A 144,179-nucleotide genomic window follows, 5' to 3' on the forward strand; every position below is an offset into this window, starting at 1 on the left:
TTCCATTGATCTATATGTCTATCTTTATGCCAGTATCAGACTGTTATGATTACTATATCTTTGTAATAAGGTTTTAAATCAAGAAGTATCAGTCCTCCAACTTTGTTCTTCCTTTTCAAAATCGTTTTGGCAATTTTTGGTCCTTTGCACGTCTATGTGAATTAGGATTAGATTATCAATTTTGGGAAAGAAAAAAAAAAGCCAGCTTGGATTTTGATAGAGAGTGCATTAAATCTGTAGATTAACGTAGGGAGTATTGCCATCTTCACAGTATTAAGTTTTTTGACTCATGAACATGGAATATCTATTTATTTAGGTCTTCTTTCTTTCAACAATATTTTGTGAGGTTCCAAATATAAGTTTTGCACTTCTTTAGTTAAATTGATTCCTGTTCTTTGTGATACTATTCTAAGTGAAATTTTCTCTTTTTTTAAATGTTTGTTTATTTATTTTTGAGGTGGGAAGGGACAGAGAAAGAGGGAGTCAGAGAATCCCAAGCAGGCTCCACATGGTCAGTGCAGAGCCTGATGTGGGGCTCAAACTCATAAACCAAACTGTGAGATCGTGACCTGAGCTGAAATCAAGGATCAGAAGCTTAACTGACTGAACCACCCATGTGCCCTTTAAATGAAATTTTCTAATTTCATTTTTAGACTGTTGCTAACCTGTAGAATATAATTGGCTTTGTATTGGTTTTGTATATTGATCTTGCTGAACTTTTGTATGTTGGTCTTGCTGATTAGGTCTAATTGTTTTTTAGTGGATTCCTTAGGATTTTCTACATAGGAGAGCATGCCATAGAACTAGTTTTACTTCTTCCTTTCCAGCATGGATGTCTTTTATTGCTTTTTCTTGCTTAATCACCCTAGCTAGAACTTCCAATACAATGTTAAATAGAAGTAGTAAGAGCAAGACATCCTTGTCTTATTCTTGACCATATAGGAAAAGCTTTGTCTTCCACCATTAAGTATGATGTTAGCTGTGGGTTTTCATAGATACCTTTTATCAAGTTCAGGAAGTTTCCTTCTATTTTTTTTCTATTACAATTTTTTTGAGTTTTTAAAATCAAGAAACAGTGTTGGACTTTGTTAAATGTTTTTCCTGACTCTATTGAGATGATCGTGTGGTTTATGTGTTTTATTGATAAGGTATGTAATATTAATTGATTTTCAGATGTTAAACCAATCTTACATTCCTGGCCTAATTTCACTTGGTCAGAATGAATAATCCATTTTATATGTTGCTGGATTCAGTTTGGTAGTATTTTGTTGAAGATTTTTGCATCTGTATTCATCAGTAATATTTGTGGTTTTCTTTTCATGTCTTTGGTTTCTGGTATCAGAGTAACAATGACCTCATAGAATGAGTTGAGAAGTGTTTTCTCCTCTTCTAATTTTTGGAAGAGTTCGTGAAGAATTGGTATTAAATCTTCTTTAAATGTTTGGTAGAGTTCGTTCCTTTTTATTGCTGAATTGTATTCTACTACATGAATATTAACTTGTTTATCCATCACCTGTGGATGTTTGGGTTGTTGCCAGTTTTGAAATAAAGCCACTATGGACATTATAAATCTTTCTATGGACATATGTTTTCATTTTCTTGGGAAAATATTTACAAGTGGAATTGCTGGGTCATTTGGTAGGTGCATGTTAACTTTATGGAAAGTTCCAGACTAATTTCAAAGTGGTTGCATCACTACACTTTATACTCCCACCAGCAATGTATTTTGCTTACTGCACTATCCTTACCACATTAGACATGGCATGTCTTTGATTTTAGCCATTCTAGTGTACATGTTGTGATATCTCAATATTTTTATTTACATTTTGCTGATGAATAATGATATTAAACACATACTCATGTGTATATTGGTCATTTGTATATCTTCCTTTGTACAGAGTCTGTTCATGTCTTTTGCTCATTTTTTAATTGGATTTTAATTGGGTCTTCTTACTGATTTGTAGGAGTTGCTTACATATTCTAGATAGAAATCCTTTGTCAAACGTACAGGCATAGAGAAAATTTACTCTATCTATGGCTCTCCTACTTATTTTCCTAATGGTGTCTTTTGAGAAGCTTTAAACTTTACGTTTTGATGAATTCCATTTTATTGATTTTTCTTTTATGATTACTGCTTTCTGGATCCTAAGAAATATTTGCCTATCCAAAGATCATGAAAATAATCTTCTAGAAAAAATTTTCATAGCCAATTTTCTTAGCACTGCATGTTGAACAGACTTTTCTTTCCACATTGAATTGGTTTTGCTTTTTAGATAAAAACAATTAACTACTATTTCTAGACTCTAACTATTCTGTCCCATTGGTCTGTCTTTTATATCTTCATGCCAGTACCACAGTGTCTTGATTACTGTAGCATTCTTGTAAGCCTAGAAATCAGGTAATGTAAATTCTTCACCTCTGTTTTATTTCAAGACTGCTTATTCTAGATCTTTTATATTTCCATATAAATTTTAGAACTTGTTGGTTTCTAAAAAAAAAAAAAAAAGAACTGCTAGAAATTTGGTATTGCTTTGAACCTGTTAATCAATTTGGGGAAAATTGACAAGTTAACAATATTGTGTTTTTCCAATCCATGAACATGGTATATTTCTCTGTTAATTTTCAGTTTCTTTTATTCCTGTCTTCAGTATTTTGTAGTTTTTAGTGTTGAGGTCATGCACATATTTTGTGCAAATATTTTATGTTTTCAATGCTATCATAAATAGCATTAAGTTTTTTTTATTTTCCAATTGCTTATTGCTAGTATATGTAAATACAATTGATTCTTATATGTTGACCTGATATCCTGTCACTTTACTAAATTCACTTATTAGCTTAAGTAGTTTTTTCCTTTATTTTTGGTAGATTTCTTAACTTTTTCTATGTCATGCTCTTTGAAAATAAGGACAATTTTACTTCTTTTTTTGATTTGTATGTCTTTTAAGTTACTTTTCTTGTTTTATTGCATTGTCTAGAACCTCCAATAATATAATATTGAATGAATTGATGATGGTAGATATCATTGCCTTGATCCTAAACTTAGTGGGAAAGTGTTCAATATTTCACTATAAATTTTTTTTTTTAACGTTTATTCATTTCTGAGACAGAGAGAGACAGAGCATGAACAGGGGAGGGGCAGAGAGAGAGGGAGACACAGAATCTGAAACGGGCTCCAGGCTCTGAGCTGTCAGCACAGAGCCTGACGCGGGGCTCGAACTCACGGACCGCAAGATCGTGACCTGGCTGAAGTCGGACGCTTAACTGACTGCGCCACCCAGGCGCCCCTCAATATTTCACTATAAAGTATCATATTTAGCCATAGAATTTTTATAGATCCTGCTTTACAGATTGAGGGTGTTTTGTTCTATTTCAATGTTTTGGAAAAATTTTTTTTTCCTTTTTATCAAGAATAGGTGTTAAGGGGTGCCTTGCTGGTTCAGTTGGAAGAGCATGTGGCTTTTGATCTTGGGTTGTGTGTTCAAGCCCCATGCTGGGTGTAGGTATTACTTAAATATACTTTAAAAAAGAATAAGGGTTAAAATACAAATGGTTATCTTCCATGCATACTTAAAAAGAACAAGCATTATGCAATTATCAAGGGTTCTGTTCTGCAAATGTCAATCAGGTCAAATTTGTTAAGGTTTCTAAAGTCTCATATATTATCGTTTTGAGTGCTTCCCCCCGCCCCCCATATGTGGGTCATACTTTCCATTTCTTTGCATATCTCCTTTTTAAATCTTGTTAGGTAATATATTCTAGCAATTCTGAAGTCTGATATTTTCTCCCTAGGGGCTATTGTTGCTTTTGCTTGTTTGGTAACTTGCCTGGACTAAATCTGTGGAGTCTGCAGTGTGCAGTCACTGATGTCTTTCTTGTTTGTTTCTTTAATTCTTGTGTTTATGTTTAAGTCTTGATTGCCTCTCATTCTGCATGGCTAATTAGCTGGCCAATGACTGGTGAGAGGTTCTGCTCAAATACACTGAGCCCATAAGACTTACACCTTCTTCAGTGGCTGTGTGATGAATCTAATGTGTGGGTTAGAGAATACATTCAAAATTCAGGCAGTTTATAAGTCTGCCACAGTTTTTACTTTCTGGTGGGTACTATCATGTTCCTCTACCTGTCTGTATGCCCTCAAGTTCTACCAGGAATTATGTGGATAGCCAGGGCACTCTGGTCAGTCCTGCTCATGTGCTTTGCCATAGATATGTGGGAACTTATCAAGACCCACTATGGCTATCTCATTCCCTGTGTATCCCTATTAAATTTCTGGTCCCTGGCTTGCCTCAACCAGGACCTTAACCTCAAGCTAGCTGAGTTGTTGGCCTTCCCTGTTTGTTTTGTCACTGAGATTGCTATTGTTTCTTTCAGTGCCCCTGGGCATGGGGTTTTTCAAATCAAGTAAGCTCCTTCCCAAAATAAAGACATAGTTTTCCATGGCTTACATGTCTATGTAGAACAATTACTGTGATAACCTTGAGCTGGGGTGGTAGTGTGGGGGAAAAAGGTTAGTTAGGAGCAGCCACCGGCTAAGACATCACAGACTGCCACTGTTATTCCCAAAGGTTCAGTAGTTTTTCACGAATGAATGCTTCTAAATTTATTGTAAGCCTTTGATCACTTTTGTTTTTGACAATTTCATATAGTTTTAATGTTTTGGGTTTTTGATTTTTGTTTTTTTAAAGAGGATTTTTTGAGCTCCTTACTCTGCCATTCCAGAAGTCCTGCCCCATCATTCTATATCCATCTAAATTGTGGATTTATCCACTACTTTTTTCAGTTCTGTTAGTTTTTAATTCATGCATGAATACAGCTGCCCTAAACATCCAGGTGTATGTTTTTGTGTGGACATATTTGTGTGGACATGTTTTCATTTCATTTGGGTAAACATCAAAGAGCACAATTACTGGATTATCTGGTAAGACTGTTCAGTTTTGTAAGAAACTTTCTTCAAAAATGGCTGTACTGTTGGGGAGCCTGGGTGGCTCAGATGGTTGAGTGTCCAACTCTTACTTTCTGCTCAAGTCATGATCTCACGGTTTGTGAGTTCAAGCCCCACATCAGGCTCTGTGCTGACAGCATGGAGCCTGTTTGGGATTCTCTCTTACCCTCTCTTTCTGCCCCTCCCCACCCCTCAAATAAATAACTTAAAAAAAATAAGACAAACAAAAAGCAGTGGCTGTACCATTTTGTATTCCCACCAGCAGTGAATGACAGTTCCTAATGCTCCACATGTTCACCAGCATTTGGTGTTGTCAGTATTTTGGATTTTGGCCACTCTAATAGACATATAGTGGTATCTCATTGTTATTTTAATCTATAAGTTCCTAATGATATATGACGTGGAACATCTTTTCATATGTTTGTCTTGTGTATTATCTTCTTTGGTGAGGCATCTAAGTCTTTTGCCCATTTTTTTAAATTGGATTTTCTTCTTGGTGAGTTTTAAAAGTTCTTCATATATTTTGAGTAAGTCTTATATCAGATTTATCTGTTGCAAATATTTTCTCTCAGTCTGTGACCTTTTTTCTCATTCTCCTAACAATATCTTTCACGAAACAGAAGTTTTTCATTTTAATGAAGTCCATCTTATCAAGTCTTTCTTTCACTGATTGTGCTTTTGATGTTTTGATGTTAAAAAGTAATTGCCATACCCAAGGTCATCTAGGTTTTCTATAGTATCTTCTAGGAGTTTTACAGTGCTGTATTTTATTTATGTCTATGATCCATCTTTCCATCTTGAGTTTATTTTTGTGAAGGGTATAAGGTGTGTGTCTAGATTCTTTTGTTTGGCATGTGAATGTCCACTTGTTCCAGCACCATTTGTTGAAAAGACTGTGCTCCATTGTACTGCATTTGCTCCTCTGTCAATAATCAACTTATTTACATTTAAAATTAAATTTACATTTATGTGGGTCTACTTTGGGGCTCTGTGTGCTGTTCCACTATTTGTCTATTTCTTCACCAACATCACACTGTATTGATTACTATAGCTTTATGGTTAAGTCTTGGAATCAGGTAGTGACTCTGAACTTTGTTCTTCTTCAACATTGTGTTAGCTATTCTGGACCTTCTACTTCTCTTTATAAACTTCAGAACTGGTTTGTCCATGTCTACAAAATAAATAACTTGCTTGGATTGGGACTGGTATTGCATCAAATTTATAGATCAAGCAGTGAATTAAAAAATTGTTATATTCTTCAGTTCTATAATTTCTTTTTTATAATTTCTGGTTCCCTGTTGAGATTTTTCCTCATTATACTTTTCTCTAATGCCTCGAACATGTTTATAACTAATTTAGGCTCATTATCTGCTAACTCCAAACATTAATGTCACTTATGGGTCTGTTTCTACTAAATTATTTTTCTTCTGATTATGAGTCACATTTTTCTGTTTCTTTGCAGGTCTATTAATACTTTATTCTGTGCTGGACACTATGGATGCTACACTGTTGAGTGTGGATTTTGTTGTCTTCCTTAATAGGGTGTTGAGTTTTGTTCTGGCAGGCAGATAACCTACTTGAGGATGAATTTGATCCTTTTGAGGCTAGTTTTAAAGCTTGTACATCTAGAGTAGCATTTACTCTAGGGTTAGATTTTCCCTATGCTTAAGGCTTGGAATTTCTGAGAGCTCTACTGGATGCTTGGAGTGCTCAATGAGATCTCTATATTCTGGCTAGTTATAATTTAAACATACCTCAGTTCTCTGTATGCAGTGGTAGTTTAGCTTACAGTTTTCCAGCAGTTGTTCTCTGCCTGGCCTTATGGATTATCTACCTATCTATGTGTGTAGGACACCTATGTATATTTCTGGAGCTCCTTTTCTATACAGCTCCATTCTTTCTGAAACCCTGCCCTGCAAATTTCAGCTGCCTTGGTAGTCCTGAACTATTTCCTCATCTTAGCAAATGTTCTGTTTGGCTTGCACTTCCCTGCATCAGGATCTAGAAAATGCCTCCAAATTGGGTCATAATGAAGCACACCACATTTGTTTTCTTTCTATTCAGGATCAAACTCCTACTCTGCCTGTTGTCCAATGTCTGAAAACAATTATTTCATGTGTGGTATCCAAATTTACAGTTGTTTGTGGTGGGAGGGCTGATTTAGTATCAGTTACTCTGCATGACCCTCTTTTTTCCTGTCAAAATCAGGCTAATAATAGCTACTTTAAAATATTATTGTTAAGATAAAAAGAAATAATATATATGAATTCCTGATAGTGCCTGGAGCATTTGCAGAAGCTCCACAAATGACTGCCATCTATTACTGTGGTTTTGGTATAATGTGTTAAAATCTGTATTGGGCAGATGTAATTGAAAAGGCTAACAGGCAAGCAACACAGATGGGTCAAAAATCATACTTGAAGCCTCAGGTCTCACCATCACACGCAGCAAAAATTCAGCAGCAATGGCATAGCCTGTAGGCTTTGGAGTGTCCTAACCAGCTACTGACACGCTCAGCTAAAGGACAGTGTCCTTGGAGCCAAGGACCAGGCGAAGGCCATTGTTCACAATAAGAAATGAAAATGAGAACATCAAGCACAATGAGGGCAGTGTGATCTAGTGGAACGAATACACAGGCTTTGGAGTCAAATGGGCCCGAATTTCAGTCCCAGATGTGTTATTTGACTTTAGGTAGGCAACATAATCTCATCTATAAAATAGGGAATAATGTATACCTTGCAGGGTTGTTCTGAAAATAAGAGATACTATATGTAAAGTCTCCAGCATTTGGCTGACATGTAATCACTACTATTATCTCTATCACCTGGCTATAACACTTTCTTGCTTAATAACTTTCCTTGTTTTCTTATTTCCCTTAAGAAAAAATCCAAACTCCCGGGGTGCCTAGGTGGCTCAGTCAGTTAAGCATCCAACTCTTGATCTTGGCTCAGGTCATGATCTCACCATTTGTGATTTTGAGCCCCACATTGAGCTCTGTGCTAATAGCATGGAGCCTGCTTGGGATTCTGTCTCTCTCTTTCTTTCTCTGCCCCTCCTCTGTTCTGTCAAAATATATAAATAGACATTAAAAAAAAAAAAAAAAAAAGAGGGGCGCCTGGGTGGCGCAGTTGGTTGAGCGTCCGACTTCAGCCAGGTCACCATCTTGCGGTCCGTGAGTTCGAGCCCCGCGTCAGGCTCTGGGCTGATGGCTCAGAGCCTGGAGCCTGTTTCCGATTCTGTGTCTCCCTCTCTCTCTGCCCCTCCCCCGTTCATGCTCTGTCTCTCTCTGTCCCAAAAATAAATAAACGTTGAAAAAAAAAAATTAAAAAAAAAAAAAAAAGAAAAGAAAAAATCGTGGTGCCTGGGTTGCTCAGTTAAGCATCCAACTTCGGCTCAGGTCATGATCTCACAGTTCGTGAGTTTGAGCTCCGTGTGGGGCTCTGTGCTGACAGCTCAGAGCCTGGAGCCTGCTTTCGATTCTGTCTACCTCTCTCTCTGCCCCTTCTCCACTCAGGTTCTGTCTCTCTCTGTCTCTCAAAACTAAATAAACATTAAAAAAAGAAAAGAAAAGAAAAAATCCAAACTCCCTAATATGCCTTAGAAGACTCTCCATGGCCTGACTTCCTTTGACCTCTTCAGCCTTCAATCTTAATGCTCCGAATTCTTTGACTCTGCTTCAGCCACACTGAACTACTTTCTTAACCTATCCAGTCCTTTACATTGCTTTTATCTCTGTATGAAACATTATTCCCATCCTCCACTTGGCTTACCAATTTAGACATCACTTTATTCATTCATTCTTTTGTTGATTCATTCATCAAATGTTTATGGGAGACCCATCATGTAGCAGGTACTGGGATACAGCAGTGAACAAGGTGTATACATCTCTGTCCTCATTGAATTTACCCTGTAGCTTTACCATATCCACCAAAGCTAGCCATGGGGGGTTGGGAGGGCTGCTATATACTTTCATGATGCCCTGTATTTCTCTTCTTATAGCCCTTCTCTTAGTATTTTGTAATTGCTTATAACTTATAGTTAACTGTCACTAGATTGTAAGATCTGTGGAGACATGAACCATGTTGTCCTAATCTTCATTTCCACTGCCTAGCACATTAAATATGTGTTGGTTGAACCAACAGTAAAATACTGTTAGCTAAAAACTGAAAACTCAGCTTGGCTCTGAAACATTCCCAGAGCATCTACTCCATGCAAGGCACTGTAGAAGATGAAGATATGGGCCCATCACACCAGCCCAAGTGCGGGTAACAACCACCAAGATCTCTCTTAGGCCTGTGTCCCCACTTGCTAAGCTAACAAGCACATGCTGATATTCCTTTGATTCTGCTGGCAGTGAGAACTCACCGTTGCTCTCTCCCCCCCCCCCCCCCCCCAGTTTAGCTTCTGCTGGAGAAGAGTTTTCTTTTCTGTGTTAAGGGTTCTTTCAGTTTCAGAGAGCCTACTTAAGTCGGCAGGAACCACACTAAGCTCTGAACAGCAGCAGTTGCACACACGAGAGTGCATCCTGTCAGTGAATGAACAGACCCCACATGAGGTACTTTCTGGCTTCCTCCTAGGCCTTTGGGAGTTTCCTGCTTCCCTTGGGTACTACCATCTCTATAGCTTCATCTTCTTTCCCTGATTAATATTGCCAAAGCCTAGTTGTATTTCCTGTCTCCAAATGAATAAGTATGATTGGGAACTCAGCTTTCCTCAGTTTTGCTTAATAAATTAGATTGCTTTGAGGCAGTGAAAAAGTCATTCTCATGTATGGATAATGAGTATCAAAGCTGGTACAATCTCAGGGCAATTGGGCAATATGTGTCAAGAGTACCTTAAGACTTTATATCCTTTGACACAGTAATGCTCTTCCTAGGAATCCATCCTAAGGATAAAAAATGCATCACACATTTGGTTGTAGTTACCCAAAATGCAAGCATAATGCTCAGGAGAAATTTGTCTCTATCAGATTTGCTTAAAGGTTGCTTATGAGACATTCAATTTTCAGATGAGAGTTGTTATTACAAAATATTTAGGTCTAAAATTTAGCCATTTGGAGGATTTGAGAGGAAAAAGAAGCTCTCAATTCTGTAAATGTGGCAGAGTATTGAGAGGAGTGAATAGAATTCCAAAGGGTAAGCTCCACCTCTGACTTGCAAGAGCACCGAACCTCCCTTTCTTCATCTACAAAATGGGGTAATAACTGCCCTATCTCCACTGGACAGGCATGTAAGGAGGGAATCCAACTTTCCCTTTTGTATATAATAGTGAGCTCTCCATAATGATAGGAATTGTCTTTACTGGCCTCTCTTTGCCTTTAGAATGACAAAATCCTTACCACAGCCACAAAGTTCCCAATACTCTGGGCCAGCCAACCTCCCTATTGGTCACTGTTCCAGCCACACTTTTCACCAGGGCCTTCACATAAGCTCTTCCCTCTGCCTGAAATCCTGTACCTCTTTTCCTGGCCAACTCCTGCTTATCTGTAAAATCTGAGCTTAAATGTCATTTTCATCAGGGTATCTTCCCAGACTACCCCCAACATGGGTAGTTTCTCCCTATTAATCCTCTCACAGTGCTCTCTGCAGATCCTTTGTAAGGCTCATCACAATGATCCTTAAATACATGTTTACACCATTATTTATTTGGTTGCCTCTCCCTTTCAAAACTCCATGAGGGCAGGTTCTGTTTCTGACTTGTTCATGACTGTATTTTCAGGGCTTGGCAGAATGCCTAGCACAGAGACCCAAGGTAATTTGTTAAATGAATGAATCCTTATAATCTTAGAGTGCCAGGAACAGAGATCTAATGCCTTCATTTTACAGCCGACAAAACTTAGGCCCAGAGAAGATAAATGACTTTTCCAGGATCACATGGCCAGTAAGTGGACAAGGTAGTTTTAGAGTTCCTTCATTCATTCAATAAATATTTTCTAAGAGCCTACTATGTTCTAGGCACTGTCCTAGGTGCTGGAGTTAGAATGATGGCCAAGACAGCCCCTGACTTCCTGGAATTTACATCATGGTGGAGGAGATGGCCAATAAGCACATAAACAAATAGCACTTATCACTATCTCATACATTATAAATCTACGAAGAAAGAGGTGCTCTGAAGACAAAATCACATAACCAGTAAGGACTCAAACCCATGTTTTCTGCTTCAAAGTACAGGGCTCTTTCCACTACACCACGCCGCTTGCCCTAAGTAAACAAACAAAACCATAATTTATGAGGCTCCCTCAGCTGCCTGTGTGTGTGCTTGGTGGGGTGAAGCCCTCATGCTGTCCATGAAAAAGGGCCAACATCATCAGAAGCAGCAGCTGACTGGCTTGCCTGCTAAAGCAGGTGTCACAGTGTTAGCCAGCCTGGCCTCTGCTGCCTTGAAACTTCACATCTGGCACCTAAAGAGAGAGGGAGTGTGTTTAAATAAGACAGCTATTGACCAAGTGGCTTGAGGAGGGTTGGAGTTGGCTGGTCTCTGGGAATGATGCAAACCACAAGGGGACAGTACTCAGGAGGTGAACAGAGAAAACAGATGGGCTCAAACTGCAGGCATGACTATTGCCTGAGCACCCCATACATCATTGTGGGAGGTTGGGGGAGGTCTCTTCTCTGCTGGAGGTCTGTTTATCTTTTCATTTATAAAGGCGCCCCCTGATGTCTATACTTGGGGAAACAATGCACACTCAGACCGCTGGTTTTTCTCTAAATTGCTTCAAGTAGAAACATGGCTGAAACAAGTGTATAGGTTGCACAGAGTGACATGGCAGCTCACCTGAAAGACAGGCATGCTGGGAGATCAAAGGGGAGCTTGGACAGGTGGGCAGAATCACAAGGAAGCCCACCAAAACACTGGGTCCATTAGCACTCCCTCCTTGCTTTATCATAACATCATTTTTGATAGTTTAAGATGTTGTCTATAACATAAAGTAGACATTCTAATAAAGGACAGTTGAAAATAAATGATGATGGGGCGTCTGGGTGGCTCGTTGGTTGAGCATCCAAGTTCAGCTCAGGTCATGATCTCATGGCTCGTAAGTTTGAGCCCTGCGTTGGGCTCTGTGCTGATGGCCTCAGAGCCTAGAGCCTGCTTTGGATTCTGTCTGTCTGTCTGTCTCTCTCTCTCTCTGCCCCTCCCCCACTCATGCTCTGTCTCAAAAATAAATAAATATTTAAAAAAAGGAAAGAAAATAAATGATGACAACTCATTTTTTTCCACATAGGTTAAAGCCCAAAGCACTGCTCTGAAAATACTAAGTTATCATTTACTGACCAATCACAATAAACCAGGCACTTTTTTATAATCTCTAGTCCTGACAACAATCTTGAAGTAGATATTACCTTCATTTTACAGGTGAGCAAACTGAGGTTCAGAGAAGTTAAATGCCTTTCTAGAAGTCACACGGGTAGTCAACAGGCACCCAGCACCAGTCTATCCAACTTAGAAAAAAATTTTTTTTAATGTTTATTATTTTTGGGAGAGAGAGAGAGAGAGAGACAGAGTGTGAGGGGGGTAAGGGATAGAGGGAGAGGGAGACACAGAATCTGAAGCAGGCTCCAGGCTCTGAGCTGTCAGCAGAGCCCGACGCAGAGCTCAAACCCACGAACTGTGAGATCGACCTGAGCCGAAGTCAGACACTTAACAAACTGAGCCACCCAGGTGCCCCCAGTCTGTCCAACTTTAAAATCCCAAGAAGTGTCCCAAGAAGTGACAACCACTTACCTACCTGATAGCAAAAAACCAACTGCCTGTAACTGCTCTGCTGCTTCTATAGGCTGAGAAGTCATGTAACTCATATCATGAGCTATGCACAATTCTAAGGGGAAGGGGCTTCATGCAGCTTTATTCAGGTTGGCTGTTACACTTTAGGGGTGAGCTCTGGGGTTTGCAGCAAAAAACTTACTGCTGGAATAAAAGTATTATCACTGAACGGTCCTGGGTATCATGGCTGTTCAGTGAGTGGCTGATATGCACCCTAATGATATGCGGTACTGCTTACTGTGCTCCATACCCCTGGAAAACAACCCCTGTCAAGAATGGACAATGATAGGACACTCACAGTCAAATCCCAGCTCTATCATGAACGGGGCAGTCTCTCTGATACTCAATTTCCTAATTCACAAAATTGGGCTGATATCTACACCTCACAAAATTATTAGGATTAAATAACAAAGTATATGGAAGCACTTGGTGGGGAATAGGTGTACAATAAATATGACTTTGGATGAATTTAATTGACCATTCTGGGACTATGGGTCATTTTGGCCCAAAGAATTCCAGGGAGATGCAGTAAGTTCCAGATCTAAATCAGAGTTTGTGTTTGTGCGTCAGAGAATGGCCTACATGTATCCTTAGTGGAACTGTGGAACCAATCCCATCTCCATGGTTTAACTAGGACCATGGCTCAGGCAAGAGCCAGAGGATTTCCAAGCTTGAGATGACCCAGCAAAAGGCTAATCATTCTAGATTTGAAGCCACTCCCAATTCTCTCCTGTCATGAGTTTCCAAGGAAATCAAGAAGTCATTTGCCTAAAACTGAACTAAACCTAATTTCATATTATTTTCCTCTGCTTGCTCTATTGCAAGATGCAGGTGCAGCTTGGCTCTGACTTATGACCTCCAGGTAATTCTCTCTTCAGTCTACAAAGGGTGATTTTTCTAACATACAATCCAGACAAGTTAAAATTCTTCAGTGGTTTCCTATTGTCCATAGAGTCAAGTCTAACTTCACTGTGATCTGGCCCCTGATCACTTATTTGCCCTCATAGCCCACTGTTCCACCTCTCCTCAATCCGCTTATAATCTCTAAGTACTCCAAGCTTTCTCTTGTGCCTGTGCACCCCTTATGCTGCATGCCCTGTCCTTTCTGCCTGGGATGGCTTCACGTTCTCATTTGGCAAACTCCTATTCTCAAAACCTTAATCTCTAAGGCAGTAGCAGACAGCCCTTCCCGGGGCCCACAGCAACTCGTGGCCACATACCTCCCTTACACAGAGAAGGAAGGACATGGTACAGTGGAAAGAACAAAGGCTTCAAGTCAGAAGGCCTAGAGTTCAAATTCTGGCCCTCCAGGCCAACCAGAGGAGAGCAAGCCTCAGTCTCTAGCCTAATGCCCACTGGCATGGTTTTCCTTAGGTAAAGATAGATGCAGGGCATCATAGCAAAGAGTCAGTGACTTGAACCACTGGCAAGATCATCCCTATCTGGGATCAACAATTTAAAGGTGTAATTCATTTTATTTCTTTTGTTCCAACTTCCACGTTCACTCACACACCTGACAGGAAGTCAGCTTCCTATACAGGTTTGCTAATCACAACCATTCAAGTATTCCAGTTCCTCCAATTTTCCACTATAAATTTATTATTAAAGACACATCTCAGGGGTCCTGGCCGGCTCAGTCAGTGGAGCATGTGACTCTTGATCGTGGAGTCATACATTCAAGCCTCACTTTGGGTGCAGTGATCACTTAAAAAGAAAATCTTAAAAAAAAAAAAAAAAAAAGACACATCTTATTGGGCACTTATTGGGCAAGGCATTTAAACTCTCTGAGCCTCCCCACCTTCATTTGTAAATGAAAGTGTTGTGAGGATTAGAGAAAGTAAATTTAGATATCTTGCATGAATTTTGGCCCTTGGTAAGCACTCAAGTATTATATTAGCATTATAGCACATTATAAGTATTGGTCTACATCTCTCCCTGCACTAGATAGCTAAATTCCTCAAGGGCAAGAAATTCATCTTTATATCCCCAGCATCTAGCACAACAGTGCTGGGCACATAGTAACCTTTTAACAAAAGTCTGTGAAATGCACCAACATGCACATGTTTGCCTTTCCAATGATGGTCTGTCCCAGGCAAGCAGAGAACTTGTCATGTGCTTTTCTATTTTTCACAGCAGCCATCATGGTTGTTGGGCAAATCAGGAAGCATTTTCAAAGCATACTTATGGGCAGACCAACAGCTTCCTCTTATTAAAGGTTGCTATATAGTGGAAGAGTCACACAATGTGGAATCTGAACCTAGGTTCTAGAACATCTGGTTCACTCCCCCTTACTGTGAGATGTTGGGCACACTAGCTAAACAACCTAGGCTTGTTTTCTACAAAACAGAGAGAAGAAAAACTTTGTAGGTTATCACAAGGATGAAATAAGATAAAGTAAAGCACCATATAAAGGTAGACTATAATTGAGAGTTTCATATCAGGCTTTATGGCAGGAAAATGGTTCTGCTTCCTATACGCCCTATTCCAGGATAGAATAAAACAGAACACCATGATTATGCTATGTTTATATAACCTTCACACATCTCTTAGAAAAACCTGGTTTTGATATTCAAAATGGAAGACACTGCCTTGGCCTAAGCCAGAGCAATCAGTGGGCAACAAATGTTCAGGGGCTACTTCTCTACCTGTGAACCTGCAGTATGGCTTAAATAGGATAAAGAAATACCAAATTTCCTCTTGATTTTCTTACATGGGTAAGTCAAAGGCAAGGCCAAGAACTGGACAATCTGTTTCAAAGAAAAACAGTGTTCTTGATTTAAACTGAAACCAATTAAATGCACTGCTTAGGGAACGAGGCTCTATTTAGACGGGCTTCCTGGTGATCTAAAATTAATCAGAAAACTTTATTTTATTCCAGCCTCTCTTTAAATTCTTCTTAACATTTATTAGTCCACTTATCTAACTTGGTAATTTAGTAAGCACAGTATACTGAGCATAATGGAATCTTTGTTTATAGATTCAAGACCACTTGGCAGGGATGCTGTAGAAAGGACTCAAGCAGCAGATGAGTGGTTGAGTTAGATAAACATTAAGATTGCCTTCACATCTCACAATCTGGGAACCGAACAACTAGTTGTACTTTCACTTATAAAAACGAACATCAATCATCACTGGGCAGTATCGAAGTGTGAACTAATATAGAGCCAAGAGCAAGATAGCATAGTGGCTAAGACTACAGGCACTGAAGCCAAATTGTCAAGATTTATACCTTGGCTCTGTGTCACTTGCTAACTCTGTGATTTTGAACAAGTTACTCAACTTTTCTGCCTCCATTTCCTCATGTGTAAAATGGGAATAAACGTGCCTATCTCATAGAGTTACTATGAGGATTAAGAGTTAATACTTCTTAACATACTTGAACAGTGCCTGACACACAGTGGGTGTTCAAAAAATGTGAGTTACTCTGTTTTGTGTGAGTTTATTGTATGTCCAAATACTAGGAGCTGCCCATGCAGTATTTCATAAAAGGCTTAAACAACATTTGGGGCACTTGGGTGGCTCAGCTGGTTGAACATCTGACTCTTGATTTTGGCTCAGGTCATGATCGCAGGGTTGTGGGATCGTCAAATCCCTGCCTGGGATTCTCTCTCCCTCCCCCTCTCCCCAGTTTGTACTCTTTTTGCAATCAATCAATCAAACAACAAAAACAACCCTTTAAGGTAGGTGGTAGCTCATCGTAAAGACGAGGAAACAAGTTCTCAGAGGAGGAGTTCCTCACCTAAGGTTAGTGCCTTTAGACAAAGTTTGAATCCAGAGCCCTCTGCCTCCCAACTTGTGCTGTTTCAAAGCATCCTGCTTTCCCATTGTGCCAAAATTGAGCACACATAAAATGGAGCTGAATTCATGCTAATCCAACATATATCCCATAAAGTACCTTTTGGAATAGTCCTTGGTACCTGCTTCTTTCTTGTCAGTATTCTCATTCTTAAGATAGGACAGAAATAACTCCACTAAAGGTTCACTTAATAGATTACCTATACCATGACTGTATAAATGATGAGTGACATTCAAACAGTTGAATAAAATCCACTAAAATGGTGAACCGTCCCTCAGCCTGTTTTCTTGCATTAAATCCTCTGTTGTTTTTCACAAAGGACTATAAAATGTTGCCCGTTATGATTATCCTGGTACTTTTCTGATTATTAAGTTCCTGTCTACCCCTCATCTAAGCATCATCTCCACTGCTACATAATGCTATTTATTTAGGGTGCATGTCCTGCCACTCCAAAACGGTCACCTCTGAGCTCTTGCAGTCTCTCAAGTATCTTATCCAGGAATGAACAGAACTAGCATTCAACAACTGCTTGACACTTTGGATTTGCATGATCCAAAGCAGATATTAAACAACATGGTTTTTCCATTCTTCAAGAGCAGTCCAGTAAAAGATGTGAAAGAAGAACCTTAAGAAAGCCTGAAAGACCAAAAGAAAGAAGTTAAAGTAGGACTAGCAATGAGGAACTTTTAAGTATTTAAAAAAAAAAAAAAGAGAGAGAGGGGTAGAAGCCAAAGTGAAGCCTCAAGAAACAAGGAGTCTGGCAAGAGCAAATGAGAAAAAAGAGAGGGAATGGTGTGGGGGAGCCAGACAATATTTAGAGCTTGAAATGAAAGGGCAATTCTAGAATTAAGGTGGGTTTGGATCAGAAGCCTTACCAAGTTTCTCTGGCTAAAGAGCCTGGGTGGCAATCTGTGGGTGGCCCACACTTAAGAACACACAGAAAAAAACTGGACACAGATACAAGTGGTGAGAAGTGTCATGAAGCAGGGAGTGGCAAGAGTCGATCCTAAATGCAGTCATTTGGGTACAATGTGCCCTTCAGAGAGGGCATGGTGACAGCATGGGCTAATTTACAGAGCCGCCAGGGCAATAACTCAGAAAGCAATACTGCCTTCTCACAACAAAACGAGGCAGCCCCAGAATGTTTCATGGTGGTAAAAAGCTGCATTACAGCATACTAGATCCCGGAACCAATGAAAGGAGACAAGTTTACCAAAACGAGTCTTGACACAGAGTACGTTTCTGGCAAATACATTATTATGCACTCATTCTACTCATGTCCTGGCGAAACTATTTAGTTTCCTTATATGGCCCTTCTCTTCAGCTCTCTCCTGTAAAATAACTAATGTCTTCTTAGAGAAACAAAGATAGAAAAGAAATAGAACTGTTCCACCCGTCCTCCCTCCCCTCCTCAGTTCTTTTCAGGGAGGTGAGTGGAGGCACGTATCTTTGAGAGTGTCTGAGAACTACCCCATTTTTGAAATCAATTTCAGAAAACTGAAAAGCCTTCTGCAAGAGAAATCTGTGTCGATAGGGGAAGACGAGGGAAATACTGCAACTGTCTATGCTGGCTGCCAGAATGAAGCAGCCTTGTTTTAGCTGTGACATTTTTTAATCCCGTTAAAACTTTAATAGCACTAGAGGTAGGATACAATGTACACGCGTGGGTAGAAATACTATATGGCACATAAAATTAAAGAATATGCCAGCTGCCCTCTTAAATGAGAATCAACTTCTAATGTTATTATTCTTCTTAAAATTTTTCAGTTGGTCTTCACAGTCTTTACATTAAGATCCAAACTCCTTAGCCGGACCCAACTTCATTTCTCAATACATTTCATCCCTTTTCCCAAAGTCTACTGTCCATTTCCCCCCAAAGCCATGTTCCTCTGCCTGGAAAATCTTTTCCATTTCTCTTTGCTTGGTAAAATCCTACTCACCCTTCAAATATCCACTTAGCTTTCTCTCTTCCAGGAAGAATGCCCACACTCCTATGAGCTCTCAGAGAACCCGGCGCTTACTTGTCACTGCACTCACCGTATCATGTTATAATTTCATTTTAGTGGCTTGTCTCTTCCATTAGAGCCTGTAGACAAGTGCTAAATTCTAGGATGCTACCTATATCCTCTTGTGTCCAGGTCAGAGGCCTGACGTATGAGTAGACACACGTATTTTCATGTATAGTAAATACAGCCATCAATGAACCTCACTTTGTTTCAATAGAAAAGTATTTACTCTAAAATTTTTCATAATATAGAACAAGTATCTTCCACCTTTGATCACATTTCCTGCCAGAATGACGACTTTCAAAGTAGAACATCTGGCTCATATCCTTGAAGACGTTTCAGGAAGTTGGTGGCTGACTGCATTTCTCACAGCAGGAAGGAAGCCACCATTTGTAGAGCACCTATGTGCTACAACTGTGCACCAAATTTAGGCTGCATGTATACGCTTCTTCGGTCTTGACAATCTATGGTAACTCGTTTTAGCTCTATTTTGACAAAGAACCTGAGGCTTAGAAATGTGCCCAAGGTCACATGGCTAGCAAGTGATGAAGCCAAACTAACACAATGTGCAAGATCAGGACTACGTTTTCTCCTAAATGAACTAAAAAATGATGTTGGCTGAAACTAAGGTTTCCCACTGGGTTGAAAAAATGATGAAGGCAGCAAATGACTTGTTCATCTCAGACTATGGGTGTGCAGTTTTAACAATATGAACTGAAAACCAGCCTTGTTCCTGTTCAGGGTTTGAATAATGGCACACGCTGCTGCCGTCCTGTCAAATAACAGACTCATCAGACATTCAGTTTGAAGCACTGTTTTAAAACAACTTCTCAAATTTATTTAACTCATGTGGATAACATGGTAGAGTTTTGTATAAAAAGAAAAAAAAGGCCACCACTCCCTCCCTCCTAAGCCTTGCAGACAGCTGAGTTCAGGCAGCATACTGGGTGTGGTGATCACAGGATTTGCATTATCCTTTCAAAGATGGAACTCCAACTACCACTGGAGTTTTCCAATTCAAAATTCAGTTTCACTAGAGAGAGCCCAGCAGACTTAAAAAAAAAACACACACACACACAAAAAAACTAGATTGTTGCTTTTTAAATTTTTCCAATTCTTATTTAGAAAAATTACTAGAGGCAATGACAAAAATAACCATTTAAAAGATCACTCTCCAGGGGCGCCTGGGTGGCTCAGTTGGATAAGCGTCCGACTTTAGCTCAGGTCATGATCTCACGGTTCGTGGGTTTGAGCCCCGCGTTGGGCTCCATGTTGACAGCTCAGAGCCTGGATCCTGCTTCTGATTCTGTGTATCCCTCCCTCTCTCTCTCAAAAATAAATAAACATTAAAAAAATTTTTTAAAGATCATTCTCTAGAGGTTTTTTGTAAAGGTAAGTCCAGGCTTTCCATCCTTTTACATTTTAAAGAGAAAGAGGGCTGTGGAATACGTCAACCTTTACTCTGCTTATGACACAAAGCGTCTGCCTTCTCAAGTCCTAGACATAATGCCAGGACTCATCTCCCAAACTTCTGGTCTCAATCAAGTCCATGGGGTGCCTGGCTGGAGAGCCCCGGGAGACGGCTGCTAAATATGTTCGTATGAATCCAAGGTCAGTTAGAATCCTAACCTTAAACAGTAGATTTACTGGATGCTGACTGCATCATGACATACGCAGGCTAAGTCAGACGTCCCTCGTCTGTCAGTTGTGAGTCATGCCAGCAGATGATCCTGTGTTCTTTCCCTAGAGCTCACTGTACCAGATTACTACCTCACCACTTCGATCCACCAAGGTCACTGTCCAGCTATCATGAAAATCACTTAAAAGTTATCAATAGAATAGATGATTTTCCATAAGTAACAAATGAGAATGTGTTACTTGCTGTTTAGTCCTACTAACAACTCAGTCTCTCCACCTTTCTTGGGCAGCCTATACTTTTAGGCAAATGGGAGGGTTAAAATACAGAGGAGCAACATCTATATAAAAATGTGTGCTTTATTTCTTCCTTGTTACCTTCCTGGAAAATTGCTGTTTCTGAACATTCAGGTTCCTTGAGAAGAACTTTTTCTTAACTGTTGTACCCTGCATACAGAAAAGGCTTTCTCTTTTTAGCCTCCATTTCATTGCCTGGGTTTCACTCTCTAGGTACTAACAGTGGGAAAGGGAGAGAGGAGGAGACAAAAATCACAAAGAGCAGCGTAAAACATGCCCTGTGTCAGCAACATGGCAAGGCCTCTACTATCGTCAATGCTGACACTAAGTAATTTCTGGTGGAGTTGAATACATCATTACATTTCTATTTGTGCTCTGCCTGAGGCTTTTCCCTACCTACTAATTGCGAGTGAAGGTCGAGAGAGCTTTTGTGAAAGGGGCAGAACATAAGCAATGTGCTGGTCTGTAGCCAGGTGTCAGTGTACTTTATAACGGAGGAAGAGAGGATTAGAGGATTATAGGGAGATTTTTGTTTCAGCCTTTAGTCCAACAAAGATTTAAAAGACTTACACAAAATGGCTTCACATAGAAGTATGGTAGTGGGGAAGGGATTATGGGGAGAGTGGTAAACACAGCCAGTAAAATTCAGGGATAAATGAAGACCCACACAAGTCCACAGAATACAAAGGAACAAAGAAGAATACTTCTTGAGCCATAAGTGCTCAGGACACAGGATTGGGTAGGGACCAGTGAATTAGCAACTAAATGGCTTCAGTGATAATTCTGAAACCTGTTCCAATTTATGTTTGGAGTGAATTCTTCTCCAGAACAGGTCAAGATTGTGCTTAAAAAAATGTCCTTAAAACACAACAGCTTCTTAAATATTCTTTTGCCTCTTGCTTCCAGGTGATTTCCCTTTGGTTAAAAACCAGAAACAGTATAAACCTCACAGGATGGAATAAGTCTTTTCATACAGGCAAGGTGAGGCACAGGATGAACTTACACAGTAAGTGAAAGTCTGTCTGTCTTGGTCTTCTCCCTTGACCACTCCACGTCTCTGAACTAACAGAGATGGCAGTTCACTTCCTCTGGAAGAAGCCAGTAATGGATACTTGTCTGTTGGCTTTGCCCAGAGCAGCAGTCCCTTTCTTTGGGCCCTTTCGTTCTTCTTTGGGTTCTTTTTTCACCGTCATGGCGGAGGGTCTATGTACCGAGGAGGTCTTCATCTTAAGCTCCTCTTCACTATCTGTGCAGGATTCACTCACATAGACTTTTTCAGTCACTGGCAGAATAAAAAAAAAAAAAAAAAAAAAAAAAATGGGAAAGGAGTGGGTCGAGTCATTTAGAACACTGTTATTAAGATATTAAGATGTCTTGTTCACTCCAATTCCTTCAGACCCTCTGATCAAGGGAGACCCTCTGATCAGCTCACCTAATACTGGAGCCTTCTCCCACTGGGAGATCAGATCAGGCCACCAATAGGAACTATTTATCTTAAACTCATACAGTCTCTAGTTGGGGCTCAGAGCCAACATTTACCCTTACTGTCTCGCTGCTATGTCCCATGCCTTTTGCCCAAATTCTGCATTTGGGTCCTGGTCAATGCTAGCTAACTTCCTGAACTCTACATTGAACTGTCTGTATCTCAAATACCCACTTCTACCTCCACGCTTTGACTGACTTCTTCAATCTCACTTCCCTGACCCACAGTGCCTGCCTATTTCCTTCCACTACTGCTTTTCTGGATCTTAATCTCTGCTCTATTCGCCAGTCTTCATCTTGTCTAACCAGGTTCACAGTCAGGGGCCCTCCTGGCTGGCTATATCCTGACATCACCCACTCACTCTCTGCACATCCTAAATACAAGAATTGCAGATTACTCAATTTTTCAGTTTTTAGTTCTGAATGACCCAACACTTACTAGTGGTCTGCATTGTGAAGATAACTGCCCCAAGCAAACTCAATCATATAACAAACTTGTTTTAAGACAATGATAAAATGAGAAACAAAGTTACCAATTCTCTTAATGCCCTATCAGCCAAAGGCATACTTTTGCCTTTTCTTATACCAATAAAATTCACTGACCCCCTCCCCCTTTGAAAATAATTTTACCAGTGAGCAGTCAGTATAAGGAAGCTGAAAAGGGCATAGGCACAGACAATAACTTCCAACAATGATGTCACAGAACTGATGAGGGTCTCTTCAGTATTACTGCAGCACACAAACCAATCATGAGAAACAGTACAATGCCACCTTCCTGTGACTTTAGAGAGCTGCAGCAGCTGTATAACCAACATCTTCTACATTCTTTCTCAGCTTTCCTGGTTGCAGCAGGAAGATGAAGAGTAAAGGAAAACATCTCCTCTTGGCTGAACACAGTAGCCTAATATGCATCATAAATGCTCAAACGATTAAAGAACATTTTTGTCCTATTAAAGAACAATAATAGTTTTAAGCACTTAATTAGCGATTAAGAACAAACTACTCCAGAGGCAGTGGCTTTGGAATCAACTATATCTGCATACTAATATGTAGTCTGCCATTTATAAATTCTCAAACTTTTGATGTGCATCAGGATCACCTGCAGGGCTTATTAAAACAGATTGCCGAACTCTAATTCCAGAGCTTCAAATTCAGTAGGTGAGGGATGGACCTGAGAATTTGCTTTTCTAACATGTTCCCAGGGAATGCTGATGCTGCTCGTCTGGGGACTATCCCTTGAGAATCATTGTTCTCTCCTCCCCTGTAAAATGGGAGTAACACTGCCTCACAGAAGGTATGGATGCACCTAGTGATCTTATTAGCAAGTACCCATCAATGCTGGTATTTCCCTTCACAATGGCAAAGCCATGCTGGAGGTCTGTTGCCGGTAGAGCATTCCTTCACCATACCCATCTAATCCCATTAAGGGTACATAATTAACGGTTCCCTCACTAAGAGTTCCTAGGATTTGTCATTACTTTTAAGAGCCTAGAATTCACTTTGCTGATTCCTATCAACTTAGAGGCTACAAATCACTGAGAAGCTTTAAATACATATATGTAGATATATATATTTACATATATAAAGTGTTCTCAAAGGCCTTACTACTCACCTGTGCTCCACAGACCAGAGGCATTAGACTCTCCCATGATTTTATTAGAAATGCAGAATTTCAGGTCCTACCTGAGGGCCTACTGAATCAGAATTTGAATTTTAGCAAGATCTTCAAGTAATGTGAAGTTTGAGAAATGCTGCTCTAAGGTACTTAGGGAATTCCCATGGCATACCTATTAGTTCAGCAATTATGATCCCTGAACACTAGCCCAATCTCATCGGCAACTTGAAACGCATTATGCAACTGGATTATTGGAACAAACTTATGAGCTGCTATTTACTCAATATCTCAAATTAGGGAAGTCTGAAGAGCCATATGTAGACATAGAAAAGAAACAACTTACTACTAGTTGGTGGTATAAAACTTGCTCCTTCATAAGCTATACTTTGTATTCAAATGGCAGCAGGTCTATAATGTAAAACTCCAACATCAATTAGCTCATTATTTCATTACTTATTACTGAAACCACTGGTTGTCTCATTGCCAATTCTGTGCAATGCATTGCTTGGGGGAGTTAAAACCAGTCAGGGCAACACCAACAAAATTTCTTAAGCAGCACACTTAGTATACCTCAAGAGCTAAAAGAAGGATTTCTATATTCAAAGCTTTAGTTACTTCAAACTGTAAGACAAAGATTTCAACTTAAAGATACAGAACCTTTATTTTAACTGAGTAACATGCAACTTTTCTGGGCTGCCATTAAAAAAAAAAAAAAAAAAAAAAAAAAGAGCCCAGTTTACATGGATAACATCAGAATTATTCTCCACTCAATGTTTTGCTGTTAGAATTCTAACTTGTCCAAAAGTCTACCCCACACTAATCTCAGGGGCCCAACTCCCCAGTCCCTGAAGCAAAGTCACAGAAAAGGAAAGATTAGTTTTGAAAACCCCGAGACCAGCTCTCACCCAGCATAGGATAGGACAAGCCCCCTGTGCTGGTACACTTGGAACAGTCCAAACAGAAAGGAAAGCACAACTCCTTTGTTGGTAACAGGAGCCAAGATTCATTAGGTTGAGCTTGGACTACAAACCTTAAAAAAAAAAAAAAGTGCTATGTGAGCACGGTTTTCATTGTTGCATCCAAGGCTCTTAACAGTCCTGTCTGGAGACAGGAGTGTAAAAAGTCCACATCCCATACCTGGCCAAAACTTGAGTACTGTGTTTTGAACAAAGCAACAGGTAATTAGCCACAAACTCCCAGTAAATGCTCACAATGATATATCTGACATTTTTCTTTCGGGGTAGAAGGAAGGAAAAACTGGCACTGATGACTTTGTCCTCTTAAATTTAAAACAAAGAAAAAGTAAGAACTTCAATAGTAAATGCACATATTATCACCACTAGTCAAACCAAAAGGCTTGAAAACACACTATTAGAAGACTGAAAGCAAACAAAACAAAATACAAAAAAACAACCCTAACTTGAAGTCCAGAATTCATAGGCTCACAAAAAATTTGGCACTGAAAAGACCAATTTCCAGTGTAAGGAATTTTATTCCCCGATAATATGCTACAATTAAAATGGCACCGGCCTGAGGTGCCTGGGTGGCTCAGCTGGCTGAGCATTGAACTTTAGCTCAGGTCATGATCTCCTGGTTTCTGGGTTCGGGCCCCACATAGGGCTTTGTGCTGGCAGGGCGGAGCCTGCTTTGGATTCTGTGTTTTCCTCTCTCTCTGCCCCTCCCCCACCTGCATGCTCTCTCCTAAAAATAAACATTGAAAAAAAAATCTTTAAAAAAAATGGCAGAGGCCTTTTCAGAGGAGTGGAAGGTAGGGAACAATGGGACAGGGTTTGCACTTATTCTAACAACCACACAACCTAGGAAAAGTAGATTCTTCAGAATTGATCAATCTTTTTAAGATGAAAGTTTGAACCAGAAAAGGAGAGTCAAGAAAGGGAAAAGATACTTCTTTAGGAGAGCAGGTGCCACAGGAAGGGAGAAACTACAATTATAGGCTATCCAACTAACAAGAGGTTTCCAAGACTAAGCCCACAAGTCTCTGTAAACACAAAAAGCACCAGGATCAGAGCATCCTATTGGCCTGCAAGTGTGAAAGCCCCACAGAAGTTTGAGTCAACTGTGGAAGGGTAGAACAAGCTTAAACATGGCTGAAAAATTCAACCTATAACTAACTGAAAAGCTAAATTCTAATTCCCCTCTAGGTCACCATAAAAAGCACACGTTTTTATCTAACATGACTTACAAACGGGAAACATGAAGTGATTTGGAAGAGTCAAACCCCTCTGGAGAGATGGGACAAAATACCAAGAAGACTCTTGACACTCTCTTCAGAGTCTAATCATCAGTGGGGGCTTCCTTTCCACTGTTCAAATGTATAAAACAACCATTCTAGAAAAAAAAAGTTTCTCAATGTCTGCAACAACATTTTATGTTGGTATTATGGTTTCCATATCGAAAGTGCCTTTAAACGTTACCTCACCTGAATTTTCACAACAATCCCACATATAGGCAAAATGGGTATTTTACCTCCATTCCATACGTCAAGAAACTCCCTACCAGAGGTGACAGGACTTTTATCCAAAACCTCAAAGCTTATTTCTACAGGATGTGGTCCAAACAAGAACCCATGTTCTGCCTTTCGTTGTAGTGTTCTCTACTCTGCTACTCAGGGTGCGTGCCATGTTTGGCGTGAGTCATGTGCACATTCAAGTTTGAAGCACACTGCTCTGTAAGAGATCACGGAGCCAGAAACTCTTCTTACCTATGCAGCCTTCCTCATCCACAAAGGTCTTAGACTTCAGCACCCGTTTTCGTTTTCTTTTTTCTCCATTTGAGCTCTAAAAGACCACAGGAAGATCAGAGGTTACAACATTCAGTTGATCAATGACTCTATAGAGAAAAATAACAAGAGCTTTTTAATCTACAATAATCACCCTCCAATATTCCATGATGATAAAAAGTTGAATGTGAAACTCTATCCATTTCCTTTTACGGACCAGTCCTACTATACAGACAAGTTTACATTCCTATATATGGAAGCTTGATGTTTAATGCTTATAAGATAACTGTGATCATTCAGTCAACAAACTTTTGGTAAGCAGTGCACCATGGTTAAAAAGACCAATAGGACAAGGACCTTAGCGGATGAGAGAAGCGAGGAAGACAGACCACTGCAATCCACCGTGGTAAGGGCTTTAATGGAGGGCTGTGGCAGACGTTATGGAAGCACACAGGAAAGCTAAATCAGATGAGAGGTCCGTGGCATGTACCCTTGCTGTAGCCTTGATGCTGCAACATTACCCTTGTCTAATTTAGTCTCACACAGATACTACTAATACCAATTTCCTTTTATGTTCAGTGGTCTTTCATCCCATTTTCCTGTCAGCTAATGAGGAAATTAGTGCAAAATTTAAATGACAGTCTTAATACAATGAATTAAAGGAAAACTAATAGCTGTAAAGGAAAAAAAACCTTGTTAGCACCTTTCTTCTCAACTCTTCATTATCTACACTAATAGACAAGATGCAGCTGAAGACCATTCAAAACTATATTCCCCCATTTATTGCCAGCTTTTCTCACCCTTCCCTTTTCCAGAAGAGTTTCTGAAGAACAACAAATGTGCATAAGTTGTTTGTTCACTCTATTTCCCAAACTTTGCTCTGATGCAGGCAAGACCTTACTTTGCAAAATTCCAACAGGAGTTGGGTAACACAGCAGCCCTGATGCTGGAGGTCATGAAAAGCAAAACCACTCCCAGGCCTGACCTCTGCAACCTTCCTGAGATGTGCCCTATAGCTGAGCTCTCACCGCAGGTGAGGAGAGGGAATGTCCATCCTGCAGTACCTACAGAGAGTGGAATGAGAAAAGAGCCATCTACTGGTGTCCCTGGACTATACAGCAGTGGCCGGTTCAGCATAGTTTCAGGTCCTTGGGAGGTCAGACACATGGAAAGGCAACCATCCCAGTAAAGTTTTACCTTGACAGAAGGAGGCTCTGGTTCAGTCTTAGGCACTGGTTCAGGAGGTGGAGAAGCAGGAGGAGGTGGGGATGGTGACTCAGCTTCATAATCCCCAGGAGAGTCTGGTATGACTGAAATAATGAAACAAGCTTAGCTAAGAGAACTGTGGCACTATCTGGTACAACGCCTTCTCTGGTGACTTTTTAAACGTCTGTATCCAGCAAAGGACATTTTGCAAGCAGTAATTCATGACAACCAAGGACTTTGCAGTTATAGATCTTTAAAATACACATTTTACTAATTTTACACAAAGAAAACCAGAGAATTAAGAGTTATTAAAGCTGGAATAAACCTTAGAGATTGTCTTAGCTAAACCTTTTGTAGGAAAGTCTAAAGTTGTTTTATAAATATCCACTGATCATCTAACATGTGTCATGTATTCCACTTACAATTGTTTCATTTATCCTCATAACAACCCTAAGAGACAAATATTATTCACACATTACAGTTGGGTACAAAGAGGCTCAAAGAGGTTAATTAACTTGCCAAGGTCACAGGGCTTACAAATGAGGCAGGAGGTTTTAAACCCAAGTCAGTCTGATGCCACAGCCTTACCATTCCAACTATTCTGTGCTGCCTTACCATTCAGGGCCAGACATTTTCTTTTAAGGTTAAACAAACAGATATAATTCTCAGATTATATCAAATGTTCCATGCCAGAGTCTTCATGACTATGATCCAAGGATTATCTGCAATCACCTGAGATGTTTATTAGACTGAAATATTCCAGCTGATGTTAAGAGCATAAACTTTGGAGGAAAAATCACCTTTGAAACAGTCACAATTATAGCTCTTACAACTAAGACTGGCTTACTATTTTGTATGGGAATTATTTCTGGTGATTGCTCACTGATGAGGCTTGTTTTGTTGTAGTAAGAGTAACCGGAAAGAACACTTTTGGGAAAGCAATATTGCTCTGGAAGTGGTATCACCCGAGAAGAGAGCATCTCCAGAGAGATCCCATCATTCCTGAACAGTTCCAGAAATAGTGGTCTTGGTATAAGGCCCATGAGAGGGGGAAGTGAAAATCCTCAGCTGACCTACGGCTTAATCACCACAGAGAAACTGCTGGTAAAAAGACTGGGTAGTTGCTTAGCCTCACCTGCTCCCTGAATCTCTTGGCTGTATTCAAATTCTTAGCACAAGTCTTGGATCTGAAATTCTCCCAACTGATTAGGTCAGTGTTAAAAATTATGACAGTGGAGGGTTCAAGGCCAAATGACCTAAAGAGGTGAAGCAAAACAAGGGCCAGAACGAAACAATAAATTATACACTTCAAGTATGAAATGGGCCCCAAAACTTTATAAGCTCTGGGAAACAAGAGTCAGAAACATATGAGGAAAGTGGTCCAGCTAGTAACCCAGCTCTAGGAGAATAGAACATGATGGGAGCTCAAGTAAGCAAGAGAAAAGTTAAACCACAGAGCCAAGCTCCCATTTCTTTGAAGGTATAGCAATCAGGAAAGCTGTGTCACATGCGTTACAGGGGCAGGAGGAAAGTTTACACAGTGAGGAAGCCAAAGAAAAGGAATTTTGAGTCCTCACAATAAATTTAGGAGTTTTCATTCTATTTCCACTTCTGTAACCATGAAGACACTTAATCCTAGTGGCACCCTCTAAGACCCCTGTCACTGCACTGTATACAAGTGTTTATCTAGATCCTCCTCTGACTCTAACCTCCATGGAGGCAGAGACACCACAATTTCCCTGGCACTGAACAAACAGTAACGATATTTTTAATAAAGGAAAACAATCATTTTTGGAATTTGGGATGAGGGGCTTCTAGGTCAAGGAAGAGTCAGCATATACCTCCCCCTCCCTTCCACATCCACCCAAAGAGACACATTACAGTGATGACTAAGGAATGAAATGCTGTAAACCTGCCTGCCACCCCTATCCCTGCCATAACAGGGAAGAGAGTAGAAGAGGGAGCCAAGAACTTGTAATGACTAAGAATTTTCAACAAATCCCCAGAAGATGGAAGGCAGATGGGAGAAAGGTAACATGAGAAGCATCAATTAGATTGAGTCCAATAGGAGAGCTTACAATCTATTACAAAACTTCTATTTTATCTGATTTTTCAAGTTGTGTATCACTTTAAATTTTTTTAAATAAAACATTTTGGGGCACCTGGGTGGCTCAGTCAGGTAAGCATCTGACTCTTGACTTCGGCTCAGGTCATGATCTCACAGTTGTGAGATCGAGCCCCACGTCAAGCTCTGAGCTGGGCATGGAGCCTGCTTAAGATTCTCTCTCTCTCCCTCTGCCCCTCCCGTGCATGCACACTCTCTCTCAAAGAAATTAAAAAAAATTTTTTTTTTTAACGTTTATTTATTTTTGAGAGAGAGAGAGCATGAAGAGGAGGCGGAGACACAGAATCCGAAGCAGGCTCCAGGCTCTGAGCTGCCAGCATAGAGCCTGACGTGGGGCTTGAACTCACAAACTGCGAGATCATGACCTGAGCCAAAGTCAGTCACTTAACCAACTGAGCCACCCAGACGCCCCACAAAGAAATTTTTTTTAAGAAAGGAAGGATGGGGGTGTGTGTCAGGGTGGCCCGGTCAGTTAAGCATCCAGTCCTTGTTTTCAGCTCAGCTTCAATCCACAAACTGTGGGACTGGACCCCACATGGGGCTCTGTGCTGACAGCACAGAGCCTGCTTGGGATTCTCTCTTTCCCTTTCTCTCTGCCCTTCCCTTGCTTGTTCTGTCTCAAAATAAATAAACTTTTAAAAGAAAAAAAAGGGAAGGAAGGAAGGATACAGAAAACAACTAGAATTTTCTGGGCTTTACAAACATTAATCATTCATTCACATAATATTCCCCACAAAATCACTGTTACTATTATTTCTGTTTTATATAACTGAGGTTCAAAGAGACTAAAAAAAATTTGGCCACATTCATATGCTAGAATCCGTATGTGTCTGATTTTCCATCAAGGTAAATATATCCTTGACATACTTTTAGTGACATAAGCATAAGGAGGGTTTCATACATTGGTGTATTTTAAATATATTTATAATGAATTTACAGCTTTTCAGATGAAAGGTACTCAAGAAGTGTAATTTAACACTTACCCCAGGACAGCAGAATAAGAACTGTAGTAAAACTAGTTACTAGCAGAGTAACCACTGTTTACCAGAGTGCTATGACAGAGATGGGTCATTTTGGAAATCACTCATAGCTTCCTAGGAAAATTTATAAACTACCTATCTTAACCTAAAAAGGGTGGGGTGGGGGTGGGGGTCATTTGCTTAACATTCTCCATAAGTAATTTGCAAAAACTGAAAATGTTAGCAAAAACTTAATCAGCTAAAACTATTTCTTCCTAGCAATATATTTTTTTAAATTCTATCTTAGAGACAGAGCACGAGTGGGGAAGAGGGAGAGAATCTTAAGTAGGCTCCACACTCAGCACAGGGCCCAATGTGGGGCTTGATCCCACTACCCTGGGATCATGACCTGAGCCAAAATCAAGAGCTGGACATTCAACTGACTGAGCCACCCAGGCGCCCCTCTTCCTAGCAATGAAAACATTACTCTTAATGTGATTTCTATCTGGGTCTGGCTTTTTCTTGCTTTACAAAGACAGTATGTAGAACTGCTAATGGTGCTTATGACTCTGCCAAGAAGAGAAATAAAGGAAAAGTCTCTTGGGTAGAGAGTTAAAGATATGAAGTTGAAGGGAATTTTCTGAGAGAAGAGACTGCTGTTAAATACTTATGGAACACGTCAATAGAAAAAGTGGGGTGAATAAGAAGAAAACCTGCTATGTCAAGCAGTGTCCTGGCATTGCTGACGTATCTTATTTGATGTTCATAAAAAGTCTACACAGTGTGATAACATCCCCATTAGAGATGAGGAAACAAGGAATTGAAGAAGTTAAATTATCTGTCCCCAGTTGCACAATAAGTGGCAGAAGTAAGGTTTTTTATTTTTAAAAATAATTTTTTAATTTACATCCAAGTTAGCATATAGTGTAATAATGATTTCAGAAGTAGATTCCTTAATGCCCCTCACCCATTTAGCCCATCCCCCTACCCACAACCCCTCCAGCAACTCTCTGTTGGTTCTCTATATTTAAGAGTCTCTTGTTTTGTCCCCCTCCCTATTTTTATATTCTTTTTGCTTCCCTTCCCTTATGTTCATCTGTTTTGTATCTTAAAGTCCTCATATGAGTGAAGTCATATATTTGTCTTTCTCTAATTTCACTTAGCATAATACCTTCTAGCTCCATCTACGTAGTTACAAATGGCAAGATTTCATTCTTTTTGATTGCTGAGTAATACTCCTTTGTACAGATATACCACATCTTCTTTTTCCATTCATCCATCGATGGACACTTGGGCTCTTTCCATACTTTGGCTATTGTTGATAGTGCTGCTATAAACATGGGGGTGCCATGTACTCAGTTAAGTGGCAGAAGTAAGATTTAAACCCAGGTCTGTTTTACTCCAAAGTCCCTGTCATTTCTTCCACTTCTGCTGCTCATTTGCTAATTTCCATCTGAAGACAGCATATTGAATAGTATATATTCAGTGTGACAGGAATAAAATGGTAATAGATTAGAGATTGTGTAAAGGTTTAAAATAAAGGCCCTCTAGCTTTGAGATGAAGAAGAAATTTAGGAATAAAATGGCAAAGGTTTGCAAATTTAGTCAGATGCTAAAAATTATTCTGCCAGATAAAAAATCTGAGAGCCTCTCATTTATATTATCTATTATTATAGGTTATTCACCTCTATCACATTTCTTCTCACTTCTTTCTAAACTAATAACCCCACTCATATTTCTAATCACCCACAGGTATTATTTTTGTGCACTAATGATCAGAACTCCAGAGAATATTTCAGAAATATGTAATGAGTGTTTAATCAACCACAGTAATTCCCTGACTTAGAGCTGACTCCTTCACTGGAGTATCTAGTTTACCTTTTCAAAGTACATTAGGTTGATGGCTTGAAAGCCTTTTCCAGATTCTTCCCCAAATCCTTTTCCTGGTTGGAAATAGGGAAGACAATTTCAATAGCACAGTAATATTCCTGTTACTTCCTAATTATTTTCCCATGTATCTTCATGGAGTCGCTTCTATTTCCTTAATTCTTAACTTGATGGCTCTTGTTTCAGCCACACACTTGGGTATCTTCCTTTCAGGTGTCTTAGTCAAAGCATTTTGATAAATGACATGGAATGAGTATATAGTGACAGCTCCTCTAGGATGCTCACAATGCCCTATCCCTACCTATTCCAAAGAGTCATTAAAAAAAACCCCACAGCTCTGGTGGGCACAATACCTCCATAGGATATCAGAGCTTATAAACTCCTACATGCAAGCATGACTGGTAGGATCTAAACCTATGGAAGAGTCAAAGATATACCTACATCATAGATTTAACTTCCTTGTACAATTTCTTAGGTCTGTTCATTTCTTTTGCATTACTGTCATCTGTATATATAAATGGCTTTCTCACTCATTTGTACATGTACAGTCGCTGAGTTGCTTTCGGGGTGCCTCTGTTGCCATTTTCAATTCTTACAGAAATTTCTGGTAAGAGTACAGCCTAACAAGTTTATTTTGTCCTTTACCAGCAGAACAGGTTCCTTTTCCTGCATTCGTTATTCTGCTTTAATTTCTTTTAGCATCTGTTTGTTTGTTTTGTCATTCTACCTTCATCTGATGCTGAATTCCTTTGGAGTAGATTTGCCTGACCCCTCAAAATGTTTTATACACATTATGGCATAAATTCATAGAGAACGGATTATAGAAACTCAAGCTTCTCACCACCGTTCTCAAAGCAGGGTAGAAGTCATCTGGCATAGCAGTTTGACCAAGGCATCTTTCTCGTTAGCCTCATCCTCTTTTTTTTTTTTTTTTTTAATTTTTTTTAAATGTTTTATATTTATTTTTGAGACAGAGAGACAGAGCATGAGCGGGGGAGGGGCAGAGAGAGAGGGAGACACAGAATCGTAAACAGGCTCCAGGCTCTGAGCTGTCAGCCCAGAGCCCGATGCAGGGCTCAAACTCACGGACCTTGAGATCATGACCTAAGCTGAAGTCGGACGCTTAACCAACTGAGCCACCCAGGTGTCCCAGCCTCATCCTCTTTCTATATACCTTCATTTACACAATTTGGGAAGAGATCTTGGCTCTTCGAACACCTGATATTCTTTGAAAAGGCATATGAATTTTCCAGGTAAGAATCTTGCCCTTATTCTGTTTGTTTATCTTACAATAGAGCCCACAGCATAAAACTAGAAGGGTCCATAGTATCATTCCCTTTCAACAATGATACTATAGACTCTCAAACTTAGCATGTTTTTATTTATGTGGCGTGGAACATCATATCACCAACACCCTTGATACCTACAACATTACCTGTTTTAAAAGATTCACATGAAGGTAGCCAAAGGAATATCTCCATTTCATTTTTTATAAAATTTTTTTTTTTCAACGTTTATTTATTTTTGGGACAGAGAGAGACAGAGCATGAATGGGGGAGGGGCAGAGAGAGAGGGAGACACAGAATCGGAAACAGGCTCCAGGCTCTGAGCCATCAGCCCAGAGCCTGACGCGGGGCTCGAACTCACGGACCGCGAGATCGTGACCTGGCTGAAGTCGGACGCTTAACCGACTGCACCACCCAGGCGCCCCTCCATTTCATTTTTTAAAAAGAAAAGCTCTTCAGGGCACCTAGGCAGCTCAGTCAGTTAAGCTTCCGACTTTGGCTCAGTTGTGATCTCATGGTTCATGGGTTTGAACCCCGTGTCAGGCTCTCTGCTGTCAGTGTGGAGCCTGCTTCAGATCCTCTGTCCTCTCTCTTTCTGCCTCTCCCCCACTCACACTCTCTCTCTCTCAAAAATAACATTAAAAAATTAAAAAAATAAAGTAAAAAATAAATTAGAAAAAGAAAAGCTCTTTGATAATATACATAATAATAATCCTTATTCTCTTTCCTTTTATGTTATTTTGCTAAATTACCAAAAAACAATGGTTCTGATCAAAAAGCGAAAGCAGACTCTAATGGTGCTATTGTTTATCTCTCAATACTACAATTACTATTGTCACTGTGACCTGTAATAAATTACTTTTTAACTCCTTGAGCGTCAAAGTAAGAATTGACCCCTGCTATCAACTAAATGTTTGTGTTCCCCCAAAATTCATATTTGAAGCTCTAACCCCTAACGTGATGGTATCTGGAGGTGGGGTCTTTGGGAGGTAATCAATGGAATCAGATTACCACCCTTATAAAAGATGCAAGAGAAACACTTTCTCTCTCTGCCATGTGAAGATATGGCAAGGAGATATCCTACAAACCAGGAAGAGAGCTCTCACCAGGAACTACAATCAGGCAGTGCCTTGATTTTGGAATTCTCACCCTTTAGAACTGTGAACAGGACAAATTTGTCCTGCTTAAGCCATCCAGTCTATGGTACTTTTGCTATAACCCAAGTAACGGAGACAATGACACTAGCCAAAAATTAATAGCAACCTTTCATAGCCCACCTTCATCTTCACTGCTATCAGACTCAGGAAGTTTGATTCTTCTCCTCTTTTTCTTCATACTTTCAGTTTCTTTTGTCTCATCATCAGATAACTCCATTCGCTTCCCCCTGTTGCCATCCAGGAATAATTTAATCATGTTACACAAAATAAAAATATAAGTATTCATATGCTACTATGGGTCTTGCTTCATAACTCCTGGTCTTAATTCCAGAGGATAGAAGAGTCAAAGTAGACCAATAAGGATTCTTTTTAAGGATACTCTGCTGACCACAACTAAGTCATTCCATGGGGTGACCAGAATGAAACATTTTTCTAGCTCTCTATATAGCTCACTGGAAACTACTTACCAGCTCATCAATTATCATTACAAATTCCTTCTTACTTTTCCTACTGACCTTTCAATCATTCAACAAGCTTTAAATAAGCAGCTACTACATACACAGGCTTTTTCCTAAACACCAAGGATGCAAAGATGAAGAAAATACTGTTATCAAGAAGCTCTGGTGGGAGAAATAGATATAAACACCACCAAATGTAAGACAATGTGATAAAGACTACTGGACAAATAAAATGTTATGGGACAAGACTCTTGTACGAAAACTAAAAACTAAGTGGAAATTCATCAGGTAAAAAAAAGGGAGACAAATATTTTAAAGAGAAGAAAAAAAATGTGCAAAGGCATAGACATAAGACCTTAAGATGATTCTAATGACATAATAAAAAAAACCTAGACTCCATCTTAACGTTAGTTAGCTCCTCTGGATACTCTATCACACTATTCAGATATGTATAAAATGTGGTTTTTATCTTCAAGTAACTTATTCCTTATGTAACTTTATCAACTTATTTTTCTACCTCAAGCTAGTAAAAGACAAACCCCAAATAGGTAACAAACAAACAAACAAACAAAAAACAACAAAAAAAAGATAAAGAGCAGAAATTAATGAAATAAAACAGAAAAAAACTAACAAGGTTAAAAATTGTTATTTTGGGGCAAAAGATTAATGAAATTAATAAACCCTTCTATAAGACTGATTAAAAAAAGACAAAACAGGGGTGCCTGGGTGGCTCAATCAGTTAAGTGTCCAACTCCGACTCAGGTCACAATCTCGCGGTTCATGGGTTCGCGGTTCCATGCTGACCACTCGGAGGCTGGAGCCTGCTTTGGATTCTGTGTCTCCCTCTCTCTCTCAAAAATAAACATTAAAAAGAAAATTTTAGGGGCGCCTGGGTGGCGCAGTTGGTTAAGCGTCCGACTTCAGCCAGGTCATGATCTCGCGGTCTGTGAGTTCGAGCCCCGTGTCAGGCTCTGGGCTGATGGCTCAGAGCCTGGAGCCTGTTTCCGATTCTGTGTCTCCCTCTCTCTCTGCCCCTCCCCCGTTCATGCTTTATCTCTCTCTGTCCCAAAAATAAATAAAAACGTTGAAAAAAAAAAAATTAAAAAAAAAAAAAAAAGAAAATTTTAAAAAATAAGACAAAACAACGTATTACCAACACGAGGAATAAAAGAATAAAGGAATCTGTAATGGTAAGTACAGATTTTATAGATCCTCAAAGAATAAGGCTATAGTAGGAGCTTTATGCCAATGAACTCAACAACTTAGATGAAATAAATTCCTTTAAAAACACAACCAAAACTGACCCAACAAGAACAAGAAAATTTGGATGGCTCTATTTAAAGAAATCAAATTAATAAAATAAACTTCCCCACAAAGAAAACTCTGGGCTCAGGTTCACTGAATTTTATCAAACTTTAAAAAAAAAAAAAATACATATCTTACAAACTCAGAAAACACAGTTTTCTACTAATTCTATGAAGTTACATAACTTTGGTACTGAAATATAAAGACATTATCAGAAAAGTAAATAACTGATCTATCAGCCTCACAGATGCAGTGGCAAAATATCCTTACAATATTAGCAAATAAAATCCAACAACTTATAGAAAGGATAATGTATCATGACAAAAAATTAGGTTTATCCCAAGAATGCAAGGTTGGTTTAACACTTAAAAGCCGATCAAGGTAATTCACCACACTAACAGAAACCCCAAAAGATCATCTCAGTAAATGCAGAAAAAGCATCAGTCAAGATTCAGCACCCATCCATAAAAAAACAGAAAAGGACAGCCTCCATCTGGTAAAGGGCATCTACTTAAAACATACAGTTAACATCACACTCGGTAATGAAATACTGAACGCATTCCTGACTACAATGACAAACTGTCAACAATGAGTGTTATACCCATGGGCTGGGGACATTTTAACCTACCAATCTCACATACTCCTAGGAGGTAAGGCCCACTGGACAGAGCCTTGACCCTCTGAAACTTGAGCATTTTGTTGATGTTTTCTACTAGAGTAGCCCCAGCCTTGCTACAAAAGTCAAGTATTTCTGGGCCTATCAGTGCTGACAGTGTCTTTAGAATTTCTTTCAACAGACTAATTCCTACCAACTATGAGGTAGTGTCTCAAATTCCTGGATCCATTTTTAACAGCTTGTGTGCTTTTTATTTTCTTTTCTAATTACATTTTACCACTTGAAAAATAAACTCATTGATATAAAAAGAAAACAAAGAACTTTTTCTCTTAAATTTGACTGGAAATAGTAACCCCTCACTTGGCAATCTAAAGTGAAAAACAGACACAGACACAATCAGGCACACTTATGCCATGTCCACAAATTTAAAATGAAGTAAAGAAAAAAAAGGATAATCAATTTAGTTCAATGGGGCCCAAAAAACTGGATTTGGGCTCTAAACCATCTACACTGGCTGTTCCACAGTTCTACTTCCCTAGATAAGCTACTGAGCTTCTCTCTTCATTTTGGTTATACAGCTGTATCCCTAAGGCATTAAGTAGGATTTAGTACTCAACTGAAAACTGCCCACTGTCAATAAGCCCAAACAGACCTTCTCACCCCCAGCAGAGACACTCTTCCCTCACAGGCAACAAAATTTTCCTACCTTTTTTTTTCCTTCTGCTGCATCTTAACAGGCTCTGCTTTTTTGCTGGGTTTCTTCAGGCCTGTAGGGGCTGCCAGCTTTGGTTCAGTGACAGACACTGGAGGTTGCTCCACTATTTTTTCTTCTTTCACTGCTTGTTCTGAATCCAAATTGACTTTAAGTTTATCTACAAGTATAGTATAACAGATGATATATAACCTCATCGTGCAATATCAATCTATTATTCCTCTGATAGTCGACTAAGTGCCAAGTAATTGGTTAGGAGCAGGGGGCTAAAGGGATAAAAAAACAGTCCCTGTCCTAACAGAACTCATGGTCTAGTCAGAGAACATTTCTCCTTTCCAACTACCACTCTAGCAGTAACTGTTTTCATTTCTGCCTCTTGCTAATCCTTCATTATATCACAACTCCCAGGCCAAATAATAGTAAAAGCAGGGCTTAGAAAAAGCAAATACAACTATATGAAGTATCATCATTCTCATTTATATATATCACTTATTAGATGAGAAAATTAAGAGTCTGAGAGATAAGAGACGTTTCCCGAGTATACAGTTTACAAATAGTGACAACAGACATTCGTACCAAAATCTTATTTCCTATTCCATTCTATCTTCTTAAACCTGGATACTCTTATCATCTCAGTATTATCTTAATTATATAATTAAAAGACTACTTTGGAATGAGAAAAGTTTGATGCAAACTTTTTCACTCAGGATAAGTTACCTAAAAGTCAATCTTCTCTGTAAAAACTGAATATTTATGAGATTACTGTAAGGATTAAAAGGGATTAATATGTGAGGTTGTATGGCTTACCCAAGGTAACACTGACAGAAGAGGCTGAGAGACAGGATTTGAACCTAGGTCAGTTTAACTCCTCAAAATCCTTACCTCTTTCCCTACACCAAGCTGCAACTACTATGCCATGCAGAGGATTAAAAAATGCAAGCAGGATGGGCCTAGCCATCTGAGAAATCATAGAATAGCCTTCGTGCTATATTCAGTGACAGTTTTTTTCAAGAAAAGTCATAAAATACTCTTAGCTGTGAACAGCATGAGGCTCTATGGCTAAAACCAGCTACAGTGTAGGAAAAAGACCAATTGATAGCTTAGCCTTGGCCATTACACACAGCTTAGTATAATAATTTATAAACAAAGTATATTCTTTGAAAGAATAGATGATAGATAAAAGTATAACATGCAGCTTGTTTATACTTTATTTTTTGAAGACTTGACTGAGAAATCTGGTGGAATCCACCAGAGAATGGAGGCATTTTCTCTTGCCTTTTCAAAACTGTTGTTCTCAAGTATCAGTATGTCTCAAGTTTTCCACCAAATAGTACAGGAGAGTAAACATGTATCTCTAGGGGGTCCAGAGTCAGTAACTGATTCCCAAAAAACCAGTTCTCTGAAGCTGCATGTATATCCTTAAAGTTTATGCAAAATTTGCATTGTTACAGAATTTATATCATATTGACAGCAACTGTTTTAAAATTACATAATAGGGGCGCCTGGGTAGTTCACTTGGTTAAGCGTCCAACTCTTGATTTTGACTCAGGTCATGATCTCACAGTCATGAGATCTATCCATCGATCGAGCCCCACGTCAGGCTATGCACTGGGTGGGAAGTCTGCTTGAGATGCTCTTTCTCTCTCCCTTTCCCTCTGCCCCTCCCCCACTCTCTCAAAAAAGTAGAATAAAATAAAATAAAATAAGTAAAATAAAATAATTAGGAGGAAAAACCTCCAAGTATTTCCTACCTCACTCCTGGGGTAAGGAAAGCAAGGCTATTACATACAGTCTACCAATTTCAGGAAACTGATCTTAATTAAAATACCAGTGACCAAAGAGATTCAGCATCCAGAGTTTTCACTCTGTCGTGGTTTCACAGTATTTGGGGAACTCCAAATTATTTACATATGCAGCTACAAATGGCCAATTAGCTGGTAAAGAGGCAGCTCATTGCAACACTTTCAGACTACTGTTAAGGAAAATTTAACCACATTTTCTTTTTTTCTGAATGATCAAATCATTTGTATCATTGACTAATTAAAAGCATCTCCTTTTTATACTCAAAATATGAAACACCTTTAGAAGCAAGATACAGATGATGACTTTTTAATTTTGTCACCAATGCTGTAATTTTTTTCACATATGGAGCATTACGGTTCTTGTTAATGAGATAATTCATATGCCAGAAAATTTATCCTTTTAAAGTATAAAATTCAGTGTTTTGTAATTGTGCAAATATCAACACTATCCAATTTTAGAACATTTCCATCACCTCAAAATAAACCCTGTATCCATGAGCAGTCACTCCCCAATCCCAACCTAGCCTGTAACACTAGTCTACTAATCTACATTGTCTCTAGATTTGCCTATTCTAGACATTTTGTATAAATAAATTTATATAACAGGTGGCCTTTTCTGTCCAGCTTTTTTCATTTCACATATTTCAAGATTCATCCATGTTATAGTTCAAGGACTCATTCCTTTTTTGGCTCAATAATATCCTATTGTGTGGTTATATCACATTGTGTTTATCCATTCATCAGACGATGGACCCTTGGGTTGTTTCACCTTTTTGGCTATTATGAATAATGTTGCTATGAACATTTGTGTACAGTTTTTTATGTGGACATACAGTTTTAATTCACTTGAGTAGATATGTAGGAGTGGAAGCACTGGATAATTACTTAACTTTTTGAAATACTACTATACTGTTTTTCAGAGCAAGCACATTATTTTATATTCCCCACAGCAGTATATGAGGGCTTGACTTCTCCACATCCTTGCCAACACTTGTTATTGCCCAGCATTAAATTTTAAATGTTTCAAGTCTCCTCAACTCTTTTCACCCAACTCTCTTCACTTTCATCACAATGATCTTGTCATATCTCAAATACAATAAAAATATTTATCATTTTACTTTTTTCTTTAATGTTTATTTTTGAGAGAGAGAAAGAGAGAGGGGGACAGGAGATCTGAAGCAGGCTCAGCACTGATAGCACAGAGCCCCTCGTGGAGCTTGAACCCATAAACCATGAGATCATGACCTGAGCCAAGTCAGACACTTAACCCACTAAACCATTCATCCAATAAAACATTCATCATTTTACTCTAAACATTCATCCTTGAAAAAAAGTTAGATAAATCAACTTTAGAAGCCATTCTTTTTAGTAGGTAAGTATTTAATTCTTTTATTTTATCCAGTTTCCCTACTCCTTCTATCACTGTCTGCCTAGCAATTAAAATAATTAACTGTTTTATTCTTTATTGATTTGTCTGTCTCTCACAGTAGAATATAAGGACCATGAAGGCTGAGACCTTGGTTGTCTACATTTCCTCCACTGTATCACCACGGATAATAGTTGCAAGTACACAGTACTTGCTCAATAAATATTTCTGAAATAAACACATGAATAAGTATATACTTCTGTATAGCTTGATTTTTTTTTACAACTAGCAAATATTCACAGCTTATATATTTTAGAAATAATAAAATTTTTTAAATTCACTGGTTACAAATGCATAAGAAAACAAAACAAAAATAAAAACGTGGACCTAAAAGTCACCAAGGAACCACACACACTCTGATTGGGTTCAGTACCAGTACCAGCCATGCAGGCCAGTGACATTAGCACTATCTATTTTCACAGAAGTAGGGAGCCCTCCTTGTGCATTCTGCCTGCAACAATACAACACGCTTCCCAATAACCTGAAGTATCAAATTTTCTACATACTTTCAAAAGACAAAAACCTCCTCTGATGGATTTTATGGCAAATAAACACTATCTACCCCAACGCCTCCTCCAACCACTAATCCGACCATCACAGGAAAGCAGAATTCTGACTAATTTTTCTTGCACAAGCATGTAACAGAACACCTTCCCACAAGATCTTTGTAAAACTGATGCTCCAAGAAAGTGTGCCATAATTGTCCTGTGGCTCCTGAATGCTTTCTGGTATTATGCCACATAGCCCTTAGGGGAGGTGTACTTGGTATGAGAAGTATGAAAATATGTGACTACTGGTTCTTTCCATATGAAAGAATTCTAATTAAAACAAAATTTTTAAGGGCATCTGGATGGCTCAGTCTGTTAAGCTTCTGACTTTGCTCAGGTCATGATCTTGTTCATGAGTTTGAGTCTCACATCAGGCTCTGTGCTGACGGCTTGGAGCCTGGAGCCTGCTGCTGGTTTTCTCTGTCTCGCAAAAATAAAAACACTAAAAAAATGTTTTTAAATAAAGGAAATTTTGCTTTCTCAAAAAGTATTATTTCTAAATGGCTACAATCACTTGTGCCCTTCTAATTCATACTGAGGTCTAGTTCATTAACATGAATAATCTGTAAAAAATAACTATAGAATGTCAAAAAGATTTGTTTTTGCAACCCCTTGGGAGACAGAGGTAATAATTAATAATGGTCACACCAGGCAAACTGACCCCAGCATCTAGGATATTAACCTCAACACTATACTGTTTAACCAAGCAGCCTCCCTTCTATTTTATCACCCATTTTCAAGAGCCCTATGAAACCAATAATCGTCTTTTCAAGGCAGGAAGTAAAAACAGGAATAGTAAACTACCTCCCAAGGTAAACTGAACTCAGCTCACCCGTTAAAATCCACTGTTCCAGTTGGGTTACTTCCATTCAATATATTGGTAAGTAGACTGCAAATTTATGTTAGGATGCAGCAAGTCTACATGGTACACCAGATGGGTAAAAACTGGGTAAGGTGGCTTTCACCTCAAATATGTTATTATATTACCATTCATGTATTAATCAAAGGAAGGTAAAAACATGCTTACTCATAGCAGCTTTTCCAAAAAAATTGTTCATCACATTCCCTTTCCCTGGTGCCTTGTTGCCTGCAGAAGATACCTAGAAGCAGAAAACACATATGATTTTTTTTAGTGTCTAGGCTGTTCTTCAAGTCAGAGTCTTAAACAATCTCTTCAATTGCAGGGCACATTGTCACGATGGCACAGTCCCTATATAATCATGCCAAAATGTGTCAGCGTGAGATGTAAGAACAAATCCACACCAGAGTATCTGATGTTAATCTCCAAAGCTTAGTTACTCATAGTTCTTACAGAATTATTACCCATGAATGTGTCTAAACTTTTGAGTATATTTAAAAACTGCTTAGTTTGATAGAATTAAAACAGACCAGAGGCAGTATGATACACAACAAGGGAACCTCCAAAATGTTACATTTGTTATTATCAGAAGTGGATTTGAATTCTGGTTGTGCCATGTAATAGCAATCTGATATCCAGGCAATTAGCCCTTAGTTTCACCACCTACAAAACGGAGATCTCTTCCTCACAGAATAGTTAGGAGGATTTAAGCAAAGATCAAACTACTGGCACACAGTAGTTCTATAAATGTTAGGGGTTTTCCCTCCACTCCCCTCTCCTTTTCCAAAGCAGAGGCCAAAAATCACAATGATGGTAATAACAATAATAACGATAATTATGGGGTGCCTGGGTGGCTCAGTTGGTTAAGCGTCTGACTTTAGCTCAGGTCACGATCTCCTGGTTCGTGACTTCGAGCCCCGCATCAGGGTCTCTGCTGAGCCCACTTCTGATCCTCTGTCTCCCTCTCTCTGCCCCTCCCTGACTCGTTTTCTCTCTCAAAAATAACTAAACCTTAAAAAATAACAATAATTATGCTTTTCTGGAGTATTTTTTAATAGTTTTTAATGAGACTTTTCTTAAGTCAGTGCACTTAAGTTAGTTCAGATGTGTGAACAATAAATAAGGGAAGCAGATGAAGAAAAAAACAAGAAAAATTCATTAAACAGAATGAGAATGTTAAATACACTAGGAAGAAAGGCATACATGGCAAAGCTCAGAATATAAGATGTTCCCAAAATGACATATTGCTAATATACAATTCCTGGCACTTTATGGTTTTCAAGTGTTCTCACGTGCATGATTTCAATTGGCTTGCAAAACAATCTTGTGATGTGCACAGGACCATTTTACAGAAGAATCCAAAGCTTGGTGAGAAGCATTTTCAAAAGAAAAAGGACAATTTCAGACGAGAATATCAAGAATTAAAGGATTCAGAACTCAATGGAAAAACTAGACTATATTATTATATATTGGAACCTTATGTGATTAAACTACAATGCTCTTCTAGTTACCCATTCTGAGCTATAAAGACATCTTTAAACTTATATTTGTTACCTCTTTAGCCTCTGTTTTGGTTTCCTTGTTGGCTTCTTGGGTTTTAGAAGCAGCTTTAGAGGCAAACATTCCCATTATTCCCTTGGGCTGCTGTAAAATCTGTTTGGAGGTAGGTGGACTATGACCATTGGTTGTCAACTCATTATTGGCTTGTGTCTCACTCGATACTTGAAGATCTGACTGCTCAAACTTTTCGGAAGATGAGGATTCAGCAGGAGCTCTGGGAACTGCAGCTGCACATTGTATGGCACTAAACCTGAAGTTGGAAATGTTACATTAATTTCAAAGTCTTGCTTCTTCCACACAATACTTTCTACCTCTAACACTATTAAATTAGAAAAGTTTAGAACTAAAATGGATTTTAGAAATTATTTTGTGCAGGGGTGGCTGGGTGGCTCGGTCGGTTAAGCGTCTGACTCTTGATTTCGGCTCAGGTCATGATCTCACTGTTCATGAGTTTGAGCCTGGCCACGGGCTCTGTGCTGGCAGTGTGGAGCCTGCCTGGGATTCTGTCTCCCGTCTCCCTCTCTCTCTGTCCTTCCCTTGCTTGCTCTCTCTCAAAAATAAATAAAAACTCTAATTTAGATAGAGAAAAAAGTATTGGAGAGATGTTGAGAGACTTGTCCTAGATTATACATCTAGTCAGTAACAGAACTAGGACTGGAATCTGAGGTCTTCTACCATACCATATTGAACATCTTACTTTTTTGAAGAAAGCACCCCAATTCAAAACAGTAAGAATATACCAAAAAATAACAGAAGATTAGTAATGTCAACATCCTTGGGAAATCAAATGGTTATCTCTTGTGTTTAAAGACCTTCACCTTACAGAGCTACGTATGCAATAAATATTGACTGAACCAAAATTACGAGCTTTAAATATTAATAAAATTCCTGGCAACTCTCCTGGCCAGAGTGGGTCATGCTTTAAAACAAGGAAGAAGCTGGGAACAGAGCCACTGGCTCCTATGACCTGTGGTCCTTTATTGTCATTTGTTAAAAATTTCTAATAACACCCACTAACAGCACCAGACAAGTATGCCCAAAGCCAAGTGAAGAAATGTGGAACGGTATGCATGGCATATTAAAGGGAGCATTCATCTCTTCTATAATCATCGTAGATGTGCCTTGTTCACACAAATCCCAGTTGTGCTTAAAGCAAAGTTCCTCAACTTTTCTGACAAAGAAAAACATTTTATTTCCCCCAGTCTTTAGCTTACTGGGAGTAGGTGAGAGCTCCTTGGAGGTAGGGAAGGGTAATATTCATCTTTTGTATTTTAGGTACCCAGTACAAGGCCTGGCACATAGAAACACGTGTGAAAGAATGAGAACTGAAGTCCCTGGAAGTGAGGCTTCTGGTTTCTCTCCCTTCTTTAATGTATCACCTCCACTTGAGGTGGGAAAAGTTCAGAAAGAAACTATGTGGTAATAGTAATCATTCGAGAGATCAACCAGGCACAACTTCTAGATTAACTGGCCTAAGAAAAAAGTCCCTGATACATCATTTAATTTCAGAAGTAACCTTAGACTGAGCAGCCCCAAAGCTGAGTCTATAGCTCCAAAATCTTCCCCTGATTTATTAGAGTCCACTTCAGAAAACCCCACACTAACACAAATATTTTGTGCATCAGAGTTAAGAACAGACGGAAATCATTTCCTTGTACCCACTAGTCTTCCTCTCTGGCCTTGCAGTGCTTCCATGTACACAGAAAAAAGCAATGGTTTATTTCATTGTCAACATCTGAAGTTGGCCCTGAAACAACTCTTTCTCCATTTGGTCTACATTCCACACCTTAGGGTCAGGACCAGAACTGGCAACAAGGAAGAGACCAAGTTAGGCTGGGAACATGTCCGAAGAGAGAAGAATCTGCTCAGTCCTAAAATTTCAACTTTCTTCCTGTCACAGCACTTCTTAAAACACACGAAACAATGAGTCAGATTTCAGTTGGCCCATAATTCTCAAGGGCAATTACAAACTTCTTTATTGGAGATAAATTCTTCACATTTCTACCCATTATACTTTAAGTATTTAAGTAAGGTTTCATTAAAGTGCTTCCTATTACCACATTTCTACTTTGCCATGTTTACTTTAGTGGTCCCTGAGTAAATACCATTTTGAACTTCTGAGTCCCCTTTATTCCTGTTTGTCTACTCAGATACAATAGAAGAACTGATTTCTAGAGCTTGACATGCCACAACTAGATTTTAATACAGATTATTTTTGAAATCTAATAGTACAATTTACATAAACCTATCAGGATATTCATCTTTTCTTGTAGTCCTTCCCTAAGAAACACCACTTATCAGGGTGCCTGGGTGGCTCAGTCGGTTAAGCATCCAACTTCGGATCACAACTCAGGTCATGATCTCACAATTTGTGGCTTCAGGCCCTGCATCAGGCTTTGTGCTGACAGCTCAGAGCCTGGAGCCTGCTTCGGATTCTGTGTCTCCCTCTCTCTCTGCCCCTCCCCCACTCATGCTCTCTCTTTCAAAAATAAACACTAAAAAAATTTTAAAAACCCCACCACTTATTACTCTAGCTATAGAATTATATTTATTTATTTAATAAATATTTGTGTGCCTATTAAGGTTTGAGCGGTAGAGTAAAAGAACCAATGTCTATCATCAATTCACTCAACAGTTACTTACTAAATGCTTACCATTTGCCAGGCACCATTTTTTGGTCACAAAATAGACACAATCCCTGTTCTCATGGAACTTACAGAAACTGTGTTTGGCAAGTCTCTATTTCTCCTCAAGGACCTGGCTGTATCAGTTACCCCATCTCCCCCAGTAGCTTCAACCATTTCTTCTCTTATGGCTCTTTCTGAATAGTACAAGTTCAGGGCATTCTCAACAATGTATATATTCTCTCTCAGTCTCAAATCCTCTTTAGCTTCCTCTCTCTTTCTCCATATTACAGTCCAATTTCCTGAAGACTTGTCCACTTTTGCTGTCCCACTTTATCATGCTCCCATTTACTCAGTTCACCAGATTCTGGCCACGCCACGGAAAAGCCTCTTACCAAAGGCCATCACTAAATCCAATGGACACTTTTCAGTTCCTATTCTACTTTGCTTCTCAGTAAGATATGATATTGCCAATCAGTCCCTACCTCTTAAAACTCTTTCCTTGCTTTTAGAGCCCCCTATATTCTCGTGATTTTCCTCTCAGCTCTGGCTGCTCCCATTTAGGCTCCCCTTCTCTTGCCCATCCCTTGAAAAGTGGCTATCTTTAAATAGTGCTTACTACGTACCAAACACTATTCTAAGTGTTTTATATATATTCATTCATTTACTCCTCAATAACCTGTTGAGCTTTGTACCGTTGTTAGCTTCATTTTACTGATGAGGAGACAGAGGCACAGAGAGGTTCAATAATTTGCTTAAGGTTATAGAGCTAGTAACCATGGCCTCGAGTTTTACTTTCTGCCCTCCTTCATTCTATGCATTCTCTGTGAATGACTGTATCTACTGCTGTGTCCCAATTAATTACCTATTTTCTCTGATTCCGAAATCTCTATCTTCATGCCAGATTTCTCTCCTTAGCTCTAGACTCATCTATCTATTGCATGGACATCTTCACTTGGACTCCCCACAGGCTTCTCAAACTCAACATGTCCAAACCAAATTCACCATTTTTCCTTCTCCCCGCAAGCTTACTCCTCCCCACATATTCCCTTTCTTACTGATAACACCATCACCCAATTCAGCCACCAAGTCAGATATATGGTTATCATCCTTAACATCATGAACCACCCCCCCCACCCAGCCACATACACACACCTGGTCTCCAAGCGTGACAACAACATCCAGGTTTTGACAGCATGACTCTTTAACCTTCATACCTCTTCACCCTCAATACAACTACTATACTTCAGATAACTGTCATCTCCACCCTGAATCACTGCAACATCTCTCTTCACTGATGGCTTTGTCTCCCGATTATTCCCTTCTGATCAATGTTCACCATCTTATTGCAGCCAAGTGATCTTTTTTTTTTTTAATATTTACTTTTGAATGAGAGGAAGAAAACAAGCACAAGCAGGAGAGGAACAGAGAGAGAGGGAGAAAGAGAATCTCAAGCAGGCTCTGCGCTTTCAGCATAGAGCCTGATGTGGGGCTTGATCCTACAAACCATGAGATCATGATGTGAGCCAAAATCAAGAGTTGGACACTTAATTGACTGAGCCACCTGGGTGCCCCAAGTGATCTTTCTATAAATGCAGCTCTGATCATTTCACCCATCTGCTTCAAAATCCTCAGTGGCTCCCCAGTGCCCTCAGAATAAAGTCGAAACTCTCTAACCTACTAGTCAAAGTGTAGACTGTGAGTCCTACTTTAGTCTTATATTTCATTATTTCCTACCTCTCAGTCTAAGTCCAGCCATAGAAAATGACTTTGGTTCCACACAAACACCATGTTTCCTCACAGTTCTGTCCTCACTCTTCTACTTCTCCTTTTTTTTTTTAATTTTTTTTTTTTTCAACGTTTATTTTATTTTTGGGACAGAGAGAGACAGAGCATGAACGGGGGAGGGGCAGAGAGAGAGGGAGACACAGAATCGGAAGCAGGCTCCAGGCTCTGAGCCGTCAGCACAGAGCCTGACGCGGGGCTCGAACCCACGGACCGCGAGATCGTGACCTGGCTGAAGTCGGACGCTTAACCGACTGCGCCACCCGGGCGCCCCTTCTACTTCTCCTTTTACTGGCTACTTCTACTTGGGCCTTAAGGCCTTGACTTAAATGTCACACCCTCTAGGAAGCCTTCTCTCTTTTGCCTCATCACTCCACCCCACCCAAAAGTGAGGGATGAATGTCTGTGGGAAATCAAATAGCTATGTCCTGGGTTAGGCGATTATAAGGAAAGCATGCATTCTCCTAACCCAGGACATAGCTATTTGATTTCCCACCTATCCCCCTTTTTTGTTTGAAGAATCTTCTTGCTCATGGGAGTTGAGGAGGGTAATCAGTCATTGTTCATGACGTCTTGAGGAGGCCACTACGGTGGAGATCACTCAGAGGGCTATGAGAAGAGCAGGCCAGAAAGCAGTGTTCTGCTTTGCAATGCGTTCCCTATAATCTCCTAACACAGGCCCTAGCTATTTGATTTCCCACAAATGCCCCCCAAATAGCCTCCCTCAGTATTACTCCTATTATAGCACTGTCATGCTATAATGTAAGTGTTTACCATAGGACCATCAGTTCCATAAGCAGGTACTGGGCCATATTCACTTTACAGTGTGTGGCATGCCATAGGTACTCATCAGAACTTTGTGGAATGAATTCAAATGATCTCACTTAGTACCTATCAAAGTAGTAGGTGCTTAATATGTCTGGGGAACTGATGTGAACTCTTAATACAACCCCACAAAGTAGGTATTACTATTTAAAAGTTTTAAAATGAATTTAATTTAAAAACGAAAAAGCCCAAACTCAAAGAGTTTAAGTAATTGGCCCAAAACCACCAGGCTATTAAGCAGCAAAGCCACAACACAAGCCTGTGCATTATGGTCCATCACCTCACTGAAAACGATATAAAGTACAAAAACAAACAAGATGTGATCCTGGCTGTGGAAGATCAACTGCTTTTGGATGGAAGGTAGAGGGATAACAAATTAGAAATAGTTTTTGAAGGACGTTTACACTGGTTCCTGAAAAATGGGTAGGATTCAGACAAGCAGAGACTGGGGTAAGGGAGTAATGAGGGGGCACAACAAACATTTCTGGTGGCGGTGACAGGATAAATACATGAGAAATAGATTTATGGGGAGTCCACTGGGGTTTTCAATATGGGTTGTGGCTGCTATTTTTCACCTTATGATGTACTAATAAAACCAGGCATGTGTCTTACTGCAAGATAAATGGGGTTTTACTAGACTTGGCATTCACTCTTAAGAGGCAGCCACTGTGTAAACATCTTACAAAATCAATTCGTAAAGAAGCCCACAAGGAACATTAAGGAGCTCACTTGCTGCAGTTCTGCAAGTTGCTTTTAAGGATGTCATAGTCGGTATTGAACAGAGGCCCACTGTCCTTTAGCATGGCTTTCTGGATGCTGTACACATGGATGCTGGCAGTCACAGCTAGCTTGGACTTCACTGCTACAAGTCAACAGGAAAAGCAGTCTGTTAATACACAAACTTCATAGCATGTGGGGACTTTAACAAGAAACCCTTCTGCATTAAAACCATTTGCAATCTGTGGTGGTCCAAAAAGCCCTAAAAGGCCAAAGAGTCACATACACAGTATAACATCAACTCTTTTTTCTAGAACGGGGACATCATGACAAGGTAGGTAGTGGTGAGTCAGTCCTAAGTACCACACCTGTGAGGGTATCACTCATCCAGTGGACATTCGGTAAACATTAATGAATGATTGATGATGACTATGATGTTTTGGGTTTTTTTTTTTTTTTTTTTTTTTTTTTTTTTAGTCAGGGAAGAATCTTTAGCATATAACTGAAGAATAATTTCTACCTGAGAAGACTCAATTATGTAATTCAATTTTTGTGCAGACAAAGCAACTCTATAACAAAAAAATACTAACCAGATAAGTCTGCAGAGGAGAAACACAGAAGAACATGACAAGAACAAATGTTAGATTCCACGAAGAAAGGGAATGTGCTTGAGTCTCCAGCACGTAGCACAGAGCCTGACAGAGTATAAATACTCATGATGTATCTACTGAATGAATAAATCTCACTTTGCCTACCACGGTAGGAATTCACAAAGAAAAAAGTGGACATCTCCACCACCCTAAATACCTCAGAGTTCTTCTGTAAGAAAATGACACCACTGGTGGTGTTGTATAGGAAGTACAACAGTACAAGTTTTGTCTTGAGACAAAGGTCCAGATCATGTGGACCCTGTCATAAAATTCCTTTGAACTGGATTTTTAAATAGAACCATAGCATTAATAATTTTGAAATGGGAAGATAAATTTAATTTAGAAGTTCTATTAAATCTTTCTGACTTTGGAAAAGCAATCTTTAATTTTCTTCCTAAAAAACTGTCCTGGAACACAAAACAGTATTTAGAGACTACTGTCTTTTTACAGTTGATGAGGTGTTCCACATGTTATTCATGAGTTTTTTTGCAAGAATCACATGAGCTTTGAAATCCTGTGATTAAAGTGCTTTATAAATGTCAGCAGCTACTGGTCTTAAAAATGGGAAGTTAGGCAGATGTGGTATCCTATTTTAACATGTTTCAGAAACTACTAATAAAAGGAATATTCAGCTCTTCAGTTTAATAGCTAAATATATTGTATGCAGATGCTAGGGGCAGATTTTTTCTGTACCTACAGTGATCCCAAAAGAGGAAAATCTTGCTAAGTTGCTAAAACACTTACCTTCCAATTTATCTTCTCTCACTACTGCAACCTTGTGGCACTGTAAGGAAATAACATCTCATTAGTGTTTAAAGTAGTAGTACAACTTCCAATTTGAAAGTTTCTTTGCTGATAGTTCAATTGCACCCTGATGTGAAATTACGAACATTAGGTACCCATAAAAATCTGTATTACAGTTTCATAAAGTCAGGCTTATTTTTTAACTTAAGCTGTTTACTTTAAAACTTCATCAGGTTAAGGAAAGTGACAGAATATACATATCAACAATACAATGAAAAACCAAACAAATGGCAGCCCTCAGCTCACAGTGCTGCCAGCCCACAGGTCCCAAACCACAGAACAGGGTGAGTGTGCAACCAGGCCAAAGCCCCCTTTCTGTGCAGCCCGGGCCTCCTGAACGCAGTGATCATGGTGGCACCGAGCTCGGGCAAGGTGTGTCATCGCACATCACAAAATACTTTGAGCTGAAGCCCCTCTTCCACAGGGACCCACTCTGAGACAATGGGCTTGGGACACAGAAATCGGTTAGCCAAGACTTTCACTAAACAAGGGAAGCTCATTTCAGACAATGTCATGACTCAGCTTGGCCCTTCGTGAACTGAAAAATCTCACCCAACATAGCTGGGTATTAGATAGTTTTCCAAGGACACTTCCATAAGCAGAAGCCCTGGATCGTTTATCAGATAGACATGGTGATTAATCTGAACATGCCCTTTGAGGTCATTAAACAACACCTCACTCCTTGCTAAATTCATCCACCTAGCCACCCGGTCTACAACATCAAATTCATCCCTCCCAAAACCGTGATGATCTGACTGGAGCACCTATCATCCAGTGTGAGAATAACAGACCAGAAATGGTTCTCAAGAGATGGAAGGCTTACAAAACCCAAACAGAACTGGTCCTGGAATATTACCTACCAGACAAAAGGGGTGTAGGATACATTCTCCACAACAGAAACTGATAAGATCTGGCCCTATGTATATGCTTCCCTACAAACAAAAGTTCCACAAATGAACCAGAAAGCATCAGTTACTTCATGAGGAAAACTGCATTTACCTAGTAAGACGAGCAGAAGCTCCTCGTCCATGCATTTAGAAGCTCCTTATCCTAAGACTGGCATGTATGAATTCTTTGAGAATTCTATTAGTTTCATTTCTACTGATTTTATCTGGAAATTAAGGATGTGTCAAATGAGTGAAATATGAAGATTCATCTTTTGAAATTATCTAGTGTTTTATCCAGTAATCTGTGGGTGTGCAATTGAAAAACATCAGAAATGTCTAAACTTAAAAAAAAAAAAGTTTTTAATGTTTTTTTAAGTTTATTTATTTTTGAGAGAGAGAAACAAAGCACCCATGCATGAGGTGGGGAAGGGCAGAGAGAGAGGATACCAGGCAGGCTCCACATTGTCAACACGGAGCCAGAAGTGGGGTTTGAACCCACAAACCATGAGATCAAGACCTGAGCCAAAATCAAGAGTCGGATGCTTAACTGATTGAGCTACCGAGGCAGCCCTAAAAAAAAAATCTTTTAGAGCAAATTAAAAAAGCAATTGGTAGTAACCTAACATTTGTTCAGAAGAATAAGTGGTTGATAAAGTTTCCCTACTTTATGGAAAAGAAACAAAAAAATTCCATATTATTTGGGGAAAGTATCTTATAAGGGGCTTTTGCATAGACTGATGCAAAAAAAAAAAAAAAGCATCTTCAGCACTGTGGTATATGGCTTTGTGAGATATTATGTCTATAAAATTCCAAGAAAAAAAAAAACTGGATTTACAGATTAGTTGCAGGATGCAAATTCACTGCTACCTATACACTAAGACACTTATAAACTAGTCACATATGCTGTATTTATTTTGTCATTAAACATACCTTCAGTTTACTCGAATTTTCAATTTACTAAAAAAAGTATTAATTAGCACATAAGAAAGTTCATTTTCCTAAGACTGTTCTTTTGAAAATACATGTGCACTGAGGGATGATTTACATCAGAAACAGACAGAAGTTCTTGCAAAAACACCAAAGCTGAATTTTCAACAGAAAACGTAAGTAAAGTCTTATGTTTTCAAATGTTACTGAGTTTAAAAATTTGTGCTTTAGGATCTACTTGCTAGTTTGCTTTGTAATCAAAATGTAAGATCTGCCTTGTAATTAATAATTACAAGAAGAAGAATAAAAGAAAACCCATGGCACAAGGAAACAGAAATAGATCATGTATGCTTGAGGAAAATTCCCTTAATATATATAACAATCATAATTAGTAAACAGCTATAGCAATTAAAAGCATTTACATGACAGGCTGAAAAAGACCAACTGCTGACTGAGTTCTTTATTCCTAATCAAAGAAGTTGGCACCTGCTAGCATTCACTGCCATAGTTATGGCCACTGTTATTTGGCAGGAAGAAACTCTACCGGTGAGTATAATCTGAGTTGCCATATTAAAATGAAAATGATTTGATCCCTTAGTGGGGTAACAAGGATGCTTGCTTACGTCCTGTGGGGCATATGAGAGCTAGAGGAGAAACGTGACTCTTGAATGGTGTATTTACTCTTAATGTACTTGGTGCTAAATCAAAAGAAACAAGTCCTTGTACAAGCTGTTATTAACTGCCTTTGAAAATGTAGCCCATTTTATTCCAGGCACTCAAAATACAAATGCCAGCAAGTGGTTCTTATGTATTTTGTGGAGGAAAAAAACTTACTTTCCTTTCTTCTGATTTTTAAAACTTCAATGTTGATCTTTCAAAATGGACCAAGGCTTTTAAGGATTATAGTAAACATTTCATTCTTCACAAAATTTTCTATAACGCCTTATTTGAATGTTAACATTATGTGCTTTCTAAAAATGTTGTGAACTCTTAAACTTATGAATTATCAGTAGGTTATCAGGCATGCATTAGTATTAACGTATTAGAATAAAACTCCATTTTTTTTAAGTATATTTATTTTTGAGATAGAGACAGTACGAGCCAGGGAGGGACAGAGACAGTGGGGAGAGAGAATCCCAAGCAGGCTTCATGATGTCAGCACAGAGCCCGATGTGGGGCTCAATCTCATGAACTGTGAGATCATGACCTGAGTCAAAATCAAGAGTTGGACGCTTAACCAACCGAGCCACCCAGGTGCCCCTTTGAATAAAACTAAATTTTAAAACAGTGAAAAATAAACACAAGAAAATGAACACAGCATCTCAAATAGTGTGAGTAAAAGAACCTCTTAGTAAGTTTTGTAAAGAGAATTAATATATAATCATATGGAACCAAATAAAAATTGCATCTGTCTCTCACAGATTAGAATAAATTCTAAACCAAGCAGAGATTTAAGTGTAAAGAATAAAACCATACATATACTAGTAGAAAATATGGGTGAATTCTTCTATAAAGATAAATTCTACTATAAAGTGATATGAGAATGAGGAAAAGTTTCCTAACTATAAACAATAAGAAGAATTTAAATAATCTATAAAAACTAACAAATGTACAATTTTTAGATGACAAAAATAAACTTTAAGCCAAAGTACAAAGAGAAATGATAAAGTGGGAAAAATACCTGCAACTCATATCACAAAGGGTTAATATATAGCTTCTAAAATAGAGGAAATAAACTCCTTTAGAAAAAATAGGCAAGAGGTATGAAGACAATTCATAGGAAAAGAAACACAAATGACCCCGAAACATATGACAACATGCATTATATAGAAAAGGGACTCTCATACATTACTGGTAGGAATGAAAAATGGAGAAGTATTTGGCAATTACCCAACAAAAGTACATATGCATCCTAACAATCCTAGGAAACGCAACCTTAAAAGTGGCAAAAATATTAAAAAAAAAACAACAACACAGGTTAACTATAGCACAATTTGTAAAGGCCATGTATTGTGAATAACTCCAAAAACTATCAATAAGGGACTGTTGAAAAACCTAAAGTATTATCAATGTAGCATCAGGTGGCTGTAATAAGGAATGAGGAATATTTTGGGGCGCCTGACTGGCTCAGTTGAAAGAGCATGTGACTCTGGGTCTCCAGGTCATGAGTTCAAGCCTCATGTTGGGTGTATAGATTGCTTAAGTAAATAAATAAACTTAAAAAAAAAAAAGGAATATTTCTATAACTGCTATGGAATAATGTTCAGGGTCTACTGTAGGTAAAAAAGCAAAATGTAAAATAGGGAGTATACTATGAAAACTTTTATCTAAGAAAGGGAGTAATAAAGGGGCACCTAAGTGACTCAGTCAGTTGAGCATCCAACTCGATTTCAGCTCAGGCTGTGATTCCAAGGTTGTGGGATCAAGCTCCATGTCAGGCTCCGCACTGAACGTGGAGCCTGCTTAAGATTCTCTCTCCCTCTGCCCCTCTCCCCCACACTTGCACTCTCTCTCTTAAAAAAAAGGGAGGGGGGAGTAATAGAATATATATTTGCATATATTAAAAATATATACAACAACAACGGAATAGAAGCAGAATCTATTAAAATAATTACCTGTAAGGAAAAGTAGGGAACCTAAAAATTGAAAGTGGGAAAAAATTTGAATTTAACTAGATACTTAATTGGTGGCTTATCCATAAAGAGGAGTTATTGCAAGTGACTCTAAAACACAGGCTGATTGGGGTGCCTGGGTGGCTCAGTTGGTTAAGCATCTGACTCTTGAGTTTGGCTCAGGTCATAATCTCAGTTTGTGAGATCAAGCCCCACCTCGGGCTCTACACTAAAAGCACAGAGCCTGCTTTGGATTCTCTCTCTCCACCCCTCCCCTGTTCACACACTCTCTCTCTCAAAACAAATAAGCTTTTAATAAAAATAAAAAATAAAAAAATAAAATACTAGCTGATTGTGCATCCCTAGTAAGATATATCCTACAGACAAAAGGAACTGCAAAGAAATCTTAACCTGTTTTTGGTAATCATATTAAAGATAGTTTTGCTTTACTAAAGCAAATATTTTTCAGTATTTTAACATATTTATGAATGTTAGGAACTACCAAAACTCATATAACATAAGAGAAAAAAGCAGTATAAAATCAACTAAATTTTTTTTCAAAAGTGTAATTTTTATAAACTGGGTATATTAGCATGTTTTCATAATGCATTTTCTCCTTAAAAAAACAAAGGTCAGGGTGCCTGGGTGGCTCAGTTGGTTAAGTGTCCAACTTTGGCTCAGGTCATGATCTTGGGTTCAAGACGCATGTTGGGCTCTGTGCTGACAGCTCAGAGCCTGAAGCCTGCTTCGGATTCTGTGTCTCCCTCTCTCTGCCCTTCCCCAACTTGTTCTCTCGCTCACTCTTTCAAAAATAAACAAACATTAAAAAAAAAAAAAGTCATTCCGAAAAATGTTAGGTTCTGTAAAACTGTACCAAAAAAATTATAGAGCTAATTAGAAAAGCAGCATTAGGAATTAACCACTCAAACTTATGCAACTTTCTAAGTAAGGCCCTACAAACAAAAATGGGTACCTTCCGGAGAAAATGTGGACGGCCTAGAGAGTTCAGTGTGGCTGAATGCTGCCTGAGGGGATACTGGCAGTTGAAATACCAACTTGCTTATGCTAAACAATGCATACCAGGGTAGAGGTCTGATTCAGTGGGTTCCTCTTAGCAGTCCATCGCCTTAACCACTCGGCCACCTCGTCCCACTCAGTGGGTTCCTCTTAAGATGGACACAGGGATGGGGTGCCTGGGTGGCTCAGTAGGTTAAGCATCTGACTTCAGCTCAGGTCATGATCTCACTCAAAATTTTATGAATATGTCAACATACATATTTTTCTTTCAGATTCTCAAAGGAATCAGTGATCAAAAAAAAAAGAATAAAAACCACTGCTTTAAAGGAACACAAGGGGTGACTGAGTGGCTCAGTCGGTTAAACATCTGACTTCAGCTCAGGTCATGATCTCATGGTCTGTGAGTTTGAGCCCTGCATTGGTGTCTGTGCTGACAGCTCAGAGGCTGGAGCCTGTTTCCGATTCTATGTCTCCCTCTCTTTCTGCCCCTCCCCTGCTCACACTCTGTCTCTCTCTCTGTCTCTCTCTCACAAATAAATAAACATTAAAATAGTAATAATAAAAAAAAAGGAACACAATTATCCTAAGGTAAAGAACTGGTAAGACTAGGGGCACCTGGGTGGCTCAGTCAGTTGAGTATCTGACTCTTGACTTTGGCTCACGTCATGATCCCAGGGTCATGGGATCTAGCCCCATGTTGGGCTCCGTGCTGGGCATGGAACCTGCTTAAGATTCTCTCTCTCTCTCTGCCCTTCTCCCCCACTCATGCTCTCTAAAATAAAAAGATAAATAAAAAAAATTGACATGACTAGATTGAAGGCAACAACTAATTAAAGAAAGAGAGGGGGGCAGGGTGCCTGGGTGGCTCAGTCAGTTGAGTGTCTGACTTTGGCTCAGGTCATATTCTTGCAATTCGTGGGTTCGAGCCCCGCATCAGGCTCTGTGCTGACACCTCAGAGGCTGGAGCCTGCTTCAGATTCTGTGTGCCCCTCCCCTGCTTGCACTCTGTCTCTGTCTCTCTCAAAAAATAAACATTTAAAAAAATAATAAATAAATAAAAGGGCTTTGCCTCATAGAAAAAACAAAAGAAAAGAAAGAGGAGGGGTTAGTTAAACCTAGAAACAAAAGGAAAGAAGACATTCAGATGCAAACTTGGGCAGTATTCACTCTAAAGCTATGTGTGGAAAGGATTCTGGTGGCAGGTTTATTTCTGAAAGCAAATAAATCAGGTCTGCTTAATTTTGTGTTTCTGATATATAATGACATCTGATTCTGTCTACACTTATAAACACCTTGTTATCACCTGGCTTGCCAAATAGCTTACCAATGAGGAAAGAATATGCTGGTCACAGAATATAAGGATCTGATCCCATAGCAGTTGTTTCTCCTTATAAATTACTAAATTGCCAATCTAGTTTTAATGTTTGTTTATTTTTGACAGAGAGAGAGAGAGAGAGAGAGAGAGAGAGAGAGAGAGAGAGAGAGAGAGACAGAGCATGAATTGGGGAGAGGCGGAGAGAGGGAGACACAGAATTCGAAGCAGGCTCCAGGCTCCGACCTGTCAGCACAGAGCCCAACGCGGGGCTTGAACTCACAGACCGCGAGATCATGACCTGAGCCGAAGTCGGATGCTCAACCGACTGAGCCACCTAGGCGCCCCAAGTTTTAAATTTCACATGCTTGGAACTCTTGCTACAAGATGACCCCAGTCAATATATTGATAAATCAGGCTTTTCTGAGCCGAGGGCTCTAAGGGAAAGTCAAAAGAAAGAGAAAAACTTAAACATTAGTGGATATCTGAGCAGGAAATCTAATCCTTGGGCTAAGTTCTATGGAGCTCATGGTGGTGGTAGTGGAAGCAAAAGAACTTTCAGATTCGAGATTTGGGGAAGTGAGAACAGAAAAGGTGTCCCTTACTTTTGGGAGGAAGACAGAGAGGAGAAATTATCAAAGTTCCCAAGGATCAGTCTAGTGAAGAAGAAGGAACGAGTTATCTCAGCAGAGCTTCTGATGCCCTCATCCAGGCATGACAGTAACAGAATGATCCTTGAGCCCTCAAGAGGGACAGGGAAGTAGCTAAGAGAAGTCAGCAGACCTGAAAAAGCTTTGTGCTCTGGATGATAAAAACACAGCAGTGACCTGTGCTGATGAATGACCAGATACCAGATGGGACTATAAATAGATACAGGAGAATAAAGGTGTTCCTGGCCTATGCTTCTGCACTGCATTAGCTCGGTCCCCTATTAACACCTCTGTCCCTCAGCCACTCAGACATAAGCCTACCAAAATGAAATTTTTCAAAATTTTAAACTGAAATCAAACTCAGTTTAAAAATAAATAAAATTGGACTTTCTGAACACCCAAGTTGTGGCTGGACATCTGAACAAGATGAAAATTAACCATCACTGTCCCCAGTACACTTTGAAGAGGAAGAAAGGAACAGCAGAGCAGTCTCCTAATCTTGTTGCCTAGGAAAACTGAATAATCATGATACTCTCTCTGCATCACAGCCAAGATATTACCCAAACTTAGAGTTTTAGGTTCAGTCTAAAAATCCAAAATAATCAGCATCTTGAAGTTTCCCTTTAAAATTTCCGTAATACTGAATCCTACTGTTTTCCCTTGTGTTATGCTATGTATCATGGTTTATAACTCAAACATACTCCAGCTCATAAGATTCTGACAACTTACAGAATGTCCATTCTGAATGAGACTGCCAGACACTAAATAGGTGACATGCAGCTGGGCTCCTGAATTCTCCTTTCGCTTCCTTTCAACATAATCATACAGCATCCTGTTCCAAACAAAAGGCACAAGTCATTATTAGTAAGTTTTTACCCCATCAACTCTTAATTCATGACTTAAGAGTTAAATATATAAAATCTGATGGTCCATCAAATTTTTACAGAATATTTTGATCCATCCCATAGACAGAGAGTTCAAAAAAAAATGGACTTTAAACAGGACATACAGGTTTGGATCAACTTGTATGGAGTTGGCACAGTAACAACAACACACAGTGGATACAACAGTGAATCAAGAAAAAGTTCAGTCACTATCCTGGATAAGTTAATTTTTCTAGGCCTCTTAACCTTAAGATATAAAACGAGGGGGATCAGTGACTCTTAGCCTGGGATTCTTGTGGCCATCTCTAACCCTCCACTCCCTAAACTGAAAGCAAGATACACATGTGTTTTTGGAAGGAGACAGTTCAGGGTTAATAGATTCTCAAAGGGATTGCTCTAAAACAGTAAGAACCACTATGTAGATGATCATAAGTGTCTCATTCTGAAATTCAAATTTTATGTTCGCTCAGACACAATACTGTTTCAGAACTGCAGAATGTAACAGCTTACTCACACTGCCCAGTATTCAGAATATTCATTAACCTGAAATTGCCACTCAATGTAGAAATAAAATCGCTTTTAATGTTTTTTAAATTTATTTATTTTTTAGAGAGACACAGAGCATGAATGGGGGAGGGGAAGAGAGAAAGCGAGACACAGAATCCTAAGCAGGCTGCAGGCTCTGAGCTATCAGCACAGAGACTGGTGCGGGGGGCTCAAACTCATGAACCGTGAAATCATGACCTGAATTGAAGTCAGATGCTTAACAAACTGAGCCACCCAGACGCCCCAATGTTGCTTTTAGTAGTATCCCTAAACTAATTTTTATCTTTATGCCCCAGCAAGTATCCAAAGTTGACTCCCCTTAACTTAGTTTAACAAAAGAATTTAACAAAAACAACAACAGAGGCATAGCATTTGTGTCTTTTATTTCAAGAAACATTTACTGTGCCTCTGATATGTCACACTTCTGCCAAAGACAGCTAAATACTCAAAAATTCCAAGGGAAACTCAACCTATACTGTTGACCACTCTTCTTGAAGCATCTGCTCTCTCAGCTTCCATGATCCCATGCCCCATTGAGTCTCCTGCTACCCCTTCAACTGCCTCTGCCCCATTTCCTGCACAGACTTGACCATCTCCTCCTATTCCATGCTGCTAGAGTTCTGTTGTCAGCTATCTTTTCCCTCTAAAAATTAGAGCGACCAATGATCTGGGTGTGCCTGGATCTGAGGGGGTTTCCTGAGACATGAACTTTTAGTGTTAAAACAGACAGTCCTGGGGACACCAGGATGGTTGGTCACCTAACTACATATTCTCATTTTGGTCTATTTCATTCACCCCATGGTTTCATTTATTCCTAATAACAACATCATCCGCTCAAACCACCCAAACCAGAAATCTGGAGTCATTATCCTTCACTTCTCCCTGTCTAGTGAGTTACCAGATCTCATTAGGTCTTCCTCCTAAGTAATTCTTGACTCCAGGCCCTAAATCTCTTAACTGGACTATTTCAAGTGTTAATTCTGCCCTGCCCCTTTCCCATTCATTATCCACAAGGCCACCATTGTGAAGCTTTAAAAATGCAAATCATCTGGTCAACAAAATTTTACTTTATGTTCTATTTCTAGAGGATAGAGCAGTGAACAGAGGAGTCCAAATTCCTACTCTTATGCTGTAGAAAAGAAAGACAAACAATAAACTAACAAATAAGTAAATATATGTCAGGCAGTAGTGAATCTATGAAAAAAAAAAAAATAAAGGTAAGGAGAATATAACTAGCCTGAGAAGTTCTGTGATTTTATATAAGATGATTAGGGAAGACCTCATAGCAGAACCCTTCGTGAAAGTAAGGGAGCCACCAATGTGGATATCTTGGGGAAAAATGTTCCAGGCAGACAGACTAAAAATGTAAAGGCTCTGAGGCAAGAATATAAGTAAGCAAAGTTCAAGAACAGAAAAGAGGCAAGTGTGGAGGAAGAAGAGTGGTGCCAGACTTGCAGGGCTTTATGACCCTACGTAGGACTTTAAGCACGGAAGTCATTAGAAGCTTTAGAACAGAAATAACACGGGGCGCCTGGGTGGCGCAGTCGGTTAAGCGTCCACGGCCCGTGAGTTCGAGCCCCGCGTCAGGCTCTGGGCTGATGGCTCAGAGCCTGGAGCCTGTTTCCGATTCTGTGTCTCCCTCTCTCTCTGCCCCTCCCCCGTTCATGCTCTGTCTCTCTCTGTCCCAAAAATAAATAAACGTTGAAAAAAAAAATTAAAAAAAAAAAAAAAAGAACAGAAATAACAGGATCTCACCTTTCAGAAGGATTCCTCACTGCTGTGTGGAGAATATACTGTTGAGGGGAAAGGGAGGAAGCAGAGAGACTAGTGAGGAGGCTACTGCAGTAATCCCGGCTAGAGGTGATGGTGGGCTCAGACCAGGACGTTAGCAATGGAGGTAGTGATTAATGGGTGAATTCTGGGTACATTTTAAAGGAAGAAACAACAGAATTTGCTGGTGGATTGACTGTGGGGTATGAGAGAAAGGAGTCAAAGATGATTTGACTAAGGAGCTCAAAGAATGAAGTTGTCAGTCACTGAGATGGGGAAAAACAGGTGTTGGGGGAGAAATTAGGAGCTGGGTTTAGAGGCATGTTAAATCTGAAATGCCTATTAGTCAATAAGTGATGTTGAAAGGTAATTGGATACTCTTGTCTGAAATCTTACTCCTTGTTCCAAAGTTCTCAGTCTTTTCCTAGCCCCTAAGGATTGATTCCAACACTCTAGCAATGACAGGTAAGACCCTTCTTGTTCTGGCCCCTGTATCTCTCACCATTCTCCCACACTCACTATTTTCAACCTTAGGAAACATTCTGCAGTTCCCCGTTGCTCTTTGGTATGCCCTCCCTCTGCCTAGAATGCTCTTCTCAGACCTCATCTACCTAACTCCTCATCAAGACAGCAGCTCAGTTATCATCTCCTGTATGAAGCCTTCCCTAAAACCACCTAGGCTAGCAGGGTATCCCTGCCTTCTAAGTTCTAACAGAACCTATGCCATACCTATTAGAGCACTTATCACACTATATTCTAACTACTTCATTATATATCTGCCATCCCCACTAGACTATAAGCTCCCCAGGGACAAAAATGTGCCTTATTCAGGGGTGCCTGGGTGGCTCAGTCAGTCAAATGTCTGACTCTTGATGTCGGCTCAGATCAAGATCTCACAGTTCGTGAAATCGAGCCCCAAGTTGGGCTCTGTGCTGACAGCACGGATTCTCTCCCCTTCTCTCTCTGCCTGTCTCCCACTCACACTGTCTCTGTCTCTCTCAAAATAAAAGAAATAAACTTTAAAAAAATTAAAGAATAATTTCCAGGGGCACCTGGCTGGCTCAGTCACTACAGCATGTGACTCTTGATCTTGGGGTTGTAAGTTTGAGCCCCATGTTGGATATAGAGATTACTTAAAATCTTTACAAATACAATAATAATTTCTGCATATCTTTTAAGTCTCTAAGATATGTTTATCTAACTGTATTACACCAAACATTTTACGTTTACTGACAAAATATGCAAAATACTCTTAAATATCAACGATACACTTCCCTATACATGATTAACTATACTTTTCCCATTTTAATTTTCCCTAGAATGAATACAGTATATAGTCTATGCCTTCCCAAATCTATTTTAATTCTTTTTTTTACATTTAAAACCACTTTTTTCAATGTTTATTTTTGAGAGAGAGAGACAGAGCATGAGTGGGGGAGGAGCAGAGTGAGAAGGAGACACAGAATTCAAAGCAGGGTCCAGGCTCTGAGCTGTCAGCACAGAGCCCGATGCGGGGCTCGGACCCACGAACTGTGAGATCATGACCTGAGCTGAAGTTGGACATTTAACCGACTGAGCCACCCAGGCGCCCCTCAAACCTATTTTCATTCTTTATAGCACTTTTACAACTTGAAATTATCTTGTTGTTTTGTTTTTTTTTAATTTGAGAGACAGAGAATCTTAAGCAGGTTCCATGCTCAGCACAGAGGCCAACAATAGGGCTTGAATCCACAACCCTGAGCCAATCATGACTTGAGCCGAAATCAAGAATCAGATGCTCAACCGACTGAGCTACGCAGGTGTCCCTGAAATTATCTTGTTTAAATCAATGATGAGAAAGAGCTAATCTGTTAGGTTTACGGTTTAATGACACAGCCTAAAATAATGCAAACAATAAGAAATGAAAAAAATACTCCTTTAAGAAATCCGAGACACCTGGGCAACTCAGTAGGTTAAGCCTCTGACTTCAGCTCAGGTCATGATCTCACAGTTCGTGGGTTCCAGGCCTGAGTTAGGCTCTGTGCTGACGGCTCAGAGCCTGGAGCCTGCTTCCGTTTCTGTCTTCCTCTCTCTCTGCTCCTCCCCCACTCGTGCTCTGTCTAAGATGAGTAAACATCTAAAAAAATTTTTAACAAATCTAAGCAAATTAATAACACCCATGCCTAGTCACTGCCCTTAGTACCACAAATGATACTTTTTAAAAATATTTTATTCGGGGCGCCTGGGTGGCGCAGTCGGTTAAGCGTCCGACTTCAGCCAGGTCACAATCTCGCGGTCCGTGAGTTCGAGCCCCGCGTCAGGCTCTGGGCTGATGGCTCGGAGCCTGTTTCGGATTCTGTGTCTCCCTCTCTCTCTGCCCCTCCCCCGTTCATGCTCTGTCTCTCTCTGTCCCCCAAAAAATAAGTAAACGTTGAAAAAAATAAATAAATAAAAATTAAAATATTTTATTCATTTTTGAGTGAGCGTACACACCAAGCAGGGGAGCAGCAGAGAGTGGGGGACCAGAGAGGATGCAAAGTGGGCTCTGAGCTGTCAGCAAAAAGCCCAATGCAGGGCTAGAACTCACAAACTGTGAGATCATGACCTGAGTGGAAGTCAGATGCTTAACCAACTGAGCCACCCAGGGGTCCCTCACCAATACTTAAAATGCTTCCCCTATAGATAAAATTTTAAAATATGACAGGACACTTAAGTCTCAATTTTCTCAACTGTTATAAGAGGTTGATAACACCCATCACATTGGACTGTGACAACATTATGTGAGATAAATGTATGTGAAAATATCTACCATAGTGCTTAATACTCACTCAACAAATATTTATTGGCACATACTATGAGCCAGACACTGAAGAGACGATTGTGGCATCCTGTATTTTCCAAAGATGGTTACAACAACATCTCCCACCCCACATGTTCTTCTACACCCTCCCATAGAGAGGCGGAGTCCATCCCCATGCCTTGAATATGAGGGCTAGTGATTCATTTTAACCCAAAGAATAAAGCACACATGACACTGCCTGACTTCTGAGGTTAGTCGGAAAAGGCAGTCAGCTTTTGCCTTGTGCTGGAACACTAGCTTTTGGAGTCCTGAGCTGCTATGTAAGAAGCCCAACCACCTAGGCACGCCTGGGTGGCTCAATCCGTTAAGTGCCTGACTTCAGCTCACATCATGATCTCATGGTTTGGGAGTCTGCGCCTAGCACCAGACTCTGTGCTGACAGCTCAGAGTCCGGAGCCTGCTTTGGATTCTGTGTCTCCTCTATCTCTGCTCCTTCCTTGCTCATTCTCTCTCTCCTCTCCCTTTTCCTCTCCCCTTCTCCCTCTCCCCCACTCCACTCCTTCCCTCTGTCTCTCAAAAATGAACATTAAAAAAATTTTTTTTAATTAAAAAAAAAGAAGTCCAACCACCTGGAGACACTATGCTCTGAGGAAGCCCAGCCCACACAGAAAGACACATGCAATGTCTGATCAACAGCCCCAGCTGAAGTCCCAGCAGATGGCCAACATCAACTGCCACACGTGCATAAAGATGCCCACACATGATAAGGCCCCCACCACTGAGGCTTCCAAGCTGAAACACCAAATGTGATGGAGCAGAGATAAACCATTCTGTGTCCTGCCCAAATTCTAAGCCAAAAGAATCTATGAACGTAATAAAATGGTTGTTTCAAGCTGTTAAATTTTGGGATAATTTGTTATACAGCAATAGTAATTGGAAAAGTGATCAACATGGTAAACAGGTTCTCTACCTTCATGGAGTTTATACGATAGTTGGGGCGGGCGCCTTAGAAAATGTCAGATAGTAATAAGAATTGTAAAATTCCGGATCAACTGGACATTCACATGCAAACAAATGAAATTAGACCCTTTCCTTACACCATATACAAAATGATTCCTGGAAGAAAAAGTGCCTATTTACACATTTTAGTGCTTCATTTAAAATTAGCTTGAGCTGGGGCACCTGGGTGGCTCAGTTGGTTAAGCATTTGACTCTTGATTTTGGCTCAGGTCATGACCTCACAGTTCATGAGATCGAGCCCCACGTTGGGCTCCAAGCTGACAGCGTAGAGGCTGCTTGGGATTCTCTCTCTCAAAATAAATAAATAAACATTTTTAAAAAAAGGAATTTAAAATTAGCTTGAGCCAACACCTAATTTGAAAAACTACAGTGTATTCATATTATGAGGACTGAAGCATTTTTAATATGTTAACAAGCATATGTAGAAACCTTGAATATGTGATAATTATTGATGTAAGAGCTAAAATTACAAAACTCTTAGAATACAACATAGAAGTAAATCTTCATGACCTTGGGTTGGGCAAAAAGCACAAGCAATAAAAGATTAAAAAAAAAAAAAGGTGTTTGGCTGGCTCAGTCAGTAGAACATGGGACTTCTGATCAGGGGTGGGGGGGGTCATGAGTTCAAGGCCCACGTTGGGCACAGAACTTTAAAGTAATATTTTTAAAAAGATAAAATAAATTGGGCTTCATCAACAACAAAAACTTCTGTGCTTCTAAAAGTACCATCAAAAAAGTGCAAAGACTGCCCACAAAACGAGAGAAAAATTTTGCAAGTCATATATCTGATCAGGGTCTTGTATCCAGAATATATAAAATAATCTTCATAACTCAAAGATTAGAAAACAACCCAGTGAAAAAATGGGGAAAGGATCTTTCTCCTAAGAAGATGCACAAATGGCTAATAAGCACGTGAGAAGATGATCAACATTATTAGTTATTATGGAAATGCAAATCAAACCATGATAATGCCACTTCACACACCCTAGGATGGCTAAAACAAAAAAGACAAATGATAAAAAGAGTTGGCAAGAATGTGGAGAAATTGGAACTCCCATACCTTGCTGGTGGGATTTTAAATTAGTGTAGCCACTTTAAAAAACAGCTTGTCAGTTCCTCAAAATGTTATACATGACCCAGAAATAGGTATATATATCCAAAAAAGCTGAATACACATGTCCACACAAAAATCTGTACACAAATGTTCATAGTAGCATTATTCATAATACTCAAAATGTGGAAACAACCCAAATGTCCATCAACTGACGATGATAGATAAAATGTACTATTTAAGTATGTTATGGGTTGGGGCACCTGGGTGGCTCAGTCAGTTAAGAATCTGACTCTTGATTTCGACTCAGGTCATGTGACCCTAGGGTCATGGGATCAAGTCCCCGCATCAGGCTCTGCACTGAGCATGGAGCCTGCTTGAGAGTGTCTCTGTCTCTCTGTCTCTCTCTCCCTCTGCCCCTCTTCACAGCTCTCAAGCTCATTCTCTCTAAAAATTAAAAAAATTTTTTTTTCAATATTATGGGTTGAATTGTGTCCCCCCCTCACCCAAAAAAAGGTATGTTGAAGTCCTAACCACCGGTACCTCAGAATATGACCTTCTTTGGAAAGAGGATCTTTACAGATGTAACTAGTTAAGATGAGATCATACTGGAGTAGGGTGGGCTCCCAATTCAGTATGACTGGTATCCTTATACAATGGCCATGTGAAGACATAAACACACAAGAAGTATGTCATGTGACAACAAAGGCAGACACTGGGGTTACGGAGCTATAAGCTAAAGAATGCCAAAGACTGCCAGCAAACCGCCAGAATCTAGGAAGGAATGAAGGATTCTTTACAGGTTTCAGAGAGAGCATCTGCTGACACCTTAATTTTGGACTTTTAGTTTCTGCAAGATAAATTTGTTGTTTTAAGCCACCTAGTTCATAGCATTCTGTTATGTCAGCCTTAGGAAACTAACTTGCCATATAATGGAATATTATTCAGCCCTAAGAAGGACTTAAGTAGTGATACATGCAGGGACAAACCTTGAAAAGATGGTGCTAAGTGAAAGAAACCAGACACACAAGAATACATATTACAGGATTCCATTCATACGAAATTACCAGAAGAAGTAAATCTATAGACAGAGAGTATATTAGTGGTTGCCTAATACTGGGAAGAAGAGGGTGGGGGGATGAGAAAGGAGTGGAGAGAAAGTGGTAAGTGACTGCTAATGGATACAGGGTTTCTTTTTAGGGTGATGAAAATGTTTTAAAATTAATTATAGTGATGGCTGTATAACTTTGTGAATATACTAAAACCTACCGAGTTGTACATTTTCAATGGGTGAATTACATGGTATGTGAATTATATCTCAATAAAGCATATCTCTTTATATCTCTTCTTTTGAAGAAAAGAACTAACAGATTGATACCACAGAAAGTTAGGAAAGGGTGGGATACCTGAAATAGAGCATTATAAAGGGTTGTTGCAAAAAGTAACATGTGACATTTGAGCTACAACTTGAAGGATGAGGACAGCTGGGAGAAGAGCATTCCAGATAGAAGGAATGGTGCAAATGTCCAAAGGTGGAAATGAGCCCAGCATATTTGAGGAACAAGTGAGGTAGACAGTAGCATGGGATGAAGTTGTTTGAGAGACAGGGGCTAGACAGTATGCTGATTCTATAAAAATTACAGATCATCAAGGTAACTACAATAAAATGGCAGGCAACTTTATTTCATCTCCAGCTCTCAATATGCACCTTTAAGCCCCAACAGGCTTGTATCGTAATAGTTATTTCATAAACATCTGTAGCCATAACAATTACTCTTATATATGTCCATTCTCAAAGTTACCTGAAACTCTTGGGTTTGGGCCTGACTAGCATTAGCAACAGAAATCTCAGAGAGTCAAAATCAATCCAAATCAATCCCTAGGCCAAGAGTTTCAGGTCCTGGAGGCATAAAAATCACAGTCAAAACCAGATTCTAGATCTGTCCAACAGCAGCCCACATAAAGCCAAACCGACCCATTCTATATATCAGGAATTTTCTAAGACTCATGGAATATTCCCTAACTCAAAGAAAGCTTCTATGACTCAAAGAATGGGGGAAAAAAATCAGACCATCTTTAGGAATAAACTGAACTAAATGGGCATTTAATTCAATATACGTTCTCTCAGCCTGTTCACCAATTCCTCCCCTTGGGACAGAGACAACATTTTTAAGTTAAGAAATTTTTAAGTTAATTCAAAACCTTGCCTTTTCCCTTTTGGCCTCAAGTTGGACTACAAGTTTCAGCAAGCAAAGGTGATACAGCAAAATTCAAGGACAATGCCCTGTGCCATCCTGAACACTCCCTTTTTACTTTCACTTAAATAGTTCTCCCCAGGCTTATATTGTTACACAGCCTGTATCAAACACCTGTTGACCTCATTGTGAAAGTACTTCAGTAACAGCCACATGTGGGCCTAAGGAACACGTGTGAAAATGTAACAAAGATATAACAGGCATATAAATTTGAGACATAAACAGAATTGGCTAGCCCATTTAATAAATTTGAAATGACAAAGTGATGTTCATCAGAAGCCAAGACTACAAATAAATCCAGTAAATGTATCACCACACATTTGTATATAAGTAGGTAAGTCCACCTATCTCCTAAATCATAGGCAAAATTAGTAAAAAGTATAAAAAATAGCTCTCTTTCCCATTTTCCAGGGGAAGAAAAAATTACCTCAAGGCTAACTGTAAAGCTAAAAACAAAGCAAAACAGGGGCACCTGGGTGGCTCAGTCGGCTAGGTGGGTTAGGCATCTGACTTCGGCTCAGGTCATGATCTCATGGTTCATGAGTTTGAGCTCCGTGTCAGGCTCTGTGCTGACAGCTGAGTCTGGAGCCTGCTTTGGGTTCTGTGTCTTCCTCTCTCTCTGCCCCTCCCCTGCTCATGCTCACTTGCTCAAGTGCTCGCTCTCTCTCTCATAAATAAACATTAAAAAAAAATTTTTAGGGGCGCCTGGGTGGCTCAGTCGGTTAAGCGTCCGACTTTAGCTCAGGTCACGATCTCGTGGTCCGTGAGTTCGAGCCCCCCGTCGGGCTCTGGGCCGATGGCTCAGAGCCTGGAGCCTGCTTCCGATTCTGTGTCTCCCTCTCTCTCTCTGACCCTCCCCCGTTCATGCTGTCTCTCTCTGTCCCAAAAATATAAACATTAAAAAAAATTTTTTTTTAATTTTTTAAATAAAAGTGAAGCAAAACAAAACAAAAAATTCCAAAGTGAATAAAATTAGTAAATTGGACTTACTGTTTAGCCTGGTTAACATGAACTCCTAGTGTATAGCTCAGCCATTTGTATGTCACCTACAAGAAGAAATTTTTTTTAACATTTTATTAGATAACTCCAGAATGCAGGTCAGTCCCAAGGGTTCCTAGAGATTCCTACTCTGATGATAATGCCTTATAAATTACAGTAGCTGCCACCCTAGTTTTGGCAAGAACGATCCATCTGGGCAGGTAGGACTGAGATATTTATCTTACAAATATTAAAAAATTTGTTTCACAGGCTAATTAATGCAAGAGTCTAAAAAGAAGGGCTGAATATACAAAGAAAAATCTCTCATTTTCTTTACATTCTGTTTTACTCGTGCCCTTTATTCACATTCCATCCTTTTGTGTGGCCGCCACTGATAAATATCTAAAACTCATCCAGGAGCTAGATTACTTTGAAGTGTATACCATAAACTTCTAAGGAAAGTTGCAGCCATGCAAACGTTAACAGGCACAGATGGTGTAGGGGTCAGGAATGAAAAAAGTGGATGAATACTGTATCTGGGGTTAGACTGGAAACTACAGGCATTAAGCCTTGTTTTTCCTTCCACCCTTCCTTGAACTTCCCGTCATGTGTCACTTCCTTGTATGCTCCTCACCTCTCAAAGTCTTCAATTCTAAATGCTGAGTTTCCAATAATTAAGACGTAGACGAAAGCAATAGCAAAAGAGACAGACGTAGGTTGGAAAACTGCCTATCCCTTACTAACTACCAAGAAGTTATTTGGCTCGTCTGCTTCAACTTCCTTTTTTTAGGGTTACTTCCACCGCCCTTTGGGTGGGTCCTGTAAAGATCAAATGCAGTCATGTATATCCCAAGCTCACAGTAGGCACTCAATTATCATGGTTTGCAAAGTCCATTCACATTCATCGGCTCACTTGATCTTTTACTCAAACCCTATGAAGTATTAATACCAAATTTCCAAAGGAGGAAATCGACTGTTGAAAAGCTAAACAATTCGTCACCTAACCCAATTAAGGCACAATTTCCTCAACAGTAAACCTGGGACTTTAAACGCCAGCCACCTTATCAGACAGGTGAAGAAACGCCTTACAATTATTATCTACAAGTGCCCCTCCCTCCGCGCCTGTCCTCTAAGCCCCGGCTCCTAGCAAAGTCCCCAGCACGCCCACCCAAGGGACGCGGACTTGCGCGCGGCAGAGAAAGTCCCCCGCGAGTCCTCGCTCGCCCAGGGGCACGAGGCGTGGGGACTTGTCTCCCCTCCGCCGGTCCCCACCAGGCCACGCGCAGAGGGGTCAAGGCCCCCCGCAACCCTGGCCTGGCCCAAGACTCAATCGCATGCCCACATTCCCCAGTCCTAGCTCCTCACGATCTTGTTCTGGTCCGTGACGAACTCGTCTATATTTTCCAGATAAAGCTGGTCCGCCATGGTGCTGCGGCGCTGAGCCCCGCCGCCACAACCGCAGCTCCCGCCGGCGGGAAACGTCTTCCCACCCTCCCAGGTCCCGGGTCGTTTCCCACAGCAACGAATCCGACGCGCTACGGCGGCCGCCCGAGGGTCAAACTAGTCTCCGAGAAGGCGCAGGCTCAAGTAGGCGGAGCTAGCAAGTTGGAGCAGGCGGAAGTGTAGAGCTAAGAGCGTGCGCGTGAGGTGGCAGGGCTGTTCTTGGAGCTGTGGTTTCAAATCTCCCATCTGCAGTTTAATGACTAACCCAGGGCAAAATACCTCACCTCTGGGAATCACAGCCTTTCCACTTTGTAAATTGATAAAATAATCCTTGCCTTTTCATACCTTTATTCAACAGATACTTATCAAGTACCTATTCCAGGCACTTCTTAGGCACTGAGGACACAGGAGTGAATGATAAAGACAGAAATAAACCAGTAATTTTAGTAGAATGATGCCAGCTGGGATAAAGTACTGCTGATTATAATCCCTCAAAATTGAGAAATTAGAGATAGTTTTCAAGAAGGGATGGGAAGAGAAATGTTTCAGAAAGAGGCAGGAACATTTGCTGGGAAGAAAAAAAGAGTTTGTTGCAGCTGGAATGTTGGGAGAAGAGGGCAATGAGGAGAGATGAGACTTGGGAAAAGGCCAATCATGCTGCACGTACAAGGCTATGTGAAGGGGCACATGAACTTGATTCTCAGGAAAAGGTTTCAGGTCGGGAGATTTCAACTAAAATTTCTCCTTACATCAGCTAAAAAACCCTTAATAACTGACTTCCACATAAGCCAGTGTAGTTCAAGAGGGCAGCATGGTGGAAAATGGAGCAAGCTCTAGAGTTAGACCCTGGATTTGAATCCTGGTGTTGATAATTGTCGTGTGACCCTAAGTAAGTTATTTAACCACTGCAAGCCTTTTACCCCATCTATAATATAGAAATAATAATAGCATCCCCTTCAAAGTTTTGTTGCAACAAGTACTGATTCAAGACATAGCAACAGCCTACTAAGGGCCAGGCACTGTTCTGGGTGCTGGGGTCAGCTGGGGTCAGCAATACACAGAGCCTGTTCACATGTAGCTTACATTCTCATAAAGATATGTGAGGGATGGCAAGGGCTTAAAATAGAATAGTGGGAAATTGAAAGAACTGAATGACTTGGGTTTTCTTTTTAGAGTCAGCAAAACCTGCTGATGAGTAGATGAATAGAGTGTGGGAAAGGCGGGAATGAAGGAAAGTACCGAGATTTGGAATCTAAATATTTAGGTAAATGATGATGCCTTTGACTACTGGCTGTGGGAGACTGAGAGAAAGGGCAGATGAGAATATCAAACAATATCAAAGAATTCTATTTAGTCACAGTTATAAACCAGAATATATATATATATATATATATATATATATATATATACACATATATGTATGTATATATACATATATGTGTATATATATATATATATATATATATATATATATATATCCCTCACACCATATCTACACACAATAAAATCAATGAACAGTGGATTACATTACTATATACTTATATACCATGCCTGGTGTATAGTAATGAGAGTGAGATTTCACTTAATCCCCATAGCAACCCTGCAAATGAATTGTGTCTGTCCATATTTTATAGATTAGATTGTTGAGGTTTAAGAGAGGAGAGATGAATTTTCCAGGTCACAGTGTTGAGTAGTAGTACTAGGTTTGGAATTCAAGCTTCTTGTCATTGTTTCACAGGGATGGGAAGTAAGATGATTGACCAGAGTCTTGCCACTACCCCCACACCTAAGGGACCAGATGATAATATACCTGAAACAACATGGCCCTAGATATGTCAATGTTAAAAGGGTTGTGTGACTTTTAAAAGCCAGATTAGTAGTTAGCCTTGGGAGGCCTATCCAGTTTGAACATTCCTACCTCAGGGGTGAGGGACTGAATGGAATGCATGTGGGCTTTGGGGAAAAATTTTTTTTTTCTTTAAAGCAAGCAAACAAAATCCTGGGCTTGAATCCCAGCTTAACCACTTCCTAGCTGTGTGGACTTAGGCAAATCAACTTAACTTCTCTAGCCCTCAGTTTCCTGATCTTTAAAAGAAGGAGCAATAAACTGGTGTACTAATAAAATGTATAACAACCAAACTTAAAAAGCCCTGATTTGGGGCTCCTGGGTGACTCTGTCAGTTAAGCACGCAACTCTTAATTTCAGCTCAAGTCATGATTTCATGGTGGTGAGATTGAACTGTCCGTTGGGCTCTGCACTGGGCATGCAACCTGCCTGAGATTCTCTCTCTCCTTCTGCCCCTCTCCCACTTGTGTGCACACATGCAGCCTCTCTCTCTCTCTCTCTCTCTCTCTCTCTCTCTCTCTCTCTCTCTCTCTCAAAAATAAATAAATAGCCCTGAGTTGAAAACTTATGTGGTGTGAATACTCCCATCATGGCAGATTTCTAGCTAGTGATATTGATGTCACTGAATGCAAAGTACGTGGAGACACACAAGATCATGAGATCACACCATTATTTCCTCAATACACATAGAATAAACAAATAACCTCAAGAGCATATATGGCAGTAAGGTAATTAGGAAGTGATGATATTCGAATATATATTGTCTTTGTTTTTACTATTATTTATTTAGTTGTAAATTTATATAATTTAATTTTTAGTAATGGCTCTTGTGAAAAGATAAAAAAAGGAAACCTAGTTTAGAATGGAGTTGGGAGGCCAGCAGGGGGAGCTCTCAAGCCCTACCACTCCTTGTCAATTGCAGACCCAACTGGGCAGGTTCTGTGCCTGGCGCATTTAGCAATGTAAAATTAACTCATCTTCTTATTCTAGGCATCTGTAACATTTTCCCTATTTGAAATGTAACAGGCAAACCTCCAAAAAGGAAAAGTACCACCATTTCTACCTTAAATGCTGCTTCTTAAAAAAAAAAAATATTCAGTCCCTGTTCCTTATAGATGAAGCTTAATAAAAACATCAAAAACAATAGCAGTTCTCCAGGAATCTGAACAACCAATCAACCAAAGTATTTCTAAACAAATGAGGCCAGACAAAACTTGGGGATGGCAGTGTCAGCTGATACCAGAAGTGGGAGCCATAGGATCAAGACTCTTCAGCCTTCATGTTTCAAAAGAGGTTGATATTAGAAACAGAAGACTAATCCTTCTTTTTCCTCCTTTTCGTCCCAGAAATGATTAGCATCAGAGAGGCTAATGATTGTGACGAGGCATGGGATGGTGAATCTAGACTGGACTCAATCAATATCGGGAAGAGAATAAGGAGTGGTCAACCTATATGCAGGCAGGACCCCAGACTCAGAGTAGGGGAGGGACACCAGGCCTCTGACCAGGAAACAGGGCCTGTGGGAGCAGCTCAGGAGTCCCACCAGAGAACTGGGCTACAGGGCTCCTGAAGATTTCTGGGAGATAGCATTCCAGGCAGAAGAACAGGTCAGAACCAAGGAATACAAGATTAAGAGCTATAATTTAGGGGCCACATAACTGTCCAAGGGCTGTTCCAGATCCCAGGGACCCAGAACTTATTAACACCATGCTATTAGCATTAGATCATTCATACATTTATTCATCAAATATTACTCAAGGCCTCCTGTCTACCAGGCCCTGTGTGACTACTGGGAACAGAGCATGGTCTTCCTCTCCGAGAATTTAGTCTGTGGGGAGTAAATAGCAATACAATGTGGGGAAAGCACAGGGTGCCATGGGAACCCGGCAGAGGCAACTAACCCCGCCTGGAGCTCAGAAGAAATGTGGAGAAAACTGGATTTAGGTATCCAGGACTAGATAGCATGTAATCCTTCCTTTCACTTTAGGTGAAATATATAGGAAATCAGAGTGCTGTCACGGTTATTAACACATACAACAAGCCAATATAATAAAAGGTATTTTATGAGAACATGTGTACCTTGTGCAGGCTGTCTTGTGGAATGTACAGCTATCAAGGCCAGGGCACATCAACCTTCTTGACAGCTGGTGAGGCAGGAGCCCAGGGAAGGGTAAAATAACATGCTGTTCTAACACACCTTATCAGTTCTATAAAAATCAATGTAAAACCCCTCTGTTACCAAAACAAAGTGGGTGAGCCAAGAGGGCAATCAGACACTGGTTCCCCTGTTTTATACCCACTGCCACCCTACCATACCCCCAACCCAAACTTACACCTCAGCCTGTTTATTTCTCAACTCAATCACCAACAGTTTCACTTTGCTACCTTTGTTGCCTCAGTCACACAGAAAAAGAGCAGGAAGATCTCACCCCAGTCCCATCTTGCAATTACTTCGTATATTGTTTTCCTTTCTCAATCCCTTTGGGGGCTGGAAGGGTGCTTTGGAGGAGTGTGTGTCCCTATTTTCGCTGTTAGCATTTTTGTTGTAAGCATTTTAGCCACATAATTGGCCAAAAAGCAGTTTTTTCCATAAAAGATAAGATCACAAAAAATAAAAGAGGGACACTCATTAAAAAGGACATACTGAAGAATGAATAACAAAATTAAAAAGACACTATGGCAAAATACAAAGTATTTGAATGCATTAAAAATATATAGTGTAGATTCATGGCAATACTGTGTAAATAACTGACTTTATTTTGTGGATTGTATCCGAGCACTTGTCTTCAAAATCTTTTGTTCATAATATTATATATATTTTTTTGCTTGTTGATTCATTTCTTCATTGGACATCAGACTTTTTTTGCTAAATTTTTTCCCTTCATTAATAGAGGTATCAGTTTCCAAATAGGAGGATGCATATTTGTAACTGAACTTTGTGTTGCGTTGTGACTGCCTTCTACACTGTTGTTTGTTCTTGGCATATGTCCATTGGTAGATGTTACAAAGTTCTAAGGGAAATGTGGGTTCAAAACTCTGTGCCACTGTATAGACCACTATGAGGGCTAAGACTCACATAATATAAAAATGGGAGTACTGTGTTAATGAAGAAATGAAACCAAACTCAACCAGTTGATGAAACCAACAAACTGTCAAATCAAACTACCAACCAGTTACTTTTCTCTTTTATGGCAAAATTGCCTTAGAGCCAATTAGTTATGTGGCAAAGATGTTTATGGCAAAGCTACCTAAAACCAGAAGGGTGATGGTAAAAGTGAAGATAACTGGAAATGGATGATGAGAAGTTTTGTCTTAAGCACATCATTTATGAATTATTAAATTGGGAGCGGGAAGGTGAGGGAGACTTGGCATTCAGGGCTCGAAAGAAACGTGATCCTTCTCTAGACACCATTGCTGTCTGGCTTCCGGCACTGCTGGTTGGAAAGACTTCCTGAGGAAATGTCATGTGGCCTCACTTTGGTATGGAGTAAAGAAGGGGCAAAGGCCATTCTACATACAGTGGATGGAGTGGCTACTCTCTTTGCCTCATTGTCTCTCTCCTGGCATTACTGCTTCTCTGTCTCTGCGACTATTCTGTTTGACTTTGGCTTAATCACAGTTTCTGCTTCCTCATAATTTTAGTTTAAACACAACCATAAGTTACCAAGGGTCATCTACACCACTACCTCCAGCTTTTACCGCATCATTACAGATGCTTTTGACAATTCCCCATCCTGTAATTCCCGAATGGTTGAACCTGATTTGCTCAGTTTATCTCAGGGTTTTGGTTTTTTAAAATCTCAGAGTATTGATATCTTTCTCAGGATACTGACCAGCCATGTACAGGTTCCTCTTGGATAGGTGCTCTTTTACTTAATCCTCAATGGTTCATTGAATTCCTTCTATGAGCCCACCATACACATGAGATACAGTAGAATACATCATGCCCAGATGCAGAGTTAGATTGGGGATCCACAACATTCTATTTGGGCCATCAGAGAGAGGAGATCACCCAGGGACAGAGCTGAAGAACAGAACTCCAAGGAACATCAGCACAGAAAGGACGTGCGAAGAAGGAAAGGCCTAAAAAGGGAACTGAGAGAGAAAAGGAAAACAGGTAGGTTTCCATATGGAAACAAAAAAAGTGAGTTTGAAGAAGAGAGTTTGCAACAGTGTAAAATGTGAAATGGTGTTGGGTAGGGGTTGAGAGGAACACATAGGGGTTTGACAGTCAGGAGGCCTCTGATGAAGTACAAAAGGAGTGAGAGACACAAAAGCCAGATGGCAGTGAGTTAGGAGGGAGGAAATGTAAGAAAAGAAACTGAAGATGGAGGGTAAAGGCAACTCTGGCCAATTAAGTATGTGGAAATGGAGAAATAGGAGTGAGGGTGGTCATGAACTTTACAACATAGGTGCCTAAGCGATAGGGGTGGGAGGTGGTGGTGGGTATTTGTCTTAGAAAAACGTAGGACAGGAATTCTGGGGTCTTTTTCATCTAGAATGTCCTCAGTAGGGTTGCCTCAGAAACTTCAGGCCAGAATCTGCAGGAGGAGGGCATAGGGTAGATCCTCGGTTCCCAAAGAATGGAAATTTCTTAAAGGTCTTTTCATTCCTGGATTCCCGGCACCCAGCGTGGCCATAGATGGCATAGGGTAGGCCCTTAGCAAATACGTGTTGACTGGTAACTGAATGGCTGAATGAATCAATGGATGGATAAAACTGAATTAAATATTGTTCTGTTCTATAATCCCTTTGTTGATCTACAGAATATTGTTTGTGGAAGGTGTTGTCTACCTTCCCTTCCACCACTTGAACTATTACATAGTCTGTTATCAAGGTGAGCATTACTGATAAGCTAACTGGGGAAATCCAGCTTCCTTCAAAGGCCCAGAGATCAGAAATGAGGGCACGGGGTGGGGCGGGGGGAAGGCTTTTAAGGACAAAAGCTAGGACTAAGCACAGGTCCTAAACAGGCTTGAGAATTGCAGAGAGCACTGTTGCTGGAGACTCCAAAGTGAGGTTTCCTACATTCCCATATATATAAACTTCATACACATACACATTTATCTTGTGAATACTCCATGGATTGAGTAACCTGAAGTATCTTACCTTTCAGTATTTTCTCCCAAGACTCTAGATCAACAACAAAAACGAGGGGGTAAACTTCACCCAAACAAATTCTCGTTTCCCCTTTCTCTGTCCATGAGAAGATGCCTCCATCACACCTTTGATCTCTCTGTACCTGTCCAATTTCAGACTCTCTTTATCATCAGTCAATTTTTCTTAACTTGTTTTTCTGCTTATAAAGGAAAGCATCATCCTCATCTTCTCCAGCTTCATCTCGGTTCCAATCCGCCCCATGGTCCATCTTTAACTCCAGTTCCAGGATGATGTTTCTAAAACACAGATCTGATGATGTTAACCCCCCCCCCCACCACATACAACCACAACTCAATTTTGAAATACTTCCATCACCCCCAAAACATTCCCATGTGCCTTAATTCCCCACTTACACAATCAATCCCTGATCCCACCCCCCAACTCCAGGTAACCACTGATCTGTTCTCTGTCCTTATAATTTTGTCTTTTCATATAGATGGAACCTACAACGTGTAGTTATTTGTGTATGGCTTCTGTTTTGGACTGAATTGTGTCCACCCCCCAACCCAACCATATATTGGAGTCCTAACCCTCAGTCCCTCAGAATGTGATTGTATTTGGAGATAGGGTTTTTAAAGAGGTAACTAAGTTAATATGAGGTCATTAGGGTGGACATTAATCCATAAGACTGGTATCTGTGTAAGAAGAGTAAATTCAGACAACATTCACAACTAGAGTAGAGACCAAGTGAACACGCAGGCTCAGCAGAACTGCCCCATAGAGGGAGCCATTGTTCAAATGGGTATACTAGAGATGAAAAAGGTTAAGTCCCAGATATTTAGTGACTTTCCCCAAGCTCATACACCAGAAAATAACTGAACTTGGGACTTGCACTGGGACTTCTTGATTCCCATCCAACCTAGGATTCCTGATAGACTAGTTGGGGAGAAGGCTGGGTGTGCGGAGGGGCATTCAGTGTCCATGTGGTGACAGATTGCTATATGTCTGATCTCAGTATGAAGCCAAAACAGGCTGGAGTTAATAAATGATCAAATTGAAGTTTTATAAAAATTAATCTAGTAGCACAAAGTACAACTCGTTGACAGACATTAGTAGTCCCATCCTTTCATTCTCTGGATCCTAGGTCTTCCCAAGTCTGTTTCTCTTCCGTCCTGTTCTCTGAAACCATTTTTTTCTCTAATTTTCTTACCTTAGCCATTCCTGAAGATCTGTGACAGCTTCCAACTTCCTTTGATATCTCCTGCTCCAATCCCTTCTCCTTTCCCTGCATCCTTTTCCAGCCACACTTTGTGCTCTGTGCCAGTACATCCCTGATGCTTACCAGAGGACACTCTGGTTATGGGTTTTACCCAGGAGCTGGCTAGGCATTTTCTGGGTATTGGAAAGAAAGACCTCCATGTGCCTCTGACACCCATCCATAAAAAAAGGAGCCCATGGGGCACCTGGGTGGCTCAGTTGGTTAAGCGACCGGCTTTGGCTCAGGTCATGATCTTGCAGTTTGTGAGTTCGAGCCCTGCATCGGGCTCTGTGCTGACAGCTCAGAGCCTGGAGCCTGCTTTGGATTCTGTGTTTCCTCCTCTCTCTGCCCCTCCCCTGCTCACGCCCTGTGTCTCTCTGTCTCTCAATAATAAATAAACGTTAAAAAAAAAAAAAAAAAAAAAAAAAGGAGCCCGTGACAAGGTCTTCCAGATCTGACCCTTTCAGAGGGTGGTGCTGGAACTCAGAGGGTGGTGCTGGTACTGTCAATGAGCAGCAGATGGCAGAGTCCCCTCTCCTTCTGTCATCTACCATTAGGAGGCGCTGGTGCTCCTTCTCACAGGAAGAGTAACAATGACTAAGGACCTCAACAACTAATTAGAAGAAAACACTCTGGGGGCCAAACTTTAATTGAATTAATTGCCTGAACGTAAAGAGCAAGGGATTTCACATTAAAAATCAGATTTTAGGTCTTATTAATCCAAGCATCTAGCTGCCGTCTTCTGCCAAGGGTATTTTGTCATTGGTCAAAGTATTTGTACTGTTAGTTTTCTTAAACTCTTTTCTTGTCAGTGAATAGTTCCTGACGATGTATTCAACAAAACGAAGAAAGAGCTAGATTGAGAGGACCACAAGTTTCAAAAAAGGAGGGGGAAAGAACCCAGTTTTTGTGAAAATGAAGTAATCACAGTGTTGTCTATGTTTAAAGAATACAACCTAAATACTATTATGAAAATAAAGCATAATAAGACCTAAGAAGAAGATGGAAAAGATGTGAGATGAAAAAGCAACAAAATGGAAAAAAGGACTAAAACATCAACAGAATTGATTCTTTTTAATTCAGATAAGTGTTTCTGCTATAAACTGTAATTAAGAGGGGTAAATTATAAATGAATAAAATAGAACAGAATAAGTAAAACAGTATCACCCTACAGAGGGTGTAGGCATTTGAGATTCTGTCTAATTCAATCTCTTCCCCCAGAACCTCCCCTGCCTGTTTACGGATGGGCTAGCCGAGGCCCAGAGACATTGGATAAACTGTCCAAGGTCACAAAGGTAAGAAGTGGCAAAGCTGGGAATAGAAATCATGTCTTTGGACTCTATATCCTCTACTTCTTCCATATATCCTATTGCCACAGAGCTTGACAAACATTTCTTGAGTTGACGAAAGGAAGCATAGTACAAAGGAAGGAACATTAAGTTGTGCTGGGGAGTCCTAGATTCCAGGCCTAGCTGTACAGCTGACTGGCTGTGTGAACTTGGGCAGGTCACTTTCTCCCTTTGGACCTCAATATCAACATCAAGTATAGAGAAAGCAAAACTCAAGACTTTGAAGGTTAATTGGGAAGTATGTCACATTAGCCAACTATAGCCTTTTTGATGTGGGGCTAAAAACTCGGCCCCCAAGCGAAAGGAGTAAAGACCTCATGGTGATAAAGAATAGATGTCAGCTCTTGCTGATTTGAATAAGAAATACATTTGCTGATCTTCTAAAGCTCATACAGTCACCAGAAAAACTGAAGAATTAGGCTAAAAAATGGGCTGAAAATGAAGGTATACACCCACACAGACACTTGTACATGAATGTTTATGGTGATATTATTCAAAATGGTCAAAAAGGAGAGGCGACCCAAATTCCCATAAACTGATGAATGAATAAACAAGATCTGGAATATGGTGGAATATTATTCAGCCATTAAAAAGAATGAAGTACTGACATAAGATTAAACACAGATGAACCTTGAAGAAATTATGCTGAATGAAATAAGCCAGTCGCAAATGGCTATATACTATGTGATTCCATTTCACATGAAAGGAGTAGAGAAATCTGTAGACAGAAAGTAGATGAGTGGTTGCTCAGGGCTGGGGGGAGATGGGGTGGGAGAAGCAGGGGTAGAGGATGGGAATGATAGTCAAAGAGCGTGAGGTTTCTTTTTGAGACAATAAAAATGTCCTAAAATTGATGGTGATGAATAATCTAAAAAGTGAATTGTAGGGGCGTCTGGGTGGCTCAGTCAGTTAAGCATCCGACTTTGGCTCAGGTCATGATCTCACAGCTCGTGAGTTCAAGCCCCATGTCGGGCTCTGTGTAGACAGCTTGGAGCCTGGAGCCTGCCTTGAATTCTGTGTCTGCCTCTCTCTCTGCCCCTCCCGTACCTCGCACTCTGTCTCTCTCAAAAATAAACATTAAAAAAATTTTTAAGTGAATTGCATACTTTAAATAGGTGAATTATATGGTATGTGAATTATATCTCAATAAAGATGTTTAAAAAATTGGCAGAAACAAAGGGAGCCAGGGCAGATACAACCTCATCCCTAATCTATCATGCTACAGAACCAATTCAATAAGCCATCTTGACCCCTGACCTGAACACTGGACCCAGAGGCCACCACTCACTCTGCTGGCATTGGTGCCCTGAAACCTACATGCTACTGCCATTGTCCCTGCCCCTGCCAAAGTCTCCACTGTCCCTGCTTCTTTGCAATACAAATATCTTATTCTAAGTTCCAGGAGAATGTACCTGATTGACTGAGTCTAAATCATACGTGCATACCCTAGCTGTAAGGGCGGGCTGGAAAGCAAATTTCTGGCCTTTTTTACTTCTATAATAGGAGACAAGATCTGCCTCTCCAAGAATCCCATGATGGAGAATTCTCCATATATAAGAAAGGGCTTAGGGGGTGCCTGGGTGGCTTAGTCGGTTAAGTATCCAACTCTTGACGTGGGCTCAGGTCATGATCTCATAGTTCATGAGTTCAAGCCCCAAGTCAGGCTCTCTGCTGTCAGCACAGAGCCCACTTTGGATCCTCTGTCTCCCTCTCTTTCTCTATACCTCCCCCCCACTCTCTCTCTCTCTCTCAAAACATTTAAAAAGAAAGAGAGAGACCAAGAGGAGTTAGCCAAAAAGAAAATGCTGGAAAAGAGGCATTGCAGGTGTAGAGAAGAGCATGTTATGGGGCCACGAAAAGGTGCCTTGCAGATCTCCAACTATAGGAGTGTAATAGACCAATGGCCCCAGACACTGCTCTGTAAAGTCTGCTGCTGCTCAGTTTGTGCTGAAACCACACCTCCTTTGAGCTGCTCCCAGCCAAGGGCTGTGTGCAGCAGGAAGGCTAAGTAGACATATTCCTGAGGGACAAGGACTCTTCTGACAGTTAAGTCTGGCTTCATGACAGCCCAACCTTCCTTAGACTGTACATGTCCTCCCAACTGTCCCTCCCCTTCTGCTTACTTAGGGTCAGACTCGCATGGAGGATTTATGGTTCAACCAACCTCTCCCTTCTCATTTTTTTTCACATGTTGTTACATGAGTAAAATCCTTGCATGTTTCATCCCCTCTTGGCTCTGTTTCTTGGAAGACCTGGATTAACACACCTGTGTAAAAGTATAACGCCTTTAAGAACTCTGGACTTCACTCTGGATGAATTCACAACACCTGGGTTACCTTTAGTAAGGTATATAGAGACAAAATAAAATTTGAAGTTTGAAGGTGGCTGGCCTGGAGGCGTAGAGAAAGTGGCGAAGGGATGGGATAGCAAATAGTTGTAATTGTTTTGGGCTGCTGAGTTTTAGGACTTTTTCATGTTTGGAGAGTTCCCCATCTTATGAGACAGACAGAACTAGCTTGCCATTATAGAAACTGAAAATGCCAGACTTGCTTTCCCAGCAACCCCTGCGACTAAGGCATGGCACATGACCTAAGCCCTGCCAGTCAGATAGACCTGCCTTAGGTCCACTTTGAATTGGAAGCTAGTGAGGCAAAGAAGCAGCGGCATGCAAATCAGCGTGAGCCACGGCTGGCAGCAGCAGAGCCAGCAGCTGTGGTGGTAGAGTCCAGGTCTCTCATTGGTCGTCTTGATGGTGTAGGCGGTGGAACCCACTCCCTAGAGCAGTGGCTGTCACGTGTTTACTGGGCCAGTTCTACGTGGTGAATTTGGGAGTTGTTCCTGGGGTGAAAGCTTCTCTGGTCCTCCCCGAGATTCTGTGAGCTACCTGATATCCCTTCAACAATTCTTTTTCTGTTTAAGCCAGAATATGCTTCCCGTTTGCAGTAAAAAATCCTGCTTGATAAAGGTAGGAAGAAATAGGAACTATCAGCAGCCTCAATGAATGAGGATGGAGAAGGGAAGTAGGAGAGAGAGTGTGATATGATGTGAAAATCCTTAAGCTCTGCAGCCAAGGGACCTGTATTTGTGTCCTAGCCCTTCACCTTCGTGTCAGTGAGCTCAGACTGCTGTAACAAGATACTGTAGACGAACTAGTTTAAACAAACATTGATTTCTCAGTTCTGGAAGCTGTGAGGTCCAGGGAGAGCCCTTTCTGGTTTGCAGATTGCCACCTTCTTATGGCATCCTCACATCACACACACACACACACACACACACACACACACACACACACAGCTCTAGTCTCTACTTATTCTTATAAGGGCACCAATCCCTTACAAAGAACTCTACCCTTACAACCTCATCTAAACCTAATTACCTCCCAAAGGCCCCACCTCCAAATGCCATCAAAATGGGGATTAGGACTTCAACATATGAATTTGGGGGGATACATTCATTCCATAGCAACCTAGTAACCAAGTGACCTTGAGAAAGTCATTCATCTTTCTGAGCTTCAGTTACCTTACCTATAAAATGGGGATATTGAGTTTTACCTCCCCCTTAGGGCTGTTGTAAAGATTAACTGAGAAAATAGGTATGAAAATGCTTTGTAAACTATAAAATGAACTCTGTGAATGTTTCTACTTTATCTTAACAGTGCTTAACACGAAGAATGGCAACCAGAAGGAGCTCTTTAAATGTTTGAAGAAGAAAGGATAATAATTACTGTAGGAGCAATTACTATTGCCAGCCACTTTGATAAATGCTTTATCAACATTATCTCCCTAATAACCTAAGGCGACCAGCCTTCCTAGTTTGCCTGGGACTCTACCGGGTGTAGCACTGAAAGTCCTACATCCTGGGAATCCCCTGAGACCTGGACATAGGTTTGGGTATAATGCCCATTTTGCACATTAGGAAACTCAGGCTTAGAGAGATTGCGCAACATGCCCAAATCACATTTGGTAAATGGCAAAGTCAAAGTTTGAACCCAGATCTGTCCAGGAGGAAACATGGGAGGAGAAGGATCTTCAGAATGAAAGAGGATCAAAACCCTGCTCTTTAGCTACATTACTCCATCTCAAGCCCAGTTCGGTCTTAGGGGCTGGCGTTGGGAGATTGCCCAGAGAACGCCAAAAGCTGGCCCAACCCCAGGTCACCTGTTCTTCCAGGACAGTCCCTGGCAGATCATGGTTCTTTGTTTTGTTTTTTACTTCATAGAAACTCTCCTGCTTCTACAGGGTAATTAAACCCTCATGCCTTATCCTGTTTATATTTTTGCCTTTGTGTTTTGTTTTGCTTATGAATGAAAGAACAATCAACATTGCTAATCCAAACCATCTAACCCCTTAAAGCAGGTGTTTTTGGGTCTTGAGCAATAGCATTGCTATAAACACTTATATGGAGGTAGAGATTTCTGTGCCCAGCCAGGGTCAGAAGCAAAGTATTTATCAGATGCTGATGGGCAAATTTTGCTTGAGGTATATAGGAATGGTGGTCAGGAGGGAAAGAAAGCCTGGTTAACCTCAACATTATGCTTCCTTTCTGCTCAGATATGTCTGTAATTGCCCCATTTTACCTCCCATCAATTTGTCCTATGCTATGCCGTTGACTCTAGAGTTGGGAGGCTGGCACAAGGCCCCCAGCTCTGCCACTAGTAATGTGTGTGACCCAGACAATCTCTTCTCCCTCTGAGTTCAGTTTTATCATCTATCAGATGAAGGAATCAGATTGTCACATTAGGTGCTCCCCTAGGGGTACTTTTGTTGACACTCTAGGACTCTGTAATGATACACATAATTGAACTGCTTCTGAAGGCAGGCTCTGGGCTGCTGCTGCTGCTGCTGCTGCTGATGTGTGTGTGTAGATGTGAACATGTGTGAGTATGTGTGCATGAGAGATGGAGTGGGAGTGAAGGCGTGCGACTGTGTGAACATGTAGGCATGAAGGTTGTTCTCAAAAAACATACTCAGGGCTTCCTTGGAATTCGAGCTTAGTGAAAGCCCTTCATCCCACCCCTGCCTGACTCTCCTGAATTGCTTTTCCAGACTCAGCTCTCCCATATAGTGGAAGCAAAAGCATCTCTTCTGATAGACGCCGTGGACAAGAATGAGCACTGACTCTGGAATCAGACTTGGGTTTGAATCCTAGCTCCACCCTGTACTTGGTACGTAGCCTTCAGCAAGTTATTTACCTAACCCTAAATTTCATCAATGGTAACAAGGAGCTAACACCTAGCTCAGCACAGTTAGAGGCTGGAGTGACACAAGTATGTCAAGTACCTGGCCTAGAACCGAACACATGGGACACTCTCAATCAGGAGCAGTTGTGCAATTTGCGAGGCCCACTGCAAAATGGAAACATCGGCTTATTATTCAGAAATTATCAAGACTTTCAAGGTAGCAGCAACAGACATTAAACCAAGCATGAGGCCCTTCTAAGCACAGGCCCTGGGCACCTACACAGGTCACATCCTATCAATGGTAACTTTCTTCCAGGCAGGTTTAGCTAAGCTGTTGGGACAAGAATGATGGATGGAAGGCAATGTCACAGGTAAGGATCCCTAAATAACTCAGGAAGCAAAAATTGAGGCTTGGAAATCTCTTCCATCCCCACCCTCTCCCTGAAACTACCCTGGCCATGAGAAGGCATAGATGAAAGTCAGAGCAGGTGACTCACTTGCTTCCTTAAACACTGAGAATATTTTTCCCACTCTGTGAATTCAGCCTCCTTCCCTCCCAGACAGAGACTTAGCTTAGGATAAGACATCACGCATCCTTTCCCAGAGAGTCTGTCTTCATTTCTTGTACCTCTTTTACGTCACCTAAGTCCTTCTGGATCCTCTGGGAAGGAACTGAGGTCCTGGGGCCCAATGACGAGGAAGGAGTTTCTGAGGGAGGTCACTGTCTGCTGGTCAGAAGGGATCTTCCAGACCAGAGTATCACTGAACACTTGGAAGCTGGGAAATCAGCCAGTGTTTCATCTTTTGTTTTTTCCTCCTGGGGCTTCCTGTCCCAGAGGTGGATAGAAAGGGGTCATGGGGGACTTCCTGATCACTACAAATAAACCTTTCCATTGTCATTGGCCAGGCAGCACTTCCAGCCTAGACAGACCAGACTGATGGGAAGTAACAGAGAGACAACAATGTTGCCTTCAGAGAAGGCTCACCCCTAGTTCCATCAAAGGTCCCAGCAAGAAGAGGCTATGCTTTTCTGGGGTGGAAAAGGTGGCCATGTGGGAGGCCAGTACTGACTGCCCATCAGGAGTAGGGGGTGAATGGGAACTGTGTGGGGAGGAGCATCAGAGAATATGAGGACGGGAAGTGTCCTCAGAGGTCATCAAGTTTGTTCTCTGCAGCTTCCCAGTGCCCAGAACAGCTCCTGGCACATAGTAGAGGCTCAACAGCCATTTACTAAATAAATGTGTGAATCTAATCCAGCATCTTCATTTAACTGACCCAGGGAAGCAAGGCCCAGAATGGAAAAGAAGTTTCCCAAGGATACACTAAGTTAATAACAGAACTCAGACTAAAGCTCAGAGTTCCTGAATCCCACATCAATGTTCTTTCTACTGAATTGCAATCAGTGCACAGGGTGGCGGTGTGTGTGTGTGTGTGTGTGTGTGTGTGTGTGTGTCGGGGGGGGGGGTGTATATTCTCCTCCTTCCTTAAGACAAGGGAGATAGGCAACTTCCAGAAAGCCACTCGGAGAACTTGACATGTGACTCTGGAGTCTGGGAATCATAAAACATAATTTCACACTTGCTTGAGGAACTTAGTGATGAGAGATCGAAAGAAACCTGTAGGACAAGGAGAGAGATGGTTATGCTGAGAACAAACTGTTCTCTCACTGGCCACGGGAAAAAGACAGGTGCGTCCTAGGGACTGATGTGGACCTAGAAGAAGGGAGATGCCTGAAATCTTCTTAAAAGTGAACTGCCCTCAAAGAATCGCATGGAGCGTACTGTGATCCCAACAAAGAGGATGGACTGCTAGAAGCTCAGGGGCTAACCTGGGAGAGAGGCCTTGCCTTATCACGGGAAGTCCAGGCAGAAGCTCTAGGGGAGGATCTCCAAAAGGCCTGCTAAAGCTTTCCAAAAAGAAAGAATTGGCTTAGGACTTCTGACCACCCCACAAAGCAGCATTACACTGCAGTGGATGCCTTGTGGTCCTCCCTTGGAGCCAGAGATGGGTATACCTTGAAACTAACAAAGTTTGTGTTTTAGGACCCCTCCCTGGAATGGGTCCCTTTAGGTCCCTTTACAACTTTGGATTCTTTTTCTTAAAGATATATTGGTTTTCTATTGATGTGTAACAGATTACCACAAACTTAGCAACATAAAGCATTACAGAATTATTATCTCAGTTCTGTATGCTGAAGGTCTGGGCATGGCATGACTCAATTCTCTCTTCAGGGTCTCACCAGGCTAAATTCAGTTTTGGTCAGGTCTGGGGTTCAGGATCCTCTTTCAAGCTCTGATCATTGGCAGAATTCAGTTCCTTAAGGTTGTAGGACTGAGGTCCCTGTTTTCTTGCTGGCTATCAACTGGGGACCACTCTAAGCTCCTAGAGGCCACTTCCAATATTTTTCCATGTGGCCCCTTATTATGTACTGAATTTTTGTGTCTCCCCTCCTGTCTCCCCCCCCCCCCCGCCATAATTCATAGGTTGAAGTCTTAATCTCCAATGTGAGTAATATTTGGAAATGGGACTTCTGGGAGGTAAAATTAAGCTTCAGTAAGGTCATAAGGGTAGGACCCTGATCCAATAGGATTAGTGTCCTTACAAGAAGAGACATCAGAGCATACTCTCTGTCTCTCCATGCATGTGCAGTGAGGAGAGGCCATGTGAGCACACAGAAAGGAAGTGGCCATCTACAAGCCATGAAGAGAGCTCTTACCAGAAGCTAACCATGCTGGCACCTTGATCTCAGACTTCTAGCCTCCAGAGGAGTGAGAAAACAAATTTCTGCTGTTTAAGCCATCTAGTCTGTGGTATTTTGTCATGGCAGCCTGAGCTGACTAATACATCCCGTATGCAGTTTACAACATGAATGTTGGCTTTCTTCCAGACCAGGCACAGTGTATCTTTCTAATTTTGTCTTCTTTATAATATTTGAAAGCACTTGAAGAGCTCTCATTACCTGAGGACCAAAACAAACAAGCAAACAAAGAACCCAATGGGGTCCGTCCAAGATTTCATTTAGTAACAAGGAAAGACCTATTCAGTAGAGAAACTGGTGGGAGAAAATATGGTTTTCTGTCTACAGCAGTATGAGTTCACTTTGTTCACCAAACTATCTACTCTAACATTGTAAGGGAAGAGACATAAATATAATACAACAAATATACAGAACAACAACTATGCGTGATAGTTCAGGAAGTGGCCAGAGTAGAGAAAATCATGATTTGGAAGTTTGGAGATTGGGGTGTAGTCCTGATTCTGTTATTGACCACTTTAGTTGCAATGTGGAATATATACAAGATGAACAAGCCACAGAGAAAAATGGGTAAATGATATGAATAGGCAATTCACAGAAGAGGTAATACAAATGGACAAGAAACATGAAAAAATGTTCAAATTCACTAGTCATTAGGGAAATGTAAACTTTAAAAAATAGGATGCAGGGCATCTGGGTGGCTCAGTCGCTTAAGTATCTGACTGTTGGTTTTGGCTCAGGTCATGATCTCATGGTTCGTGAGATTGAGCCCCATGTCAGGCTCTGTGCTGGCAGCATGGAGTCTGCTTGGGATTTTCTCTCTCTCCCCCTCTCTCTCTGCCCCTCCCCTGCTGGGTGCTCTCTCTCTCTCTCTCTCTCTCTCTCTCTCTCTCTCTCAGAAATAAATAAACATTTAGAAATAAATAAATAAATCATGGAAATAAAAATAGGACACACTTTTACAAAATATGACAAAAATTAAAAGTCTGAGAACATCCAGCTGTTGTTAGAGAGCAAGAAAATGGACATCATTACACATTGTTGGTGAAGGTGTAACTTTATACCCTAATCTCTTTGGAAAGTATTCTGGAAGGATCTATTAAAATTTAAAATATATGTACCCTTTGGTCCAGTAATCTCTCTTTTAAGACTCTATATTATTGGAGCAAATGTATTAGTACCTAAAATAAATAAATACGTCTGAATCAATATCACTATCAATATCTACAGATATCTATATATCTATAGATATTGATCTATTTATCTATATATCTATAGATATCTATAGATATTGATAGTGATATCAATAGAGATATAGATAGAGATATTTATAGGGACATTGCTTACAGTGTCAAAAACAAACAAACAAACAAAACACTGGATATAACCTGAATGTCCAATAGTGGAGAAATTATTGAGTACATTTTTGTGCATTTACATTATATTACAGAATATTATCTAGCTATTTAAAATAGGAGTTAAATTTATATGCCAAAAAGGAAGAATGAATATGGAATATTAAATGAAAAAGCAAGTTGCATAGTAGTGTGTATCACATGTCTCAATATTTGCTAAGAAAAAAAAAGGAACCCCCTTTTTTAGGTTTATATATTTGTATTAGCAAAAAGAAAGGTGCAGAAAGTTATACAACACAGTGTTAATATTGGTAATTAGGGGTGGGGTGGAAAATGGTAGGGAGGGAGTAGTGAAGGTATTAGAGGGAATTAGGGAAAGATTATTAACATGTGCTTTATATGTTAATTCTCCCACTATTTGACATATTATAAATAGTATGCATTATACTCCTTATTTTTTAAAAAAAGTATGTTTAGGAACACCTGGCTAGCTCAGTAGATGGAGAGTATGACTCTTGATCTGGGGGTTGTATGTTTGAGCCCTGCATTGGGTGTAGAGATTACTTAAAAATAAAATCTTTTTTTAAAAAGTATGTTTAAATCAGGAGACTATAGATGCTGGAGAGGATGTGGAGAAACGGGAACCCTCTTGCACTGTTGGTGGGAATGCAAACTGGTGCAGCCACTCTGGAAAACAGTGTGGAGGTTCCTCAAAAAATTAAAAATAGACCTACCCTATGACCCAGCAGTAGCACTGCTAGGAATTTACCCAAGGGATACAGGAGTACTGATGCATAGGGGCACTTGTACCCCAATGTTCATAGCAGCACTCTCAACAATAGCCAAATTGTGGAAAGAGCCTAAATGTCCATCAACTGATGAATGGATAAAGAAATTGTGGTTTATATACACAATGGAGTACTATGTGGCAATGAGAAAGAGTGAAATATGGCCCTTTGTAACAACATGGATGAAACTGGAGAGTGTGATGCTAAGTGAAATAAGCCATACAGAGAAAGACAGATACCATATGTTTTCACTCTTATGTGGATCCTGGGAAACTTAACAGAAACCCATGGGGGAGGGGAAGGAAAAAAAAAAGAGGTTAGAGTGGGAGAGAGCCAAAGCATAAGAGACTTTTAAAAACTGAGAACAAACTGAGGGTTGATGGGGGATGGGAGGGAGGGTAGAGTAGGTGATGGGTATTGAAGGGGGCATCTTTTGGGATGAGCACTGGATGTTGTATGGAAACTGATTTGACAATAAATTTCATATATTAAAAAAATAAATAAAATAAAAAATAAAAAGTATGTTTAAAAATTAAAAGGAATAAGAAAAAGCAGCCAGAGAAATCTAAATTTGAACTCCCATTCTATCATATACTGTCTGGATAACCATGAACAACTTGTTTAAACCTCTCTGAGCCTCTATTTTCTTATCTATTAAAATGGGGGTGGGCACCTGGCTGGCTCAGTGGGTTAAGTGTCTGACTCTCGATTTCGGTTCAGGTCATGATCTCACAGTTTGTGAGTTCAAGCCCCATGCCGGGCTCTGTGCTGACTGTGTGGAGTCTGCTTGGCATTCTCTCTCTCACTCTCTCTCTCTCTCTCTCAAAATAAGTAAATCAACTGAAAAAAAAAGAAAAATAATTAAAGTAAATAGTTACTGTGTGGATTAAACAGGATGTGGGGTTTTTTTGTTTTGTTTTGTTTTGTTTTTTGAGAAAGAGAGCATATGTGCAGGTGCTAGCGAGGGAGGTGCAGAGAGAGAGAGAGAATCTTCACCAGGTTCCATGCTCAGGCCAAAATGGGGCTCGATCCCACAACCCTGGGATCATGATTTGAGTCAAAATCAAGAGTGGGATGCTCAATTCACTAAGCCACCCAACCACCCCACAAGATGATGTATTTAAGTGCTGAGCATATAGTGGGTCCTCAAATAAATGGTAGCTCTTATCAGCCCCAACCAAGATTGCACTGACCTGTAGAAACCCTGAGAAGATTAATGATTTGGCACCTCCCAGCAGCTGGGTCTTTAGGGAAACAGAATTTACACTAGGTATTTTAACAGAGAGAATTTAATGTAAGTAATTAGTTAAACAAGTAGTAGAGAATTGAAAAAGAGAGAAAGGAGATAAAAGAGAGAATAACTACATTAGCAGGTACCTCCACCAGAGATTAGGGAATAGAGGAAAGAGGATGGGGTTCATGGATATCTAGAAGCTTAGAATTTGGACTCGTTCTGAGACAGCTCCCCGAATCTAGAGACTGACCCCAACTGCTGCTGTCAAGGTGAATGGCTTTGGCTGGGGTGACGCTGATAGGAACAGGAAGCAAACTGGAAGGAACAAGTCCTATCTCCCTCCTCCAGTGTTCCAGTCTTCCTCCAGTGCCCTTTGTAGGGGGAGGTGGACAAGGGATGGGGCTGGCAAAAGAAAACGTGGCTTGCAGAGTCCCAGCCTCAGCACCCCAGGGTTCTGAAGGGTAGGTTTGCAGCTAAGAGATACTAGCACACTTTCTTCAAACCAACTTTCTTGAAGAAGGTAGTTGAGTGCTATAAAGGGGAAAGGCAGGAAGGACATCCAGAGGTGGTAGTGCTAATCTCCACCTTTATTTTCCAGGGCAATTCAGTTATGACCCAGATTTGCATATTCCATTCCACAAAACAAAAGCCCCCTTAGGAAGCTGTTGTGTAAGTGTTCACTGTAATTCATCGCCATCTTAGATTATTAATCAAAATGTTCCTTACAAAAACTAGAGTACTCTGCCCCAGAGGAGTTGTCATATACTCAGTTTTTCTCACCTTGTTCAATTTCCTGCAGTATTTTGGTTTTGGTGCCCCTTATGAACTGGCCCTTCACTCCAAGTCAGATCCTCATTGTGTGACCCTGAGTAAGTCACTTTAATCTTTGGTCCTCAGTTTCCTCTGGTATCAAATGAGAATTTTAGGCTAAATTAGCCCTAAAATTTCTCACAATTCTAGCATTCTATAATTTTGCCTATGCTGTGAGCAAAAGATTAATAAACTAAAAATGGGTTTTCTAAAAAGTTAGATTTTTTATGACTCTGAGGCTATGTTTAGGGCATTTAGGTTAAATCTGCACCCTGACATTAAAGAGTTTGCTACTTTGACCCAACCTAGGTATTAAATGTCAATTAACATTTATTAACAAGTTCTATACCATGGATCCAGAAAAAAAGATAAAATACCACCAAGCTTCAACTCTTAAGGGCCCATAATCATAGGAATAATTAATAAGCTAACAAAGCAAGTGATTAATACATAAGCAATGTACCAACTTTTTGTTCTGAACAGAAATTGGCTGGGTACTTTATTTTATTTGTAATGTTTGTTTATTTTTGAGAGAGAGAGAGACAGAACATGAGTAGGGCAGGGACAGAGAAAGGGAGGGAGACACAGAATCTAAAGTGGGCTGTCAGCAACAAGCCTAATGCAGGGCTCGAACCCACAAACTGTGAGATCATGACCTGAGCTGAATGAAGTCAGACACTTAACCCACTGAGCCACGCAGGCACCCCTTAGCTGGGTACTTTATAAAGTTGGTTGGTGGTACAAGGGTAAGGAGATTTCCCAAAGGAAATGAGCAGACTTCTTTAGAATTTCATATATGACACATTTATATTTTTAAAATAATTAAAAAAATAAATACATACATAAACTATGGCGGGGTACCTGGCTGGCTCAGCAGGAAGAGCATGCAACTCATGATCTCAGGGTTGTGAGTTCAAGCCCCACATTGGGTGTGGAGATTACTTAGAAAAATAAAATTTTTAAAAACTTCTTATTTGGATCGTGGCTATTAAAAAGACATTAAAAGTGGCAGAGGCAGTAAAGAAAGATAAGAAAATTCACACTTATGGTTAACCTACCAAATTGAAATGTTGTGTGGAATTTTATTGACTACTTAATGTAACGTATTTATCGAATAGTGCTTGGAGCTGGGTGATCAGACTGAGAGGGTAGATTAATCTCCTACCCCCTGTCTGTACTTCTAGTGTATTGTCCTAGACACTAGGAATGTATTTTGGAAGTCACCAGGATACCCAGGAAAAAGTAGCTCTGATTTTCTTTACTTAGGCCACTGGCCTTGCTTGAGCACCCTTCTCATGGCTCTTCTGAATTCTTCCAATCTTCTGTCATCCTCCGGGATCTATACAGTCTAGCTCAAACCCCAGCTCCCAAATATTTGAAATCTCCCCAGTGTGTGAAATAGTGGCATATAGTGATCTGTCCTTTCCACTGAGTAAAACAGAGCTGACTTTAACACTATCTATCTGTATTCCATTCTCCTATTGTCTACGATTACAGCCACCCACAGGAACAATTCACTGTCCCCTCCAAAGAGTAAATATATAGTCTGGGAGGGTGTGTGAATACAGATCAGTACTTGGAAACATGTTTACCATTGGCATTCTCTCTCTCCATCCTCTCTCTTCCTTCCCTCTGGTTTCCCTCCCTTTTTCTCCTCCTCGACCATTTTCTAAGTCTCTTCAATCTTCTACCTCTTTGTAGGGTCCCCTCATCATGGAAGAGGGAGCATCAGGTCCTTGAAAAGGTATACATTTTTGGAAAAATCTTCACGTCCTTCAGCTTCTATAGAATGAGAAACCCATAAGACAAACAAAACCTTCTCTTAAAATTTGATTATTACTCAGAACATAACTTCATTGTGTTACCATGCAAACAAAGTCTCTGTGTCTCTACTCCTTTCCAAAGACCATCCTTCCCTGTTAGAACAACAGAAAGAGAAAACTCAGATTTGCCCCTATCATAGGCTGAATAATGACCCTTAAAGATATCAGCTCCTAATCCTTGAAACCTGTAAATGTTACCTTTATGGAAACAAGGCTTTTGCATGTGAATTTAAATTAAAGATCTTGGGGGCGCCTGGGTGGCGCAGGTGGTTAAGCGTCCGACTTCAGCCAGGTCACGATCTCGCGGCCCGTGAGTTCGAGCCCCGCGTCAGGCTCTGGGCTGATGGCTCGGAGCCTGGAGCCTGTTTCCGATTCTATGTCTCCCTCTCTCTCTGCCCCTGCCCTGTTCATGCTCTGTCTCTCTCTGTCCCAAAAATAAATACAAACGTTGAAAAAAAAAATTTAAATTAAAGATCTTGAGGTAGGGAGATTGTCATGGATTGTTAGGATGGGCCCTAAATGTAATCATGAGTACCTTATAAGAGAATGGCAGAGGAAGATTTGATGACCCATAGAAGAGGAGGGGGCAGTGTGACCAAAGAGTCAGAGATTGAAGTGATGTGGCCACAGGCAAGTAATGTTGGCAGCCGCCAGAAGCCAGAAGAGGCAAAGAACAGATTCTTCCCTTGATCCTTCAGAGGGAAGTGTGACTCTGCCCTGAATCATTGCTTGTGGCCCAGTGAAACTGAACTGAAGTTCCAGCCTTCGGAACTGTGAGAAAATAAATTTTCTGTTATTTTAAGCTACCAAGTTTGTGGTGATTTTCTCTTTTCTCTTCTCTTCTCTTCTCTTCTCTTCTCTTCTCTTCTCTTCTTTTCTTTTCTTTTTAATTTGAGAGAGAGAGAGAGCCAGGGAGAGGGGCAGAGGGAGAGAGAAAGAGAATCTTAAGCTGAGCCTGGAGCCTGATGCAGGGCTCAATCCCATGACCCTGGGGTCATAACCTAAGCTGAAATCAAGACTGAGCCACCCAGGCACCCCTTGGTGATTTTTTTTTTTTTTTTTGCAGCAATAGAAAACTAATACAACTCCACTAAGAATTAACCACACCAACTAGTGGGGTATTCACCCCTCTCTGCTGAGCTAGAGCTGGTACTGTTAAAATTGAGGAAATCAGGACCTCTGACTAGAACAGAACTAACACTTCTGTGATTCTTGCTGCTGGTGGTTGGGTTCTTCAGAGGCAGATGCTGAGATAGAGTCTGATGTGCTGGATATTTATTAGGGTCAACACCTGTGGAGAGAAGAGAGGCATAACACTGTCAAGGGGCAAAACTGTAAATGTATATTGTTGCCCTGTCAATGTGTATGTGAACTGTTTCTGACACTCTTCTCTAATCAGAATAGAAAAGAATACATTTGCCAAGTCAATGGGTTTATATCATGTACCTGAGGCCCTGTTAATCTGCTCTGCCCAGAGGTTGTAATAGGTGTACTTGGCATGATGGCTCTAATAGAAGCTACTACACGGTTGAATTTGTGAAGACTATTATCATTCTCTAGGATCATATTGTTTCAAGTAAATTAAATGGAAATATGATGGGGACCATCTTCCCCACATCATTTAGATCCTTAAAGGTAGCACTAATTTTCACCATCTCCCTGGAGTGTGATATTGTTCCTTATTTACTATCTTGACTGGATAGGGAGTAGTTTCAGAGACTTCCATTTGGCCTTTCCTACTATGATAGCTCTTATCATACAGGCTCAGGACTCAATGTAGGGTTATATCAACTATAGGCATGCCAACCTCAATTATATGTTTGAGAACTAGGAATATTTTCACTGAGTATGGCTGCAGACCTGGTGGACCCTCTGCAAGTTGAATCACACATTATCTGGTCCCCATAAGCCCTGGCTCTAAAAGAGGAGCCATGATAATACTTTGAGTATCTGGGTATAAATGCCAACTTGGACCCTATGCCCAAAGTCCCCCAAATATTTTGGTATTCTCTTTCCATATGGCAGTGGGGGGAAGGACCGAGAGGGAATTATTACCATGTATGCTTGCCAGAACATTATAGGATTCTTCCTCCTGGGGACCTAGCCTCTTCTTCAATCAATGGGCTCTGGTCTGAGATGTGGCTTGGGATTATCAAATTTTAATTTGGTCCGTAACTCTTAATGGATCAAGCCTCCTTAGCTGACATTCCAACACTTGCTAATTATGATAATTGCATCCACCTGGTTTCTAGCTGTCTCTAGTGACTCAGAAATAATCTAGTGGCTAAGCACTGCTACCTGGTTTCCATCATTTTGTATTTCTAACATCCCCAGGGCTACTTAGTGTGCCTAGTAACAGATTCTCTCACCACTAGCCCTGGTGTACCAAGGAGGGCCACCACTGAAGTTTTAGTAAAGCGGGTGCCCCTCTCACCAGCATATTCCTTGTAACTTCAGTAAATGGTGTAAACCTCCCTTGGAGCAGAATTATCTGGTGAGTCTTCTGGCCCTACATGACATACTCACTTTCCTGAGTCTTTCTATCCTTTCCTCCACCAAATGCATTGCATTGACACTTCTGGCATTTTAGCTTCACTTAGTATGAGCCTTCACTTTTCCCATGCTTCTAGGTTCCATCCTAATAGCAAGTTTGCCCATTACTAAAATAAACTCTCCTCTATCCAGTCTTACATTTTGGTTCTCTTGATCAAGCCTCTTCAGAGTCCAGTGCCATGTGTATGTCCTGGCTCATGCCAGTAAGTGATGGCTGGGCCTTGTAGCTCCTTTGCAGATCCTTTGGTGAACAGTCCTTTACTTCCTACTATAGGCTCAGCACACCCCCAGCTGTACTATGCTATGAATTAACCCTAATTATGGACTTAATGTCCAGGAGTGGAGGTGCAGGGCAGACCCTGTCTTGAGGGTCTGAGTTCTCTGCATTACCTTTAAGAAAGCAGGATATGCTAGCTCTTAAAAGGAGAGGAAGGCTACTTCTGCATGCTCAGATAATTTAGAGGAGTTTGGGAGTTCAAAATATACCCAGATATCCCCATCCTAAGTATCAGAGTCCCATTAGCCTTGTCATATTAGATTTGCCTTCGGTGGTCATTTAATCTTCTCTGGAGCTTTCCTACCCTATTAAATCCCACCCCAGTGCCTTCAGCTTTCTCTGCCCTCCTGCTGCAGGAGATGGAACCTTTTTTGGTAAGTTTTCACGCTTGGCTTTCCTTGCCTGCAGCAAGGAATATCCATGGATTTAGCAATAGTTACTTAATCCCATTATCCTTGCAGTTACTATTTCTCCTATACTTCTCAAATGCTAAATACATTGCACCAGCTAGTACATTCCCCTCCATAGGCATACCACCCTAACTCCTCACCACTAAGAATTGGATTACCATCTTGTGCCACATAGTGTTTCTGCTCCATGTATCACCAATGATCAGATCCTCATTGCCAACCGGGTGGTAGGAATGATCTAGCTTTAAAATCCCATCTTACCACCTGCTTCTTTGGACTGCTCTTGGTACCAATTTCTGCAGGTTGGGTTCTCCAGATGCAGGCACTGATATCTACAAGAATATGGTCTGCAGAATATTTATCAAGCATCCACATCTTTGAAAGGGAGGAAAAGAAGAAAACTGGGCAGAGGGGAAAGCCCAAATGACATACAAATCTGACAAAGCTTCAGCCAACCCATGAGGACCTCTGGAGCATTTGTAACCCACCTGCCTTGTCCCATTGTGGGCCAAGATGGCCAAGCCTTTATACCCCTGCCTCATTCAGTCACCTAACATGGGATGCCCCAGGAAGGGCAAAGCCTTGGGTGAAGTAGCTCTCTATACACCTGAGGCAACTCCTGAAGGAACTGATAGCTAGAAGTTGTCTACTGGCACCACTCCTAGCAACTGGAGCAAAAATCCTCCTTGAAGTAAAATCTGGGGCTGCAGATCTGTGATGTCAAGTTAAGCTGCAGAGCAATTTATGCCCCAGAGCGTTGTTGAAAACAGAAAAGCAATCAGCCAACAATTAGAGAAGCCTAATATCTGGGTGTGATACCAAACAAGGCACACAGTTTAACAGAGAGATCAGGGAAAGAGACAAAGGGAGCCCTACTAAAACCACTGGTATCCCAGAGTGACTGTGTGCATGTTCAAGGTTGTGTCCTCTGAGGAATGACATCAGGGACTTCACATTGTGGGGGAAATAGACTTCACTAAAATAGTCCAGCCAAGGGGTGCTTGGGTGGCTCAGTCAGTTAAGCATCCAAGTCTTGATTTCAGCTCAGGTCACGATCCCACAGTTCATGAATTCGAGCCCTGCATCAGGCTCTGCGCTGACAACACAGAGCCTACTTGAGATCCCCTCTCTCCCTCTCTCTCTGTCCCTCCCCTGTTCCCGAATGCTCTCTCTCTTTCTGTCTCTCAAAATAAATAAATAAACTTTAAAAATTAAAAAAATTAAAAAAATTAAGTAGTCCAGCCAAGTCCTTAAGCAAATAAGCAAACAACCAAAACAAGCCTCAGAGAGGAGAGAAAGGAATCAAGATCCAAGAAACTACAATATATTACCTAAAGTGATGAGTTTCAACAGAAAAATATGAGACATACAAAGAAACAGGTAAGTGTGACCCATACACAGGTTAAGAAAAAACAACAACAACAGGCATCAGAAACTGCCTATGAGAAGCCCTAGATGTCAGATTTAATACACAAAGACTTCAAAGTAGCCATTATGTTTCATGCATTCAACATTCAGGATTCAAAGTTCAAAGAACTCAAAGAAAAAAGCTGAAAGAGTTTTTTGCTAGCAGACCCACCTTGAAAGAAAAGCTGAAGGAAGTTCTTCAACCCAAAAGTAACTCACCCCAGATAGTAATTCAAATCCAAATGAAAAAACAAACAACACTGGTAAAGGTAATTATGTTACCTTTTATAATTATAAAAGACGATATAAATGCGTAATTCTCCTTTATCTATTAACTGATTTTAAAAGCAATTGTACGGGCTCTATGCTGACAGCTCAGAGCCCGGAACCTGCTTCGGATTCTGTGTCTCCCTCACTTTCTGCCCCTCCCCTGCTCATGCTCTGTCTCTCTCTGTCTCAAAAATAATAAATAAAAACATTAAAAAAACATTTATTTTAAAAAAGCAATTGTATAAAGCAATATATGTATTTCTTATACATAACATAAAAAGCTAAAACACCAAAAGAAAAAATAAACTGGGCATCATCAAAATCTAAAACTTGGGTGCTTTATTTTTTTTTAATGTTTATTTATATTTGAGAGAGAGCACGCGCACAAGCTGGGGAGGGGCAGAGGGTAAGGGAGGGAGACACAGAATCCAAAGCAGCTCCAAGCTCTGAGCTGTTAGCACAGAGCCTGACACAGGGCTCAAACCCACAAGGTGTGAGATCATGACCTGAGCTGCAGTCAGAGGTTTAACTGACTGAGCCACCCAGGTGCCCCAAAAACAGTGCTTTAAAAGATATCATCAAGAAAGTGAAAACAGGGGCTCCTGGCTGGCTCTGTCGGTAGAGCATGTGACTCTTTGATCTCAGGCTCATGAATTCAAGCCCCATGTTGGACATAGAGATTACTTTTTTAAGAGAAGGAAAAACAAGTATACAAAATGGAGGCATAAGATCCTTCCATGCTTATGATTCTCTAATTTAAGTACTTTTCTTATTTATTTCTGCTTTTTATTTGTTTTTATATATTTATGAATTGGTCCTGACTCCCTTCAAGAGCAGGAAGTGTGTCTTAGTTATTTTAACATAGCTCAGTGGTTACTTTGACAATAATTATGGTAGTGAAGATAGCCTGAGCACAGCACTATGGGGAAAGGAGATCTGAACAGGGGAATGGTTACACATGGTTTGGGAGACTTTGCCAAGCCCTATTGTAATCTCCCGTGGGAGCCAGACGGGAGTACCCTGGAGCCGGCTATGGCTCCACCAACGTTAATGGATTATTTTCAAAAATAAAAAAACAATCCCACTGGCAAAGGAATCTTTCTTTACTGATAGCAATCTGTCTACTTAAGTTCCTGATAAAATGCTCTGCGAAGTCCAGACAGGAACAAGGGCATTGGCCTTGGGCCCCTGGGAACATTTGACAGCAGGTGTTATGGCTTCTTAGTGGTGTCAAGACCCAGAACATGCATGGCACCACTTAGGCAGGTTTGTGAGACGAATGAATGAAATTTCAAGAGAAAACAAAATAATTCAAGGCCAGAAACAGAATCTGTCAAAGGAGATTTATAACAGAGAAAACATCAGAAGAAGACATAATAGCCGTCTTCAGGCTTTTATACCCTGGGGCCAGTGGTGCTGGTAAATGTTCAACCAATCTCTGGGGCACCTGGGTGGCTCAGTCAGTTAAACGTCAGACCCTTTGTTTCAGCTGAGGTCATGATCTTGCAGTTTTCTGAGTTTGAGCCCAGCTCAGAATTCTGTCTCTCCCTCTCTTTCTGCCCCTCTCCCACTCATGCTGTCTCTGTCTCTCTCGATGTTTAACACCAATCTCTGGGCGGGGGAGGGGAGTCATGTTTGCAGATCTCCGTGGTGTAAATACTCCCACCAATGGCCAATTTCAAACTGCAACATGCATGCACACAACAAGCTCTGCGAGCCATGCACTATTATTTCAACACTCGCACACACGTGTGAGGTCACATTATTTTTGTTGTCTTACTCTACGCTTCCCCAGACTCTCTCACTACTATGCACCTTGATCTGTATAGTCTCCAGCCTCTTACCAGGCTTAACTCCCCATGTCTTTTAAGACAGTTCAGGAATCACCTCCTTTGGAAAAAAAAAAAAAAAAAAAGCTGTGTTTTGACTATCCCAACTGGATTGGGGGTCTTCCCTTGCATGCCCACTATCGCCTGCTACTCCCTTTGTCACAGAATGGATCACACCTGTACGGTTTTGTGTGCTTGCCTCCCTTTCTGGCCCCTCCCTCCATGCTCACCGTGTAGTCCTGGTGGGAGTTGCCAACTACAATATACCTTCCCCTCAGTCCAAGGGAGCTCCAACCTACGTTAGATGAAATTGAGTCCTGCCGTAGAAGTTTATGAGCTGGAGTTGCAGAATTCAGGTTGAAGTATGAGATGGAATTTTGCTTGTCAGAAGGAAAGAACTCTGAGAAAATAAATCCCATGTGCAAAGTAAAGCAGAAATAGATGGACAGTTACACGTACATTAAATATACATATACATTAAATGGGACAGTTGTAAAATCTACGTGGTAGTATGAGTATGTACAAATCTTTCAACTTTTCTGTATATTGAAATTGTTTTTAATTTTTTTAATGCTTATTTATTTTTGAGAGAGGGAGAGAGCAGGGCAGAGGCAGAGAGATGGGGAGAGAGAGAAAATCCCAAGTAGGCCCTGCACTATCAGTGAGAAGCCTGACTTGGGGCTCTAACCCACAAACCACAGGATCATGACCTGAGCCCAAATCAAGAGTCTGAGCCACGCAGGTGCTCCTGAAATTTTGTTTTTTTTAATGTGAGCTTCGTGCCCACTGTGGGGCTTGAAGTCTTGACCCCCAGATCAAGAGTTGCATGCTCCACTGACTGAGCCAGCCAGGAAGCCTTGAAATTTTTATAATAAATTATTGAAGGAGAGAGGTAGGAAGAGACGAGAGTCAGAGAGTGACAGAATCCTGAGGAGATTCCAACCTCTGGGTCCACTTGTCCTAAAGGGCCGGGCTGCTTTATTGCCCTTCTCAGGATTACATTGAGAAAAATTTCCCTTTATACTCTGCGAGGTCAAAGTGGAATTTTGTCACTTACAATGAAGGAAGTCCTGACAACAAGAATAATATAATGCAACTGTTTTCACACCTGTCTCCTCCACTGAGCTGTAAACTCTGGGAGGACAAGGATCCTGTAGCACACCTGTTTTTGTCTCCACCTCCCAAACCAGGCAATTTAGTGGAACGGTAAATAGCGCGGCTTTAGCAGTAGAAGACTTGCGTATGGTCTAGGGCTGCTATCTCACTGCGGGATAGTGGGCAATTACTTAAATCTTTCTCAGCCTCAGTTTCCTCATTTGTAAAATGGAGATAATATTTGCTGAATTGAATGTGAGGATAAAATAGGTACTGCAGGCAGAGTATTCAGCCAAGCATCGGGCCTCCAACAAGTGCTTGATAAATGTTAGCCACACTTACTGCTAGCCGCTGACGTATTACCTCACATTCTCCTATTCTCTGCCCTTAGTTAGTTTGTTTGTTTTTAAACGTTTATTTATTTTTGAGACAGAGAGAGACAGGGCATGAACGGGGGAGGGGCAGAGAGAGAGGGAGACACAGAATCGGAAACAGGCTCCAGGCTCTGAGCCATCCCCGACGCGGGGCTCGAACTCACAGACCGCGAGATCGTGACCTGGGCCGAAGTCGGACGCTCAACCGACTGAGCCACCCAGGCGTCCCTGCCCTTAGTTTTTAAAATTACTGAATCCTTTCTATTCTATATACTTTTTTTATTTAAAATTTTTTAATGTTTATTTATTTTTGAGAGAGAGAGAGAGAGACAGAATACGAGTGGAGGAAAGGCAGAGAGAGAGGGAGACACAAAATCTGAAACAGGCTTCAGGCTGTCAGCACAGAGCCTGACATGGGACTCGAGCTCACAAACTGTGAGATCATGACCTGAGCCAGTCAAACGCTTGATCGACTCAGCCACCCAGGTTCCCCTGAGTCCTCTCTATTCTAAACTGCCATTGATTATAAACAACACCATAGTTTTAATAGCAGTTTATCATAAAAATGAGAAAATAGTAACACATTACATATATGGAAAGAGTACAATTTGATGGCTTAAAATATGGGTGCTAGAGATAAGCCACCTCTTTTTTTTTTTTTAATTATTTTTAAATTTTTTACTGAGAATAAACTGAGGGTTGATGGGGGGTAGGAGGGAGGGGTGGGTGGGTGATGGGTATTGAGGAGGGCACCTTTTGGGATGAGCACTGGGTGTTGTATGGAAACCAATTTGACAATAAATTTCATATATTGAAAAAAAAATTTTTTTAATTAAGTTATTTTTTAATTTTTTAAGTAATCTTTACACCCAATGTGGGGCTCGAACCCAAGACCCCGAGATCAAGAGTCACACACCCAACTGACTGAGCACCCCTACACCACTTTTGTTTTAATGACCTTGGATAAATAACTTCTCTAGACTCAGTTTCTTCATTCAGAAATTCTAAATGTTTGGGACACTTAGGTGGCTCAGTCGGTTAAGCATCAGACTTACAATCAGGTCATGATCTTGTGGTCCATGAGTTCGAGCCCCATGTCAGGCTCTGTGCTGACAGCTCAGAACCTGCAGCTTGCTTCAGATTTTGTGTCTCCCTTTCTCTCTGCCCCTCCCCTGCTCATGCTATTTCTCTCTCTCTCAAAAAATACATAATACACATTAAAAAAAAAGAAATTCCAAATGTTCCATATGTTCAAAAAGTTAAATAGAGCCATGGAAGACATGAAAAAAGACACAAATCAAATCTTTAGAGATGAAAACCTCAGATGTCTGTGATGACAAATACACTGGGTGGGAGTAAGAGTAGATTAGAATAGAAGAAAAGATTTGCAAATTTAAAGACAGCAATATAAACTATACAAATGAAATACATAGATAAAAATGAATTAAGAATAACAGAAAGAGCATGAGTGAAAAAACGTGACTATGGTAAATTTTGTTTTCAATGTCCCATCTTTCCCCTTCTCATTACAGTCATGAAGAGATACCACAATAAACGTAGTCTCGGGAAAGACCCCGCATCGAGAAACTTTATCTGCCATAGGTCCCATGTCTATGCTCTGGCTATAACTTTTGAAACACAGAATGTTAAAGATGGGTAGGACTTCACCAAGCATTCTACACACACCCACACCCCTACCCCATTTTACATAGTGTGAGCCCAGAGAGTTTAAATGGCTTGTCCAGACCAGACACTGCAGTCGCAGGGCAGAGGCTGGAGCCCAAATCTCCTGGCTCCACGCAATCCCATTCAACACCTAAGTGAGCCCCTGGGAACCAGGCCATGGGAAAGGAGTGGTGGGGGGTTGCTGGGAAGGGGCTCTGGATGTAAGTGACTTCACTGGGTGGGGGCTCAGAGCCAGAGAACATTTGATTGTTCCTAGACCCTAAGAATCTCTCCCCATCCCCCACCCCCAGTGGGTGGGTCCTGGGTAAACTAACTTTGTGTAATACAAAGCTAGATTAAATTCCTGCAAACCATGAGGATAAGGAAAAGGTATGAGCACACAGGAGGAGGAGAGCTTAATTCTGTTAAGAATTCTTAAAAGGCAGGAAAGATTTCTATAGATGGACCTGACAGTGTATTTTGGGCAATGTCTACCAGCCAAGGCCATTTGCATGTTTGAGAGTTAGGTTTGAATCCAATTCAGCCTTTTGAGCAAATTCCTTTCACCTCTCTGAGCCTGTTTCTTGAGCTATAAAATTCAGATTAAACTATCTCCATGCAGACTGAGGAAGATGAAGTGAGATAAAGTAAGAAAAGTGTTTAGTGTTAATGATGGCGATTAGAACCATTATTACTGTATCCCGGGAGCTTGCCCAAATAATCGTTACAACAGCACTGAGATATAAAATTTTTATAGATTAGGGAAGTAGAGCTTGGGGAGATTAAGGACTTTCCCCAAGTTGCTTACTGAATACTGCTAAGGGTACGTATGAGTACGTATGGGTATGTATGGGGTGGGGGAAGGGAGGCAGGGTAAAATGGTAAAATAAATGTCAGATATGTCTAAATTTGAGTTATTTCCTTAGGGGCCTTGTGCACACTTTTTTTTTTTTTTTTTAACAACATGATAATAGATTGTGGTTCATCTTTTTGGAGGTCATTTTGACCTTAGGTGGCAGGGAGAAAGACTCTCAGTGGACTCTAAAAAGAAATTCTTAAAAACGAGAATTGTTCACCAAACAGCTAATAAAATGTTTCTCAAACTCAGGTAATGGATGGGTTGCTATTCAAAATTCTCACAGACTAGGGGTGCCTGGCTGGCTCTGTCTGCTCGGTGGAGCATGTGACTCTTGATTTCAGGGTTGTGGGTTCGAGCCCATGTTGGATGTAGAGATTACATAAAAATAAAATTTATTATATATGTATAAGTATGTATAATAAATATATATGTACATAATAAATAATATATATGTTATATATATATGTAATGTTTATTTATTTTTGAGAGACAGAGAGACAGAGCATGAGCGGGGAGGAGCAGAGAGAGAGGGAGATACACAATCTGAAGCAGGATCCAAACTCTGAGCTGTCAACACAGAGCCCAATACAGAGCTCGAACTCATAAGCCATGAGATCGTGACCTGAGGTGAAGTCAGACACTTAACCAACTCAGTCACCTAGGTAGCCCCTATTTATTTATTTTCAATTTATCGTCAAATTTGCTAACATATAGCGTATACAGTGTGCTCTTGATTTGGGGGGTATGTTCCTGTGATTCATCGCTTACATGCAACACCCAGTGCTCATCCCAACAAGTGCCCTCCTCAATGCCCATCACCCATTTCCCTCTCCCCTGCCCCCCTCATTAACCCTCAGTTTGTTCTCAGCATTCAAGAGTCTTTTATGGTTTGCCTCCCTCTCTGTTTGAAACTGTTTTTTCCCCTTATGTGGAACTTGAGAAAAATAAAATTTTTTAAATGTATTTTTTTAATTTTCACAGATTCACTCCAAAATTGACTTATTTTTTATTTTAATACCACTTACATATTTGTAAGCACTAAACTCAGTACACGTTCCTTGCGCTCACAGTTCCATAATTGTAAACCAACACAAAAGGAAAATAAAACTATAAAACCTCTAAAACTCAAAAGATTTCTATTGAATGTGATAGAAGACGTTGATGTGCTGAAATTAAATTGCTGCTTGAAACCTGACTGTGTCTCAAACACCTAGGGCTTAGTTCTTTTGAGTCTGGCATACTCACAGCACTGTGCGACTGCAGGCAGCCCCCATTATGCTTCTCTGGTCAAACTCATGGACAACCTTCATTTTGATAATACACCAAGAACCCATTTGACTTTCACTTGGCACAGGAGCATCATTTACATTAAGTCCACCTCCTTGTATTCCTCAGGCTCTAACAATTAATTCCTGGGCACCAGAGTGATCACAAGCATAAAGGAAATGCCAAGGTGGCTTGGCAGGTGGTGGTCTTCCAGACAACTCAGAACAGGTTTATTTTAATTTGTTTGGATTATCACCAGAATGTAATATAACCTTTAAAAGATCTCATAGACACATTTTAGGCTCTGAAAATATGTATCTATGAGCCCTGAGGCTCAAACAGACTCAAATTTGAGAAACTCTGGTCTAATGACCTCCAAAACTCTGGAATGTCTTTACCTGAAGAACTATAAGGTAGAACATCAGTCCCCTGGAAATGGAATGACTGGGTTACTTATGCATATACTGTTCTGCTGTTTCCCTCCATCTGCCTTGTCACCTTCTACTTGTCCTTTGACTGGATTCATCCTCTGGAAGCCTTTCCTGGTTTCTAGAAGCTGAGTGAGCCTTGCCCACTCTGCACCCTTACCATACCCTATATGCTTAGTCTATAGTCCCATAGGCCCTGGTGATAAAATTATTCATTTACCCTCTTGCCTTGCCCCCACGTCATCTCCCCCATCCTTTAGACTATAAACTTGGTGAAGGTAGAAACTGAGTCTGAGCCTTTTGTGGCTCTCAGCTCCCTACACAAGGCCAGGCACAGGGTATTTGCTCAAATAGGAATACTGAATAGACGAATGAATGAATGCGTGAATGAATGAGTTAGACGACCTCTCTTCCAGCTCTGGGATATTCAGCTCAACTATCCAGCTCAACATTTTCTTTCCTCTCTTCAGCTCCCATTATGATATGTCCTAGAATATGTCCTAGACTCAGAGTATCAGAGATGGAAGCACCCAATGAAATGAACATAACCAAAATGCAGAGAGGGGAAATGATTTGCCCCCAGGGAACCCAGCTAGGATGTGAAAGCCATGTGCTCTGATTCTCATTTTGAAAACATTACTTATTTATCATGTATTCATTTATTTGTTTTTGGTTAGGTCTGCCTTGGGGGAAAGCCATGTTCCCTGTGACCTCACCTCCGCATGGCAGTGTTTTGGGAACAAACTGGATTCTCACGGTTCTCCCAATGGTGGCAGGGTGCCCATGTCAGGCAAGGTATTTTTCATAATGAAAAAGAAACAAAAATAGCATCTGGCCTCATTTGTAATTTCCCCATAGCAGCCAGAGTCTAAATTCTCTTTGTTTCCCTTCTCAGTTTATTATGCTGCCCTTGTCCTTGGTAAAGTGGAGGAAAAAAAGTGGATTTGAGGGCTTTAAAAAAAAAAAAAAAACTACTTATTTATTTACGTAGTAGTTACTCCCAGAAGCATTTATTTTTGCAGCAAGGGCCAATACGGACATCCTGCAATTCCCACCCGCCTTTCCTCCTTAATTTGGATATCTCACTTCTCTCCCATGGCCAAAACACTAGTGTCATCCCTGACCCCCGGATATCCTTCTTCCTTCCAGGGAGAAAGGCAGCCCGACTCCTCAAGCCAGGCCTTCCCAGCAGGCCGTCCTGGCTTTGACCCCACAACCACCAGATCCTCGTTCAACATTTAATCACTTCCTCTCTCAACACCCATCCTGCTCTCCCTCATCCTGCCTCTTGGCCATGGTCCTGGAACCCAGGTGAAGATAAATCCAGAAGGAAGGAAGAAGGAAACTCAGACATAGAGATCGGCCACTGTGTACCTGAGACCATGATTTTCTTGTGTGAGGGAAAGGGGGTCTGGCCTCTCTTGCTCTGGACATCTGTCAAATGATCTATCTATTTATTTATATTGTGGTAAAATATACATTACATAAAATTTACCATTTCAGCCATATTTTAAGTATAGAGTTCGGTGACATTAACTACGTTTACACTGTGGTACAACCATCACTACTATCCATCTCCAAAACTTTTTTATCATCCCAGACTGAGCCTCTGTACCCATAACTCCCCATTCCCCCTTCCCCCAGTCCCTGGTAAACACTCAACACTTTTATATACATTATTTCATTTAAGCCTCACATCTGCCTTACAGTGTAAGTACCGCCATCCTGTCCTTAACACCTGAGAAATCTGAGGCTCTGAGAGGTTAAGTAACTTCCCCAAGGCTACTCAGCTCTTAAGAGTCCAGGCTGAGATTAAACTCCAAATGACGGAGCTCTTCCATTCTTTTCTTTTGTGTGCTCTTTCTCAGGCTGTGAGAGAGTGAGAATTGATGTATAAGGAATGGTCTTTGCCATTAAAGGGCCTATTCTTTTAAGACGAGCAAGTCTAGCTTGTCTAAATATGTGACTCAACATATACAGAGGCTATGGAGTGAGGGTGGGGCTGTGGTAAATACCATCAGGACTGTGCATTACCATGTATTCCTTCAGTGTTTGCTGGAAAATCGCTCCATATAACTAAGGAAGGGCCTCTGCTGGGCCCAGAGAGCCAAGAGATACCATCCTAACCTGGAAGAAGCTGATAGCCTAGTGCAAGAGGCAGGGATCTAAACAGAAGTGTACAAGGCAGTGTGCTCTCTCTAGCAAGGGCCATGGTAGGCAGGACAGGAAATAGAAGGCCTCAGGAGGAGGAGACAAGTGAGGATGATTTAGGAGGGTGGCCAGTGGAGAAGACATGGTAGGCCATTCCAGGCCGAGGCATAGCATGTCCCAGAACACAGAGTGATCAGGAAACAGCAAGAAGACAGGGGACCCGGCAGGGAGGTGGCAGGACATGGAGGTGGTAAGATAGGTCGGGGCAGGATGATCAACCTAAGGGAGTCTGGACTTGTGTTGACAGTGGGGAGCCAACATCTCCATGCCCAGCCCAGACCTCACCTCTCAAATTCTATCCATTTATATATATTGTATTGACGTTTCCACTTGGGGGTCTTATAGTCACCTCTAAGTTTACATTTCCCAGAATGAATCCTGGCTTATAGTGTTTCCTTGCCCAAAACCCACCAGCAGAGATGTTAAAAAAATTTAGAGCAGAGGCACCAGCAGGTCCCCAGGGTTTGGGATCAGCATCATGAAGGCCCATAGCTGTGCCAGGTATTAGCACTTTTAGATGCTGGAAGAGTGGAAAGATGTGAGGGTCTCAGGAGAAAGCCCAGGCATCTGGGGTAGCAAGGGGGCTCAGAGCAGCAGTGGTTTTCCTAAGAGGCACAACCATCCTGCAGTCCAGAAATGCACCAGCTGTACATCAGCTCTGCCCCCATCAAACATAACCCTCCTGTGCTTTCCCCATCTCAGTAATGGTACCCTCATCTGCCCAGGAGCTCCTGCTGGAAACCAAGGCATTACCTCCGGGCGTACACCAAAAATACAGTGCCATAATCCTAAATGGTTAAATGTGATACATCAGATTGAATCAATTACTTATTTATTAAGAGATAAAGTCTCCTTAACTTTATGCAGGTATTTTTACATGCAATAAAATGCACACATTTTAAAGGCATAGTTTGAGGGGCTTTGACAAATACATTGTGTAACTACCACCCCAATCAATTACCATTACCCTATAAAGTTTCCCTAGGCCTATTTGTAGCCAGTTTCCCCTCCTCTCTCCCACAGGCAACTACCCATCTAATTTCTATCACCATAGGTTAGTTTTGCCTGTTATAGGACTTTCTATAAATGGAATTAGGCAACGTATTCTTTTGTGTCTGGCTTCCTTTGCTCAAAAGCTATGGATATTTTATGATGGAAAGCTGGCAAAATATCAAAGATGACTGAATTTAATGGTGTTCTTTTGATGAATAGTATATATGTGTAAAAAAGAACTATATTATTCATAAAGATTATATATTTCATAAAATTTGTTCTTGCTTCATTTCAGCAAAGTCACTAATTACATGGTTATACTCAAGATTTTTCAAATAATTTTGTTTGATTGACAATAAGGTCCAAAATTAAATAAACTTTGTTGAATCACTGTATATTGTAGACTTTCTTTTTTACTTACTAATTTCAATTTGGAAAAACTTTCCAGTAGTAACTGGAATTGCCAATAAAATTCTAAAGGCAATATTTTAGATTTTAAAATGTATCATGAATTTTATATATTATGGTCAAATATTGTTATGGGAACACATAATACATTATATATTTCATAATAATTATATTTATGTATCAACATAAATTTATAAAAATTAAAATATGTAATAAATTATAAAACTGAGAGCTTTTCCCCTAAGGTCAAGAACAAGAGAAGGATGTCCGCTCTTACCACTTCTATTCAACATAGTACTGGAAGTCCTAGCCACGGCAATTAGAAAACAAAAAGAAATAAAAGGCATCCAAATTGGTAAGGAAGAAATAAAACTTTGACTATTTGCAGATGACATAATACTCTATTTATAAAACCCTAAAGACTCCACCAAAAAACAGCTAGAACTAATAAATAAATTCAGTAAAGTTGCAGGATATAAAATCAACATATAGAAATCTGTTGCATTTCTATATACTAATAATAAAGCAGCAGAAAGAGAAAGTAAGAAAACAATCCCATTTACAATTTCACCAAAACTAATAAAATACCTAGGAATAAAGTTAACCAAAGAGGTGAAAGACCTGTACTCTTAAAACTATAAAACATTGATGAAAGAAATTCAAGAGACATGAAGAAATGGAAAGACATTCCATGCTCATGGGTTGGAAGAACAAATATTGTTAAAATGTCTATACTACCTAAAGCAATCTACAGATGTAATGTAATCCCTATCAAAATACCAACAGCATTTTTCACAGAGCTAGAATAAGCAATCCTAAAATTTGTATGGAACTACAAATGACCCTGAATAGTCAAAGCAATCATGAAAAAGAAAAAAAGCCAGAGACAGTTCTGGACTTTAAGTTACATTCAAAGCTGTAGTAATCAAAACAATATGGTACTGGCACCAAAAAAAGACACATAGAATCAATAGAACAGAATAGAAAACCAGAAATAAACCCACAATGATATGGTCAATTGATCTTTGACAAAGCAGGAAAGATTTTCCAATGGGACAGCAAAATGGTATTGGGAAAACTGGGCAGCAACATGGGGAAAAAAAAGAAACTGGACCGCTTTCTTACACCATACACACAATAAATTCAAAATGGATTGAAGGCTTAAATGTGAGACCTGAAACCATAAAAATCCTTGAAGAGAGCACAGGAAATAATCTCTCTGACATCGGCAGTAGCAAAATTTTTCTAGATCTGTCTCCTGAGGCAAAGGAAATAAAAGCAAAAATAAACCATTGGGACTACATCAAAATAAATAGCTTTTGCACATCAAAGGAAACAATCAACAAAACTAAAAGGAAACCGACTGAATGGGAGAAGATATTTCCAAATGACATATTTGATAAAGGGTTAGTATCCAAAATATACAAAGAACTTATACAATTCAACAGCCAAAAAACAAATCATCTGATTTTAAAGTGGGCAGAAGACATGCACAGACAATTCTCCAAAGAAGACATACAGGTGGCCAACAGACACATGAATAGATGCTCAACATCACTCATCATCAAGAAAATGCAAATCAAAACCACAATGAGGTATCACCTCACACCTGTCAGAGTGGCTAATATCAAAAACACAAAAAACAACAAGTGTTGGTAAGGATGTGCAGAAAAAGTAATCCTCATGCACTGTTGGTAGAAATACAAACTGGTGCAGCCACTGTGAAAAGTAGTATGGAGATTCCTCAAAAATTTAAAAATAGAACTACCCTTTAATCTTGTAATCACACTACTGGGCATTTACCCCTCCCCTCCCGAAAAAAACAATAATTCAAAGGGATACATTGGAACCCTATGTTTACAGCAGCATTACATACAATAGCCAAATAATGGAAGCAGCCCAAATGTCCACTGATAGATAAATGGACAAAGAAGAGGTGGTGTATAAATTATATATACATATATATATATAGGAATATATATATAAAGGAATATATATATATATATGAATATTATTCAGTCATAAAAAGGAATGAAATCTTGTCATTTGCAACAACATGGATTGAGTTAGAGACCATAATGCTAAGTGAAATAAGGCAGTTAGAGGAAGATAAATACCATACAATTTCATTTACACGTGGAATTTAAGAAATAAAAAAAATGAGCAAAGAAAAAATAGAGCGAGAGAGAGAGAAAAACCAAGAAACAGACTCTCAACTATAGAGAACAAGCAGATGGTTCCCAGAGGGGAGGAGACTGGGGGGGGGGGGGATAGATAAATTTATAAAAATTAACATATGTAATAAATTATAACAAGAAATAACCCAAAATATTTTAATTTTATTATATAAATCATTAACAGTTATATTGTGATTTTCATTGTTCCTTAAAGAAATATTTAAGTCCATAAAGAATCAGTATCTTCCCTGATGAACATGGATGCAAAAATCTTCAACAAGATATTAGCCAACCAGATCCAACCATACATTAAAAAAATTATTCACCACAACCAAGTGGGATTTATACCTGGGATGCAGGGCTGGTTCAATATCTGCAAAACAATCAATGTGATTATTCACATCAATAAAAGAAAGGACAAGAACCACATGATCCTCTCAATAGACGCAGAGAAAACATTTGACAAAATACAGCATCCTTTCTTGATAAAAACCCTTAAGAAAGTAGGGATAGAAGGGTCATATCTGGAGATCATAAAAGCCATATATGAACAAACCAACACTAATATCATTCTCAATGGGGAAAAACTGAGAACTTTCCCCCTAAAGTCAGGAATAAGACAGGGATGTCCACTCTCACCACTGTTATTCAACATAGTATTGGAAGTCAGCCTCAGCAGAAAACACATAGGAATAAAAGGCATCCAAATCAGCCAGGAGGAGGTCAAACTTTCACTCTTCACAGACAACGTGATACTCTACATGGAAAACCCAAAAGATTCCACCAAAAATTTGCTAGAAGTGCCCCATGAATTCAGCAAAGTTGCAGGATATAAAAATCAATGCATAGAAATTGGTTGCATTCCTATATACCAATAACAAAGCAACAGAAAGAGAAATCAAGGAATCGATCTCATTTATAATTACACCAAAACCCATAAAATACCTAGGAATAAATCTAAAAACTATAGAAAGCTTATGAAAGAAATTGAATACAATGTGTCTCCACTCGGAGTATATCAAAATAAAGAAAAAAAAAGAAACTGAAGAAGACACAAAAAAATGAAAAATATTCCAAGCTCCTGGATAGGAAGAACAAATATTGTTAAAATGTCAATACTACCCAAAGCAATCTACATATTCAATGCAATCCTTTTCAAAATACCACCAGCATTCTTCACAGTGCTAGAACAAACAATCCTAAAATTTGCATGGAACCAGAAAAGACCCTGAATAGCCAAAGCAATCTTGAAAAAGAAAACCAAAGCAGGAGGCATCACAATCCCAGACTTCAAGCTGTATTACAAAGTTGTAATCATCAAAACAGTATGGTACTGGCACAAAAACAGACACTCAGATCAATGGAACAGAATAGAGAACCCAGAGAGGGACCCACAGACGTATGGCCAACTAATCTTTGACAAAGCAGGAAAGAATAGCCAATGGAATAAAGACAGTCTCTTTAGCAAATCGTGCTGGGAAAACTGGACAGCAACATACAGAAAAATTAACCTGGACCACTTTCTTACACCATACACAAAAATAAATTCAACGTGGATGAAAGACATAAATATAAGACAGGAAGCCATCAAAATCCTCGAGGAGAAAGCAGGCAAAAACCTCTTTGACCTTGGCCGTGGCAACTTCTTACTCAACATGTCTCCAGAGGCAAGGGAACAAAAGCAAAAATGAACTATTGAGACCTCATCAAAATAAAAAGTTTCTGCACAGCGAAGGAAACAATCAGCGAAACTAAAGGAAACCGACAGAATGGGAAAAGATACTTGCAAATGACCTATCAGATAAAGGGTTAGTATCCCTCTTATCAAACTCAACACCCAAACAAACAAACAGACAGACAAATAATCCAGTGAAGAAATGGGCAAAAGACATAAATAGACACTTCCCCAAAGAAGATATCCATATGGCCAACCGACATATGAAAATTCTCAACATCACTCATAATCAGGGAAATACAGATCAAAACCACAAGGAGATACCACCTCATACCTGTCAGAATGGCTAACATTAACAAGTCAGGCAACAACAGATGTTGGTGAGGATGTGGAGAAAGAGGATCTCTTTTGCATCATTGGTGGGAATGCAAGCTGGTGCAGCCACTCTGGAAAACAGTATGGAGGTTCCTCAAAAAATTGAAAATAGAACTACTCTATGACCCAGCAATTGTACTACTAGTTATTTATCCAGGAGATAGAGGTGTGCTGTTTCAAAGAGGCACATGCACCCCAATGTTTACCGCAGCACTATCAACAATAGCCAAAGTATGGAAAGAGCCTAAATGTCCATCGACAGATGAATGGATAAAGAAGATATGGTACATATATAATAATGGAGTATTACTCGGCAATCAAAAAGAATGAAATCTTGCCATTTGCAATTACGTGGTTGGAACTAGAGGGTATTATGCTAAGTGAAATTAGTCAGAGAAAGACAAATATCATATGACTTCACTTGTATGAGGACTTTAAGATACAAAACAGATGAATATAAGGGAAGGGAAGCAAAACTAATATAAAAACAGGGAGGGGGACAAAACATAAGAGACTTAAATATGGAGAACAAATAGAAGGTTACTGGATGTGTTGTGGGAGGGCAGATGGGCTAAATGGGTGAGGGGCATTAAGGAATCTACTCCTGAAATCGTTGTTGCACTATATGCTAACTAACTTGGATGTAAATTTAAAAATTAGTTAATTAATTAATTAATTAATTAATTAATTTAAAAAATCAGTATCATGTTGGGGTGCCTGGGTGGCCTAGTCAGTTAAGGGTCCAACTCTTGATTTAGGCTCTGGTCATGACCTCAGGGTTGTGAGATTCAGTCCCATGTGGAGCTCTGCACTGGGTATAGAGCTTGCTTAAGATTCTCTCCCATGGGGTGCCTGGGTGGCTCAGTGGGTTGGACCTCCAACTTCAGCTCAGGTCATGATCTCAAGGTTCATGAGTTAGAGCCCCACATCAGGCTCTCTGCTGTCAGCACAGAGCCTATTTCTGTCCCTCTCTCTCTCTCTCTGCCCCTCCCCTGCTCACTCTCTCTCTTTCTCTCAAAAATAATTAAAATATTTTTTGAAAAAAGATTCTCTCTCTCCCTCTGCTGCTCCCCACTCCTCTCTTTCTCTCTCTTTCTCAAAAAAAAAAAAAAAAGAATCAGTATCATGCTCAAACATGTTATAACCAGACCCTATGTCCACACGTTTACATATAAACACATGTAAAAGTTGTATGAATTTTTTAATATTCAAAATATTTATTAACTGTCATGTGCAACTGTTACAAATACCAAGCTATTCTTGGGTTCCTCCTGGGCCACAAATTGGAACAGAAAGAGAAACAAGCAAATGAACTCTGTTCCTCTGGGAAATGATGTCTCATTATGCACTCATGCTATTTGAGAGAAACAATTCCACAGGACCTGTTCATGTGTTTCTCTCTTCTTCTACCCAAGAGCTCTGCCACTCACAGGCTCCCCATACTCCAAAGCAGTGTCCAGCTCGGATCTGGGCAGCAGCACAAGCTGCAGAACTTCCGCCATGTAATGAGAATGGTCTACATTCATGATTGAGTGGGATGGTGGTTATACAGATGGGTACATTCATCCCTCCAAACTGTGCACTTAAATGGGTGCACTTTATTGTATGTATAACATGCAGTTTTTTTGTATTTAGGATGTAAAGCAAGACATGTGAAGTGTTTTCCCGAGGCCTGACTGAGGTTAAGCACAAAAAGGAATGTTTGGTGTAGAGGACATGTAGTGCCAGTGCTAAGCACGAGCTCTTGAGTGTCAAGTCAATCATGCATTCTTTACTAAACTCTGGGGGGTGGGCTGTGCGTATGCCAGGGAGGGAGGTGGTACTTGAGGCCTCTAAAGTATGAGGCTCAAGGAAGAGACTCCTCTTGCACTGGTCCAGGGGAGGTATTGAATCCTTGATTCCTCCTTTTTCCTCACTCCCCACATACCCAATCATCAGCTGGTCCTGTGGATTCTGCCTCCAGAATATATCTTAAATCTCTCCTCTCTCCCATCTCTGCTGCCCCCATCCGGCCCATGCCACCATCATCTCTCTCTTGGGTTACAACAATCTTTTCTTTTTTAGGAAAAAAAGTTTATTTATTTACTTAGAGAGAGAGAGCAGGGGAGAGGCAGAGAGAGAGGGAGAGAGAGAATCCTAAGCAGGGTCTGTACTCATGCTGTCAGCACAGCACTCATGGTGATGTCCAACATCACCAACCGTGAGATCATGACCTGAACAGAAATCAAGGGTTGGGCGCTTAACCAACTGAGCCACCCAGGTGCCCCACACAACAATCTCTTCTTAACAGGCCTCTCTGCTTCCACTCTTGCCTTCCTTCTATCTGCTCCAGCAACCAGCAGAATATTAAACATAAATAGCATCAGAAATTGCTATCTTGCTGAAAGCATTCAACTGCATTCCCTTTGCTCTTAAGATAAAAACCAGTAACTTTAGTGACATTTAAGGCTCTCCAGAACTGGTCCCTATGCAACACTCTGACTTCAAGCCGTCCTCCTGATTTATTCTCAATCAGCACTCTGTTTAGTGATTTGTGGGATTGCCCACAGATTTTTTTTTTGTCTCCCCCACCCACCCAAAGCACGCTGGGACTGTTTTGTTCATCACACTGCTACCTGGCACAACAAAAGCATTTAACAAATACTGTTGGCCAAATAGATTAATGGACTTTTTAAAACTGGGGAGTGGCACAGACAAGTCTGGGTTTTTGAAACGTCTCTGAATGTAGTGTGGAAGGTTAGATAGACAGAAACAGGCTGGAGGGTGATAGCTGCCATCTGTGTATGGGCTCAAGATCTCACTGGACCAACTTCAACTTCCACTGTTAAGAGCTAATGACAAAAAAAAAAAGAAAAGAAAAGAAAAGTAAGATAAAAACAGAGAGGGAGGCAAACCATAAGAGACTCTTAAATACAGAGAACAAACAGAGGGTTGATGGAGGTGGGTTACATAGGTGATGGGCATTAAGGAGGGCACTTTTCAGGATGAGCACTGGGTGTCATATGTAAGAGATATTGAATCACTGGGTTCTCCTCCTGAAGCCAAGACTACACTGTATGTTAACTAACTTGAAAATAAAAGACAAAAAGAAAGAAAATGGGCAAAGATCTAATCAGTCTTTTCATAAATGAAGATGTATGGATGGCAAATAAACATATGAAAAGATGCTCAACATCCTTTGGCATTAAAGAAATTAAAATTAAAACCACAATGAGACACAAGAAGAAGGAGAAGAAAAGAAGAAGAAGGAGAAGGAGAAGAAGAAGAGGAGGAGGAGGAGGAAGAGGAAGAAGAAGAAGTTGGAGGAGGAGGAAGAGGAGGAGGAGGGACTTAAAAGGCTGAGACAGGGAGGGAGAGGCCAAGAAGCAGAGGCATTCTGCTTTATACAATGGGGATCTATGTAAAGTTTTAATAAGAAGTCTCCATTACTAAAAATGGATTTCAGAACCCATAGTATAACAGAAAGAACACACCAGGCTGGTAGTCAGGATCCCTGAGTTCCAGTCCTGTTTCCTTCCCCGTATGCTCTTTGGTAAGTCCCTTGCCTTTCCCAAACCTTATGAAGGGCAAGGATCTGAATGATTTCTGAGGTCAGTGCAGCACTAACAAGTAGAGTCTACACAAGCATGACAGAGCCCTTACAGGCCTGCTCTGGCTCGAGTCCTTGCTTTGTTTTACCTGTGACTCCTTAGAAGCTGAGAAGAGGATCAACAAACTAGAAATCAGGAAACTGAGAGGTCCCAGATCTGTATCATCGCATGCTTAGGGTCATGCTGGGCCCCTGGCCATTGCCAATCAGGAAAGGGAGAGAGCTGATGGGAACTGGCAAGGGCGCCATGGTTGGCTGTGACCCTGGAGCTAAAGGGGCCCAACAGTCGGAATAAGGGTCTAAAGGGATATGGCTCAATCTAGGGGCACAGTAGCCAACCAAAACATCAGGATTCAGACCACAGACAGTGCTATGGATCCTCAGGGAAAGATTGCATCCAGCAGCCAGGAAGCGGCTCTTCTGTCTCCAGTTACATGGACTGGAATCAGGCAGGACCCTGGTCCAACAGGGACTTGGAGCAGATTTTAAAAACCCCAAATTGAGTTTTCTCCCAAAGACCAAGAAGTGTTCCCTGACCCCACCCAGGTAGAGTTAGTGTGGCTCTCTCTTTTGTGTTGCTCATTAAATGTTGTACTGCCATTGTCTGTGGACACTTCTGTCTCTACTTCTGTGCCAATCCATTTTGTATCACTGGTACTCACTGTGGAGTGGGGTAGGCAGTAATTATTCATTGAATGGATGGATAAAGGGAGGGATGGATGAATGGACAGATGGAATAACACACTAACCCCATATGTGGAGGAAAGTCTCAGTAGGCAGATGGGTACTCAGGGAACTGCAGGAAACACCCAGCTTTCAGTTTATTGCTTTTGTTTATTCATTCAACAAACATTTTTGTTGAGCAACTATTATGTGCCAAACTATGAGATGCATGCTATAGGGTATATGAATCCTGGGTAAGGGCAAGGATTCTATAGCCTAACTACCCAGATTTGAATCCTATTGCTAGCACTTACTAGCAGCTTAATAGTAAGCAAGGTACTCACCCTGTGCCTCAGTCTCTTCATCTGTAAAATGAGGAAAATGATAGTACCTACTTTATAGGTTGTTAAAATATTAAATGCATTGATGATTTTAAAGCTTTTAGAGTTCCCTGCACATGTTTTTAGCTTTACTTTTGTATTCTCAGGTCATAGGTCAAATGGGGGAGGGAGGGTGATCAACTGAACCCACAAGAATCTAGGCAGACTAGGTATTAGCAGAGGTACAGGCAAAGTTATTGAGGAAGAGGCTGGGGAGGCATTATGGAGCAGGCAGTCTTTGAGCTGAGGCTTGTGGGTTGAGTCTACGTTTGATTCAGCATGCTATGAAATGCACACGTTTTAGGGTGATAGTAGTCAAACATCCATTCTCATGTCCTGAAAATTTAGGGTCAATAGGGACCTGAAGGCCACCTGGACTGTTTCCTTTAATGGTCAAGACCCCTGATAAAAGGTCCCAGTTCAAAGACATACAGCTAGTTATTTATTAATAAATCACTCATTCATTCTACAAATATTCACTAAGAACTGTGTGCCAGGCATTAGGGTAGGTGGGGATCTAGGGATCAAAGTATGCATGACCTACCCCAAAGGAGTTCATATTCTCAAATAGTGATAGGCACAGAACAGGAATCCAGATCCCAGCCTTCCAGCCCAGGGCTCCTTCCAATTCCCAGCAGAACCTTTCTCAGACTAGAACACTGAGTTCATCTTTTCCAAGAACAAACTCATGAGTTATTTTCCCCACACCATACATATTTATTTATAGACTGTAGGTTCCCTGGGACTGGGCTTTTAAAATCCAGCCTCTATTTTCCCCTCAGAGCCTGGAGCTATCTGAATGCTATGTTTATTTTTAAACAACAGCACTGCCATTGATGACTCACAAAGACTTTTATAATCTGCTCTGAAACCTACCATTGTATATATCTGTCCATGTTGTACTGTCTCCTTTCCCAATTTATTAGCCTGAGCCTCATTCTGGCTACCTTCCACTTCCTCCTCCCCTACCCCTATGGATTATTCTCCAACTACACAAGGATTCGTTGATTTTTTGGTCTGAGTGTCTATACTTCCTTAGTCCCACAACTTGCATGCTGAATCTGGCCCCAAACACTTTGAAAGGCTACTTTCTTATCTAGGACAGGGCCTGGGGCAGAGACAGATCACACCTTCCCTCTCTCATCATTCTCAGATATCTTGTATCCATTAGGTACCACAAGCCCAGCACTTGAAGCTGACAAGCTTCTCAAGGGTCCAGAAAAATGTTTAGGACCATTCTTCTCCGCCCCCCCCCTTTTTTTATTTTATTTATTTATTTTTTTTTACAGAATCCAAAATATAAAAACTATGAAATGGAAAGCAATAAATATTTAACAAATGTCTACAAATGTAAATTTATATCATCTTTGTTAGCTTTTCAATTTAATTGTGACAGTGACTGCCACATATCCCATTCTTTCTTTAATAGATTGCCCAAAATTTAGCTAGGCAAAAGGTGACCCAGCAAAAGACTATATTTCCAAACCCCCTTAAAGCTAGATGTGGTCAGGTGAGTAAGTTCTGGACATGTAAGTACAAGTGATACTTACTATTTTTGGTTGTGCCAAAAGTAGTGATACTTACTACTAGTAAGTACTTACTTACTAGTAAGTACAAGTGATACTACTTTTGGTAGATGTGGGCTTATCTTCATCTTCATAGTCATAGTACTTGAGACTCTTGTGAACCATACATTATGCTACTCATGGAAGATAGTTTGTCCATTTTAATTGCTGAGCAGCATTCCATTATATAAAAATACCACCAAATATCCATTCTCTTGTTGATAGACACATGAACAACTTCTAGTTTGGGAGTATGATGATTAAAGTTGCAGTGAATGTAGTTATACAAATCTTTTTGTGGTATAAATGTTTTCATTTATAATGGGTAAATTCCTAGGAAAAAATTGGGTCATAGCATAGGTGTATATTTAGTTTCATAAGAAATGCCAGACTTTTACTAAAAGTGTTTATATCATTTTATACTGCCAACAACATTGTATGAAATTTCTGGTTGCTCTGCAACTATGTCAACACTTGATGTTTTCAGCGGTTTTCATTTTATCCATCCTAGTGAATGTGTAATATCATTTTGTTGTGGTTTTAACTTACATTTCCTGATGATTAGTGATGTCAAGCACAGGAAACAGTAAACAAAACAAAACAAAACAAAGAAATAATAAAGAGAAGAAGCAGAAAGATAAAATGTCAGGCTTAACCTTTAATATATCAATAATTACATTAAATCTAAATGGGTTAAATATACCAATTAAAAGATAGAGATTGGTAGAGTACAGGGGTTAAAGCATGACCCAACTATATGCTGTCAATAAGAAATTCACTTTAAATATAATGATAAAGGCAGATTGAAAGTAAAAGGATGGAAAAAGATATATCATGCAAGATTAATCAAAGGAAAGCAGGAGTGACTACAATAATATTGGACAAAGTAAACTTCAGAGCAAAGAAAATTATCAGAGACAGAGCAGAACATTATAAAATGAAAAAAGGATCACTTTGCCAAGAAGACATAGCAATATTAAATGGATATACACCAAACAACAAAGCTACAAAATATGTGAAGCAAAAACTAATAGAACTTAAGTGAGAAATAGGTAAACACAATTATATTTGGAGATTTCAACACCCTTCTCTGAACAATTGGTAGAATAACTAGATAGAAAATCAGCAAGGATGTAGAACTCACCAACACCATCTACCAAAAGATGTTAATTAAAATTTAAAGAATATTGCATCCAACAACAGAATATACATTTTTTTTAAATCTTTGTTTTTGAGAGAGAGAGAGACAGAGAGACAGAGTGTTAGCGGGGGAGGGGACAGAAAGAGGGAGACACAGAATCTGAAGAAGGCTCCAGGCTCTGAGCTGTCAGTACAGAGCCTGATGCAGGGGCTTGAACTCAGGAGCTGTGAGATCATGACCTGAGCTGAAGTCAGACACTCAACCAACTGGGCCACTCAGGTGCCCCACAGAATATACATTTTTTAAGCTGCCCACAGAACGTATACCAAGATAGACCACATGCTAGGCCATTAAGAAACTTTTTTTTTTAGGGGCACCTGGGTGGCTCAGCTGGTTGAGCATCTGGCTTCAGCTCAGGTTATGATCTCGCAGTTCATGGGTTCAAGCCCCACATCAGGCTCTGTGCTGACAGCTCAGAGCCTAGAGCCTGCTTTGGAATCTGTGTCTCCCTCTCTCTCTGCTCCTACCCGCTTGTGCTCTGTCTCTCTCTCTCTCCTTCAAAAATAAATAAAAACATTAAAAAAAAATTTTTTTTTAAAGAAACTTTTTTTTTTAAGAATTCGAATCAAATAGTGTGTTCTCTGTCCCAGTGGACTCAAACTAGAAATCAGTAACAGAAAGATAACAGGAATACAGTATACTTAGAAATAATACATAAGTCACAAAGGAAGTCTCAAAGGAAATAAAAAAGGATACATTAAACTGAATGAAAAAGATCATACAATATATCAAATTTTGTGGGATATAGCTAAAGTCACACTGAGAAGGAAAAATTTGCAGCACTACATCCATACACTGGAAAAGAGGAAAAATCTAATATCAATTCTCTGAGCTCCCACATGGAAATTATTTGGAAAACAAGAACAAAATAAATCCAGAGCAAGCGGAAAGAGGGAAATAATAAAGAGCAGAAATCAATGAAATTAGAAACACAAAAACAATGGAAACAATGAAACAAAGAGCCAATTCTTTGGAAAAATAATAAAATTGACAAATTTCTAAAAAGACAAACAAAGAAGAGAGAGAGAACACAAATTACCAGTATCAGGAATGACAAAACGGACATCATTACAGACAACATAAGCATTAATAGGATAATAAGTGAGTACCACAAACAATTCTACATACATAATTTGAAAACTTAGATGAAATAGACCAATTCCTTAAAAAACATAAACTACTATAATTCACCCATATGAAATAGATAATTAAAAAAAATTTTTTTAACCTTTATTTATTTTTTTGAGACAGAGAGAGACAGAGCATGAACGGGGGAGGGTCAGAGAGAGGGAGACACAGAATCCAAAGCAGTCTCCAGGCTCTGAGCTGTCAGCACAGAGCCCGAAGCGGGGCTTGGACTCACAGACCGTGAGATCATGACCTGAACTGAAGTCGGACGCTCAACCAACTGAGCCACCCAGGCGCCCCTGAAATAGATAATTTTAACAGACCTATAATTATTAATAAAATTGAATTTGTAATTTTAAAACTTCCCAAATCTCCGGACCCAGATGGTTTCACAGAGATTCTACCAAATGTTTAAAAAAAGAATGAAGACAATCTACACAATCCCTTCCAGAAAACAGAAAAGGAAAAATACTTCACAATTCATTTTATGAATCTAGTATTACCCTAAACAAAACCAAAGAAGCACAAAAAGGGAAAACTTGAAACCAATATCTGTCATAAACTTAGATGCAAAAATCCTCAGCAAAATATTAGCAAACCAAATAGAATGATGTATAAAAAAAATTACTCACCATAACCAAGTGGGATTTATTCCAGCTATGCAAAGCTAGTCAACATCCAAAATTCAATCAATGATATCTACCACATTAACAGGTTAAAGAAGAAAAAAGCCACAAGATAATGTATCATTGCAAAAAAAAAAAAAAGCTTTTAACAGGATTCAACACCCTTCATGATAAAAAATAAAATAAAAATAAAAAAAATAAACCTCTTAGGAAAACATGAATAGAGGGAAACTTCCTCAACTTAATAAAGACCATCTACAACAAGCCTACAACTAACCGTTTATTTAACAGTGAAAGATAAATGCTTTTCCCCCAAAACTGGAAAAAGGCAAGGAGATCTGTTCTTACTACTCTTATTCAAAGGCAAAACAAAGGCAAAACAAATCAATTAAATGCATACCCATCAGAAAGGAAGAATATAGAACTGTCTATTTGCAGATGACAAAATTATCTACTTATCTACATAGAAAATCCTAAAGAATCTACCTACAATTCCTAGGGTTAATAAGTGAGTCCAGCAAGGTATCTTGCAGGATGCAAAATAAACATACAAAACTCAATTGCATTTCTATATATTTGCAATGAACACATGGACACAGAAATTAAAAATACAATACCATTTAGAATTACTCAAAAGAGAAATATTTAGGTATAAATCTAACAAAACATATACAGATTTGTATGCTGAAAAGTACAAAATGCTGATGAAAGAAGTCAAAGAAGATCTAAATAAATGGTGAGACATACCACATTCATAGACTGGAAGACCCAATATAGCAAATATGGCAATTCTTCCTGAATTGATATACACGTTCAATGCAATTCCATCAAGATTTTTCAGATATATACAAGGTTATTCTAAAGTTTATATGGAAATGCAAAAAACTAAAACAATTTAGAATAACTAAAACAATTTTGGAAAAAAGAAGAATAAAGTGGGAGGAATGAGAATATTTGATTTTAAAACTTATTATAGGGGCGCCTGGGTGGCGCAGTCGGTTAAGCGTCCGACTTCAGCCAGGTCACGATCTCGCGGTCTGTGGGTTCGAGCCCCGCGTCGGGCTCTGGGCTGACAGCTCAGAGCCTGGACCCTGTTTCCGATTCTGTGTCTCCCTCTCTCTCTGCCCCTCCCCCGTTCATGCTCTGTCTCTCTCTGTCCCAAAAATAAACGTTGAAAAAAAAAATTTTTTTTAATAAAAAAAAATAAAAAAAACTTATTATATAGTTACAGCAATCAATAATATATGGTATTGGTGTGGGAAAAGACACATAGTTCAATTAGTGTGGGGATCAGTCATAGAATCCTGAAATCAGCCCATACAAATGTGCCCAACTCTTTTTTGTGGGTTTTGTTTTGTTTTGTTTTGGGTTTTTTTGCAATCTCTACACCCAATGTGGGGCTCAAATTCATGACCCCAAGATCATGCTCTTCCAACTGAGCCAGCCAGGCGCCCCTGTGGGTTTTTTTTTTTTTTTTAACATAAAACAGTCTTTAGTATAATGACTGAAATAAACAAAACATGATTAAAATAATTTTTAAATTATTTATTTTTTAAATTCCACTATAGTTAACATAGAGTGTTATAGTAGTTTCAGATGTAAAATATAGTGATTCAACAATTCTATGCAATACTTGGTGCTCTTAGTCCCCTTGACCTTATTTCACACATCCTCCACCCCCAGCCCCACCTCCCTTCTGGTAACTATCAGTTTGTTCTCTATAGTTACAAGCCTGCTTTTTGGTTTGTCTCTTTTTTTCCTCATTCATTTCTTCACTCATTCACTCCACATATGAGTGAAACCATATGGTATCTGTCTTTCTCTGACTTATTTCACTTAGCATTATACCCTCTAGATCCATCCATGTTGTTGCAAATGACAAGAGTTCATTCTTATTTTTATGACTGAGTAATATTCCATTGTATATATAGATAGACCACATATTCTTTGTCCATTCATCAATCAATGGACATCTGGGTTGCTTACATATCTTGGTTATTGTAAATTATGCTGTGATGAACGTAGGGGGGCATATATCTTTTCAAATTAGTATTTTCATTTTCTTTGGGTAAATACCAAGTAGTGGAATTACTGGACCATATGGCAATTTTATTCTTAATTTTTTGATGAAACTCCATACTATTTTCCACAGTGGCTGCACCTGTTTGCATTCCCACCAACAGTGCATGAGGGTTCCTTTTTCTTCACATCCTCACCAACACTTGTTGTTTCTTGTTTTTGATTTTAGACATTCTGACAGGTGTGAGGTGATACCTCATTGTTGTTTTGATTTGCACTTCCCTGCTGATGAGTGATATTGAGAATGTTTTCATGTGTGTGATGGCCATCTGGATGTGTCCTTTGGAAAAACTTCTGTTCATGTCGTCTGCCCACATTTAATTGGATTATTTGTGTTTTTTTTGGTGTTGAGTTGTATTAGTTCCTTATATATTTTGGATATTTACCCCTTATTAGATATATAATTTGCAATTATCTTCTCCCATTCAGTGGGTTGTCTTTTTGTTTTGTTGGTGGTTTCCTTCACTTTGCAGAAGCTTTTTATTTTGGTGTGGTCCCAATAGTTTATTTTCACTTTGGTTTCCCTTTCCAAAGGAGACATGTCTAGAAAAATGTTTCTACAGCTGATATCAAAGAGATTACTGTGTATTTTTTCTTCTAGGAATTTTATGCTTTCAGGTCTCACATTTATGTCTTAAATATATTTTATTTTTGTGTATAGTGTAAGAAAGTGGTCCGGTTTCATTCTTTTGCATGTAAATGTCCGGTTTTCCCAATACCATCTGTTGAAGAAATTATCTTTTTCCCATTGCATATTCTTGCCTCCTTTGTCATAGATTAATTGACTATATAACCAAGGGTTTACTTCTGGGTTTCCAATTCTGTTCTGTTGATCCATGTGTCTAATTTTTTGTTTTTTTGCCATTACCATACTGTTTTGACTACTACAGCTTTGTAGTATATCTTGAAATCTGGGATTGTGGTACCTCCAGTTTTTTTTTCTTTTTCAAGATTGTTTTGGCTATTTTGGCTTTTGTGGTTTCAAACAAATTTTAGTATTATTTGTTCTAGTTCTGTGAAAAATGTTATTGGTATTTGATAGGGATTTATGCCAACTGGTTTTTGACAAAGATGTAAGAGCAATAAATGTTGGAAACAGCCCTTTGAACAAATGGTGCTGGAGCCTGGAATATCCATAGGCAAAACAAAATTTAAAAATAATGACCAAAGTTTCAAAACTTAGGAAAAACACAGGAGAAGGTGATCAGGATCTAGAGGTAGGCAAAGATTAGACCAAAACCACAATCCATGAAGTGAAAAGTAGATAAATTGGACCTCATCACAATTACAACCATTTGCTCTTCAAAAGACCTTATTAAGAGGATGAAAATATAAGCCATAGAGTGGGAGAAGCTATTTACAAACCATTTACAAATCAAAAAGGACTAGTATTTAGAATATATAAAGAATTCTAAAAACTGAACAGTAAAAAAACACAATTAGGAAATAGGCAAAATACATGAACAGACATTTCATTGAAGAGGATATTCAAGTTGAAAATAAACACATGTAAAGATGTTCATCATTAGCCATTAAGGAAATACAAATTAAAGTCACAAAAAAATACCACTATACACCCATCAGAATGTTTAAAATAAAAATAGTGACAATGTCAAATGCTGGCAAGGATACAGAGAAATTAGATCACTCACAGATATATTGCTGGTGGGAATGTAAAATGGAACAACTAGTCTGGAAAGAAGTTTGGCAGTTTTTTGAAAAACTAAACATGCAAGTACATATGACAGCAATTTTACTCCTAGCCATTTATTCCAGATAAATGAAAACTTATGTACACACACACACACACACACACACACACACACACACACCTGTACACAAATGTTTGTAGCAGTTTTATTCAGAATATCTGAAAACTGGAAATAACCTAGCCATTCTTCAACAGGGGAATGGATAAACAAATTGTGGTACATCCCTACCATGATATAATACTCATCAATAAAAGAAACGAACTATTGTTACATGCAACAACAATCAGAAAATTATGCTGAGAAAAAAAAGAGGAAATTCCAAAAATTTATACATTGTATCATTCCATTTATATAACACAGATTTGTGTTTCACAGGAGTTAAATAGTGCAGATAAAAAAGCAGATCATGAGGGATCCTTGTGGTGATGGAAATATTCTATATCCTGACTGTTCAATGTCAATAACCTAATTATGACATTGGCAAGGCATTACCATTGGGTAAAGGGTCCACAAGATCTCTCTGTATTACTCCTCACAACTGCATGTGAGTCTACAATTTTCTTAAAATAAAAAATTAAATATATATAAAAATATTACCTTTGTGGTTTCTCTCTTGTCTGAACCCCAATTGATGCAATTCATCACACTGGGGAATTTCTCTTCTCTTCCTAGTTCACTCCAGTTTGCTGGGAGTTTTAGTCAGGGTATATGTTGATTTTTGCCAACTGCTTTTTTTGCATCTACTGAAAACAATTATATAGTTTTTCTCTTTTATGGTGAATTATACTGATTTTATAACGTTAAACCAACCTTGCATTCCTGGGACACATTACTTTATCATGATGTAATAATCCCTTTATACATTGCTGGATTCAATTTGCTAATATTTGCTTGGGATTTTAATGTCCATATTAGGAAATGTCTTTCAGATACCTAAGGGAGCAATGTTATTAGTTTCTAAAATTAAAAAGATACCTGGGAAAAAATAGTAAAATATTAAAATTACACAAGGCTGGAGGGTGGTAAACAATAATTTGTTACATTATTGTCTACACTTTCCTGCTTTCTTATTTTTGTTTGTTTGTTTTTTTTCTTTTCTATTGAACAGTCCTTGGCTGCAGCTTGTAAGATAGATTCAGATGATAGATTGAGGACATAAAAACTGGGTTCTTTATGCTATTAGGAATGCAGGGACGGGATAGCCTTATGAATCCTGTTTATCTAGCAATGGGCCTAACAGCACATAGTTGCTACTCAGTAAAAGTTTATTGAAGGAGTCCAAGTTTATTTAAATGGCAATCCAATACAGGGGCATCTGGGTGGCTTAATTGGTTCAGCATCCGACTTCACTCAGGTCATGATCTCACAGTTCTTTTTTTTTTTTTTTTTTTTTTTTTAGTGTTTATTTATTTTTGAGAGAGAGAGAAAGAGTATGAGCAGGGGAGGGGCAGAGAGAGAGGGATACACGGAACCCGAAACAGGCTCCAGGCTCTGAGCTGTCAGCACAGAGCCTGATGCGGGGCTTGAACTCACGAACCATAAGATCATGGACTGAGCTGCAATCGGACACTTAACCGACTGAGCCACCCAGGCTCTCCATGATCTCACAGTTCTTCAGTTCAAGTGCCGTGTCGGGCTCTGAGCTGACAGCTCAGAGCCTGGAGCCTGCTTCGGATTCTGTGTCTCCCTCTCTCTCTCTGCCCCTCACCCGCTCATGCTCTCTCTCTCTCAAAAATAAACATTTTAAAAAAATAATAAATAAAATAAATAACAATCCAATACAACATAATGGATGCTGTGGTCCAGACCCACTCTCAGGATCTAGCCAGTCATTTCCTCAGCTTCTGGAAGTAGGCTGCTTATGGTTCATAATTCTTCTCTGGGAATTGCCTTCCACAGAAGGAATGAAACTTGCCAAAAGTTACAGATAGCCTCTATCACTGGTCAATGATAGGATATAAACTACTGGCCCCTGTTCTTTAATTTGGAACAACTCTTAAAGGTCATCCTAGGCTCAGAGTATTTTTTGAGGTTGGCTGAGGCCTCTAAAGCGATTGTTTCAGTTTTTCTCCCTCTGCTATCCTGCTTCCATCACTCTCTCGCAGGCGGGGTCTTGACAGTAATCCCCACCTCCTCCCCGCCATAAAATTTCTGCACGTTCACCTGCTTTTCAGAGTCTCTTCATCGGGCATCTCCACCCAGGACACACACTAGCCTATTTTATATTTTTTTCCTAGCACTTATCAATGTGTGAAATAACCTTGTTTATTCGATGCTTTAATACTTGCTTATTTAAGACTGTAAATCAGGCAACTCCACCCAGGACAGACTTTTTTCCCCATACACTGTGCACCACTGTATCAGGCGCCTAGAGCAGGGCCTACAGAACACAAGCAGACCCTAAATACTGGTTGTTGAAATAAATGAATGGAAGAAACACACCTGATGCTGGGTCTTGGGCTCACAATCTCTCTAGAGCTAGCGGAGCGGCAGCCGGGGAGGGGCCCCGAGTCCCCGCCCCTCCTGGCACGCCCCCCCCTTCCCCGCCCGCCGGCCTAGACAGGGGGCGGGACCTCGCAGAAGGAGCCGCTGACGCGATGTTGCAGCCCGTGGTACGGCTGGTGCGGCTAAATCGGCTGCCCTACGCCGAGCTGCTGGCCCTGCAGGAGCGCTGGTTGCGACGGCTGCAGGCCGAACCAGGCAGTGAGGCCCTGTCGGCGGCTGAGGCGGGCGCGCTCCTGCTCTGCGAGCCCGCGGGGCCCGTATACACATCTGGGCTGCGTGGCGGCCTGACTCCGGAGGAAACGGCGCGGCTGCGGGCCTTGGGCGCCGAGGTACGCGCCACAGGCCGCGGTGGCCTGGCCACTTTCCATGGGCCGGGCCAGCTGCTCTGCCACTCGGTGCTAGATCTGCGACGCCTGGGCCTGCGCCTGCGCACCCACGTGGCTGCGCTGGAGTCGTGCGCGGTGCGCGTGTGCGAGCTCCTGGGCTTGCATGGAGCCCGCGCGCGGCCCCCACCCTACACCGGCGTCTGGCTGGGGGAGCGCAAAGTCTGCGCGATCGGTTAGTGCTATGGGCTAGGGCGGGGCTGGGGGCGGGGCTTGGCAGAACTGGGCCAATGGAGGTGAGGGCAAGCGCGGGCTGGGAGGAAGTGGATCTGGCGCGGGCTTTAATAAATCAAAATTGCCCGCTGCGTTTGAGTTTTTAAGCCTTCTCACGGATCTCATTTTCGCAGCTCTCAGGAGGGCCTTCAATGGTCATTTCCAATATTCATCTTTTTGAGAAGTGAATTGCCATGTTACTTCCAATGAATCACAATGTCTGGACAATAATGAAGCTTAGTAGTTTTCAAACTTTTTTTTTAAACAACTTACTCTGTTAAAAGACATTTTCTGGAATTTCCATAATTGCAGCAGCTGTGGAGCCACACACTCCTCTCCAGCTTTGTCCCCCTCCCCCGATCTGTGCACAACCCCTTGAATGCTCAAAAACAAAGCTGGAAAACCAGTGATCCAGTCCAGTTCCTTCATTGTACCGAGGGGGACCTTGAAACCCAGGGAGGAAAGATCTACTCTGAGACCCTTTGGCTTGTCTTGCAGGAGTCCGCTGTGGAAGGCACATCACGTCCCACGGCCTGGCTCTGAACTGTTGTACAGACCTCGTGTGGTTTGAGCACATCGTCCCCTGCGGGCTGGTTGGGACAGGCGTCACCTCTCTGAGTGAGGAACTCCAAAGGCACGTCAATGTGGATGAAGTAATACCACCTTTCCTTGAGGCCTTTAGGGAGACCTACAAATGCACATTTATCTCAGAGGACAGCCCCAACTAAAGGATGTTCATGTTATCACAGCTGGGAGGTTGTGCTTGAAAAGCACCAAGCCTGACTTGGAGTCACTGAAACCCAGATTCTAGACCTGGCCCTGTCATTCATTCACCATGAGACTATGAACAAATTATGAGCCCTTAGCATTGTTTCCATATGTGTACTGGTTTATTTATATCTTCTCATCTACCTCAGATATAGTAGATTTGAAAACATTCTGAAAAGCAACACATGCTATATAAATGTAAGACATTAGTACTGCTATTGACACCATTTTCTCAGCTTAGAGAAACTCAGATGTAATCAGTTCTCAAATATTTATTGCTTCCTAAATAGTGTATTTAATTGGACAATTCTGAGATCCAGTTCCTTTGACTTTATAGGAATCATACCTCTGGATAGCCCAGGTGAAGGTAATGTGGTGGGGTGCTTTTTCATTCTCAAGAGATCTAGGTGCTTTCTGCAATGGAAGGAAAAAAGGGAAGGGATCTTTAAAGAACAAAATGAGATTTTGCCTTCCTGGGTTGGATTCTCCAAGCCCAATAGCTATTTTTAGTTAGGTAACCTGAGCTAGACCAGAGCCAGGGAAAAGACCAGAGGAATATCTTACATTATACAAATGTCAAAGGTAGAAGTAAGTTTTCCTTAAGTGAGATCCGTAAATTTATAAAGCTGTGTAATTATTCATTGCTATGCAACAAATCACCCCAAAATGTAATGGCTTAAAACAATAAACATTGTCTCATATATATTCTGTGGGTCAGGAATTTGGGAGAAGCTTAGCTGGGTGGTTCTGGGTGGAGATCTCTTATGAGGTATAGTCAAGATGTGAGCTGGGGCAGCCATCATCTGAAGGCTTGACTGGGATTGGAGGATCACTTTCAAAGATGGTTCACTCTGATTCGTTGGTACTGGTTGTTGACAGGGGGCCTGGGTTCTTCACCATGTGAGCCTCCCCATAGAGCTGCTTTTTCTCCTGGAGCAAGTGACGCCTGAAAGAGACAAGGTGGAAGCCAAAATGTCTTACGACCCAGCCTTGGAAGTTACAGAGTCATTTCTACAGTCTCCTAATACGGGAACCCTACTCAGTGTGGAAGGGACTGCACAGGGTGATGGGAAGTAAAGATCTTTAGGACTACCTTAGAGACTGGCTACCACAGGCAGTTAGGGTGGAAAGATCCTTGAATGAGAAGACAGGTGATCCAGGTTGCTTTTTGAGCAAGTCGTTTACCCTCTCTGCACTTCAGTTTGCCCTACACAAGCACTATTCAACAGAAATACAACGTGAGCCACATTGTAATTTTATGTTTTCTAGTAGCCACATTAAAAAGGCAAAACAAACAGGTGACATTAATAATACTTTAATTAACATAATAGACCCCAGATATTGTCAGTATAAAAATGTTTTACATTCCTTTTCTCCATACTATATCCAGATATTCAATGTGTATTTTCCGCTTTATAGCACATCTCATTTTGGAGTCATCACACTTTGGCTCTTCAGTAGTCACACGTGGCTAGAGGCTACCACACGGTAAAGTTCAGCTTTAGGTAATATGGTATCTAAAGTCCTTTTTTGAGCTTCCAGTATCCTGTGGCCCCACTGCCTTGGAGAAGAAAGAGGAGTTCTCCCACTTCTGGGGCACACAGTTTATATCAGTTATTAAAGCTGGAAGAGAATTTGGAGGTATGTTCCTGTCTCCTCATTGTACAGAGATGAAACCAAGACTTTGGAAAAAACTTGCTCAAGACCACACAGTAAGTTAATCACAAAGCTAGGACTGGGTCCCAAATATAAGCCCATTTCTCATGCTCTTTTCCTGCTCTGCATACTGACTTAGAGCTCAGGGTAATATGCTTTCCGTCATGGACACTTGGTCAGTATTCGTGGATTGCTAGTTTGTCCACCCGTCATTAACCTATATTCTTTCTAGGCCTTTTATTTCCCTCCATGGAGCCAACAGTACTGTTGTAGGAATGTGGGAGGTGAGTGGTAGTTGATAATTACTTTGTAGTATTACTGCCAAGAAGGAAAACAATTATTCCCGGGAAAAGTGGAGTTAGGTTCTCATGGTTGGAAGGCTGTGCATAGTGTTGCTCCCCATCTAGTACTCGACTCCCCTCTCTAGCAACCCTAGCAACTGACCATAAAGCCTGATCTTGAATACCTCCAGAGACTGGTAAAGAAACATTCACTCCATTTATTTTTGGTACCAGGTACTGTGTTAGCCCTCTTAATTACATTCTCTCATTTAGCAACTGGATCACTGGGAATCGTTCTGCATGGTGTAGTGACTGAGTTACCTGGCCTTCCTGAGCCTCTGTTTCATTAGGCTCAAGGCTTGGCACAGAATAGGCAGCGGGAAATGTATGGTAGTTATTAATGTTCACCAAATATTTCAGGCAGGGGGCACCTGGGTGACTCAGTCGGTTGAGCATCCGACTTCAGCTCAGGTCATGATCTCACAGCTTGTGGGTTCGAGCCCTGCATTGGGCTCTGTGCTGACAGCTCAGAGCCTGGAGCCTGCTTCAGATTCTGTGTCTCCCTCTCTGTCTCCCCCTAACCCACTCGCATTCTGTCTCTGTCTCTCTCAAAAAAAAAAAAATAAACATTAAAAAAATTTTTTTTAAAAACATTTCAGGCAGGATGGTGCTTTGTGGCTCCCTTGTGGTTGGGTGGGGCCAAGTAACTTGTTCTGATCAATGAGTTATGAATGGAGGGGACATGCCACTTCTGAGCTGGAGCATTGAATTGCTGGTGTCAGACCCCTTGGGGTTTCTCTTCCCCTCTGGAACGGTGACCAACAACATTCAGGATAGCGGCTGCTTCCGGAGGGACTGCAATGGGCAGAGGCCCCTGCTGCTGCTGGACAGGTGGTATGGTTAAGCCACTGAAATGCAGGCGTTGTTCATTACCACAGCATAATCTAACCTATTCTGACTGATATAATACGTATATAGTAATTAGGAGTCTTGTATTTGCAAATGTAGAAACCCCACTCAAGTTCACTTATGCAAAAATAGATAGATAGATAGATAGATAGATGAATGAATGAATGAATAAATAAATAAATAAATAAATAAATAAATAAATAAATAAATAAAGAGTGACAATGAAGGCATTATTGGAAAAGGTACTGGGGAGGGCCTCATAAAATGCAAGGGTAGGTCTGCCACTGGGCTCAAGAACAGAACTGGAGCACGTAGCCCTTTAGGAGCCCAGACAGTCTTTTCTCTCCTATTCCCTGCCAGGCTTTTTGGTGTCTGCTTCATTCTATCTGGCTTCAGTCCAGCTTTCTCTGTTTCCCAGGCTGCATGGTGGAAGATGGCTGCTGCTGCTGCTGCTGCTGCTGCTGCTGTCATCCATTAATATTGGAGTAGTCAAGGAAAACCCCCAGGTTTCTGGCTTGAGCAACAAGGTGGATGCTAGAGGTATTGCTGGGATGGGAAACACTGGGTGGGGACTGAGTTTGGAGAGGAAGATAACTCGTTCAGTTTTAGGTAAATCAAGTTTGAAACACTTTTGGGAGATGCAAGTGGAGAGGACCAAGAGGCAGTGGATTTGTGGATCTGGAGCATGGGTGTGAGGAGTTATGTTTTAGGTCTGGAGACAGAAGAGGAGGGCACAAGACTGACAAATGTGAGGCATGGGCGAGGAGGGGCAGGCAAGGAGGCACAAAGGCAGTAGGCAGAGAAATAGTTGGGGGCCCAGAATGAAACAACAGGCAATCTCATTCACTCCTCTGGCAGCAGAGCAGTCTAGGTAGGATTATTTTTTATTTTTATTTTTTTAAAATTTTTGTTAACGTTTTATTTATTTTTGAGACAGGGAGAGACAGAGCATGAACAGGGGAGGGTCAGAGAGAGGGAGACACAGAATCTGAAACAGGCTCCAGGCTCTGAGCTGTCAGCACAGAGCCCGACGCGGGGCTCGAACTCACGGACCTCGAGATCATGACCTGAGCCGAAGTCGGCCGCTTAACCGACTGAGCCACCCAGGCGCCCCTAGGTAGGATTATTTTAAGGGTGAGAAAACCAAGGCTCAGCAAGGCTAAGTGACTTGTTTGAGGCTATGCAGTTAGTAAGAAGCAGAGTCAGTCCCCGGCTCCCAGGCTGGGTCTCTCCACTCTTCCACAGTAGCCTCTGAAGGGTGAGCATGCCAGGCATCCTGGAAGAGCCAAGCCTTCAAGAACAGGTGGGCTGTGGGTCAGCAGAGCCAAGAGGATGCAGAGCAAAAGGTCAGAGTAGGATTGAGGCCAGGCCTGTGGGATCAGGTCAAGCCACTGCTGTGGGTTCCTGGCTCTTCTTCCTGCCTGGACAGAGCCCACCTCCGGTTTCCCACAGGGGCCCTTCCTCCAGGAAGGAAGCTGAGCGTACGAAGAAGGATATTTAGCACCTCCAGAAGGCCTCTTCTTGTTTGTGCAGAATCTTTTCCCCATAAAGAGATTGTTCAGGGTCTGGTAAATGAGTGTTAAACATAAGGTTGTGACCAGCTGCTGTGTCTGGTTCAACATCTTGTTCCTCCAGTGAGGCTGGCAAGAAACCAAATCAAACCAGCTCTTGGCACTGTGACCCAGTACACCTTACTTCTTGGGGAAAGCCTCTCTCTGAAAGCCCTATGGAAATCAGATCTTTGCAATCTCAGTCTGATTTTCCTTTTTGCCAAATTACAATTTGCCATACATATAACCCTACCGTATTGTAACACCTATAAAATTGAAAAAGAAAACAATAGTTGCACTCCCACCTGACAACACATCCCGTCCATTTGCGTGTCTCTAGTACTTTAGCATGAACAGACATTTTATGTACTTGTATTTTATGTACTTGTAATTTATGTACTTGTAATTATGTGGGTACAATTATGTACCAAATGTAACCAAACATTACATACATTTTCCCACATTGCTACATAATCTTTATAGTTATATTTTTTGAATGTCTTAATTTTGTTTCCATTTTGCTTAAAACTTAGAATTTAATGTTTTTTAAAATATAGGTAATGCATGCACATGGGACAAAATTAAAAAGGTACAAAGTGGTAACACTGAAATGTAAGTCTTGCTCTTATTCTTTTCCCCTGTAAACTCAGTTTCTTTCCCGGAGGCCCAAATGGTGGTAAATTCTTTTTTATATACTTCAGAGATATTTTATGCATCTGTAAGTGTGCATGATTATATATATACATTCTTTTTCATATAGTAACATACTATAGACACAGTATTGCACTTTGCAGACTGTTTCAGATCAATATATAAAGAGCAACCTCATTTTTATTTTATTTATATATTTATTTATTTATTTAAATTTTTTAACGTTTATTTATTTTTGAGACAGAGAGAGACAGAGCATGAACAGGGGAGGGGCAGAAAGTGAGGGAGACACAGAATCCGAAGCAGGTTCCGGGCTCTGAGCTGTCAGCACAGAGCCCGACGCGGGGCTCGATCTCACGGACCGTGAGATCATGACCTGAGCCGAAGTCGGACGCTCAACCGACCGAGCCACCCAGGCGCCCCCAACCTCATTTTTAAAAGTGACTACAGAGTATTCCATTCAGTGGATTTCCTATGACTTATTTAGCTAGGATCCTATTGAGGACATTTAGGTTATTGCTAATCTTTTGCTTTTACAAACAAGGCTGCAGTGAAAATCCTTATAAAAGTGTGTGTGTGTGTGTGTGCGCACGCGTGCGTGCCTGTCTGTCCTTCTGTCTGTGTGTATGTGTTACATCACACATGGTGAGTACATGGGTTGCATTTTTAGAAGTGATTTTCTGAATCAAAGGATATGTGTGTTTTTATTTTAATAGATATTGTCATATTGCCTTCCATAAAAGTTATACCAATTTATACTCCAATAATGTACAAGGGAGATGCCTGAATTTTAAATGTTCCAGCATTTTAGGGGCACCTGAGTGGCTCAGTCAGTTAAGCCTCCGACTCTTGACAGCGGCTCAGGTTGTGTTATCGCCGTGGTGAGATGAAGTGCTGCATCAGGCTCTGTGCTATCAAATTCTCTTTCTCTCTCTCTCTTCGCCCCTCCCCCACTTGCACTGTCTCTCTCTCAAAATAAATAAATAAATTGAAGGTTAAATGTTCTAGCATCTTAGGTTTTTTCTCATTTTTGAAATTTTTTTGGTATAAAATCTTTTTAGCATACAACAATGAACCCCCACATACCCATCATGCCCCTAAAGCAGTCATCAACTCATGGCCAGTCTTAGTTTGTCTAAACTAGTACCTACTTCCTGCTTTCTCCCTGGATTATTGTGAAGCAAATCATAGATACCATATTATTTCACCCATAAATATTTCAGTATGTATTCCCCAAAGATAAGGACTCAAAAAAAAAAAAAACCCAAACACAAAAAACAAACAAACAAACAAAAAAAACAACCCACAATAGCATTATTACACAGGAAAAATACTTCAGTATCAACAAATATTCGATTAATACTCAGATTTCCCCAAATGTTTGCTTTTTTTTTTTTATACTTGGTTTGTTCAAATCAGGATTCAAACAAGGTCTGCACACTGCATTTGTCATGTCTCATAAGTGTCTCTTTAGTCTCTTTTCACCTATAGATTACTCCCACAACTTAAAAAAAAATCTTTTTCTCCTGTGTTTCCTGAAGATTGAAAGGTGAAACCAGACATTTGATCTGATTCAGGTATGGTTTCTTTTGGGCAAGTTGGCTTCATGGGTGGTGGAGTGTTCTTAAGGCACACAGTATGTTTTTCCTTTTTTTGTGATGATCATTCCCTAGATCCATTAATTTGTTAGGAGTTTATAAAATGTAATACTCTGATTCTGTCATGCCTTCACTTACTAGCTGGAGTATGGTTATAGAACTCAACAAGATCAGTGGCATTAGTGTTGTTATTGGCATTTTATTAGTTTTTTAGTTCTTTTCATATTCACTAATAGTCTGTATTGAATACAAAATTATATATAAAAGATTTACTTTTTTTTAACGTTTTATTTATTTTTGAGACAGGGAGAGATAGAGCATGAACAGGGGAGGGTCAGAGAGAGGGAGACACAGAATCTGAAACAGGCTCCAGGCTCTGAGCTGTCAGCACAGGGCCCGACGCGGGGCTCGAGCTCACGGACCACCAGATCATGACCTGAGCTGAAGTCGGCCGCTTAACCAACTGAGCCACCCAGGGGCCCCTAAAAGATTTACTTTTATGGTTGCATTAGTTTTTACCAAGTTTAAATCTGAACATAATTTAGATTGCCAACACTGACTGCCTCAATAATTTTGGGGGGATCCATACGTTATTCAAATTCAAGAGACACAGGTATAAGACTAAAGTGTTTTTTGCAGTTTACCTAAATTGTGAGTTTTTCTAATCCAGAGACTGTTTGTTCGTGTTTGTGCCTGAGTACCTGGCACGTAAAAGGAAGCAAGTTTAATGTTTATGTTACTGTGAAGAATTTCCTACAGCCTCCACATTTGGTTCTTTTGTTGATGGATATGGATATCAGGTCTGTGAAGCAGTCACAGTGGCCATGCTCACAGCTTCCAGCTCTTTCAGATATGGAGCAGGCAGCTTCCATTCCTGAGTGATTCTGATTGTGAGAAAGTTAGTCGTCACTCTAAACTGAAACTTACCTCTAACACTGTCATAATTCTACCCCCTGCAAGGCCTCCTCTGAGAGTCCTTTCCTGGCCTCATTCTACATCCCCCTCAAAAGGCAGTAACCACGGCGTGTTATAGTTACTTGTTTCCATGTCTGACTGTGAGCTCTCCAGGCAGGGACTGTAGCTGCATCCTCTGTGGCCTCCTGGGGACCTGCCCAGGGCCTCATGCAGAAGAGGTGCCCAGAAATGGCCTGTTGAGTCAGCAAATGAATTCTATCCCGGGAATGGTCTCTTCTTCATGTTTTCTTTCCTGATTCTTCTGTTCTTCACAGAACATGGCTTCCAGACGCCACACCCCTGCCCTTATCTCAATAGGCTTTAATTGGCTAATGTGCCTTTAATCTGTGTGGCTTGGAATTGAAGATAACATGGCTGGTATGGTCTGGCCAGTGTGAGGTCTGTCAGCCTGTGCTGGGCCTTGAGGAGGATGGATCCGACTTGGTTCCTGTCTTCAAGGAGCTCATAGCTTTGTGGAGGAGACACACCTGTAAAAACAATTCACAATAAACTGTCACAAGTACCATGAGAGAAGTTTGCACAGGGTACTGTGGAAACATAAAAGAAGTGACAGATTTTAAAAGGGAGGAGGGGGGCAGAAAAGGCTCAAGGTGACATTGAATTAGAATTCTAGGTTCTAAGTAAGAAAAAACCCAGCTCAAACTAGCTCAAATGAAAAGAGTATCTTAGAACTCAAAACTAAACAAGTCTGGGGCTAGCTTCAGGCACAGATTGATCCAGGAGGAGGTAGCATGTAAGGGGGGAGTTAGCCAGCCCCTGGAGGAAGGTGCTCCAGGTAGAGAGACTAGCACAGCAAAGGCCTGGAGAGGATAGAGAGCAGGTGGGTATTTGAGGAAATGCAGGTTGTCTTCCTGCCTCTTTCTAGGGTGAACAGCCTGCGTTCACAGCCTCCCCCATATTCCTTCATTCTCCCACTCCCTCCCTCCGCCCCCTGCGTGTAGAGCAGGATAAAGAGGAATGGGGCAGGCTCCCACCCATCAGACTGCTGCCACTGCCTGTACTCTCTCCCACTTGCCCTTCTAGATGCTCACCACCCTTCTCCACTACCACAGGCCTCCTTGCTCTGGAGCTCCCATCTGCACTAGAGCAAAGGGAGACAGTGGTAGATGACTATAAGGAAGGGAGGGAGTAGGGGCAGAGAAGGATATTTATTTCCTCAGCTCTCTCCCTGCTGGGTCAGCATGGGTTGGGTACAGCCTCTACCAAAAGCCACAGCTCCAGCCTGCTGCCCTCTGCAGTTTCCTGTAACCCCTTCCTCCCCTGCTCTCTGAGCCTAGCCACCGTGTCTCTCCACTGTGGCTAGCCAGGGGGGTGGCACCATTGCTTGCTGGTTTCCTGAACCTTCCTCATACTCTCTTCAAATTACCCAGTTTCAGGGAGCCGTCTGTTTCCTACCAGAATGCTGACACCCAGCTCTCACCTGCAGCCAGAGGTGGGCTGGGGGCACGCTGGGCCCTGTGAAGTACTGGGTTCCTGTGAGGGGATAGCATTACTCAGGTCAACTCCATTCCACCACAGACACCTCTCTCCAGCCTGACCCACAGGGATCCAAGGCTGTGCTAAGCATTTTACACGCTTTATGTCAACTTCACAGCAAATAACAAACCCACAAGGTTGAATTACTGACTGTTTTACAAAGAGGAAAGCGGCTCAGCTGAAGGTTTGCCCAAGTTCACAGTTAGTTAGAGGCAGTCCATGGTTTGAAGTCAAGTCTGGACTCCAAAGGCCGTGTGTTAAACAGCACTCCTATGACCCCCACTCTGCTTTCCTCATAGGTCAAGGGAAAGAACCAAATGAGACAGTTGGTGCTTTTGAGATGCTGAAAAGCCAACACACCTGGTTGGCCTGAGAACTGTGCTATGTCACATCCCTCCCAAGAAGGCCAGGCTGAGTTTTTGACGGAGCACTGGAAGGTCAGAGCTGGCAGGGGACCCAGAGATCAGACAACCTCATCCCCTCCTATGCCCAGGAGGAAACAACCCCAAAAAGGACAAGTGGTTCCTCTTAGGTCCCACATTCCTGCAGGAACCAGAATTCGAATCCAGACGGTCTGCAGACATCCCGTAAACATATCAGCAAGAAGGATGTAGCATTCCCCTCAGAGAAGAGTTCAGAAGAGAGAAAAACAGTGGAGATTAGGATGGGGGGTGGGGAGGAGCTGATTTCTGGACTATAGGATTTCAGATTTGGGGAATGCAAGGCATGTCAGAGCCCATCTAGAAAATTTCCCTGATAGCAACTCTGAAAAGGAAACCCTGCTTGCACACCTCTCCAGTGATGGGAAGCGTATTCTGGCCAGAGGCAGCCTGTTTCTGGTTCCCAGTGAGCGGAGATCTGGGTCCTGTGACTCCCCCGTCCCTAAGCACAGTTCTGGGTCTTCTCTCTGGGACCCATAGAACATGTCCACTCCCTCTGCCCCAGATGTGTGAGCTGTGCTCACAGCACACTTAATCCCCACTTCTCACTTTTGCATGGCTGTGAATCTCTGGATGTCCTCCTCCCTCCTCCCTGTCTGCTCACTTAAATGTCCATTTACCCTACTTCCCCTAATAACACCCATATCTTCCTTAGGCATCGTACTCCCACCAACTTTATGTTTGTGTGTTATTTTTTATTAAGGTGTAATTGGCATAGAACATCATGGTTTCAGGTGTACAAATAATGATTTGCTCTTTATATGCATTGCAACTTGATCACCACTCTAAGTCTAGTTAACACCTTACATAGTTCCAAACTTTTTTTTTCCAGTGATGAGAAATTTTAAGAACTACTCTCAGCAGCTTTCAAATATGCAACACAGTATTAGTGACTATAGTCACCGTGCTGTACATTATGTCCCTGTGACTTGTTTACTTGATAACTGGAATTTGCACCTTCTGAACACCTTCACCCATTTCTCCCACCCAAGTTTATGTGGTTTGAGTAAAGGTGACACCCCTGCCAGCCTCTTTCCCTGGCTTTCTGTGACTGGTGCAGAGATGAGCACTGGGCCTCTTTTAGGACAATACGAGTCAGACCCAGACTTCTGCCAGGAGGGTTGTGGGGGAAAGGAGCTCTTCCTACTGGCTTTGCAGACAGAACAGAGTGTATACATGGAACTGCAGACAGCCATCCTGTCACCACAAAGTGGGATCCTGCCTGAGAAGGGAGCAATAGTGAGAGAAGCAGAGCCAAAAGATTCAAATAGCTTCATGAAGACATCATCTGAGCTCCTGGATCTAGCCATGCCTGAAGTCAGTCCTCTGGTTGTTGTAATTACATGAGCCAATGAATTCCATTTTCTACTTAAGTCCATTTGAGCTGCATTTTCTGTCTGTTGCAACTATGACTCCAGACTGAGACACTCACTTCCTCTGTACATCTCAGTCCTAACTTATCCTACTTTCTTCTGCCTTCTTTTATTGTTTAAATCATAAGATTTAAACGTCCATATTCATACCACTATGAACATGCCCTCATTAATAGTTATTCTTTATGTAACACTTGCTATGTGCCAGGTACCAGCTAAAGCACTTTAGAAATAATATCTTACTGCAATTCACAGATGTAACTACTTTTATCCCCATTCTACAGATAAGGAAACTAAGACTCAGAGAGGTTAAACTCTCACAGCCAATAAGTGTCAGGGCTAGGATTCAAACCCAGCTCTGTTGGACCCCAGAGGCAGTGTTCTGGACCAGCTGCTTCCCAGGACATAGCATGTGTGAGGGTGAGGTGGGGAGAAGATGCTACAGAGATCTTTAGTTTCCTGACACCACACCATCCCACTCTTGCTGTACCTCTTCCAGTGCTCTCTTCACTGCTCTGTGCTGCTTGCAGAGGCAGGAGAAAAGTGATGCTCGGAACAAGGAGACAAAGTGTTCTGAGGGTCAAACTGACAGGCCAAGAGGAGACAACTCACAGAAGTATGGGCTGCTGATGGGTAATGGCATAAAATAACTTGATGTGACCGTTAAGCTTCCTCTGTGTTTCATGCTGTATTTTCCCTGGTAACCCAGGCTTTTAGCACTGTTGACAGATACAATTTGTGTTCACCCTACCTCTGAACCCTTCTCCCCCAACCCACTAGATAGATATTGAGTTATGTCCTGTGTATTCTATGGTGAAAAAGACACACCTGGTTCTGAAGGGGCACATGCACTTGAATGTTTATAACAGAGCTATCAACAATAGCCAAAGTATGGAAATAGCCAAAGTCCATCAATGGATGAATGGATAAAGAAGAGTGATATATACTACAATGGAGTATTACTCAGCAACCA

General features: G+C 40.6%; 2 protein-coding genes and 1 pseudogene across 4 annotated transcripts; 2 read left to right on the forward strand and 1 right to left on the reverse strand.

Annotated features, from left to right (window-relative positions):
* Positions 1–20,482: 20,482 nt before the first annotated feature.
* On the reverse strand, positions 20,483–71,820 carry POLD3 (DNA polymerase delta 3, accessory subunit). Of its 2 annotated transcripts, none has more exons than XM_006936939.3 (12): positions 71,639–71,820; positions 70,286–70,341; positions 59,720–59,822; positions 51,526–51,565; positions 50,144–50,276; positions 44,175–44,430; positions 42,789–42,861; positions 37,980–38,145; positions 35,015–35,121; positions 27,472–27,584; positions 26,257–26,332; positions 20,483–21,719 (listed from the first exon to the last, which is right to left on the reverse strand). In XM_006936939.3, exons 1-12 carry the CDS (start codon positions 71,696–71,698, stop codon positions 21,517–21,519), a joined length of 1,386 nt encoding a protein of 461 aa, XP_006937001.1. In that variant the 5' UTR covers positions 71,699–71,820; the 3' UTR covers positions 20,483–21,516. The 2 variants fall into 2 exon arrangements, with proteins under 2 accessions (XP_006937001.1, XP_019667385.1); XM_019811826.3 differs by lacking the exon at positions 71,639–71,820 and adding an exon at positions 70,908–71,600.
* Positions 51,797–52,568, forward strand: LOC102899991 (annotated as a pseudogene).
* Positions 71,821–131,000: 59,180 nt separating the features above from the next.
* On the forward strand, positions 131,001–133,000 carry LIPT2 (lipoyl(octanoyl) transferase 2). Of its 2 annotated transcripts, none has more exons than XM_003992728.5 (2): positions 131,001–131,491; positions 132,028–133,000. In XM_003992728.5, the coding sequence occupies exons 1-2, from the start codon at positions 131,026–131,028 to the stop codon at positions 132,255–132,257; spliced, it is 696 nt and encodes a 231-aa protein (XP_003992777.2). In that variant the 5' UTR covers positions 131,001–131,025; the 3' UTR covers positions 132,258–133,000. The 2 variants fall into 2 exon arrangements, with proteins under 2 accessions (XP_003992777.2, XP_044894683.1); XM_045038748.1 differs by having other exon boundaries at positions 131,001–131,262; positions 132,028–132,164.
* Positions 133,001–144,179: the final 11,179 nt, after the last annotated feature.

Source organism: Felis catus, chromosome D1 (assembly GCF_018350175.1).
Source record: "Felis catus isolate Fca126 chromosome D1, F.catus_Fca126_mat1.0, whole genome shotgun sequence".
NCBI lineage: Eukaryota > Metazoa > Chordata > Mammalia > Carnivora > Felidae > Felis > Felis catus.

Coding starts and splice junctions, on each gene's coding strand:
- LIPT2 (XM_003992728.5), top strand. CDS start 131,026: ATGTTGCAGCCCGTGGTACGGCTGGTGCGGCTAAATCGGCTGCCCTAC. Junction 131,492..132,027: donor GCGCAAAGTCTGCGCGATCG/GTTAGTGCTATG, acceptor CTTGTCTTGCAG/GAGTCCGCTGTGGAAGGCAC.
- POLD3 (XM_006936939.3), bottom strand. CDS start 71,698: ATGGCGGACCAGCTTTATCTGGAAAATATAGACGAGTTCGTCACGGAC. Junction 70,342..71,638: donor TCACGGACCAGAACAAGATC/GTGAGGAGCTAG, acceptor TTCTTCTTGTAG/GTGACATACAAATGGCTGAG. Junction 38,146..42,788: donor TTTTGGAAAAGCTGCTATGA/GTAAGCATGTTT, acceptor CTATACTTGTAG/ATAAACTTAAAGTCAATTTG.